This window comes from Rattus norvegicus, chromosome 5 (genome assembly GCF_036323735.1).
Source record: "Rattus norvegicus strain BN/NHsdMcwi chromosome 5, GRCr8, whole genome shotgun sequence".
NCBI classification, from domain to species: Eukaryota; Metazoa; Chordata; class Mammalia; order Rodentia; family Muridae; genus Rattus; species Rattus norvegicus.
This window is the reverse complement of record NC_086023.1, coordinates 170,789,221-170,916,345: the sequence shown is the minus strand read 5'-3', so window position 1 is coordinate 170,916,345 and position 127,125 is coordinate 170,789,221. Positions and strand designations below refer to the sequence as shown.

Here is a 127,125-nt window from a genome sequence, read left to right as displayed (position 1 = left end):
CCCGTCATTTTCTAATGTTCTAAGTGAGTTTGTTTTAACCATGTGAGCACTTGGCGCTCACACGCTGGATGTTTTGTTTACATTCCCCACACTGTTTTCCTCATCGCTGACTAGACTCCCGGTGTGCTGGAAAATTAAGTTGGCTCTACCTGGTCAGAGCAGAGTGAGTCCCAATTGGGGTACTGCCGGATATCTGTAGCTGTGTTCCAGGTTCCCAAAGACTTTGTCTTCCCGTAGGCTCCCTGAAGCTACCTTTTGTCAGTTCTGGTCCCCTGTCCCACCTAGAGGAATGGGTCCTGCTCTCGGTAAGGGGACCTTCACAAGGAACCTGGTGGCATCAGATAGCACTGGTGGCTGGGCTTCAGTCCTCCTCACTGCTTGTAGACCAAAGGTTCTGTCAAGTTGTCTTCACACTGTCTTACGAAGTCTAGATCTAGATCTCCTGGGGTTTTTTGTGTTTGTTGTTTTTAATTTTTAAGACAGGGTTTCTCTGTGTGACCCTGGCTGTGCTGAAACTCACTCTGTAGACCAGACTGGCCTCTGGCCTCAACTCCCTGAGATCTGCATTTTTTGCCTCCTATGTGTTGAGACCGAAGGTGTGGGCCACCACCCAGGTAAAGCATCTGTGCTTAATGTGCCTTTTTTATGGAATTAGTCTCTACTTAGGCTGTCTCTGACCTGAATTGATTTTAAAGGCTTGGAAATGTCAAATGGAGGCAAGAAACAAGCTAGGGACAAGCCAAGAGGGAGCTGGATTCGGCAGTGACATTGAGTAGGCTGGTCACTTGTTTATCTGGCCTTCAAGCAGACATGGCTCACTTAACTTCCCCTGAGAGTAGCAGCTATCTGAGGATGTATGGACGTTGGTTTACAGGAGAAAACACCCAAGTCAACTCTGCCTGGTTGGCAAGATATTCAACAAGTAAAGTTGCTTTCTTGCTGCCCAGCCTGACCGGAATTTGATGCCTGAAATACATGGTACAAAGAACTGACTCCTGCAAGTTCTCTGATCTCCATACATGTGCAGTGGCCTGTGTGCAGCCTAATACAGTTGTAAAAATGTGCAGCTCGGGGAGATGAAGACCTTCAAGTTGTACTTTTTGTAAAGGTTTATTTGTTATGTATTTTAGTGTTCTGTCAGAAAGGGCATCAGATTCCAGAATAGATGGTTGCTGGGAATTGAACTCAGGGCCTCTGGAAGAACATCCAGTGCTCAGCCTCTGAGCCATCTGTCCAGCACAGCCCTTCATTTCCTTAAGGAGTTGGCAACATGGATTAAGCATGTGGTGTTTTAGGAGGGGTACTGACGGCAGTGAGCCCAGAGTTCTACACTTCGCTTCCAGCCTAACCTGAGCCATGCCTCTCCCAGCCCAATGGTGGCTGCCTCTTTACAGACCTGAGTAAAACACCCTGACCTTCTGAAGCAGTTCTCAGCTGTGTGGCTTGGGAAGGGAGGGGGGAGTCCACTATCTCCAGAGACTGAAGAAGCCATAGATTACGTGCAACAAACTCTCCTACCCCCAAATTGAGTTTTCCCCACTTGCGCCTGACTCCCTTTCTTTCCAGGTAACTGTAGTAGCTTATGCAACAAAAGAGCAGTGTGGAGGTTTTATGTTTCTGTGCAGCCACAGTTCTGAGAAACTTGTCCATGGGCTTCCATTCACTTCTTAGAGCTGTCAGCGGTAGTGCCTCAGGTAGACCAGCTTCTGGGGTGGGAACTTCTCCCGGCATAGGGGACACTCTGTCTGTGAGGATAGGGTATGCATGTCACACAGGCTGTGTATTGTAGCTGGCCCCAGTGCATCACCTCCTGTTCTACATACATGCACAGCTCTAAGTCAGCCCCAAAACATGAGGCTAGAGGGGATAGGCATGGGATACTGCAGACTCAGCGTAGCTGTGCCCACCCTCAGTACTGTGAACCTTGGCTCTTTTGACACCCTCTGCCATATCTTCCCAGCAACCCGCAACCAGTAAAAGATAGCAGGCTATGTATGCTACTCTAGACCTTCCCTTGTAGAACTTCCACTAGGTCTAACTCTAGATGAATCCTAGTGCTTCTTTTAAGAGAAAAAGACTTCCTCTACCATCAAAGAGAAAGCAGGGTACACATTCCACACTTAAACATGCTGTTACAGAGTGCCCACTACACAGACTGCTGACTCAGCAGTGCAAATACTTGTCTTTTCTGTCCTGCCACCCAGGACACCCAGCCTCTTAACAGCAGGGCACAGCCACACGGAAGTTCCCTCTCACTTGTAGCCTAGGCTTCTGGCCAGGGCAGTGAAAGTAGTTCACTGGCTAGACACGCCAGCCAGGGCCCAGCTGCTTACACGAAGCAATGCGCGCTGGGCACCTGTCCTTCTGAACAGTGGTGCACAGGAATAACTTGGTGTGTGCACATGTACTAGCATACTACACGTGTGAAGCAAGATGGTAAGTGTAGCAAGATATGTGCACCCAACATGTGCCATTCACTTGCCCTTAGTCAGGCCTCAAGTGCGGAAGGCTGGGACCTCTAACCCCAGGCATGGCTCATATCCCACAGAACTGTTAACAAGATGCCCACCTCCCCACCCCCAACTCAGAGAGCTTTGGGAGGTCGGGGCAGCGGAACTGCCACAGGTCCCAGGCCGGGAGCATGCGTACCTTGGTGTTGCACCACTCGGTAATGCACTCCCAGCAGAAGAGATGGCCACAAGGTGTGGCTGTGGAGTGTCTTCGCTCCTCCAAGCACAGGGTGCAGAGTGGGGCTCTACAAACTGCTCTGTCCTCAAGGGAACTCCTATGGGGGTAAGTACACAGGTGAGTACCTTCCACAAAATCAGGGCATGCCACAGCACCTCAGCTCTCCCCCACCTACCCTCACCCCCACCCGCACACCTGCGGTGGGACAGATTTCGGTGCAGCCTCCACTCCTTCCTGGCTCGCTGCTTCTGCCTGAAGCTGTACAACTGCAGCCCCAGTGACAATGCCAGATGCAGCAGGGAGATGAGTCCCAGCAGTCGGTAGCTAGTGCAAGCCCTCAGGTCCTCTCCCGGCAGGCGGCGAGTGCGGAGCTGTTAAGACAGGTGAGCTTGGCCATCAGGATCCCGTAGGACCTGGCCTGTGTCTGCTGGAGGGTGTATGTTCAGCCAGCCCTCCTCTTGGCTACTGGCAGTGTCCCAAGAACAAGGACCAACAGGGTGATAGGTTTAAGTAGTGATGGAGAACCCTAGCTAGCTGTAGGGTAATCTTTAGGTACTAGCTGCATAGATAAAAACTGAGCCAGGGGGCTGGAGAGATGGCTCAGTGGTTAAGAGCACTGGCTGCTCTTCCAAAGGTCCTGAGTTCAATTCCCAGCAACCACATGGTGGTTCACAACCATCTATAACAGGATCTGATGTTCTCTTCTGGCATGTAGATAGAGCATTCATGAACATTAAATAAATAAATTAAAAAAAAACAAAAACAAAAACTGAGCCAGGAGTCTAGACCAGGAAAATGGGTGAAGATTCTAGAGCTGTTTGGAGACTACTTCAGAGGAAGGGAAGGAGCCCAAGGAAGAGCAGGGTGGAGAAGAGCAAGGAAACCTGGGCAGGCAGATACTGTTCCTCTGACACTGGCCCTCAAGGATGCTGTCCAAGCCTTTGCTGTAGCAAGGCGTAACTCCCATGCACATCACAACAGAACGTGCGGTCTTCACTTCCCGCCTTCCCACTGGTAGGACAGGAGCCTCTGCCAGCAGGCCAGACTCTGGGCAAGAACCTGAACTTGACACCCTCTGGAATAGGTGCCTGTCCCCAGACAGTGAAATGGACATAGCCACAAGTCCACAGTGAAGAAACTGCTGAGGCCAGACCTAAGTGCACTCAGTCACGTGCCCAAATCTGCTGTCCCATCTTTAGTTTGTGGAAACTGGGCCTTTTAGGAAAATATAACTGAACAAACCCCACTCTTTCCCAAGCACAGAGTTTCAGTTGCAACTTGGAAGCAGAGCGCTTGGCTGTGATCGTGTCAGCATGGGTCCCAAATGAGCTGCTCAGAGGACCCCAGCCTGCACACCAGTCCCCTTGGCACTGCTACTTACATAAGTGATCCCTGCCAGTCTCTTGGCCAGGTGGTAGAAGGTACCATGGATATAAAACCAAGCCACATGGAGCCGGTGGAGGCAGGCGAAGCCCTGTCTCAGGATAAAGACTGCCCGCTGGAGGGCCCTCCTCTGTTGTTCAGTCAGGGTAGCTGCGTGGTGACGCACCCAGCGCCGTGCCCCTGACCGGCTGCGTCCTCCGGGTAGCAGACTCCCCTGGGAGGCCCGGGTGCCGTCGCCCTCAGCTTGCAGCTCCTGCTCCAGGGGCAGCAGTGCCTTGTCTAGCAGGTAGGGCAAGACAGCATGCAGGGCAACCAGCACTCCACGTCGGAGCCTGGAGGGCACACGCTGCCGGGATGGGTCCACTTGGATGATCCCGACGTACTCCTCTCCAAGTGTCTGGTAGCCTGAGGATTAATGCACGGTGGTGAAGGTCCAGGGACAAGCTTCTAGGCCGGCTTGTGTCCCCCCAGCCTCACCAGTCACCCCGAGACCTAGCCAAGGCTACCACAACTTGTTAAACCCCACTGTGGCCTTGCTGTGAACTCACGATGTCACACAGACTGCCACTCTGGAACAGGTCTTGTTTCCCCTGTCAGTTCCCTTCCTTCTTTACTGTTTCCCAGTCCTTCCTCTGTCAAACCCTTATCCCCTTGTCCAAGTGATGGGATCTAATCTTGTGGCTTTTCTACCTTCCAGATTGGCTCAGTCTGCATCTGGCTCAGTCCTAAGTATCAGGCATACATACAGCTGCTTACCTGATACTGTCACACGGAGTGAGATAAAAAGCCCTTACGCCTGCCCCGATTGAAGCTTCTTGTAGTTCACCCTGTAGAAGATGAAGCCTGACCTCCTGTCTCTGAAGCCAGACCTGTGGTGTACCTTGTGCTCTTTATCTATGTGTCTCACTGTGACCCTGCTCATAGGCCATAGCAACCTCTGTCCCCCATGTTAGTGTCTTGCTTTGTATCTTGCAATGCCTCACATCCCATACAAAGGAAAGTCCCATTCTGCTGAGAGGCCTTTAAGAATCTGGGGCAGTACCCCGTCTGGCCACTGTCTTCCTTCCCTGAGACTAATGCAGGTGATTTCCAGGAGCTGCTCAGTTTGCCTGGCAGCCTTCCCCATCCCCTGCAGACCTGGATAGGTTGTGGGCCCCTCCGTGCCAAGGACCCGCCAAGCACAGCTACCTGCAATTGTGGTGAGGCCAAAGTAGGCTATGTCTGAGAGCAACTCGATCTCTTTCCTCCATTCCAGCCATTTCTTTGCACCTGAGAGGAGAAAAATATTAGCTCTGGAGAGGTGAAGTGGTTCACTTAAGATCACTCCCCCAGTTCCCAGGGGTCAGGTAAAGTCCATGTCAAGTCCCTTCTGGGTCGACCCTTAACAACTCTTTCCCTTCACCACCTCTGCTGCCCCGGTTGACCTGAATGACTCCGAGACGAAGACCACCTCTTTTTTTTTTTTTTTTTTGGTTCTTTTTTTTTTTTCAGAGCTGGGGACCGAACCCAGGGCCTTGCGCTTCCTAGGTAAGCGCTCTACCACTGAGCTAAATCCCCAGCCCCCGAAGACCACCTCTTAAGAACCCCTCAACTGTAACTGTCGAGTTAGGAACTGTTAGGCTCTAGCCATGGGGCCCCAGGAAAGTCTAGGTAGCGCTAAGAACATAAGTCAGAGGCGACCTGTTTAGCATCAAATCTCGTCTCTCTGAAATCCCAAATCCCTGCCTATGAGATCCACGTATCTACCAATGAGAGTAATAATGTTAGGTCCAACCTGTAGGAGCGTTTGGGGAGTAAATGGGCAAATGCTTGAGAAACACTTTTAGTTGGCACTGCCAGGCAGAGACCTGCAATGTGTTCAGCAGTGTGTATGTCTGTTTTGATCCCCGCTTTCCTAACGAGCTTTGGAGCTGCCGCCGGTCTGGGTGCCCGGAACGCTCACCCGCTAGGCTGTGCAGCGCTCCACCCGCCGCGCTCCGCAGGCCTCCCAGGTAGTACTCGTCCTTCTGCGCCGCCCGGATCACTTCTGGAGGACCCGCCTGCGCCATGGCTCTACTCGGTCGGTGAGCTCGCACCGCGCCGGCGCACCTCGTGGGCGGGGCCTGTGACGCTCGACGTACCTCTGTCGTGGGGCGCAGGCCGCAAAGACCACGAGGGCGAAGGCGGGGCCTAGGCGTGATATCCGTGGAGGCGGGGATAAGGGCGGGACCATGCAGGAGGGGCGGGGATACTCAGGGAGGGGTGTGGCCTGTGCTTGGAGGGTGGAGCCTCACAGTGAAGTGGCGTATACTGACAGGGACATGTGGGTAGAACCCCTAGAGAGCTCAGCCTCTCAGGTGAGTTTTTGGCCTGATTCAGGTCCCGTTTTCTGGCAGGAGGTACGTGTCTCTGGGACTGCAGGGGTGAACCTTTTAGGATAGCCCCGTGATCCCAACGGACTATGAAAGTCCCCAGTTCCCGTTTGGAGTTCCTCTCGCTGCCTATGCCCTGGTTTCCTCTGCTTGGGTTGGGCAATTTCAGATAGTACCTTTGACCACTGCCAGGAGGCAGTCACGGCTCATGCAGAGGCACAAGCTTCTGGCCAAATCAAATATGACAGTTCGAAATGCAGATTCTTTGAAGGCCCGAGGCTGCTTTGTGTCCCTGGAAGACTTTTCTCTTCAAACTCAGAAGCTCACTTCTAGCATAACCATGGTATATGGCCTGTATTAAGTGTCCCCTCCTGGACTGATCCTTACACCCGACTGCATTTTTGGATTCTCTCAGTTATCGGGAACAAGACCAGAAAAACCATTCAAGTATCTGTTGTTTCCAGAGATTCGGCTTAAATGTGCTTCTCCAGGGGCTCAAATCCTAGGCACAGACCTCGTCTCAACTGTTTACCAGTGCCTTGACCCTCAGGTTCCTCCTTTGTGGGCTGTATAATAAAACACTCCTCTCAAGGATTCTTCCTAAGCGACAAAACCCAGGATGACCAGCAGGTGGAGCCATCAGCCCATTTTTCTACCAGTTTGGGCAGCTAAAGATTATTAACCCAAAGAGATTCCACGTAGATTGGGGAAACAAGAAGCCTTTCAGTGAGGAGAGAAAGTGGCAGGGCAAGTGCCCTGAGAATAGTGACATCATTGTAGATCAGCTCTCTGGGTTCCCAGATGACCATATGGCCTCGAGTCCCCCTTTGCTTCAGTGTTTCAGGGTTCCAGAATATCTAAGGTGGTGGTAGAACAAGAGCTCTTGCTTGCTGAAGAGTAATGTGCCCCTTGCCACCTCCCTTTGACTACCCCTTTCCTGAAGCCCAAAGGGCCTGAGCCTGCACCTGTGACTTTGCTCCTTGTAAACTCTTCCCTCTGCTTCAAGGATGGAGGACAGAAAGGTCAGGCTCCTGAGGGTTTTAGGGAAGGCACCAGAGGTGTGTCAGAGTGCTTGACAGTTCTAGTTCTGGCCCTGACTCTCCCATATGCACCTCCCGGTCTGCTTGAGGGCCACCCCAATCTGTGAGACAACCATAATTCCCTCTTGTCAATTGCAGTGACATTCCCTGGGGACACTTCACTGGAGCATCTCTGGGCTGGGCTTTGACTGCCCGCCTTGGGGCCCTCCCGAGCTCTGTGAGGGACAAGGTATGGCTTGTACATTCCTTCACTTGGTGAGCCTCAGGTTTCTGGTTATAGACCAGAAATAATGGCAGTAACCAGTTGGTGTCTACTGAGAGCCCATTATGCCAGCTCTGACTACAGGGATTGTCTGGGCACACATAGAGATGCAGGTTGGTAGTGGATTTGGGACAGGAAGGAATTCTGCGTCTCTGACACAGAAGCTTCTGGAGCAAAGGTCAGCCACCCTTGAGGCAGCGTTTACAGTTTTGTCTCTCAACAACTGCTTCTAAAGTCATACACACTGGGAGTTTTGTTGTCCTGCCTGATGTCCTTGACCACGGATGGCCACTCTGTTTTCTGATTTTATTAAATTAAATTATATTTACTGTGTGTGTCGTATGCATGTGTGTATATGCATGTTTGTATATGTATGGGCATATGTAGATGTGTGGTGTATGAGTGTGTGTGTGCACATGTGAGTGAGTGCATGTGTGTGAGTGTGTGCATGTGTGCATGTGCATATGACTGCTTGTGTGTGCATATGTGAGTGTGCATGTGTGCACATGTGTGTGCATGCATGTGAGTGTGTGTGTGGGGGGGCCCAGGGATGATATCTGGCATCCTCCTGGATTGCTCTTCCACCTTCTTCATTGGAGTAGGGTCTTTGAAACAAACCCAGAACTTACCCACATGGCTAGTCCTCTTAGCTAACTTACTTTGGGATCCTCCACCTGCAAAGGTTGAAATTTCAGGTGGGCCACCTCATCCATCAGATACTTATTTATGTGGGCTCTAGGGATCTGGACTCTGCTCTTCATACTGGTGCAACAAGCATTTTTTTTTTCCACTGAGCTCTATTGCCAGCCCTATCTGAGAATTTTTAATATAGTTCTGTTGTTATGGAGGCCAGGGACAGAGTAAGCCAGAACTTGGGAGAGCCCTGGGAACATGGAGGGGATGCCGAGCAGGTGGCTCCTCTGTATCTGCTCTGTGCCCACCCCCACCCCACCTCTGCACCCCAGGTTAAACCTTCTAGCACCAACTAGCTGACTTATCAATGAAGGCACACTTAGACTTCCCTTTGCCCGAGTGTCTTTGATTCCTTGCAAATCTTCCCTCTGCCCCTAGCAGGGATTTACCATTCTGGTGGTTGCTGTATACATCACACCCATAATGGGGCTTGCTACACAGCTGCCAAACAAGAAAACTCCATTTCTCTTCTTTGGATCTGGCCCTGGGGTTGTACAGTGGGGCCACACCTGCCTCGAGGCAAGGGTGTTACCAGGTGATCCTGTAGAGCCCCCACCCTCACCTGTCATCTGGTCTCCTGGGAACCAGAGGAGGGACAAGTCAATGCTTTCCGTGCAGGAACAGGGAGAGGACTAGGACTGCAACCTAAGTCTGATGGGTTCTGGGAGGCCTGCACCACCACCCGGGGCATGGAGCAGGGTTGAAAGCTAGGCTTCCTTATGTTTCCTGTTGCACCCTTTAACAGCAGAGGGATAGAGGGACTGGGCAACAACCCGCCCAGGAGTAACTCACTTACAGGGACGTGACTGTTAGGGTGGGGCCTGCCCTAGGCAAGAGGCCCCTCTACAGGAGCCACAAACCCGGAAAACAGGTTCCTCCACCCAGGGCAGGCAGACTGGAAGCTCAGAGCACCCCACAGCCAGCTGCTCTGGTTGCTGCAGATTGGAGCCCTGGAGGTACTGTGGGCACCAAGAAAGGGTGGGGGTACTGGGAGGGAGTGTGAGGTCCCAGAACTGAGCCTGGGAGGCTCTATCTGGTAAGCAGAGATCTCTGGGAGCCTCCTCCTCTTCCCTGTAGGTTTGCTAGTGAGGGTAGGACTGGGACAGGGAAGCTAAACCTTTCTTGGAGGTGAGAAGGGACTCTGAGCTGTTCTGGGGGCACAGGTAGGTGGGCCCTTAGCCAGGACCCAGAGTAGGAGGTGTTGTGTTTCTGTGTTGACCCTGGAGACAAAAGAAAAAAAAGAAAAAAGAAAAGAAAAAAGAATTGGATTCCCAGTGCTGAGCCACTGTGAGGTCTGGGCCTTTCTCCATTCTCAGAATTTGGAGCTGGGACTGAAACAGAGCCCTGGGGCTGGGAAAGAAGGAGTTCAGTCCTGGTGGCATTAGCTCAGGTTAGAGGTTGTTCAGTGTAGTGTTTGAATTCAGATTTGTTTGGTCCCACTCACTCACAGCTCTTCCCCTGCTGATGGAATGGGTGGTCTCGCCCCAAGACCTTATTGGCAGAACGAGGGGGTCTTCACACCGTAGCCATCGTCCTGAATGGTGGCCAGATAATAACGGGCTGGCACAATGGTCCCCGGGAGTGGAGATCTGGAAATGTTTTCCAGAGGAGGAGGGGGCCCCCCGTCCTGGAGGACACGGGCACATGCAGCATAAGGTTGGTGGACAAGTTGTAACTGAGCGGGGATGTAATGGGCTGGCTTTCTAGTTGCGCCTGTAGGATGAAGACCAGGAGGGCTGGTCACTCTAAGACACTATAGGATATACATTAAAGAGTGATCTCTGGCTAGTGAGGCCTGAGGGAATCTAGGCTGGGAGTGGAATGAGCCGGGAAGGTCAGGGCCTTTTAGGCTTTTCCTGGACAGGGCTAGGGACAGTGTAACTAGTTGTCGGGGGCCGGAGGGCTAGAGACCATCATGAAGTTCCATTGCCTTACCCATCAGCCCCCTGACATAGAGAGTGGAATCTGGAGCAGGAGGCATTGTGGGGAATGGGTAGGGCAGACACCTGCACTTCAGGTGTGGCTTCTGTCTCCACGTCTCCTAATCCTCACCTCTATCATCTGTCAAACAGGAGGATGAAGGTTCTACCACCTGCATTGTAGTATGCCATTCAGGAGAATGAGCACAGGTCCCCTCCTGACTCAGGGTTCGCTGGGAGATGGTGGTTGAGCAGTAGCAGCCTTAACAGCAGGCGGGGATCTACCAGCCTTTATCAGCATGGATCCTACGAGGTAGGACTGAGACCCAGAACACCTCTGTGTCCACCTCAGCTCCAAGTCAGGGCCTATCTGAGAGCTTGGCACATGTGGGATGCAAGATGGCAGTGTGAAGGCTTGTGGTTGGATGAGGGGGAGAGAACTTAGCTCTCCGATGATCCCCGAACCTCCAGAGACATGCTGTGGAAGGCTTTCCTGGTCTTAGATATAAGGGTCAAAAATGGCCAGGGCTGGTGGGCAGTCACTGTCTGTGGGATGTGATGGCCTTGACGGAGCTCTTTCTGGACAGATAAGAGACTCTGGTTTAGGTCCACAGAGTGCAGTTGAGGTTAGCCACGGGGATTCCTCTGAGAGCAGAGTGGCTTGGACCCAACGCAGGCAGAAGCTGTCTCCTTGGGTCTGTCAGAGGTCAGAATCACCGGCAAAGCTTATTAATGTGAGCCTGTGCCTCGAAGTGGCTCCAGGACCTTTATGTCCATGGTGTGCTGGAGTAAGAGGGCTTTTGAGGTCACAGTCTCAACACCGTGTCTCTGTCCATATCCCTTGCTGGCGTTCCCCGTTCTTGGAGTCGTTCTGTACGACACTTGGGCTTGTCAACCCCTGCTGTTCTGTGATGGCGCTTTCAGGGGATCCTCAGCTCTGCTGATGCTCCTATGGGCAGTCAAGGGACCTGAGAAGTTGTTCGGGGGCTAGGCTCTCAGTAAAATAAACATTGCTCCAGTTCTCAGGAGCTGTATGATGGGTTTTCCTTTTTTTTTTTTTTTGGTTCTTTTTTTCGGAGCTGGGGACCGAACCCAGGGCCTTGCGCTTCCTAGGCAAGCGCTCTACCACTGATCTAAATCCCCAACCCCTGTGATGGGTTTTCCTAAAGCTGGACTTTCTGTGGCCTTAGGATTGTCCTTAGACACTGTTAAAACATCAGCTCCCCTGCCACGTTTTTGCGAGGCATATCCTTGTATATGTCTCAAGGGCCTCGGTCTGTTTTCTGGGGGTGGGAGAGTGCTTTTCAGACATTGTGTTGACCAACAGGCGAAAGATCAACAATCAGCCATTAGCATCCAAGGGCAGGCTCTGGAGCACTCCCTCCCTGGAACAGCTGTTCCTCAGGGCCTGAGACGCTCAGCTGCCCATGGTCCATATTTGCAGCAGAGCCCCCTCGGGACATGGGACTTCCCATCTGTTAATGGCTAAGAAGCCCACCCAGCCATGGAGTCTGAGGTGGCACAGCTAGTTTTTGTGCTGGTGACAAGAAGAAAGGGAAGGAGGAAAGAAGGGAGGAAGGAAAGAGAGAAAGAGGTAGATAAAGGGCCTCCATAGGCCGCGGTTCCCCCAAACGACTCTTGGGTACGCGGCTGCTGGCTCCAGGTTATTGTGGACTCCGTCTTCCTTGCTTGAGCTCTGATCCCCCGTACTTGGAACACGCCTTCTCCCAAGAACTCCTTGGATGAAGGCCAAGCCCTGGAAGTCCCAAGTCCCCTCAGGATCCCTTCACGCTCTCCCCTGAGCTGCTGCTATCTCCCTACAAGCCTAGGTCCTGCTCCATGGTGGGAGCAGGCAGTCTCTGGATACTGAGAAAGAAGAGCTTAGCCGGTCCTAAGGACACTGGACGGGTTTGGACTCCATCTTTGCTACCCTTCTGACTCTACACTTGGGATTCCATGTAGGCTTCCAAGAAGCAAGGAGCCAAAGTCCAGCAGGGACTTCAAGGGCTGAACGTAGCCCTTTCAGCTCTTCCTCTGAGAAATCTTTGATCTGGTTTATTTAGGCCTGTCTTGCAACTCAGAGACGGGGTTCACCAAGTTTATGACTCTATGTCTCCATCCCATGCCGAGGCCCAGGGACTGGATTTGCCGCCGCCCCCACCCCCACCCCAGAGGTGTGGGCTTCTGTTTCAGGAATGTACAAGACCTCGACACCTCATCCTTGTATGTGTTTCCGACACATTCTAAAAGAAGTGCCCTGGGGGCCGGGGAAAGACCTGAATAAGATTTCAGAGTGTGACTACATGGAAAGGCTCTGTGTCAGTCATCAGGCCTGGCTTCATTGTGTCCCAGGGAGGGAGGGCACTACCTGTGACCTCCTGTGGAAGGCATGTTCTGCACCCTACTTTAAAGGTGGGAAGATCTAGGCCCTGGGATTTTCTTAACCATACAGGGCAGGCTTCAGGCTGAGCTCTGACTCAGGGACTGCACCTCTCCGTGTCTGTTCTTCAGGCTGCAGCTAGGAGGGCTGCGGGAGCCAGCAAAGCACTACTGGGGTTCCTCTCCTGCCTGACTCAGGCCAATAGATTGAGTTCTGTAGCCGCTTAGCACATTGGTGCCCTGCCCTCTTCCCCCAGGACCTGTCTGGAGAGCCAGCCTTCAGTAGGCATCTTTTGCTTTTTTTTTTTTCCCTCAAAATCCAAGTTGTTGTTCTGTTGTGACTGTTTTACATAAATATTATCAGGGTACAAAGGTTTTCATCTTCGGACCCCTTTGCGTTAATTGCTGACGATCCCAGAGAGCATTTGCGTAGAAGGGTTTACGTCTAGGAGTGTGTTGAGCCTGCAAGGACCAGCTTGTACGAGTCAGCTGTTGAATCTCTAGTACTTCTGCGAGCCAGATGTTGAACACAACCACTATTAAAATCAAATTAAACTAATTACACATGTAAGACGTATAAATTACATAAAAACAAAGGTAATAAACACTTAAAGCATATCGCTTCCTAATTACACCCCGCCGTTATCTCCGCTCTTGTCTAGACGGGGTTTGATGGTGTCTAACGTAGTGGGGACGCTACGACGCTACAACGTGTTCATATCTCCCGACCTCATGTCCGGTGACGGCACTCATCAGTAACCAGAAGCAACTCCAGTAGAAATAATTCCATTATGGAAATGGTCAGATGTCACACTTCCTGGGATTTGTTGCTAAATATTGGCCAGCATGTTTTAGTTTTGCCTTTGATACAAACTATATTATATATATATACACACATATATATGATTTTACATTATATATATGATATATATATATATGCTTCAGGCCTGGTGCCACATGCCTATAATCCCAGCAGTAGGGAAGGTAAGGCAGGAAAAAAATCTCCATTTCACGGCTAGCTGGTCTATATGTCTAACCCTGTCTCAAAGGGGTTAGCCACGTGGCTCTGAGGGTAAAAACAGTTGATGCAGAAACCTCACGATGTAGTTTTAGCTCTAGATCCCACAGAAGAGGGAAAGAACCTACCGAAGATTGTTCTCTGACATCTACATGCATACATTGGCCCATATGTACCCACATTGCGACACACACACAAACACGCACACACACACCCCAAAGTGGACAAGCATGGTGCCACACTCCTTTAATCCCAGCACTTAGGAGGAGGCATAGACAGACGGAAATTTACGGGTTGGAGGCCAATCTGGTCTGCATAAAAAGTTCCAAGCCAGCCAGGGCTACCCAGTGAAACCCTGTGTCTCAAAACAACTGGCAAAACGATCGTTTAAGAATATCTGTTTATGGGGCTGGGGATTTAGCTCAGTGGTAGAGCGCTTACCTAGGAAGCGCAAGGCCCTGGGTTCGGTCCCCAGCTCCAAAAAAAAAAAAAAAAAAAAAAAAAAAAGAATATCTGTTTATAAAGTCTTGTCGAAAAAAACAATGACAAGCTCACTATATGCTAGTACAAAGAACATTTTATGACAAATTCTACTTGTTCAAGGCAAAAAAAGAAAGAAAGAAAGAAAGAGAGAGAGAAAGAGAGAAAGAGAGAAAGAAAGCAAGCAAGAGCAAAACCCACCCAGAGAGTGACATGTTTTGCGGCTCCGTAAATCTGTCCCTCCTGCGAAGGACGGTTGGATCTGCCTATCCGATTCTGCATCCCATCTGCCACAATGTGTTGTTTTGGTCGACGGAGCAGAAGAAGCCTGGCCTCACAGAGACATGCTTCCTCCCTCATATCTGCCTAGATGCTGTGCTCAGAACACCCCATGGCTTCTTAGAGGTGGCCGTAGTGTGGAGCTGAAGCCCATGGGGGCTGAGGGTGTGTGTGTCACTACACCGGCCCGCCCCCGTGTTGTGTACGTTGACTGGGCCTTTTTCCATGCACGTATCGGTATGTATGTCTGGTCCCCTGGAAGACTCCAGCTCACTGAATTATGGCCACCTCCCCCACTGTTGACACATTTCGTGATGTTACAAAGCTCTTGATAGTGTCATCGCTGCTGCCCCGGCAGTGTTTAGGGTGCTGACTAGCTCACAGCGGTAGATACAGGTTGTACAAAGCACTAATTTTCACTTAATTTTGAATTCTATTATTGGTGAGAGAGCCTGCAGATTCCTTTTTTTTTTTTTTAAGTGGCAAGCTTACTTTGTTCTTTATTTTGAGATGTGCTTCTGTTATGTTACCCAGGCTGGCCTTAATTGCCCGGCTCAGGTCTGTTTCCAACCCTTCCTTCTCTTTTGAGAAAACATCTGTCGGATGCCCCCACTTGGCTCACCCTGCCAGCTGCCTTTCAGATACAGCCATGTTCCAAGAAGCAAGAGTATTTTATCTCAGAGCCCTGTCCTTTTCTGGGACGCCCCACCCGCTTTGGCCCAGTGGAGGTCCTGAGTGTGTGGTGGTTGAGATCGGTACAAGCCCTCGATCCTGCTTCATCAGATACCTAAGGGAAACGGCTACTTGTTTACATTCTGAGTTCAAGATGGTGAAGCGCGCAGTGCTAAGGCCCACAGTGCCACTAACTTCCGTACCAATCTCATTACAGGGCAAAGGATACTTGTAAGAGGCTTATCAGGGTCTTGGGTTCCTAAAGATTCTGGGGACCCCAGGCTTTTGTGAAGCAGCACTCTGAAGCTGGCACCCTACGGCACGCTTGGTCCCAATCTGTGTTTGCTCAGAACTGTGCCCTCAAGATTGGACTCCTCTTCTCCTTTTCAAAATGTCCCCTCGTTCTTGCTTCCAATACCCTATGTATGCCCTTGCCAGGGCTGCAGTGAATATATTCCTATGGAGACTGGAGCTTCTCTCCTGCAGAGGGTCTGTTCCCAGAGCTGTATAAAAACGTTCAGCCCAGTGACCTAACCTCTCAGGACTTGCTTCCGTTGACAAGTGTACTCCCTCTGTCTCTGGAGCCTTACTGAGAAGGAAGGCTCTGTTTTCTATGTGAAGCCAACCCCTGAACCTGCCCCCTTCCCAATCCTTCGAGAGCGGGGGCAGGGTGCTTAGCTCTTTGCTGGCCATCGCTGTGCTGGCTAGACCGGCTCTGTTGTGAACTGAGCTTGCCTGGGCCTGCGGCCTTACTGTGGCAAGCCCTGGGTTTCGTTCTCTCTACTCAGTGAGTCCAACGGTAGGCAGCAGGCAGCAGAAACTCATTGAAAGGCCTCAGACCGGAAAGGGCAGGAACGGCCCCCCAAAGGACCTAGCTTTAGATTCACCCGCTGTGCTGTGAGGCCCTGACCTGCCTCCTGTCAACAACATTTTTCGGCCACTGTCTCCTCGCTTTCAGACCAACTCCTAGTCTCAACAGGGTACAGGCAGGACACAGCAGCACAGGAATGAGCAGGGTCTGGGTAGGAGTGGGTGTCAAGGGGTCTACCTGAGCAGACTCTAGACCTTTGAGTTGCTGTAGCAGAGGTATTGGCTACCAGGGCTGAGGCTAGGAGAGACATCGAGGCAGGTGGACAGCCCTTTTACTGTCTAGGAACTGGAGATGGTCAGTTTTGGAGGGGTTGGGGCAGCAGGGTAAACTGGGTGTTGGGCAGGAGCAGATATGAGGTCTTTCTTTCTCAGGGTCTTTTCTCACACAGGGAGGGAACAGGCCTCACTATCGCCTTTAGAAAACTGGAAAGATGTCTAGCGTTCTGGAAAGATGGGTTCCGACATCCCAGAGGGCTTCTCATCTCAGATACGGTTCAGGGGAAGAGCGTCTGTTCTCCCCTACAGGGGCTTCCGGAGCCAGCGAGTACAAGGCAGGGGTGTGGTCGCTCCATTCCTTGGGCTCTGACACAGGTGGGAGGCACAAGGTGGAGGATGCAGAGGACAGGCTGGGGCTTGCGGGGGGCCTTCCTCAAGTCTGCAGGCAGGCCAGCACTGTTCAGGATTCTCAAAGGTTACCATAGATATCAGAAATAGAAGCAGCCGGCAATCCCAGAAGAGGAGAAACAGCCCTGAGCGGGTTCTCTGGATGCTCCCAGAGAACCATGGGAGCAGCCTGGTACTGTGAAAGCCTGCTAAGTAGGAGCAACTTGGTCCTTGGAGGCTCTGGAAACAGAGGTTGATCACCTCACACAGAAAGATCTGCTAGCCCTAGTGGATATCACACCCCAGGTACTGGACAGCCTCTAGGGGCTTGGACCTGCCCTCTTTGACTAATCAGGGACAAGGTATAGACTTTCTTTGTGTGCAGCCTGGCTCTACATGAGGCCACCAATGAGCAGTCACCATAGCAGCAGGCATTTCCCAAGGGACTGAGGTTGGTATATAGGCCAGGGTCTCAGCAGAAGCCAGGGGCCTGAAGTGAGAAGTATTCCACCCTTAGCCTAGAGACCTTGGCCTGAGGTCTAGCCAGGTCCTGTGAGGTGGAGCAGCCTGGTCAGGATAGCCTTGCAACAAAATTACCCGACCTGCCAGCCCTGGTTCCCTGCCTATCCTGTTGCCTCCAGAACTGAATTGCTATGAAGGGCCTGCATAGCTGGAGGGGGAAAGGGGAGTGGGGAAGGGGTGACATAGAGGGTAGACACAATGGGCAGGGCAGGGGTGGGTGTGGGGAGGGGTCCTGGCTCAAGATATAGCTGGGGGGGAGTGGCTGCCAGTAGCCAACCTCATGGTCCTCTGTGGCTACGCCTTGGCCTCAGGCAGTCGGCATGGTACTGTTGCCTAATTAGGCTCCACAATGCCAGTCTAGTGGAGCCCCACGCCTGGCCCGCGCTCCAGCAGGCATGTTGAGGCACAGCTCAGCTCCCACTGCAACAGGAAGCTGACTCCCAGAGGGCGCCGGCTGCGATAGGAACTAGAGCTGGTGCTAGCTTCATGGGCTGGTGACTGAGGGGCTACAGCCATCCGGCGGCTTTAGGAGGACCCGGGAGACCCTATATCGGAGGGCGAACCTGGAGCAGGGGCCAGAGGTGAGGAGTGCCCAGAAGAGGGGGTCTGAGGGTGATTCCAGGGCTAGTGAACCGTCTGCTGCCCAGTGCCTACACTGCTCTGAGCCTGGGACCCTAGGAACCCTGGCCGACCAATCTTTGCTGATCTGGAGGCGGATCAGGCTGGAGGGCCTGGAGTCTGGGCATGTGGGAGAGAGAAGACGCAGAGGCCTGGAGGGAACCAAGAGCTCTGGCTCAAGGAAGGGCTAAGGTGGAGGCAGGAGCCTTCCCGGCAAGGACTCCAGGGGCCTTTCTTTCCCTGCCTATCTTCCTACCCTAGCATAGCTCTTGGTGTCAGGAGGGTCGAAGCTGATGCCTGTCCTAAGTCAGGTCTAGAAGCCCCATCCAGGTGGCCTACTTCTTCCTCGTCCTGCCAACCTCTCTGTAGCTCCTAAAGGCGATGCCACGGGACACAGAAGCCCTGAGAAGAGGTGTCCAGAAAACCTCCAGAAGACATTGGCCAGATAGGAGATGTTGGATTAGTGGTGATTGAGGAGGAGAGGTCCAGGCAGGGACTGAGCAGAGGCTAGGGGATGGTTGCCAGGGCAGGACAAGGTTTGTCAGATCCTGGGGTGCCTGGAAAATCAGGGGCTTGGAGCTCAGGGGAGACCACAGGGGCCCTCATTCAGTGCATCACACAGTGGGTGATGAAAGAGCTCGAGACTCTGGACCTAGAGTGGTACTTCAGCACGGGGCCAGAGCGGGGTGGAGGAGTGGGGTGGAGGAGCAGGGGTGGAGGAGCAGGATGGAGGAGTGGGGGTGGAGGAGAAGGATGGAGGAGCAGGGATGGAGGAGCAGGATGGAGGAGCAGGAAGGAGGAGCAGGAAGGAGGAGCAGGATGGAGGAGCAGGATGGAGGAGCAGGGGTGGAGGAGCAGGATGGAGGAGCAGGGATGGAGGAGCAGGATGGAGGAGTGGGGATGGAGGAGCAGGATGGAGGAGCAGGATGGAGGAGCAGGGTGGAGGAGCAGGGTGGAGGAGCAGGATGGAGGAGCAGGGGTGGAGGAGCAGGATGGAGGAGCAGGATGGAGGAGCAGGATGGAGGAGCAGGATGGAGGAGCAGGGATGGAGGAGCAGGATGGAGGAGCGGGGGTGGAGGAGCAGGATGGAGGAGCAGGGTGGAGGAGCAGGATGGAGGAGCAGGATGGAGGAGCAGGATGGAGGAGCGGGGATGGAGGAGTGGGGGTGGAGGAGCAGGATGGAGGAGCAGGGATGGAGGAGCAGGATGGAGGAGCAGGATGGAGGAGCAGGGATGGAGGAGCAGGATGGAGGAGCGGGGGTGGAGGAGCAGGATGGAGGAGCAGGGGTGGAGGAGCAGGATGGAGGAGCAGGATGGAGGAGCAGGATGGAGGAGCAGGATGGAGGAGCAGGGATGGAGGAGCAGGATGGAGGAGCGGGGGTGGAGGAGCAGGATGGAGGAGCAGGGTGGAGGAGCAGGATGGAGGAGCAGGATGGAGGAGCAGGATGGAGGAGCGGGGATGGAGGAGTGGGGGTGGAGGAGCAGGATGGAGGAGCAGGGATGGAGGAGCAGGGTGGAGGAGCAGGATGGAGGAGCAGGATGGAGGAGCAGGGTGGAGGACTGTGGAAGGAGGAGCAGGAAGGAGGAGCAGGGGTGGAGGAGCAGGATGGAGGAGCAGGATGGAGGAGCAGGATGGAGGAGCAGGATGGAGGAGCAGGGATGGAGGAGCAGGATGGAGGAGCAGGATGGAGGAGCAGGGGTGGAGGAGCAGGATGGAGGAGCAGGATGGAGGAGCAGGATGGAGGAGCAGGGATGGAGGAGCAGGGATGGAGGAGCGGGATGGAGGAGCGGGATGGAGGAGCAGGATGGAGGAGCGGGATGGAGGAGCAGGGTGGAGGAGCAGGATGGAGGAGCAGGATGGAGGAGCAGGATGGAGGAGCAGGATGGAGGAGCAGGATGGAGGAGCAGGATGGAGGAGCAGGGTGGAGGAGCGGGGATGGAGGATGCTCACACAGGCTCACTAAGTCTTTCCAGACCCCAGTATGCCTAAGGGCTGGTGAGAATCTTGGCACAGCCACAGGGCTACATGTTTTGAGATGTCACAGGTACTTTGTCTTGGCGAAGTTTGTTCCCACGGGGCTGGCTGGCTTTTGTTAAGTGGCTCTCTTGACTGACGGAGCCTTGCAGAAAGTCTTCACAACAGGCAAGCACTCTGTACACTCCCGAGGAAGCTGGCAGCTTGGTCATGATACTCTGCCTCCACCTGCGCCTCACCAAAGGTGTGAGGCTCTGCAGACACCCTTGGGCCCTTCTTGCTCCACCTCCTCATCTACCCGGTCTATTTATCTAGAGTCACTGTGGTGCTGGCTACAATCCAGCATCTTCCAGCAGGGGGAGCTGTGATGCATATTGCCTTCCCACAGTGCAGGTAGCTGGAAAGAACCCCCCTTCACCCCCACCCCAAAATACACACATTCATATTTTCTACTCCTTTTGCTTTCTCTAGGTGTGTGATGAACCACAGGCTTAGACTTCATCTCAGCAAGGGACACTGGGGCCTCTGGGAGCGGTGGGACCTCACATCAGTCTCTTGCTGGTGACTAGACCCCTCCACTACTCCAGGCGTTCTGCGCCCAAATCCCAGAGTGCCCATCCCCCAAGGATGAATCCCCCTATGGATAGCTCCACTGGTCCCGCTTCATTGCCTGAGGACCCAGGGCCGGATCTGGACAGCAGATGGCTTTTCCTGAGTGCCAACGTTTTGCCTGTGGGTGAGTAAAGCCTCACTCATGCCTGGTACTTTTCCTGCTGAGTGACTGTTCTCGAGACCCAAGGGATGATGTGAATCCTATGATGTCACTTGTGGAGAAGAGATTGCCAACTTCCCCAAAACAGGGTCCTCCTTTTATCTGGAGGAGCTCAGCACACAGCTGAAAGGCAGCTAACATATGCTGACCTTACATAAAAGTAAACTGGCTGGCTGGACACTGTGAGTTGTATGACTTAGAACAGAGACTGCATTAACTCCTGGGTGGCAGCTGTCAGAACAGCATAGGCATCTGACATGGGGAGGCTTCCAGGTCAAGTGTCCAGTTCTGAAGGAGTGTAGGGACCTCTCTGCTCCTGAATTTCTGGTTTGCTAGACGCTCTGTCAAAGACCGGGTCTGCCTCCACCTGTGGGTGTGCATGTGCCCGTGTGTGCCATATGTGTCCACACCACACACACCCTTTTGCCCATGGAGCCAGCTGTAGCTTGTTAATCCCACATTCTCCAGATACGCCTGGACAGGTCTTCCCCACCTGAGGGTGGGGATTTGTCTGCTCAGCTGTGCAAAGTCCCTGATGGGTTTGGCCCCGAGTTCTGCTCTGTCTGGAATGGACACCAGGAAAGGGGGTGGCTCATTGAAGGAAGAGAGATGAGTGCAATCGTTCCAGGCCCAAGAGCTGCTCCCAGGGCCCTGACACCAGCCAGGGTTCCTAGATGATGCGGGTGGATCCATGGGCGACAATTCCAGGAAGCATGACCCTGCTTTCTGTATCTCTTTCTTGTCCCCGCCCTATGCTTGTGCCCCTTGTCACTGACTGCTCCACAGTCCTCCCCATGCCTGGTTTGCAGCTGGGTCTAGACTGAATCTGCAGGCAGGGGAACCTAGTCTGGTCTGAAGGTCTTTTCCTGAAGCAGCAATGGGAAGCAATGGGGAAGTTGCCAAGCTGAATGGGTAGGGCATGAATGGTAGGTACTTAGAATATTAGCATGTGTGTTCTTTTCTTAGTTTAACTAAAGTGGGTCTCTGATATTTGGACTAGCACCTGCTCTGGCTGATGCCAGCTCAGCTTCGTGTGTGTGTGTGTGCGTGCATGCGTGTGTGCGTGTGTGCGAGAGAGAGAGAGAGAGAGAGAGAGAGAGAGAGAGAGAGAGAGAGAGAGAGTTAGAGTTAACCATTTGCAGCTTTGCAGCAGCTAAGTGTGCTTAGGGTCTGCTTTGTAGCTGGTCCTGGCCCCTTGTGTTTTGGGCTTAGGTAGCTTGCACAAGACCTAGCCATAGTCACTATTATCACACTTTGCTGCATCTTGGCCTCTTGGCTTTTGCAGCCCACAGGGATTAGACCTCATTTTCTGACAAGGCAGTAAGACCTCCAAGATGCTGGAGGTGGGGCCAGGGACAATGTTAAGACCCAAGCTCAGGGCTGTGAACAGTGGGACAATACTGGGTGCCCTTCATGGTCAGTATTTCTCCCATTCAGTCTGTCCTATCCCACTTCAGATGTATCCGTGGTAGCAGGTTTCATTCAGGGCAATTCAATCTAATCCACAGGCTGAGGGGTAGGGGTAGGGGTGCCCAAGAACTACTTACTGGCTTGTAAGCCAGGGCAGAGGCTGCAATGTTGGGGTGTGGCACCAGCTTCCCATGTCTGGAGCCCCAATGCATGGGTCCAGCCAGGAGCTCTGGGGCATCTGCTTCCTGTACCCTTTCTTCCTCCTATGTCACTGGGGTCAGGGTGAAATCAGAACTTGTTAAGAAAGATATGGAGGCACTCCTAGAAGGGAAAAAGAGTTCCTGGATCACCTGCCTATGAAACTGTCTTGGCAGCCAGCTGGATGCAGTCCTATAGACTGAACCATCAGGTTGTAGTGGCAGCCACCTTTATTTCTGGGCTTCAGGCAAAATCTCCTTTGCCTTGCAGTGCAGATGGGGTTGAGATGGGAGACACCAAGTGTCTGTTATTCACCTGCCCATCCGTGGCCAGCCTTGTAGCTCTCCAGTAGACAGGACCACTGAGGTCTGAGGTATGGGAGGGAGTACTCGGAGTGACCCTCAATACCGAGTCAGTGATGTTGAAGGAGCTCCTGTTCTCACCTAGAGTCCAACCGCAGGTGTTCATGGGCTCAGGTGCTGATGGAGCAGAGGAGCCCACAGAGACAGCCTGTCCGCTGCTAACTCAGGTGCACACAGCTAGGTTTCTACTTCCTTTGAGGAGAGAGAAAGCTCATCTGATTCAGAAAGGGAACTGGCTTACAAAATGGTTGAAATTGGGATGCTCTCCGGGATAGATGGTGTGTATGTGTGTGTGTGTGTGTGTGTGTGTGTGTGTGTGTGTGTGTGTGTCCCAGGAATGTTTGCCAGTTCAATCCTGTCACAGGAAGGTGCCAGGGGAATGAGACCCCAGCCATCAGGGATGCAGGCCAGCTGGAGCATGTGTCCCTGTGTCCTTCTGTCTCCCTGTTGTTGGTTGAGCCTGGGCTGTGAGGCTAGGGTCAGGGAAAAGCACAAGTGTTTGCACACAGGATGTGTACCCCAGGGGTTGGGAGTGAGAGACAAGAGCAGGACACACATGTCCCCAGGGGGATTTCCTACTTCAAAGGGTGCTCAGACCCTGGCTCCTTCACACCCGCATGGCTTTTCCACTGCTACACCAGCCTCTCGTGTGTGTGTGTGTGTGTGTGTGTGCATGTGTGTGGGAGTGTGTGCATGTGCATGTGTGTGTAAGAGAGACATGCACTGTGCATATGTGTGTGCATACATGTATGTTCGTGTGTGCAGGTATGTGCATGTGCATGTGTGTAAGAGAGACATGCACTGTGCATATGTGTGTGCATACATGTATGTTTGTGTGTGCATGTGTGTGCATGAGTTTGTATGTATGTGTGTTATGTACATTTGTACGTGTGTGCAAGAATATGTGTGACATGCACATGTGCACATGTGTGAGTGTGCATGTATGTGTATCTGTGTATGCACGGTCACATGTGCATGTGTGTACATGGTCACATGTATGCATGTGTGAGTGTGCGTGCATGTCCGTGGGGAGTGTGAGTGTGCGTGTGCATGTGTGCGGAGGTTTTTTTTTCTTGGCTATGAAAGCAAGTCTGGCTCAGAGAGCTGCTCTGGAAAGTGCAATGTAAACTATAGAGAAGCCAGCGAGAGCCGCAGCTCCCTTCAGTTTTCGCATGCAGGTTTCTGAGTGTGGCCTGGTGGAGCTGCCCATTTCTCCCACATCAGTCCAACTGTGTTTTCAGTGTGGACTCATTCTGGCTTAGGATACACCCTTCATTTATTTTGAATCTTAGAGCTTACTTCTGGAGCCTGATTCTGTGTTTTTCTGTGTTGTGTGTATGTGTTCATGTGTGCACATATGTGCATGTGTGTGTGTGTGTGTGTATGTGTGTGTGTGTGTGTGTGTGTGTGTGTGTGTGTGTGTAGGCCAGGGATTGGCTTTGGTGTCAGATTGAAGAATCAGTCACTAGAAAAGCTTTTTATTTTTATTTTTTAATTTAATTTAATTTTTAATTATTTTTGTTGTGAGACCAAATCTCACTGAGTTTCCAAGGCTGTCCTTAAATGCTGCCTGCAGTCTAAGCAGGTCTCGAGTGCTGGATCCTTCTGCCTCAGTCTTCTGAATTCCGGGACCCTGAGTTTTAATGGCTGCCTCCTGCACCCACGGGTGGGACACTGCGGTTGTCACCTAGTGTCTGGCACATTTGGAAGTGAAGCTTCTGCCAGTGTTGCTGCAGGGGTTGGGTGTGTGTGTGTGTGTGTGTGTGTGTGTGTGTGTGTGTGTGTGTGTAGCTTGTACAGCCCGGAAACTCTGATTTCCAGGAGACTGCGGTTGTGAGGTAGCATTTGATGTCCTCCAGGCTCTTTGAAGTTTCTATCTTCAGCTTCTGTGCAACCAAGGGAGGGGCCTGCCTGTGTAAGTTCCAATGAATTGAGGTGGCAGCCTGGCCCAGCCTACAGCCTGTGGGCCACCCATTGGCTTCCCTGCATTAGCTCTGCCTGGTGCAGAAACAGTCTTTGAAAAAAAAATTACTTTTGTCTGTCTGTCTAATTTATGTGTGTGAGAGCATGTAGCATGGATGTGTGTGTGTGTGTGTGTGTGTGTGTGTGTGTGTGTGTGTGTGGTGTCAGGGGACAACATTCAGGAGTCAGTTCTCTCCTTCCACCATGTAGATCCTAGGAGTTGAACTCAGTCTGTCAGGATTGGCAGCAAACACCTTTAGCTTTAGAACCATCTCTCCAGCTCCAGAACCTTTTCTAGAAGCAAGTAGGATGCATGAACTCTCCTCTGGGAAGCCCATGACTAGGAAAGTGGCCCAATAGCAGCTCCGTGTAGGGCTCTCTGAGGTTGGAGGTGTGTGTGAGACGGGGTGGTGGAAGTGGAAACTCTCGGCAGGAGAACCTGGAGCTGCTGTGGAATCCTTCTAAGGAGGGGAGCCTGGGGTTCAGGGGAAGCTGCTGAATGAGGATTGGCTGGCAGAGGAGACTCTAAGCCGTTGAAGAAGCTGAGGCTCAGAGGCCAGTACGCCAGAGAGCCTATGGCATCCTGACAAGGCTCCAACCCTGAGTGGACTTGATGGGATACCTGGCTGGCTGTGTTGAGTATTTATTAGCTTGCTGCCTGAGATTTGCATTCTCAGAGTCTCTCCCTAAGGCTGGACACAGGGTGCTCCTTTCTCTCAGGGCTTATCCTGGGGCTGAACTTGTGCTTGGGAAGAAAAAGGAGGATATGCAGCATGCTGCGTTGGCAGCTGTGCCCAAGTGCTGGTTCTGTCTTGTCTCCCGGTCTTTAGGCACTGGGCTGAGTAGACGCAAGAGACACCCTCTCAGCACTGTTTCTCCTGATGTCTACTCAGGATACCGGCTTGGCTTTCAGAGGGAGGTGGGCACCTGCCGAGAGAGGGAGGTGTAGGCAGAGCGGTCAAGCTAGAATGTCTGGATCCAAGAGATCTCTGAGGAGGGCTTTCCTAGGCAGCCACCAGAAGGTATTGGGGGAGTCCCTGGTGGGGAAAATGTAACTCTTTGGGCAGGGAGGGAGCAAGGGGCATGAAGTCCTGCTTAGCCTACTTCAGCTCTGTCCTCAAGAGTGGGGACATCGCTCGGCTGGGCTCTTGCTCTTTCTGCCGAGATGGCTCTGTGGGTCTGGTACTCAGCCGATACTGAATGGGTGTCCGGATAGGCCTCTTAAGCACAAAAACAGCTGACCCCAGCAGGCAGGGAATGTGGGCAGTGAGAAAAGCTTAACCTCTGGGTCAGGAACCTGTGGGCCCTGCTTTCTTCTTTCCAGCCTCCCGAGGAGCAGTCAGGCAGTGTCTGGGACCACCACGTCTGGTTCAGAGCCCTGCTGGGCTGCCGCCTCCTTTTTTCCCCAAACACGAAGTTCTGTTTCGGAGACTGGGGCTCGTCCCTTCCCCGAATATTTCCCCACTTGCCTAGCTTCAATTTCAGCCCACTGCCAACCGAGTGTGGCCATGGATGGATCCGCCCGAACGCCAAGCTCGACTTCAGCCTTTTCTGTCAGCAGAAGGCACTTACTCCATCAGAGGTTTTGAGCTCTAAATCCTAAGCAACCATTCAACCGTGATACCCACCCCACTCCAGGAATGCTTCTCTGTACCCCGGGTTCTGTCAGTATTTCCTGCCTCTTTGGTTCCTGCCCCATCTGAACAACCCTCAGGTCATGCCCCCTAGCCAAGCCGTGGGGTGGGGGTGGGGTTGTGATCATATAGCCTGCTTGCCCCCCCAACCCACAAACAAACAAAGAATTACACATGAACACACATGAAGCATGTTACACACACATGTGCATGGCTATCCATCCATCTGTCTTGGAGCTCACCTGCCAACATCTCCTTCCTCACCTGGGTAACTAAAGATCTCGCTGCTCTAGCTTCTCTCTGTCTCTCCAGGCTCCTTCTAGCCCCTGCTCTGCTCCAGCACCCGCACTAAGTAACCATACCCTGCCTATCTCGACCCCCCTCCCGCCTCCCGCTGGGCCTTCAGGTCCCCTAGAAACTACCACCCCAACTCGGTTGCATATTTACTTAACCACTGGGCAGAGGCCTCTTTTAGGCAGGATCCCAGTGAGCATCAACCAGGTGCCCTGGGCACACCCAGAGTATACTTGTGGCCAGTTGAAGAGCAGAAGAGTGATCCTGTGAACGAGTGACTGGCCTAGCTGAGGGGGCTACAGGGATGGAGGTGCACACAGTAGACCTGGACCTGGTCCAGGGTGAGATGAAAGGAACAGAGACCGTGTTCTGGTTACCAACACTGTGGTCACTGGTGGCTCCTGGGAACAGCTCTGTGAGGTTGGGGGACCGAGGGGTCTTGTGAGAAGGGCCTTTCCAGAGAGCTTCTCTTGTGCCCCCTCTTGCCCCCAGCTCCACCTAGGCAAGCAGGGATATGTGCAGGTCTGGCAGTCTGGGTGAGGGGTACAGAGGGAAGGCAAGAAGGGGAGGAGGCCGATTCTTCCATGTACACCCCTAGGTTCCAACTAGGGCCCAGGATATTCTTACCCAGTGTTCAGGAAAGGGACCCTTTCTTAGGCAACTAAAGACCCACCCTCACCCTGGGCCTAGGGTAGCCCCAGTATGATCCATACTTCTCCTCCGCTGGCACGGTAGTTCCTATTGTTTTGAACACCATAGTGAACCATCAGCCATAGCATACCAGCCCACCATCTTTTTTTCACTAATTGTCCTAGGGTCGTGCAGATTGGGAGAAGTCCATCTCTCTCTGCCATCTACCCACGACCCTCCCATCTCCCACTTGAGCTGAAGAAGCTAGTCACATGAGCAGCTCTCCGTAGATCCCAGGGGTTAGAGGAGCTCAGGGGGGTTGCCTTGGAGACACCCGACATAGTATTCCGTCTGCCTGTCTAGCCTGGGGCTGTTCCTTGCTTAGTCCTGGTTATGAGGAATGTCGCAGTCAGGGGTCTAGGATGTCACAGAAGGGGGTAAGACTCTGGCACACAGAGAGCCCTGCCCAAGCTCACAAGTGCCCTGTCCCAGAAGACCTAGACATAAGTATTGCAGCCTACCAAAGGAAGGGGCTGTTTGGGACAGGTCCCCAGGTTCTAGGTGCCTCAGTTTCCCTCTTACAGGAAATGGTGGTGTCAGGAGCCAGCGAGACGTAGAAGGGCCAGTCACATCCATGGAGATACCTCTGACCCTCTCAGAGTGTCCTCATCCTTCCTCCTCGGCACCAGGTCAACCCAGAAAAGTGTCTGGAGGCCTTGCCCTTAACTAGAAGCCAGGTCTCCTCCCCATCTCCACGGTGCTGGCCAAGCCTGGACTCCCTTTCCTGGGTGCCAGACCTCAGGACTTGTGTGTGGGAAGAAAGCAGAAGCCAGTGGGGCAGAGAGCCGACTCCGCACGTTATCTTGATTTCTGATTGAGAACGGGACGTCTTAAGACCAGATGCTGGTAGAGAACGAAACACACACTTTCTAAATTTAGCCAGTTGAGAATTGCACATTTACCCAATTAGACGTATTGATTTGGCGAGCTCGTGCTTGCTCTCTCCGCGGTGCCCTGGCTGCGCCTCTCGCTGCCTCTCTGTGAGCATCCCTGCGGGCCCCGTGTGTCCACGGTGGTAACCCTGGCTGCAATCAAGGTCTCTAAGCTGTGCTCCTGCCCTGAGCCATCTGTCTTCATCTAGAGCTGGGCCCTGCTGTCAGCAGGGGAGTGACTCAGGGTGAGGGGTAGTGAGGCCAGGTCTAGGTGGATTCTTTTCCTCCAAAGCTAGGCCTGCTCTGTGTGCATGGAGAAAACGGGCCTATGGCTCGCCACTTACAAGGAACTCACACTTGTGTAAGGAAAGGTGACTCAAAATAACGGCAAGGCCATGTTCTGGGTCATCGCAAAAGGACAAGTAACCAGAGAGACTTCCTAAGGTTTGGGGAAGAGACAGAAAGGAGGGGCACAAGAAGAAGGAGGAGTAAGTCCCTGGCACAGCTTGAAGAGAAAGGGTGTGTGATGGATTCAGTGTCCCAGCAGCCCAGTGGGTATCTCAGAGAGGCCAGCAGGCCTGGTGGGGATGAGAGTGAAGGCCATGTTAGAGACCTCAGGCAAGAAGGCTTACTGGGACATTAGGTCTTCAGACAGTGATGGTCTAGGTGGCAGGCTGTTCATCTACTCTGGCTGCTAGAATTGTATGCAGAGCACCTTGCCATCACTGGAGGTGCATGCACCTGCCACACCCTCTGTGTGTGTGTGAGTGTGTGAGTGAGTGTGTGTATGTGTGAGTGTGTGTGAGTGAGTGTGTGAGAGTGTGAGTGTGTGTGAGTGTGTGTGAGTGAGTGTGTGAGTGTGTGTGAGTGTGTGTGTGAGAGTGTGTGAGTATGTGAGTGTGTGTGAGTGTGTGTGTGAGAGTGTGTGAGTGTGTGTGAGTGTGTGAGAGTGTGTGAGTGTGTGTGAGTGTGTGAGTGTGTGTGTGTATGTGTGTACACATGTGTGTGCCAGGGATCCTGCTTCTAGCAACCACCTCAGGCCAGGAGAGACCTTGCCCCACCTCAGACAAAGTCATCACTATCCAGTAAAGGCATGATCTGAAATGTGCTGCCACTCCACGTCCAAAAATAAAGGGAGTTGGTCTGCACCCAGCTCTGGGACAATGGCACCAAAAAGAGTCCTTGGAGTGCCTGGGGGACCACTCTACAAAACACAAAGAGAAGCGGTAAACCTCAGTGCCAGTGGTTGCTTGGCCAGTGCCCTGTTGCAAAGTTGCAGAAGCCAAGAAGCATTGGCACCACAGGTGTGCCCACAGAATGCTCCATGGTTTCCCTGCAGGAATCTCATCCTGGCCTCTGTCTGGCTCCTGTCAGCACCTGGCATATACCAGAAGGATCTACTTGGGCAAGAGGCTGGGACTTAGGCAGCCGCACAGCTCCAAAAGCCCCTGGTTTCTTCTCACTCACACAAACTTTATTTTACTTTAAGGATTTTATTTTTAGTCGTGTGTGTGCTCACATGAGTGCAAGTGCCTAAAGGGGACAGAAGAAGATGTACGATTCCCTGGAGGCACTGGTACAGGCCTTTCTGAGCTGTCTGACATGGGTCTGGGAATCGAACTCAATCCTTTAAAGGAGCAACACATATGCTTGCCCAGCGAGCCCTCTGTCCAGCTCTTCATGCAGGCTTTGTTTCTCCTTTATGCTCTTCTGGTGTCCTGGGAAAGCTCATGCAGTCAGGGTGGGAGCAGAAGGTGTGCTTCCGGGCCGGGAAGTGGGAACACAGAGAAGTTCCTAGAGCTAGCATTCCACAAAAGAAAGCCAGGCGAAGTCTGGGGGAATTATGTGTGCCTGTGTGGCCGTGGCAGGCCCCTGGGAAGGAGTTCTGATCATGGCTCAGAAAGCCATGGCTCTTGGACCATAGCTCTGATCTGCTGTTTCATGATGACAGCGATGATAACGACGATGATGATGATGGTGGTGGTGGTGATGATGGTGACGATGATAATGATGATGTCGTCGGGGGTTGTGGCTGTGGTAGGACTGCCTGGTGCTACTTACCCTGGGCAGTCTGAGCACAGGCAGCCTTAGCCAGATGAGGCATCCCAGAAAGTATGTTTGATAGAGCTTCAACAGTTCCGTGTGTGTGTGTGTGTGTGTGTGTGTGTGTGTGTTTGTGTGTGTGTGTGGGTGGGTGGGTGGGTGTGTGTGGGTGCCTGTCTAGAGAGCAGAGTGCCTTGGAGTTCAGCTGCCCCAAAGGTGTGATGTGTCATCTCTCGTGAGTCAGCTTTGGTCACAGGATCTACAGCAGAGCTAAGAGATCAATGAGTGGCTTGAGGAAAGTCAAGGATCTGTAGAGACCAGTGAATCTACATCGGGGGATACTAAGGCTGGAGAGGAGGTACTGAGGTCTCATGGGTCTGTGGGACATGAACTTGTAAGTCATTAGACCAAGGCTTGTGAGTGGAGAGGATATGTATGCCCTGGGACAAAAAAAAAAAAAAAAAAAAAAAAAAAGGAGGCAGCGTTTGTCTCAAAGGACACACCCTTCCGTATCTGAGGCATTTGCCTCATCTTGGCTTAGACATCTGCTCCCAGTATGCTGAGAGGGGCCTCATCTCAGATTCAGTCTTTCCTTCTGCTGGGTGGCATTCAGGGTTCCAGTCTCATTGGTCATAACCCCTTCTTTGGTCTGGCTAAGATTTCCCATCCCATTCTGAACTCCCCAGGTCAGACCACAAAGCATACAGTTAGAAACCCGCTTGGTGTGGAACCACACAGTACAGATAAGTGTTTGGCTGCTCAGCGGTCTGAGGTTGGAGTGGCTGGCTGGCACGATGGGACCCTATCTGGGCCATAGGTGTTAAGGTGGACTGAAGAGAAAATTGCTTCTCAACCCCGCGAGGCAAAGCATACTCAGGAAGGGGCGGAGGACTCTATGGTGTGAGACATTCTCTCCTGTCTTTCCCCCTCTGCCTCTCCAACCCTTCCTGCTGCAGACAGGGGATGGGGTCAGAGCTAGGGGCTGCTAAGAAGCCTAATTTGGCAAGGAGTTGCCAAGATAGTCCCCAGGATCCAGGGTCTGTCTATGCCTACAGTTGGGGACACCCGCCAGGACCTGGAAGAGCAGGAAGGGGCTCTGTGGGAAGCCAGGGGCTGCTGGTCAGGGAGGGGCCAGGAGTCTACTTGCAACTCCTACCCTGGTCCTCTCTTCAAGCCCGAATGGCGGTTTCCAAGACAGCAGCACCAAGCCCCATCCCACTCTGACCCAGAAACACTTCTCCCGGAGGGAGCTAAGGGATGTTCCTATCCAGCTCTTAGGGCTGGGCTATTACCCTTTTCCACTGGTCTTGGGACTTTTAGCGCTCTGCATGTGCTGCCTGACCTCTGGGTTCTGGGGAGATGTGACCCAGACCCTCCTCTTCAAGCACCTGCGGGCGGAGAGCAATGACCTCCCTCTCAGCTCTGCTTTGGCTGCGTGGAGCAGCCTCGAGATGTGGGAAGCGCTCTCAGCCCCGCCCCCTCCTGGTCCAAGGCTCCGGCCACGCAGAGGCGAGGGGGGAGGCTGCGGGTGCTTCTTTGCAGAAAGAGTACTTTGGTTGCGGCGGGGCGCGGGGCGGGTGCTGGCCCCGCTGTCCTCCTGGCTCCCAGTCTCTGCGCGTTGCGCTTGCCCGCGGTTCCACGTCGCGTCCCGCTCTACGCGCAGCGCTGCCGGGCCCCCCGGCCCCCTCCCAGCGCGGGGCGGGCAGGGGGTGTGGTGCGGGCGGCACGAGTGACAGCGCGCTCCTCGCGCGGCGCCTCCACGGGGCTCAGTGTCACAGCGCCGAACGCGCTGCGCGCACAGTCCGCCGCGGGTCGCCAGCCCTGGCAAAGCGATGTCCTCGGAGCCTTAGCCTCAGTCAGAGCCAGGCCACTGACCACCCGAGTCCTCGCCCTCGTGGCCACCTCGCTGCTGTCAACGCGGAGACAATGGACGCGGGAGCCGCCCCGCAGAAGCACAGTAGGTGCCGCTCCTGTTGCTGCAGACGCAGGGCTGGGGCGGGTAGACGCGCGGGGGCGCCGCTGCTCCTGGCCCGGGTCGGGGCTGTGTCCAGGGAGGGGGCACTTGCGGTTCCAGAGCCGCATGCGGGGCCCAGCTGCTTATCTTCCCCCTTTGGGCACGGGTGCGCATGTGGAATCGCAGCAGGACAGGCAGAGAGGTCCTAGGCTCTCTAGGTGGCCCCAGGTACTTGATGAGGGATCAAAGAGCCACCCCCTGCAAACTTTCCTCCCCAGGTTTCAGGATGACTTCCTGGGGCTGTAATTCTGTGTGGAGACTAACCCCTGCTGGGGTGGGGGTGGGGACACCCTTACTTAGGTGGTGCAGCAGGACCACTGCCACGTGAGTCGGCCAGAAGTGCTGGGTGGACAGCTGCAGCACAGTGAACACATCTGCCTGGGCTCGGATGGGATACACCTGCCCAGTACCCAGCCTCGGACACTGTGGGGCCAGGTGGGAACCACTGGGCACTGTACGGTGTTTTGGGGGAGAGTTCAACTATCCACCCTGTAAGGTGATTCCTGGGGTCCTGGGCCTCTAAGCCCTTATGGGGCATCCTGTAGGGGATGGGGTACTTATGGAACTATCAAATGGGAGAGGCCAAAGAAATAGGAGGTCTTCCCCTGCCCTCCTTTCTCCTCCTCTTCCTTCATTTCCAGTCCCTCTCTATGCTGGCTGGTGACAGTTGAGGCATATGAAGTGATCTTAGACTCCATACCAAATCAGGCCTTTCTCCTGTGATCTTCTCCTGTGCCTCACCATGAAAAGGTATCAGTGTGCCTCCTTGCTCCCTAAAGCCCTGGATTCCTGGGGCAATGCCTAGCTAATCACACGCCTGGTCCGCAATACCCAAAGCACCAATCTAGGAGTGCCCACTGATGTCCTACCAGGATTCCTGAACAAAGTCCCAACTTAAGAGCTGTAGAGTGGAGTCTGGGCTCCATGGGTAGGAGAGGGTCAGAGGTCAAGCCTGCCTTCTGACCTGTTAGTGGGTCAGGAGCCAGTATATCTTTCCCTTCCCAGGGGCCCCCAGTTACTCCAACACATTACCTCTGCACTCATTCCACAGCCACACTCTCCACAAGTCCCCATTGGAAGGGCTGGATTCTAGGTAGAACGAGAGAGACTTGCGTGGCAGTTTCTGTGTGCCATCAACTTACCTGGGGACTCCTGAAGTCCCGATTCCCTAAGGCCCGGCCTTTCGGGGTTCTTGTCCAATGGATGACAGCTGACCCCTCACACGCTTGGAACAGGAGAGGTTGGAGTCGGCTGATAGAAGCTGGACAGTATGCCCCGTCTGGAGCTCTGGGGGTTGATTTGGTAGCCTTGGAGCCCTGCAACCTTGCCCATCTAGGAGTCTGAGTCAGCCTGAGACCGAGGCAGGCCTGCCCCCTGTCGCGCTCCGCAGGACCAATACACTGCCATTAGGTAACAGCCAAGTGTGGTGTCCAGAGTGGGTGGGTTCTCCAGTGGGTAACTAGGTAGGAGTCCCCCCCCACACACACACACTTGATGCTTAGGCCAGGTCTGTGTGTCCTGGGACCCCTGCAGGTCTTGCTACTCACGAGTGAGAGAGCCTTCCTGCAGGCCCTCCGAGGGATAGGAAGCCCTGGTGCCTGAGGTTCTCAGCGCTACCACCGATAGTTCAGGTTACATAATCCCCCACCCCACACAAGGCTTGCTGTAATCGGCAGCAGCCAGGTTCGACAATATGAGTTGTAATTGGATTTTAATTTTTAATGCCTGCAATAGATGAAGAGCGATGGGCCAATTTGTATAGACTCAGTTACTCCGCACCTAACAGGACTACTTCATTATCTGCCAAGCATGGCACCCACCCTGCCTCCTGCTCCTGGGAGGGGGGTGATGAGCCTGGCCCATAGCATGTGCCAGTAACCTGAAGGCTGTCTGCCACCTGCTGCAGCGGAGGGACGGCCGAGGGAATGGGCCGCCTCCCGTACCTCAGAGTGGGCTGGAGACCAGTGCTGCCTACCCCTCTTCCCGTACCACTGTAGCTCCCAGCTTCGTGGGCTCTGTCTGCCCCTGTCTGTCCTCTAGGGCCCAGGCATCAATATGTCCAACCAAAACTGCAGCTGCCTTCTCTCGGTCAGGACTCTCTGACCCCAAGATCAGTAGGCGCAGGAGGCTGTGCATCCTTTGGACTCCCCGCAGTCACCCTGCGCTACAGATGGGAATGGGAACCAGGACTGCAGCAGGTCTCCCAGGTGCTGGAGATGAGGGAGCCACTAGGCAGGGGGCTCATGGCCTCCACACAGACTGAGTTTTCAATAGAAGAACGGCCCTCTCCCAGCGGTTCCTCCCACCTCCCCAGCTGGAGGGGTCCCAGGGCGAAGCGCTCATCTGCGACCGCCCTTTAGATTATTCTTAGGTCTGTTGTGTAACAGGCAGCATCGCAGGCAGACGGAGGAAGGGCTCCTGGAGACGTCTCCAGTGGCAGCAGCTAGCCAGCCGCGAGTGAGCTTTTGTCCTTTCTGCCTGCCCAACACAAAAGGACAAAGGAGGCGGGTTCTGCCACCCAGTCCTGCCAAGGGCTGGCCATGCTGGACAGTGGAGAGGGGCTCAGAGTCACAGGGTTTCAGTGCCCCTTGGCCTCCCAGGGTTCTCTGGGTTAAGGATGAACCTGACTAGGTGCTTTTCCAGACTCCTGCTTCTGTAGCCTTATGTGCAAATGTGTGTGTGTGTGTGTGTGTGCATATGTCTGTGTGTGTCTGTGTATATGCATGTGTGTGTCTATGTGTGTATGTCTGTGTGTGTCTGGGTATATGCATGTGTGTGTATCTGTGTATATGCATGTGTGTATGTCTGTGTGCATTCGTATGTGTCTGTGTCTGTCTATGTGTCTCTGTGTGTGCATGTGTCTGTGTGTGGGTGTCTGTGCATATGTGTGTATGTGTTTGTGTCTGTCTACGTGTACATCTCTGTGTGTGCATGTGCCTGTGTCTGTATGTGTGTGTCTGTGTGTGTGCATGTATCTGTGTACATGTGTCTCTCTCTGTGTGCCTGTCTGTGTGTCTGTGAATGTGCATATGTCTGTATGTGTGTGTGTCTGTGTGTGTGCATGTGTCTGTGTGTGCATGTATCTGTGTGCATGTGCCTCTCTATGTATGTCTGTGTGTGAATGTTTGTGTTTATGTGTGTGTGTGTGTTTATGTGTGTGTCTGTGTTCATGAGTGTCTGTATGTGTGTGTATATGCATGTGTGTGTGTATGTGTGTGTATATGCATGTGTGTGTGTCTGTGTGTGTTTATGTGTGTGCGTCTGTGTGTGAATGTGTGTGTTTATGCGTGTGTGTCTGTGTGTATCTGTGTGCTTTTATGTATGTGTTATCCCCTCTTCCCAGGCCAGTGCTGGAGTGGGGGTCTGAGGAAGGAGTAGCAGTGCCCACCGAGTCCCAGAGCTTCCTGCCCCTTGCTCTTGTTCCTATTTTCCTTACCCATCTGTTCTGTTCTCCCTGCAGCTTTCCAACTAAATTCTGGGGTCCCTATCCCAACACATTGGAGCAGGCTCCCCACACCCGTTTTCCAAGCTCCTGCTGGGTATCAGATCCCAGCGGGCAGGGCATGCTAGGAGGAGTCATGTCTAATGACAAATAAGAGAGACTTTGGAGAGACCGACAGGCAGATTAGACTGTCGAGTGGTTGCATCACGCCATCAAAGACTGCTGGGGAGGGTCTCATAGATCCCAGTTCATGTGGGCTTATGGCCTGCATTACCTCATCTTTCCTCTTTGCTAGATCCTCCAGGATGCATGCACATGCATGAACACACACACAGACATGAGTATGTATGTATATATAACCTACACACACATGCATAATCTACACAGTTATACAGACCCACTTCCAAGGCAGAGGCACCCTGTCTCCCTGCGGAGGAAGTGAACTGGCTGGTGTTTTCTTTTGTCTTTTAAATCAAGACCGGTATCGCTCTGTAGCTTGGGCTAGCCTTGAACTCCAGACAGTGTTCCTGCCTCAGTCTCCCAAACACAGGGTTTGCAGGCATGTGCCACCACACATGCTGGCTCTAGCTGGCTGACATCCTTGAGACCCATTTTCTTTCCTGAGACTCTGCTGTGTGTAAAGGGTGTGAGAGTACAGAGCTGGGCAGGGGCTGTAGCCCTCAGGCCGCTGAGTTGTTTATAACCCGTGGTCGTGACTTTGGAGAACCTGGAACGCAGGGAACCTGGGGGATAGTGAAGGACAAACTTCTGAGATGTTTCCCTGCTTGGATAGGGAAGGCACAGCTAGCTCCACATGAGCTCCATACCAGTCCCTCTAGCCTAGCCTCTTCTCTTGTCACGGAGAAGCCTATATCTTGAGCATGGGGGAGGGCAGTGGCTGAGGAACTTGAGCCTCCTACCCTGTCCTGCCCCACCCCTGTGATCCTTGATTCTCCCCCAAACTCAAATCTTTCCTGTGTGGTCTTAGATGGCTGATGAGACAATGCAGTTGACTGAGACCCATGAACATGTGGATAGAAGAGTGGCATTAAACCAGAATGGATCCTGGCTCACTGGACCTTGGTCTCCTTGAGCCCAGCCTTGATGTCCTGGCACTTACTGGGAGGAGTAGGGCTGTTGCTTTGTACACAGTGTCTCAGCAGCTCCCCTGGGCTTTTCTGAAATGCCCTAGAAAGCCAGTGGCACCTGCCCAGCTGAACTGTGTCCCCAAGGTTTGTCCAGGTAGACTGACTGAAGCGGAGATGGTTCTTCTGGTGTTTTCCCATGGTCGTGACAGACACTGGAGGAGTGGGTGGATTTAGTCTGAAGTGGTGGCCTGAGATTCCAGTTCTTCCTTCCTGAGATTTTTTTTCAAGTGCTTTTCTCTCTTGCTGGTGGCCCTCCCCTATGGGGTATCAGTCCTCTGGGTTCCTCATTAACAGATCATGAGATGCTCCACTTTTCTAAGAGCTCTGATCCACTGGTGCACAACCGGGAAGATGCAGAACATACTTGAAAGGGGGTTCGTAAGCAAAGCCTCCAGTAGCCTTCCCCTTTGTAGGAACATATTGCCTCTCTAGGCTGTTCCAAGTAGCTTTGACAGGCCCCTGGGGCTCCACAATGTTTCTAAGGAGGCACAGGCTGGACCTGCGTTCCTCTGGGAGGCCGGACTCCAGCGCTGCTTCAGGCTGTAGCTGCCAGGAAGAAAGGAAAGTGCAGGGCAGTCTATCCCAGCTCCTTTCGGCCATTTCAGCGGAAGTATGTGTTCCAGTGGGCCTCTGGGAGCTCCATAGGGCTGACCCCACGGAGGTCAGATGAGGTAGGTGAGGTGGTCCAAGGGCCAGGTCTACAACATAACCTCTGTTCTTCCCACAGTGGCCAGTTCCTAAGACCCAGTTCTCTCATCTGTAAAAAAAAAAAAAAAAAAAAAAAAGGAATGGTGCTGTCTGTGAGGGAGGATTAGTAGTTGCCTATAGAGAAGGTGAGGGACCTGCTAGATGGTCTGGGTTTCCTGGTTCCAGGGGAGGAGAAATTAGCTCCAAAAAGACAGCCTTCACTTGAGCCTTTCCTCTGAGGCCCACTGCTTGGATATTTAGCATATGCTATCAACCCCCTGTCCCCTGTCCTGGGATAGACTCTGGTCAACTTAATGATGCCAAGACACCATCCAATGCCTCCATCCTGACCAGCTGGCAAGATTCTGGGGGTTTTGCTCTAGGTCCTAGCTGAGGGAATCCTGTCTGTCTGTGTCTTCTCCACCCGATACGGGGATATGCATCCTCCTCCTCCTCCTCCTCCTCAAGGAGTAAGACTTTCAGAGACAGGTGAAAGATTGCAGCCAAGAGCATGGCTAATGAAGATGAATCCCAGGGCTGTGCCAATCCAGGCTGGACCTTAGGAAGCCTGGTTAGTTCTCAGAAGCTGGAGGTGACTTCCATAGACCCCTGATTTCAGAGAGAGGCTCTTCTTCCTGCCCCTTCTCTTTCTCAGCCCCGAGAAGTCCCTGCTCATCCTTACCCATCACCGTAGATCACAGCCCTGGGCAAGGAATGTAGCCTGAATGTGGTGTGGACCATCCCAGAAACTGGTACCTGTGGCCGGCCATACTAATGCCAGCCCTTCCAAGGGGCAAAGGGGATGGGCTGTATCGCCCAGAGCCCCACGGTGGCTGGACCACAACAATGTGCTCTTGGCCTCATCTTGGCTGATGATTCAGCCTCGAACTGCAGGGGAGGCACCGTCGTCCGCATGCTGGTGCGGAAGTGTCTGTTCATATAAAAAAAACATACACACACACATTCTGAGCCTGGGATCTTTGTCATCTTTAGAAATGCCATGCCTGTTAAGTGAGGGCTGTGTTCTACCACAGGCTGATGGGGTGGGAGATGAACAGAGCCTGCTGTCTGGGCGCCCAGCCTGGTGGCTCACCTGCTCCATGGTAATCCCCTCACAGGGTGGCAAATGAAGGGGGTGCTTCCCCTAGCCTCCTGATCCTCTTGTTGTGCGGAGGTGGGGGTGTGGTGGGCAGCTCTGGCTGTGTTGCCAAACTAGTTGGAATATTGCTCCACTGTCCTTCAAAGTCACAAGGAGCCTCACAGACATTTAACTGAGGTGCGCTGCTGGACTGAGGGCTGTGGACCCTCAGGGAGCACCTGGAGTCTCCCTAGGAGCTGAGGAGGCCCGGTCCCTCCACTGTGCCTCGCCCAGTGGGTGAGCAGCTCTGCAGAAGTATCTCATCTCATTTCAAAGGCAGCAGCTGTTATCTCGGAGTGAGCCTGTGGGAAAGGGCTGGGTGGTGGAGACTTGGAGTCCTTGATCCTGCCTCTTCCTGCCTGGCCCGCCCTGCATGCCCCCAGTTCTCAGAAGATCTTTAGGAGTGGTACTGTGAGCAGATAGGGGGCTGGGGCTGTACCCTGAGGTTGGAGGTAGGACTAAAGCCAGAGAGAGCTGGCTAAGGGACTGGGGTCTGGGCTACTGCAGAAGGCTAGGCTACGTCAGGCAGCTAGGTCAGGTCTCCACTTGCTTCTCTGCGAGGTATAAAGAGAGCCACAGGCGAACTGGGGGAGATGCTTTAGTAATTCACAGGGACAAAAGATCCACTGGTTGGAGCTCCCCAAAAGGGGGTTAGACATAAGTTTCTTGGCTGGTGCTTGACCCATCCAACGCCTGCTAGTCCATATTTGTTCTGGGAGGGAGGATGCTTGGCAGCTCCCTTACTCAGCAGAACTCCAGGGTTCCTCAGGTGGTCTTTCTTGGACTCCAGTCTCATTCATAGCAATGCACAGCAAAAAAAAATGGTTCCTTGGCTAGCCCTGAGAGGGGCTTCCCTCGGGGAGCCTGTCTGAGCTGTGCTGCCCAAGGGCAGAGGCAGAAACATAATCAGGAGGGACCTCCCGTTATTTCTCATCCCCTCCCCATCCCTCCCTTAGATCACAGCTGAGCAAGTGCCTCATAGCTGGCCACTCCGTCCTGCCTTGGAGTCCACTCCCATCTCACAGCCTCCTGCTGACCTCCATTCAGAAAGACAGCTGAGACAATCTGTCAAAACAAAGTATGAAGGAGCACCCCTCAGCCTCACAGCACCAGAGCTCCCTCTCCTCAGGGGCATGATCTGGGGTCACCACACTCCCCTGATGGCACACACCCCTTCCTCAAGAGGCACAGGAGACAGAGACCCTCTGACATGTGTGTTTACAGCTGGTCCCCATCTTGATGACGAGAAACTTGAAACCAAAGGAAGTAGGACTCTCTGGGGTTCCAAGAAACGTGTGGAGGGTTGAGCAAGGTTATCTGTGTGGAAAAGGCGCTTTCTATGTGCTTCCCTTTGTGCCGAGGGGAGCTGAGGGGATTGGGCATGCTGAAAAGCACATGATTCTGTCATGGGTGTCCTCCCGCAGTGTCAAAGCCAGCTCCTGTGGAGGAACGTGGATTTCCTTCTTCTACCACCGCTCCTGTCTGCTCTATTCCCAGAGCTCTATTCTTCAAGGAGAGAAGAGCCACGCACGGCTTCTGGGTCTTGCGGTCCTTTTCCCGGGGTCCTTGAAGTGCTTGGTAGCCCTTGGTCACCGTGTCTCCCTGCAGCAGACTATCAGTGGGCCCAACTGGTACAGTTCAGTTAAGGCCAAGGGGTCCTGACCTAGGACTATGTCCCCTGCATACCCTGTGTTGGAGTGGATGTCTGTGAGTTCTGATGCTTCAAGATGGTGGCCAACAGCAGGGCAGCGGCCGCTGTGAAGACCTTGTTTTATTCTCCAGGTTTGAAGAGAGAGTCTGGGGGTACCCGGAGCCCTCAGCAGGAGGGCTGTCAGCTTCGAGACCAGAGGCTCAAAGGCCCAAGCCTCACACTCTGCAGCTGCAGGTCAGACAAGACACCCGCTATGAAACGTATCTTGTGATCCGCCAGTTTCCGAGTAACAGTTTTCAGGTCAGGCCCGTGGCTCACTTCTCGAGCTGTGGGGCTGTCGTTGGCCACAGCAGAATTTCAGAGCAGCAGAGATAACTATGGCCTGGGAAGGTGAGGGGCAAGTGTTAATTGCCCTGTTGGCATAAGCGCCCTTTGGCCTCACCTGGGGCGGGAACAATTCTGGAAGGTCAGCCTTTCCAAAGGTAAAGAGCCTGTGCTCCCCAGGCCCGAGTGGTACACTCATGTCCTTTAATTTTTTTTCTCGACAGTCCTCATGGGCTAGCAGTCCTTCTGGCTGATACCTGCTGATGAAGGCTGCCGTCTGCAGGTCCTCAGTGGGTTTCGGAGACTTGGTGAGGAGCGGTAGACCTGATCGCCAGTCTGGGTGTCCTGTTCATAGACTGCCATTGCCACAGACCACAGATGAGGCTGTGGAAGGAGCTGTCTTGGCTATAGAGCCCCTCTACAGACCCAGCCAAGCATGAGCTTCTCTAGCTGCTGTCAGAGGCCAGAAGCAGAGCTGGGCTGTTCCTTCTTACCTTTCAGAGCTGTTAACAGAACCCAGCAGGAGACTCAGGCTCTGGTGCCCAGACCTCTCTCCCTTCAGTTGTTAGATTGGCATTCAGGATCCCCCAGTGGATGCGACGGAGAGCCCTATGGTCTATATAAAGCCTCTGGGGGACAACTGTGTTGTCCCCCCACCCCCCGTCCCTCGCCCCGGACCCCTCAGGCACTTACTCAGAAGGTAGCTGGGTGGCCTCATGTGCTGTGGTGGCTGCCTGCCCTCTGGAGTTGGTTGTAAAGGAGTGAGGCCACAGACTCTCCACTTTCCCAGGGCTGAGGCAGCATACCCTAAGTGGACACCCCTCTTTACTCGGGAAGGATGGTCTGAGGATTAACCCTGAACTTTCCTGATAGAGCCCTGCTGGGCCTTGCTTCCTTGCAGACAGGTACCTGAGTCTGGGGAATGGCTCTAATGAGCTTCCCCAACAGCTCCCAGGTCTCAGGAGAAGTGGACTTGTCTCTTGCAGGCTACTGCGTTGGCCCAGCCTCTTCAGCATCCTGACTCTTGCTCAGTAATTCTAGGCAGGGGCCCATCTTTGAAGATCGCTGGCTTGTCCCTGTGCCTAATTTGGATCTGGGCTTATTGGCAATGTTGGCACGACAGAGTGGCTTTAGGCTCCTGGGAGCTATCTGTCCTTGTGATCAATAGGAGCTGTGCTCCAGGAGCCTGCTTTTCAGGCTGGAGTGCACCATTGTGTGGGATTTCAAGTAGGGAAATCAAGGGTAAGAGAGGGAGGTCACATATCGCTTGGTCCCTTCCCACAGCCTCTGTGGGTCCAGGCCCCAAGGAGTGAGGTATATGGTCCTCCCTCCCTCCCTCCCTCCTTCCCTCCTCACCTCCCTCCTTCCTTCTCCCTCCCTCCCTCATGTCCCTAACCTCACCTTGCATACCTGTTGAACAGGGCCTGTGGGTGGAGGCAAACATCCTCGCAGGCAGCTCTCACGCACACGCCCGTGTTTGTGTGTATTTCGGTGTATTTTTAAAGCGACTTGCAGCTGTGTTTGAGTCAGTCCCATTCTCCCCTCGAGCTCTGCAGGCTGCACACTGGGGTGTTATTTTGGGCTTGGTATTATTGGGAATTATTATATTCCGTTAGGAAGGAGACAATGAAACTCGGGGATCATCAGGCTGGGGATTGGGGACTCGATGGGAGTCAGGAAGTGGAATTCAGAATGAATTCACCCATGTCCCTCCTGGTTATCAGAACTAGGTTTTACGCCTGCACTTGACCCCCACCTCAGATGTCTCTTGCAGGGCTTCCTCTGGTTTGAGCCACCCCTCACCGTCACCAGATGATAGAGGAGCAGAGGGGGAGTTACCAGATTTCCCTCTTTGGAAATATCTGGAGGCTGGCCCTTTCTCAAGGACACTCCCAGCCACCCAGCAAGGCCTGAGCTACCTCACCTGCTGCCAGGATGCAAGCACAACCCCCCCCCCCCGGGGGCCAGCTTCCGTGTGACCCCTGTAGGATCAAAGGGCAGGCTTCTGGACAGGGGGCAGGGCACAAAAGCACTGCACTGTGGTTGGCGTCTCCATACCATGTTCTCTGCCGTGAGTTCCTGCGTCTCCTCAAAAAAACCTAAATTACCCCTGCAGTCAGCTGAGCCTTAAAAAGCTGCAGTCATGATTCAGACGTCACTGCTGCCTCTGCCCTGGGAACACATGAGGTCACAGAGGTGGTTCCTCCTGTCAGCACAAGTCAAGCTGAGCTGTGGACCTTAGATGACCCTTGACCCCTTCAGGTCAAAGGTAATATGGACAAGGCGATGGACCAGGGTGGACACCTAGATACTATACATTTTTACTGTGGCTAGTGACCTCAAGCAGACCTCTATCTCTGAACCTCCATTTCCCCTAGGCCTTTCCATGAATGGGGCTCCCGTAGGAGTCTTGGTGCAGGGCTAGCCCCCACTGTGAGTACGACAATCCTCCTGCCCTTCCCAGGGAAAGAAAAAAGGCTATAAGGGACCCTCACTTGGAAGAGACTTCGGTGTCTTGATTCCAGAGCGATGAGGAATGGCTGTACCTCTCCCATAACCCTTGGTCAGGCTTTCTGTCCAGCCAGAGTCCCAGCCTGTTGCTTCCTTTCTTAGAGGACAGGGCTGGGCCTAAAATCTGCCTGGTATAGCCAAGCCTCAGGCAATGAGGTGTGGCTGCAGGGCCCTGCTATGGTCTAAGGTAATCTGGGATCAGAAGTACCCAGGGCTACCAGGGAGCCAGGCTGGACTGGCTGATACCTTGTGCCCCATCACAACCAGCAGCAGAAATAGGAAGAAGGACTTACTTTTGTGGGCACCCCCTGTGAGGTACTCTCCTTGTGGACGCTGTGGGGTGCCTCCTCATGGACACCCCCCATCATGTGGTGCCTCCTGCTCTTATGCTTGAGGTGGGATCAGAGGGAGTGACCCAAACGCTTCAAAAGCCATGATAACAGGGTATGAGCCCCTCTGCCTTAGCCACCCAGCATGTCTTCTCTCAGTGCCCTGTTGGATCCATGTAGGCTCTCCTGCCATCCCCTAATACTCTTGGAGCCTGTGGCAGTCAGACAAGTGTCCCCAAAGGTGGCAGCTTTCTTAGAATGTCTAGCCATGGGGGAATGACAAGTTTACATTGAGTGGCTGCCACAGCCAGACATCTGCAGCCTCAGGGTGGAGTTGGGGTGAGAACCGTTCTGCTTCTGCCCGTGGCTGCCGGGGCTGCCGGCTTCAGCCTTCTACTTGAACACTCTCGGTGACTCACAGGATTTCTTTTTTTCTTTCTTTTTTTCACTAAAGGAAAAAAAAATAAACATTTTCCTGTGTGTCACTGGGTGGCTGCTGGGCCCACACCGTGTGCAGGCGGCTCATAGCTGGGGACACAGAGGGCAAGGAGAGGGGCTGGCCCTGGGGCAGGCAGACCAAGGTCAGAGTGCCCCAGTGGGGAGTCCTCATCAGCTGTGGGTGAGTGTCTGTGGATATGTGGTGACAGTCATATCTCACCCAGACCCACTACCCACACAGCAAACGGCAGACGATGCTGTGGTTGAGGGTTTAGACCAGGGCACCGGGCTTCCAAGGAGGCAGGATAGAGCCCTGCTGCTTCCTGCTAAATACCTGGCCCTAGTGGGGCTGAGAACAGATGTGTTTGTGGGGAACAGCAGCTTTACCCAGGCCTTTGGCTGCTGGGGAATGAGGGAAGGATCAGGTCCTGTTGGCTAGGAATGGTGAGCACCTCAGCAATGGTGCATGGACTTCTAGGAAGGTGCTGGGAATGTGAGCCACCATCTCCCTGAGCTGTGTGTTCACACTCCCTCCCTGAGCTGTGTGTTCACACTCCCTCCCTGAGCTGTGTGCTCACACTCCCTCCCTGAGCTGTGTGCTCACACTCCCTTCCTCAGCTGTGTGTTCACACTCCCTCCCTGAGCTGTGTGCTCACACTCCCTCCCTGAGCTGTGTGCTCACACTCCCTTCCTCAGCTGTGTGTTCACACTCCCTCCCTGAGCTGTGTGCTCACACTCCCTTCCTCATCTGAGTTCACACTCCCTCCCTGAGCTGTGCATTCACAGATCCTTCCTCAGCTCTGTTTTCCCATTTCTCCTAACCTGTTTGCTTAAACTCCTTCTGTGAGTTGTGTGTTCACACTCTTTTCCTCAGCTGTGTGTTCACACTCCTGTCCTCAGCTGTGTGTTCACACTCCTGCCCTCAGCTGTGTGCTCATATTCCCTCCCTGAGCTGTGCTCACACTCCTTCCCTGAGCTGTGTGCTCACACTCCTTCTTGAATTGTGTTCACACTCCCTCCCTGAGCTGTGTGTTCATACTCCCTTCCTCATCTGTGTTCACACTCCCTCCCTGAACTGTGTGCTCACACTCCCTTTTTCATCTGTGTTCACACTCCCTCCCTGAACTGTGCATTCACAGATCTTCGTCAGCTCCGTTTTCCCATTTCTCCTACCCTATTTGCTTAAACTCCTTCTGTGAGCTGTGTGTTCACACTCTTTTCCTCAGCTGTGTGTTCACACTCCTGCCCTCAGCTGTGTGTTCACACTCCTGCCCTCAGCTGTGCGTTCACACTCCTTGCCCGAGCCGTGTGTTCATACCTCCCAAGGACATTCACACTGTGTTGGTGCTGTGCACAGGTCTATTGGCAAACTCTGCTCACCTAGTAAGATAGTTTCCTTCTAGCTTCTCTTGAAAGATCTGTAGGTTTGCCTCCTGCCAACATGCCGTGCGGGTCTGAATTTGGGGAGGTCACCCCACAAATAATGTGAAAGAGCTGGTTGCATGTAAGGTCGCATGTAGTGCGGAAACTGGCTCTGCCTTCCAGGGAAGATCCAAACAGACCCCCATATCACATGGACACAGACAGCCTCTTCAAAGACGCCTCTCTAGAAACAGGTCTATGGCTAAGTTTAATTCCCTTCTCGTACCCTCAGGGCCTTTAGTCTCTGCTTCCTCACAAAGCCATTGTTATATAAATAGGTGGGGGTGTGGGGATGGCACAGTGTATGCCAGCATATGTGGCTGTCCTTGGGCTGGGGATGCCTCTTGGGCAGCACCGAGCATAATCTGGCAGCCTTACATGTCCTCGGTATCATTGGACTGCTGGCTCATAGGACCCAGTCACCCTTTGAAGGCGAATCCTCTGCTCTGCAGTCACCCTGGGGTTGGGACTCAGGTAGGCAGCAGAGACAGTACTCGTAGAAGTCAGCCAGTTCACAAAGCCCTCACAGCCCATCTGGTACAGATACCTGGAGCTCTAGCATCTGTGGCCTTGCAGGATGTGGCAGCCAGTTTCACACTGACCATGGGCTTGCTGTGGCTTCTGTATTACCATAGTTTTCATTTCGAGCCTGTGAGCTGCCACCCAGCATCTTAAACTCTACCGCTGGATACTGGTGAGTTGTTTCCGCAGGAAGTGTTGGGGTTTTAGCTGAGAATAGCACGGGAGGCTTGGGCAGCAAGCACAAGAGAATACTTTCAGGTGAACCCCATGAGGGGTAGGTGCTGATGGCCAAGAGCAGCATCCATCCATGGCCTCTTGCTATGCACTTTCCTCTGGTCTGTTTGTGCTCTGAGTGTGGGTAAGTCCTCCACCAAGAGTTCTTCTGCACCGGTGGTGACTGCGCCACACCCTCTGTTTCCTCACCTCTGGCTTTCCATCTGGTCTGAGGTACACAACCCATACCTCGGTCTGTATTCCATCCCCTGTGTGCCAGTCCTCCAGCACCCCCTGACCTCCAAGGAAGGGGTCCCTGTTCGAAACTTCCTCAAGGAGTTGGGACTGCTGCCACAGCCCTGCCCTCCCAGACCAGGGGTTTCCTAGGGCCTGTGCTACTTCTGATGAACTTGTTACTGACTTCCTAGCCTCAAGCGATGGCTGGAAAACAGCAGGTTCTTAAATAAATGCTAACTGCTGGGGATTAGGCAGAGGGGAGAGGAGTAAGAAAAGGCACTGAGCTGGCCAATTCTGGAGATTGGGTACTGTGTGGCCTGAAGGGCTCCTCTGGCCTAAGAAGGAGAGGAAGGATATATTTGCATACATTTGCATTCTCGGTACACACCCCTCGGTTTTCAAGGATTTTTCATTCATGTAAGAATCCAGGGGGGTATTGGGCAGCAAAGACCAGATTGGATTGGCCATATGGTCCTGCAGTGTAGGCTGGGAGATTGGAGGCTGCCAGTCCTGTGGAGCTCAGCTGACCTGACTGTGGACAGAGGCGTAGGTCTTTGGACAGCATCTGGTGCTATTGGAGTGAGCTGAGGAGCGATTGTAGCAGGCCTTGTGGTTTCACAGAATCCTGAACACCTCGGTCTAACCACAGGGCTTCTAGAACGGGAGGGAGGTGTCACAGTGGGTTCAACCTCCTCCTGTCTTCTCTTCCTCCAGCAGGCCCTGGGGTAGGATCCAGACCAGAGAGTGGAGGCTTAGGGCTCCTCAGAGCTTCTCAGGCCCCACACGGAGAGGGGTTAAGAAGGGTGGGTAGCTCACACAGAACAGCACTGCACAGAAAGTGTATCTTGGGGCCTCATGCTCGTGGCCACGTGGTTGCACTGGCTCTGGCTTCTGCTCACCTGTCTCAGTGCCAGGCTGGCCACAGCTCTGCATAGCTGCTGCACACGGGGACGGAATCTAGGTCAGGCTGGTGCAGGGAGGCAGGGTGAGCTGCCAGGGCAGTGTCTGCTCACTTTGCCTCTATGTAGGCTATTGCAGCTCCCAGCAGGACTCTGACCCATTGACCTAGGCCAGACCCCTCCCTCTGGTGCCTGAACAGGCTGAGGGGCCCTCCTGGGGAGTGAGCAAGAAGCCAGACAATAGGTGTGTGCTGCTGCCATTTGTCTACATGGCCAGGCCTCTGGGCACCGGGAGGTCAGCACCTGTGGCTGTGACAATTTAGGCCAAAGCCTTTGTAAAACTCTGTGAACCTCCAGCTACCCAGGCTTCTGCCCTCTGCCATTTTGACCCAGACCGTGTGCTCTGGGATTGAGACTGGGTACCAGCCTGAGGGCCTCAGCTGCTGTCCTGGCAATGCAGGGTTGCTGTGGGGAGGGTGACAACATGGCTGGAGCATTCCATCCCCTTCTGCTGTCTCCCTCCTCCAAGCGTCCCTCCTCCGGCTGCTTCTGCTCTGTTGGAACCAAGTGATGTTTCTTTTGAACCTGACTCTGCTAGGTTTGGGGGTAGGGCAGGTAGGTGGGCATGCCAGACCTAGAATGGTAGTCTCCTTCTTGGTTAGTCTGAAGCAGCTGTGGTCATTGCCTGAGGCATTGGTGGTCACCATGGCAGGTATGGTCAGCCTAGATAGCCAGGGTCACTGGGATAGCCGTGGTGATACCTGGAGTTGTGGTCATGAGACAGCTGTGGTCACTTTGAGGTATCTGTGGTCATTGGTGAGGTTGTGGTCCTTCTAAAGCAAGTGTGGTCACTTTAGAGCAGCTATGGTCATTGGAATAATAAGGACAGTTCCTTTTTTTTTTTTTTTTCTTTTTTCTTTGGAGCTGGGGACTGAACCCAGGGCCTTGCGCTTGCTAGGCTAGCGCTCTACCACTGAGCTAAATCCCCAACCTAATAAGGACAGTTCCTTATTGGCTGGTCTTCTTGAGGCCACATGTCTCAGGCCACATTCTGAGAACGGTGACCTGGACTCAACTCAGTGTTGGACCCAAAGACCGAAAGAACAGTGTCCCTGCTTTTCCACACTAGATTCTACATTCTGTCACCTGCCATGCAGGTCAGGAGGTTGTGTATCTAGGTACTGGTGTCTGGGATGTGTCAGGGTTGTGAGATGGTTGGGGCCTCCTACAGAATCCTCTGGAGTAGCTTTGGGTCCCTCACTAGAAGTGGTAACATTGACCTAACTCTCAGCAACAAGCGTAGGCACCGGACTAAATTGGATTTGGTGTTGAATAGTTAATAAAATGTCTTAGGCATGGGTTGCTGCTGGGCCTTTGTCTCTCTCTTCCAGCAGCAAGACAGTCAGAACGGACTTAGCACCCGAGGGGCCTACCATGTCATCATCCAGCAGTGGACCCTTGCGTTCCCACCTCGGGGTTCATCAGGGTGAGAGTGACTGTGTGGACCAGTCCATCCCAGAAGGCTTCCCGTTCTAGAAAACAGATTGAAGTCAGTGGCTTCTGGAGCCCTCCTGTTTTGGGCATTCTGAGATGGCTCCACGGGAACGGAATTGGGTCACATTAGGACCCCTATACTGTGCCTGTCCCCCAACCCCTGTGCGGTGGCCAGGCTGCTGTGCCATGACCACCAAGATACACTGAGCTGGGCACAGCGCAGCTGCTCACTGGAAGAAGCGTTTCCTTGGAGATTTATGTAGGACAGAAGTTGGAAGTCCAGATCTGAGGTGCCCCACAAAGGCTTCTGAGGTGTGAATCACTCTGCCGAGTTTGGGGATGCGGCTTTCTCCTGGCCGCTGGTTCCTGGGGATTGTTGGAAAGTGGATGCTGCTGCCCATCTACAGGCAGAGCTTATGACCCCAGAACCATGGAGCGAATGCTCTCAGGTCCCCTTCTTGTAGTGGTGATCATTAAGAGGGACTTGGCCCTTCTGCCTTTGGCCTGGTGCCCACCCACAACCTCAGCTCAAGGGTCCAGGCTGTCATACTCCTAACACCCTACACACACACACACACACACACACACACACACACACACACACACACACACACACCCTGCTCTCCCAGATCCTCTGTAACTGCTCCACGGGGAAGCAGACCAGAGGGGCAGTGTATTCCAATTGATTGTTCAGAGGTTACAGCTAGGACTTGAACTGTGATGTTTCCTGGCCAAGGAACTGCTTCCAGGCTGAGTTCAACTCTGTCTATGGTAGCATTGGCAGCTCTCTGATACTTCCTAGGATATGCCCAGCCTCCATTCTCCCTATGGCCCTCAGCCCAAGGACCCAGTGCTGGGTTCATGGTACTGGCCTCTGCTCCTAGGTGCTGCCCCTGGTATTCTGGGGATGCCCAAGTAAAAGTCCTCAGGGGCCCTGTCTCTGGTCCTTCAAGCTCTCCTCTCTGCTCTCTAATGCTACCTCCTCGATTGCCACATCTCTACCTTTGGCCCACTTTCAGAGTGGTTCCCTGCTCAGTGTTGTACTGCACACAACCAAGTTGGCCAGCCTAAGTCATGCCTTGAACTGCCCACAGGCTTCCTATGGCACTGGTGTAGAAGTACCCCTGTGCAGGACTTAGAGGGGCTACTTCATACCCTCCAGGTAAACTATGAACCTAAGAGAAAAGCAGCATGGGCCGGGGCGGGGGCCTGGCTTTTCCCAGACTGCTGCCATCCACTGTGGCCTCTCTGACCTCTGTCAAACCTGTAAGGCAAAAATACATACCAGCTGAGAAGCTAGAAGCAGGCCCTTTGGCTCCTGCAGTGGCCTGGGAAAGGTGTGTAATACACCTGGGCTGGGATGAGCTCCTGGCACACACACGCTCCTAAGCAAGGGACAGACCCAGGGCATGTGTGCACATACATGCGGCCTTTTCTTTAACCGCTGAAGGAGACTGAGGCACAGAAAGGAACAGGTTCTGTCCTTCCAAAGGCCTGTCTCAGGGTGTGGCACCGTCCAGCCTCTCTCTAACAATGCTTCTAAGGTAAAAGTCAAGGGAAGGAGAGAAGCAGGCGCTTAGATCCAGAGGGTGAGAACTGGTCCCCAGGGAGCAGAGTCCCCTTACAGTAGGAGCTCAGATTCTGCAGAACCCTGTGGCCTGTGAGCCTGCGGAAGCCCTGCCTTATCTGAGCACCTGGGGCTCCTCTGGAGTAACAGCCATAGCAGGGGGCCCCAGGTTTGTACCCCTTACCGGTCTATTTGTTGATCCTCTTCAAAGGAGAAGACTAAACTTGAGTGTCCTGACTCCTTTAGGGACCCGCAGGCTCTTTCTTTGCAAGGAAGTCCCCCTGCTTGCGACCAGCCAGGCCACATGCTTTCAGAGTGGAATTCTGCTTAAATGCCCAGAAAAGAGATCAGAATCTGAGCAAATTAACATGTGCCTAGTGGATTTTAATCACCGCTTTTAATCGAGGTCTCAGAACTGGAAATCATCTCCAGGCTGCGTCAGGGGAGGGGGCCGGGGGTGTGTGTGAGCTGGCTGTGTGATGGATTATTCATTACGACGTGAACTTGGGTTTCATGGCCTCTCTAGACTCAGGGGCCTCGTGTCCACCAGGGAGGATGTAGCTGCTCTCCAGGGACCTTGTCACCTGCCTGGCTCATAATGTATCACACCACTCCCACCCCCCTGTGGTTTTTGGCTTCTACCTCTTTGTCCTTTTTTCTCCCTCTCCCTGCCTCAGTTTCTGTTTTTCTGAGAGGTTGACCACCAGTTCCTGGAGGAAACACATGAAGCCTAGCTGTGAGCACTTCTCTGAGGTTTTTCCTTTAAGGTGCCCCAGCCTCTGGTGCCCCTGATTGGCTGTGCCCCTTCTTCTTGTCCGGGCAGCCCACCTCTGCTTTAATATGACATCATCCATCAGGCAGTGCGTACCCAGAGGAAAGGCACCTTTCTTGCCTTGGATCTCCCAGTGGGATAGACATAAGCCCGGAGTTGTGCTTAGGCTGTGTGGCAATGGGAGACATAGTATCTACCCAGAGGGCATCCACTATAGTCTAGGAGAGGGCTACTTTTGGTCAAAATGCCAGAGCATATGAGTTAGCAGAGAAGGCTGCCCCTTTAAGGGCACCAGGCAGCAGGGCCAAGGGCCTTTCCAGGCAGGACCCAGCTGGTATCACTGACTGAGGCTCTCCTCCCCCCTTCACACCTGGGGCCCTGCACCTCTGGAGGCTGTCACACCTTGGAGGTGGTAGTTCAGAGAGCCCAGAAGTGGCCCCACATCCTCCCACTTCGACCTGTGATTGCCAATGGCTTCTTCCCCTGGATTCCCACTGACTGTCCCAGGCCCGTCTCGGGATGCCGGATGCCGGCTTAAAGCCCTACCACACGTTCTGGGGGCAGAGGTCACTCCTTTTGCCACTTCTCCAGAGCTGGAGTGAGCAGGCTGGAGAATGGAGCTTTACCCAGATGCTGTACACAGATCAAACAGGTCCAGGAGAGATGAACCCAGGCTGGACCAGACTATGTCAGTTCTTCTGCACTCTGTATCCCAGGTCAGGTGACACAGGGGCTTCTCCCTGCCATACCGACAGCCACCATTGTCCCCCAGACCTGGCAAACCTGCACAGCCAAGTAGCAGTGGAGGCAGAAAGAGGAAACCTGGGTGGGCAAAGCTTTTAGAGAACTAACCCTGGGCTCAGCCTCCCCTAGGCTAGACACCTCAAGCCAAGGAAAGCTGATGGAAGGGCACCTTATCCCATTTTGGAGGAGTTGGGGGCATGGTGATCAAAGGGCCCTGTGGTCATTTTGAACTGACAGCCAGGCACATCTGGCTTCTGTTCCTTGAAGGTGTATAGCTACCCTTCTGGTAGGAGGGACCAGCTTGGAAAGAAAGGTGGGTATACTGAGTGTTCCTTGAAGCCGCTGTGGGAATTTAAAGTGGTCAGGACCGCCTCCCCTTCTGGCCTCTGAACAGTGCTGGCTCAGTGCCCATCTGAAACTCCCTCCCCGATTCAAACTGATGCTTCTGAATAGCAGCCAAGGTGGGCCAGGAACCGGATAGCCAAGAGTTAAGGGCAGGCGGGGCTCCCTTGGGAGGGGCGGTCCCAGTGGCAGCGAGGCCTCATCCTGCCCCTCCCCTCTCCTGTCTTTCTTTGCCAGCAAGCAGCAGTAACAGCTAGCTAGCTACAGCAGGCTTTGAACCGGTATGGGCGCTGTGCGCGGGGCGCCTTGGATCAGGCTACAACTTTGGGGACACTGGGGACCAGCACAGGGTCCCGGCCCCCTGGGGCCTTGCCGGTAACAGTGGGTCTGGTGCCTGTGGGCCATGGAAGAGCCTGGGCCCCCTGGTGGGCTTAGCCAGGACCAAGGTAAGGGCATGTAGGAGGGTATCTGGAAGAGGGTTGTGACTCTCCTTGCTCAACTCAGACCTCAGGGCAAGCGCTGTGCTATTCTTCATTTTAGGGTTTCTGGGAGAGTAGTTGGTGACCCCGTTCCCTGCCAGCAAGTGCAGCACCCCCGCTGGCATCTTGCAAGTAGATGTTACCTTGCAAGAAGGTTCTGAGGTCCTGTTCTGCAGGGTGAGGTGCTCCTATCCTGCAGCCACTGCTCCCTGGAACCCGGAGTATGTCTGCAGGAGAGGTCCGGAGCTATGAGGGGCTGTGGGCTAGTGGGGAAGAAGGGGTAACGTTCTGAAGTCTGGTCAGCACCACGGACAGAACCATGACCGCCTTCCTTTCCCCTCCCAGTTGCCCTGAGGTTCCCTGGAATTAAACTCCCTTGCTTAGATCTGCCCCACTTTCTTGTGTGGGGAACTGGCATTGCCCTGGGCAGACAGCACGGACCAGCAGGGGTGCATGAGTCCTCCAGGCTGCCCGCAAGAGCAGAGCATGGAGGTCGGGTGTGAGGAGAAGCCATTCTCTGAGTTTTCTGAGCAGGTATCTTCAGCAGCAGGTGTGGGAGAGTGTTTCTCCAGAGCCGAGTCTCTGTCTGCCCCTGGTCTGGGCTGGGGTGGGAGAGACTGAGAGGGAAAGGGACCCAATGCTATGGTGGCAACAGGAGTGATCTGAGCTGGGCAGCAGGAACAAAGTTCCTGATGAAGGCCCCAAGCTCCAAGGAGAGTAGGGTGTACCTTCTTGATTTGTTTAGCTGGCTTATCCGGGCGGGACTGGTCTTATCTACCCTTGATTGACATGGATGTTAAACTTGAAGGGCTGTGTGACCCCACATTGAGAACCTCCACCCCAAGTTGGGAAGGGAAGAAACAGTGTGGGGGGCCACCTGATGGGCAGCTTGCAAGCACTGAGAAACTCTGCAGAGTGCCGTGCCGTGCCACACCTGGCCTGTGTGGCTGCCTTGCACATGAATGCCTGTTCTTTCACTCCCGTCCCTTCTTTCCTCCCAGCCTAAGGTGCCCTTTATGAGCTGGGGACATCATGGTCAGTGTGATAGGGATAAGGGGCTACCCTCTGCTGGGCCCCTGTGGGACCCAATGGCATAGCGTTCAGATATACACATATACACCTTCCTGACCTCAATCCCTACCCTAGTGTGGTGGTGGGGTTGGTTGTCCTGAAGGAAACCAGGCTGGCCTGCAGGGTGCCCATGGAGTCTTTACCCTGGATGGCTTCTGGGTTTAGGATACCTGCTTTGTTAAAGGGCCAGGGGAGAGATGCTGCCTCATAGCCCTGAGGCCCCAGGGTCTAGGGGACTGGACACACACGTGGTTTTCAGCTGCCTGAAGGAAGAGCCGAGGTCTTAGGGGGGGGGGGACAAGCCCATCTCCGTCTTCTGGTGGCCCCAGGGGAGGTGTGCAACAGCAGAGTCCTCGAAGTTTCAGGATGCAGCTGAAGAAGGAGCAGATGGGTCGCTGTCCTGGGTCTGGGCCTCCATCTGCACCGCTAATGAGCTGATGAGGAAGGTTGCCCAGCTCCTGGCACCTTCCCTAGAGAGACAGAAAGCCCCTGCCCAGCAAAACACACACTCTCTCTCAGGGCAGGTGTGGGTACAGGGGCTTGTCCTAGGCCAGGGTCTGTGTTGGCTGGGGGAGGGCTGGGAGAAGAGCAGGTAATGACAGGAATGAACGTGCGTATTCCTGGGGGTGTGCTTTCAGCGGAGCATGTGGGCTCATGGCTGGCTGGACAGACTTCCCGTGTGGGGATGGGAAGGGGAAGGTGAGGGAGATGATGTTTTCTTAGATTTTTGGGAAGTCACCCCCTGGGTACAGGAGCACTTTACTAACTAGGTGGCATCCCTGAACTGTGAGGGATGGCCTCAGGTGAATGAGGCAAGTTGATGGGACAGCTTAAGGGGGTTAGCTTTGAGAACTCTTCCAGCTCTCCCCAGGAGGGCAGTCAGGTAATCCTTTGGGCATGAGGTGGAATCCTGACTGGGAAGCAGCTGGACAGTCTGTTCTGGGAGGAGGCCCTCGGCTTGCTCAGACTCACCAGCCCCAGGTCCCCAGAGGGCTGGGGGTATCTGTACTCCAGGCTGGTCAGGCCACAGCCCTGTATCATCATGGCTCCTTTTCCTGATGAAGCTCTTCAGGACTCTAGCTTCTGGCCCTTGATTGAGCTGACTTAGGTCTTAGCAGCCCAGTTCGAAGAAGCAGCCCATGCTGTTTTGGGTTACCAGGGGTGTCCACAGGAAACATCAAAGGAGGGTCAGAACCAGGGAAGAGCCTCACCCATCCTCAACAAATACAAGGTGGGGAAGAAGCAGTTGGTATAGAACTGTCCAGTCCGGCAAGGGTCGGGACAGGTGTCTTCACCCTCAGGAGACACATACACTATAGAAAGTCACACTAGGAGAATCAGCTCCGTATGCAGAAAGTGCTTTCCTCTGGGGCTCACTGGTGGTTCTCTGGCGCCATGGGGCCCTTGTCGCTCAGTGCTGGGTACTTACTCAGGAGCTCAGACCTCTTGTTTCTTGTCTCTGGCCCCTGCTTGAATCCATACCCAGAGGCCACCCACCCTGACAACTGCTATCTCTCCTTGTCTGGTCTGGGTTCCAGGGGAAGCAGCAGGGGAGGCGTGGCTCTAATTATTACTTGTGCTCTCAAGGGACCTCTCTGCCCGGGTCTGGCTTTTCAGAAGGGGCCTCACACTGGTGGCTACAGTCTGATTCCCCTGACAGCTCCTATAAAGGTGTCATGGGCAGTGACTTGGGGTCAGCATCTGTCCCGGACGATGGTTGGTCACTTGCCTTCAGGACCCATGGATGCATGGTTGTTGAACGGGCCCTGCTGGAGGAAGAGAGGGCAGCTGTGGCCTCAGGGAAGTGAGTGGCTGGTAGCAAAGACAGGAACCCCCAGGGACACAGGAATGAGGACCACATGAGAGAGCGGAAGACTGAGAGATGGGTTATTAATAGAGTCCTCTTCCTAGCGGGGCTGTCGAATGTGATTGAAGCCACTGCTGTGAGCTGAGCTGTTACCAGCTAGCAATGCCCAGGGATACTAAAAGAGTTGAAAGGTGCCTGCTCTGTTCTGGAGGGACCCTGATTGTGGCCTTGGAGCCCAGAGGAGGTCCCAGCTCTCCCGAATACTGGGGAAAGTCAATGTTGAGACCTCTGTGGGATAAAGGAGCCAGGCCCCCATGGCTACTTCAGGCACCTTTGGAGGCAGGATTGGAGTCTAGACCTGAACGTGTGTGAATACCTCTAAGTGGGGGCACTGGGCGGTGGATACTGCTGACCTTTGAGGATGCCGTTCATTTGCTACTACTGTGGCCATAAAGGTGAGATCTTGATCCCCGGCCCCTTAATGGCTTTGAAGCTGAGTTCATCACTCCCGTTGACTAATGGATCAGCAATAAGGCCCTGTGAGTTCACCCTCTGGACTGGGTCGGGGTTAGATCTTGAAGCTGGTACCACCAGCAGAGGATGGGCCAGGCTGCTACCCAGCCTCTGCTGTCCAGGGCCAGGACCCCGAGCTGTGGTGACTTCTGAGAGAAGGTGGCAGCTCAGGTCAGCTCATGGAGAGGCCAGTAAATCAGTGTCATGAGTGGACAGTGGATGGCCAGGCAGAGCCCGTATCTACCCTCTAGGTTGCCCATACCACTGGCTGCCCCAGGCATCTGAACATGGGGCAGAACAAGGTCTGAGTGGTCAGTCTCAGTCCCTCTCCATACAGCCCCACTGCTCAACCAGGGTCAGGGCGATGTGATAGGTCAGACCCCCCTCCTCCCCCAACAGAACTTGCCTCCTCCTGCTAGAAGCCAGAGCTCATATCATGGGGCAGGCACTGCTGGAGGAAAAGGGCACATTCACCCAGCAGAGAAAACCTGCTGTTCCACTCGCAGGACAGCCTCAGACCTGGTCAGACAGCCTCAGACTAGGCAGGGTTCCATCCCCAGGACATCCCCAGACCTGGTCAGATGGCCTCAGCCCGGGCAAGGGTTATTGTTTCTACTGTTGTAGAGGGATTCCCTGGTCCCTGCCTTGGCTCAAGTGTCCCCAGGAGCAAGTGCAGCCCCTTGGGTCTGACTTGGGGAGGGGGAGGGGCAGGAACGAGCCGGCTCACACTCCCTGACACAGTAAAAATAGTTGGGGAGGAGGTGCCCAGACGTGCGGGGGGGACGCGTTGCTGTTCTCAGACGTTTAAATAAACTTGGCCATATGTGTGTGGGCCTGTCCCTCCCTCCCGAGTGGCACGGGACCAGGGGCCAGGCTGACTCTGGTGGGCACTGCGGAGCTGGGGGCAGGACGGCTTCTTCCTTCTTCCACTCCTCCCGGGGCACCATCCAAGTGTTGGCTGGGATGGGCTGCAGGTTGGGAAGCAGCCTGGGAAGAGGATCAAGGCTGCAGAGGACTGTGGGGGAGCTTCGTTCTCTAATGTCCCATGCTGCTGATCTTTATAGAGCCCTGCTCACAGCCACAAGTCCCATCCCGCCTGGGGGATAAGGGCCCTTGTACCCAAAGGTGTCCCTCACCACCCCCCGCCGCGCTGTGTACATGCTTGGCAAGGCCTGTGGGTATTATCTGTAGGTTTACTGCGAGAGTAAATTGATTTTCCAACTCTCCCCAGGGAGAGGCGAGTCCATTGAATGGCTGCTGGTGCCTTGCTCACAGCAGCCATCAAGTTGTGTTACCCGCGGTGTGAGGACAAGATTGATCTCCCTCACAGAAGTGGATGGTACCAGTGCTGCCTGCCTCTGGACAGCACTGGACCGTTCTCCTTCGGCAGCTGCCAGTGTCAGCGGGCTCCAGGCAGGAGGAGTTGGGGCTACAGGGACATGCCTTTCATCATCAGGGGAACTGGAGCACAGAGCTGACAAGGACACCCAAGACTAGAGGAGCACCTGTGTGCCAGCAGCTGTCTGGCCAGGCCGGACAGCATCTGTGAGGCCAAGCTGAGGAGAGTCGTGATGTCTTCTAGCTGTGTGGGGCCAAAGAGCCAAGGATCCTTGGTCATCTTCAGGGCTCCCCTCTCCACCTGTATTTATATTCTGAGTATCTGAGACCCAGAACTTCTGGGTCTGGGCTGCAGCTGGCTGGACTCTAGAGAGGCTAACCCACTGGCGGTGGTACGGCCTGGGTGCATAGTTGCCCACAGCTCCCAGAGCAAAATAGGTGGCCATGGCTCTTCTTGGTCAGACCCATCCATCCTTGTCTCTTACTTGCCTGGTTCTGGGTGATGTTGGACAGAGCGGAGAGGAGACCCTCGGGAGCAGACAGCACTCTGTGGGGGAGCTGTGTGGGTCGACGTGAGGCAGGGGAAGTTAGGACAGAGGAGTTTGGGAGTCTCCTATCCTGGGGGTGGGCAGTTGGGGGAGGTGTGCCTTTTTTTGGTAGATAATCAAAAGCACCCAATCCTTCCCCACATAAGACTTTGTGGTGCTGGTACATGGTGTCAAGTTGGGGAGGTGACAGGCAACTCCTGCCTAAGCCACCTGGTGAGGACCATGGTAGATGTCTTCAACTTTCTGGAATCTGCACATCTTTGGCTCCCTAGGGCCCCCCACCCCCCAGAACTTCTGGAGGGGGGTCAGTCAGGGTGCTCTAGAACCTGGTTGTGAAGGACAGCAGGTGTGGCTAAGCATAGCCTAACTATGAAAGGTACCCTGGGGGTTCCTTTGTGAAGCCTCTGTGACTTTAATATGGGGGCTGACTACCTCTGGCCTCTAAGGGTGGTCCTAGTCAACCCCCAGACAGCAGGTAGGAGTTTTACCCAGCCCTGGACCTGGGTCCTAAGCGTGGCTAGGGGCTATTGGGTGGCCCGGTATAGATGTGGGGTCTTGGGGGCATCGGAAAGGGCAGGGTACTCTTTATCCATTGCAGTTAGCTCTTTTGGAATGGCTGCCCTTCCTTCTGTGCCAGAGGCTGGGGGGGTGTGTGTCTGAGCTTCCCACCCGGCTTGGGTGGCCAGGTGGTCAAGTTCAGTCCAGCCGTTAGTGGACTTGAGTCCTGTGTGGCCAGCTACTTGGGATCTTGCTCTGCTTGACCACACTGTGGTAGCTTGTCCTCTGCAGGGTCCCGCAGCTAGGGTCCTGGTTTGCTCAGTGGCTAAAGTGTCACGCCCACCTGTCTTTTGCAGTATCAGATGTGGGCAGGGCTACCTTGGTCCTCAGGACAGTGGAAGAGGCCTTACTGCCAGAGCCGGGTGTGAGGGGGGATTAGCTGGACCTCTGCCAGCCTTGTCTGCAGAGGATTATAGCTTGGGGCCACCAGGAGGGTCAGGGAGTCTGGAGTGCAGTGGCCTGGGTCCTCCACTGGGAGTGCTGGTGCCACTGGGTCTGCCCCTCCTGGAGCCATCTGGGTACCTAACTGCTGGCTGATGGTGGGAGACTGGTGGGTGGCTAAAAGCAGAGGGTGGGGGAGGGCAGAGGTAGCCAGTTCTGGAGAGATTTGGGGAGCACGAGTGTCCCTAGACTGGGCTAGGCCCAGGCAAGGGAAGAGCAGGTGCGTCAAAGGTAAGAAACCTAGAGAGAACCTGGCATACAATGGTGTGTGTGTGTCCAGGTCCCTGGAGACATAGAGGGGGCTGTTGAAATGTGGACAGCACAAATATCATCCAGGGTGGTCCAGAAGCACTCAGAACGCCTGTCCCATCTTGCCTTAGCAGCCCACATGGTCTTCCTGATACTTGTTTTTTTTTTTTTTTTTAAATCCCAGCTTTTGTCCCACTACTCACTGGGGATCCTGGGCTTCACCTACACAGGTGACCATCAGGACCTCCTGTGGCCTGTCTCCCTGGGGAGTGCCAGGGCTGTGCTCCTTCCTGTCTGGGCGGTAAATTGTTCCTTAAGCTAATTTGTGGCAGAAAGGGCAGGCTGCCTGCCGACCTCCAGCCAGCAAACAAGGCAAGGCCTCTGGCCAAGGCTCCTAATTGGATCCTGGGTTTGGCTGTGAGTTGATTACATTGGATCTGGCCCAGTGGGTCCTAATTCCTTGTGGCTGAGCTTCCTGTTGTCCAGGACACATGAGCAGGCAGGCCAGGGTCAAGAGGGTGGGCTGGGCAGGAGCACCCAGGCTACTTTGTGAAGTGGGGTGATATGGCTGTAGGATGTGGAACCCCCTGGCAAGGACTCCCAAGATGCTCTGTCCCTTGCCAGAAACAGAAGCCTGGTTAGGGATGAAGTCGGTGTGATCCTGGGGCAGCGAAGTTGATATGAAACCACACCTCCCATTCCTATGATCTCTCCCACCTCCGGCTGCCCCAAGTAAGCCAAGCAAAGTTGAATACAGTGCTGGGAGAATCTTAGATGCTTGGTGGCCCCATAAGGTTGCTTATGGCTGGTGTGGGGTGGTGGCCAGTGTCCTGGCGGATGATCATGTCCTCCATGGGTCCTGGGCCGCCTTCCCTGTCGGGAGACTGTCATGAGACATCTGGGCACCCTGATGTTCCCATTCCCGGATGCAGAATACAGTGATAATGTACCCTGAGCAATGGGATATCTTCACAGCTTTCCTTCTCTGGTGGGCATGGGGAGAGGACGGCTGGGGGTAGGGAAGGGCTCGAATTTGCAACGGAATCTGCACAAGGCTCAGGGAACCTCCTTCCCATGCTGGAGGTCAAAAGGTCTAGGCAAGTGGCCCTAGCCAAAGGAGACTGGGTTCTTGGCCCTAGGCTTTGGGACAGCATGCTGTTTTGTCCTTCCTGTGGCTGAGCCCGCTACCACTCTGTGGGGATCAAGATGGAGGCCCTTACAGGTACAAGGATTTCAAGCAGGAAGAAGTGAGAGCTTGAAACAGGGACCCACAGATACCAGCTCTGGTTGGGCAGGGTTAGAAAGACAGCCCCGTGTAGGACCTATGGACAGACAGACCCTCCTGGGGTGGGGGGAGGGTGTCTCACAGAGGCCACCACTCCTCATCTTGTAGCCACTGTTTTATGTCCTAGGAGGGTCCCATGTCTGACCTGTTACCTTGCCTCAGCCTCAAACATGAGTCTGGTGGCTCAGACATGGAGCAGCCTGCTCTGAGCCGGCAGCTGGGCACTCCCCTGGCCTAAATCCTTTGTCCAGCTGGGCTGAATCCAGCAGGATTACTGTGCGGATTGGCCAAGGATGGCAGGGCGAGGTTGGCAGCCCCCCCCCCACCTTTGGGATCCATCTTCAAACAGATCCCGGGTGTTCTAGAGGATGGGTGGACTGGCCTGGGGTCCATCCAGGGCTGCAGGTAGCAGTTGGGTCAATGCCAGTGGAACCTGGGAACAGTCCTTGGGGTGGGGCTTCCGTGGGCTCCAAGGAGGGAGACAAAGAGATAGAGGAGAGAAGGAGATCCCTGAGGAGCCCCCGTGCCAGCTGCCGCCTCAGCTTGGCCTGTCATTGAGGGCCCTTTCTGGCTCTGGGGAGCAAGCCTCCAGCTACCATTTGGATATGCCTGGTTCCCAGCTGCCTGCTGCCATCCGGACCACAGGAGCTGTGGCCTGCCTGGCAGAGGTGCTCCTCTGGGTTGGAGGGAGCGTGGTAGTGTCACCACGGTGGCAGCTCAGCCTTCTAGGTAAGAAAGGGCAAAAACCAGGTCTCTGCTGGGGACTGGCCAAGCCCTGTGGGGGCCACAGGACGCATGGCTTCCTAGGGAAGTTAGGGTTGCCTCTGAGGCGGGGGTGGGGGTTGGGGGAGGGGTTGCAAAAGGCCTGGGATCCCTCCTCTGCACCAACATCCCTATCCCTTTGCATCTTCCTCTGGGATGTCCAGGCCCAGAAACATCGCTGCCTTGACCCCAGCCAGGGACCCTCTCCCCCTCCTTACCAGAGCTTAGAGGCTGAACTCCAAGGGGGCAGGAGGCAAGGCAGAGCTGGAGCCAGAAGCCCTGGATGTATGTGCTGGGGGTGCGGGGAGCCCAAGTGGCTTCAGAGCTCTTTCTGAAGGGTGTCCTTGGGATTTTGTGGGGGCAATGATACTTTCAGCATAGTTACAGAGGCATGCAAACATAGACGCCACGGTCTCTAGACGGTGTGAGAGAGGCCCTGTACTTTGAAGCACTGGGCAGAAGGAAGGGGCTGGTAGGTGACCAGTAGAAAGATCCAGTGTGTGTCAGGAGCCGTTGGAGGCCCTGGTCGGGAATGCTTGGTTCCTTGCTACTCTGCTCCAGCAGCAAAAGGTGCACATTCAGTTGCCTTACTCTAGAACTACACCAGGGTTCGAGAGCTGTCTCCATCCCTAGACCCTACCTCAAATGCACTGAAAAGCCACACCCGTACCCCGTAAAGGCTGTGTCCCCTAGAGAGCCCTACCTACCTTGACTTCACCCCATGCCTACAGTTCCCCCTAAGACTGTCCTCTAGAAAGTCATCTGACCCATGGTTTTCTGCACCTCCCATCTGCCGACGTTTCACTGTTGGCACTCAAGAGATTTAGTGCCCTCTGTCTCCTGGGTTCCCTATGTATATAGATAGGCTTGGGTCTGGCCTGGACTCTTCGGAACCTGTGGATCTTTCCCTGGGACGGGAGGCTTAGTTGACAGGAGAGGCGGGTGGCTCAAGGGGAGAGTAGGTTACAGACTTGAACTCAGCTCTGTGCCTTCCTACAGGGCTTCCTGCTGACTTGGCTGCCCATGACACATGTGGTGGTCCAGTGGTGCCACAAGAAGGGGCAGTCGGCTGTCAGGAGTGGCCCACGGCAGGAGCTAACTGCCAGGCTTGGTGCACGGTGCCTTCGTTCACCTTGTGCCCAGTCTGGGAGCACCGTGTGCAGTGGCTTTGGTGACTGGTCTGGCCTTTGGTCTCCATCTCTGACTGCTTGACAGTCTGAGCGAAGGCCACTTAGGATCTCAGTGGTTTCTTCAGCTGGCCCCGGGTGGGTGTCAGGGGCTGGCCAGTGCCGAATGTCTTCCCTGGTGCCTTAATCCACCTCCAGTGGGCTCTGGTCCTACAGAGAAGAGGAGGTAACCAGTCTGTCTCATGCTTGGATAGGACCACACAGGCCCTTTGGAGAGAGGGGAAATCACCAGGGCTCTCATAGCTTCTGTCTCTGTCCTCTGTCCACCCGTGTCTAGTGGAACGATGCATGAGTGCCATGCAGGAGGGGACCCAGATGGTGAAGCTCCGTGGCAGCTCCAAGGGCTTGGTCCGCTTCTACTACCTGGATGAGCACCGTTCCTGCCTCCGCTGGCGGCCCTCACGCAAGAACGAGAAAGCCAAGAGTAAGTCAGTAGCCCAGGGAAGGGGATGGCTAGGCCCAAGCCTGGGAAACACAGGACAGGTAGGCCTCTCCAGTAGACAATGAAATGGGGTTAAGACCCTGCTGAGATGCTGTGCTGCTCATCCCTAGACTTTGTTGGTCTGGGGTTTCTGCAGTGGGCTCTGGAACGAGGTCAGACGGCCCTTGCCCAGCTGTCTCCAGACAAGGCTCTGGGACTACATGGAGACAGAATGGTTTAGTACATTGCCCCATATTAAATGCAGAGAGCAGAGAGGGACGAAGGGCTATCAGACCAGCCAAGGAAATGAGTCTGTCCCTAAATCACAGGGGCCTACATAGTCAGGAGTACAGAAGGCAGGCTGGGAGCCCAAGGCAGTGTGAGTCTGAGTACTTGATGTGGTTTGCAGGGGTCACTTGGGTTTGCACAGGCTCTTGCGGAGCGGGAAGTCAGAATTGGAGATGAGTTGGGGGCCCCTCTCAGGGAGAGACACCAGAGTCTTGTACACAGTGAGAAGCTAAGTTCTAAGGTCCCTCTGGCTCTGCCAAAGGCAGCGCCAGGTATGCCAGGATAGGCTTCAGCCCAGCAGTTACCAAGGGTACCGCTATGGAGTCCCAGGAGACAGTTGCTCTGATAGGACCCTGGAGGACCCATGTGAAAAAGAGCCCCAAGGTGAAGTCATCCTGAACCAGGTGGCTTCTGCTGGCTCCAGAAGCCAGTGTAGACTGGCTCTGCCTTGGGCCTGAGGGCAGTGGACTTGCCTCTATGTTACCCAGGCAGAGCCTGGTGCCTAGCCAGGAGCTCCGGTCCCGAAGTGTTCCTGGAATTTGAGCATCCAGGGAAAACCCTGACAAGGAGCTGGCAGTCTGTTTCCTGGTAGCTGAGCACTGATGAGCCAGGGAGTGACACCCCATCCCCGTACGGTCCCCAAAGTAACTGGAAGAATGAAGTGACGAACAGGAACTTTGAGTACTTGGAACTCAGTGCAGAGAGGAGTAGGTGGATGCTGGTCCCTGGACTAAGCTGGAGCCCATCTCTTTGACTGCCACACTCCTGTCAGGGAGCTTGAGAAAGGAGAAAGACAGAGCAGGAGGGGACACTGGCCACCTGTGGGCTGCATATCTTCGAGGAGACACAGGGACAGAGTCTAAAGGCAGCAACCGACTCATCTCAGAGACTGATCTGAGCAGAGGGTCCCCCGATCGGGGATGAGGAGGAGACTTCAGCAAGGGCATGCTGGTACACCTGCCAGCCAGCACACCTGAGAGTTCAGGTGCGGCTGCCGGCTACGTACACCCGGCTTCTGGCCTGCAGCGCTGGACTTGTCAGTGAAGCAGCTGCAGGATCTAGCCATACCTGGTGCAGGTGCTTTTCGGAATGGAGAGATGAGCTGGCTAGAGTTTGACAGGTGGAGTGGGTTGCTCTTGACGCCTCAGTGGGTACCTCTAAAAGAATCTCAGTCCTGGGGTAGCCAGGTGCCTGGACTGCTAGTTGGGGACAAGTACCCCTCTCTTATTTTCTTTGGTATATATGAGTGCGTGCGTGTGTGCACACATGTGTGTTTTCTTACTAAGGGGTGGGGGAGGAAGAAAAGGCCTATAGTCAGCAGAGCCTGGTGAGGGGTTTAGCCAAGTACATTGAAGGACAGAGAGGCATCGGGGGCCCCTCTGAGCATGGGCTCAGTGAGAAGGTGTTAAATTAGGGTGCCATCCATTGAGAGCAAGGCTTCAATCTGCTCAACTTAGGGTGCCACTCTGGGCCTAAGGAGTCAGGGGACACTTGGGTCACTGGTGACCCGAATCCTCCAACTTGCCTGCAGTTTCCATCGACTCCATCCAGGAGGTGAGTGAGGGCCGGCAGTCTGAAATCTTCCAGCGCTACCCGGACAGCAGCTTTGACCCCAACTGTTGCTTCAGCATCTACTACGGCAGCCACCGAGAGTCGCTGGACTTGGTCTCACCAAGCAGTGAAGAGGCACGTACCTGGGTCACCGGCCTTCGCTACCTCATGGCTGGCATCAGCGACGAAGACAGCCTAGCCCGTCGCCAGCGTACCAGGGACCAATATCCTTGGGCTCCAGGGGTGGGGACAGACCCCCTCCACTATCCGCCTGGGTAGGGTTTCCCGATGAAGGGATGATAAGAAGGGGTGCTTGGGCTGGGGACTCTTGCTCCTTACCTCCTAGGCTGGAGGGAGGAGCAGGCCAGGTCAGGCCCATGGACTGTGTTGGCCCCTAACTCAGCCCCAAAGTGGCTGAAGCAGACGTTTGATGAGGCTGACAAGAACGGTGACGGTAGCCTGAGCATCAGCGAGGTCCTGCAGCTGCTACATAAACTCAACGTGAACCTGCCCCGGCAGAGGGTGAAACAGATGTTCAGGGTGAGTGCTGAGCGTGGCAGCTTGTGTGCCCCACGGGAACACCTTCGGGGGGCTACTACGGGCTGCAGATGGGTAGCAGGGAGGGGCTATCCAGACCTGAGCTGTGGGAGGTCACCACAGGGGCATGGCCGCCTCACAGGGTAGGTAGCCAGGGACTTCGGGATGTCACCTCTTGGTGACTGTGCTGGGTTCTGCTCTGTTGATTGTGGGGCAGGGCACTGGGCACTGTGCATAGGCCATACCTACGTAGAATGGGGACATAGAGAAGGCACTCAAATGCAGCCAGTCACTTGCTGGTCTCCTATAATCCCCAGCCTTAAAGGCACACACGGTCCACCGAGGAGCTGGGCTGGCATGCAGCAATTTCCTTAGCCACCCCATTTTGCAATGACCCCCCCCCCCACAAACACCCTGCTGTTAGGAGTTATGAAAATGCATCCTTCAGCCAAACATGGCCTTTATTGTCTGTAATTAGTTCTGTCTTTGGGGAACCTCTGTGCAAGGGAAATTCTTACGTTAGCAGGTCCTGGTCTGAGGCAGGGATGGGCTGAGCCAGCAAACCCAGATCTTTGACCTCATTTCCTTGCCGTAGCTTGGATAGGGGTTTCTGTGAGCATGGGTGCCAGGCTTGCCCCTAACACGTGCATGTGTGTCCACACATGCACACATATGCTCAAGGCCTGACAGCTCTGCTCTGTTTGCTCTTACATGCATGCACATACACACATGCACATCCACAGGTGCATACATACTCATGGCTGACAGCTCTGCTGTTTCTGTCCTCCCGCACACACGCACACACGCATGCACACATACACATACATACACATATGCATACATACTCATGGCCTGACAGCTCTGTTGTGTCACCCTCCCCCCATATGCACACACATGCTCATGGCCTGGCAACTCTCCTGTGTCTGACTCACACACACACATACACACAGGCACACACACACACACACACACACACACACACGTACAAATGCACATGCACTCATAGCCTGACAGCTCTGCTGTGTCTGTCCCCCCACATGCATACACACAGCTGCACACACCTGCACACATAAACACACACGCTCATGGCCTGACAGCTCAGCTGTATCTGCTTCCCCCACTCATACACATGTATACACATCCACAAATGCTCAAGGCCTGACAGCTCTGCTGTGTCTGCTCCCCTCCCCCTGCACACACACATCCACACATCCACACACACTCATGACCTGACAGCTCTGCTGTGTCTGGCCCTCAGAGGTCCTTGCATGTGCACTCGTGCTAGACAGGCAGTCACGCTCAGGTGGAACAGTGACAGGTACGAGCTGGGTCTCTGTGTGAGTGACAGCAGTGAACAGTTCACCCCCAGACTGCCCACTGAAGGCTGTGGGAGTGTTCACTGCCCTCCTGAAGGCTCCTGTTGGGTCAGCAGCTGAGCAGCGGGGTTTGGCAGATGGCTTGCATCTGATCCATCCCCTATTACCTACACTGGGGCTTTAACCCTTAACCCTTCCAGGACAGCTCTGGGATGAGCATGCTTTGCTCAGGGTGAGGATGCACTAAGGGCCAGGCAGCGGGCAGAACAGGACTCAGGGCTCTCAGAGCAGCCTGAGAGGAAAGAGAAGGGAAACACTCACCGTATGTAGAGCGTGATTGGAGGGTTTAACCTCCAGACCTTGGCTCGGAGCTACTCTGTATGGCAATTCTCAGAATTTGTGGTTTCTGAACAGTTCCTGGGGTCCCTCTGGGTGGTCCCATGCCTAGCTCCTTCAGATTGCCTATAGGAAGCCCTAGAGAGATGTGAAAGACCGTGAGCTGAGAGGCTAGCAGGTGATGAGTGTAGGTGGGGAGGACTTACAGGTTGGTATGGAAAGGAAGTTATGGGGTTATGTCCTGGAGACATGGGCCTTGCCCCTGAGCTCACATGTTTCAGACCCAGTGGTCTTTACAGAGTATTCAAACCCTAAAAGCCTGATCTCCCGGCCCGGCCCGTGCAGAGTCAATTTAGGCCAAGGCCTCACAGTAACCTCCAGGATGGAGCCCCAGGATGAAAATGTGGCCTTCTGAGCAGCTCAGGTCACTCTGACCATCTGACCATCAGTATCAGGGTAGTCTGGAACTGTGTAATCAGGCAGAGACCCACATAACAGATGCAGTGTCTTTAACATAATTTCATTAACTCTAAGATAAGATTGGAATGTGGGGGGCTGGTTGGCATCCTGGTCCTCAGGTTTAATGACCCAAGAGCTAATCAGGGGCTCAACTCAGCAGGGGCCTTGGTGGCAGCGTTTCCCTTGCTGCCTGGGCTCCACTTGGGTTAAACAGTCAGATATTCATTCTGGCTCCCTCCTGTCTTCCTTAGGGACCCTGTTCAGCCCACGGAGTGGCCAGGGAGAGAGATGTCAGTGGGCTAATATGAGTCCCCAAATGCAGAGCCTCTATGAGGCCCTACAAGTTTGGTGTGACAGATTTAGTGTCACCCATTTGCCACACTACAAAAGGGCATATCTAGAACTTCTATAGAGACCCAAGGAGGAGTCAGCCAGTGTCTGCGGCAGCTGCCAGCTAGCACCTGCATGCCCAGGTCTGGGATGACAAGACACGGGATAGAACCTGACTTTGCCCTTGGTCAGTGGAGAATGAGCTCTGAGTCCCGTGTGAGAAAGCTGGAGTTCTGGTTTCTTAAAAAACAAACAAACAAACAAACCAGAAATCATGTAAGAATATGTTTTTGTTTTAATCCCAGGTGTGGGGTTATGGGGCTGGTTCACAGCAGCTGACTATAATTTGCCTGGTGCTCTAGCAGGGGCATGATTTTGCCTGCTGTGGATAGTTTCTGCGATTGTGTGATGTTTAGAATTCTGGGGACTTTTCAGAGGGCAGGAAAATGCTAGGACTGAGAGAGGCGTGATGGGAGGTTGTTAGTGGGCTGTCGGTTGGTTATTGGCTGCTGTTGGTCAGGGTTTATTAAGTAGTCATATGCTAAGAGGAAGAAATTACACATCACAACAGCCTGGATCTAACTTGCTCTAAGGAACTCTAAACTCAAACGCCCCTAACCATCAGAAAGGAGTCTAATGGGAACATCACCCCCTTTTCCTGACTTTATTCAGGAATCTCTCTCCTTTCTTCTCTATCCTTCTCTCTCTCCTATCCAGTGCTAGGGGGTGGAAAGGGTGGAAGAAAGAAGAACCCACAAGGTAGTCAAAGGCCAGCTACATTGTGTAAGCTGTGGCCTGGGTCCCTTGGGTCCCTATGGTGATCTGGGTCACCCCAGCCCTGCATCGGAATTCTGAGTACTAGCACTCAACAGTGAGCAACCGTCCCTTTGGGATAAACCCTTTACAGTGAATACCAATTCAGGGCTGTTACCTCCAAGCAAATGTGGGCTCACCCACCTCACGTAGCAGGTCTTTACAGAACGAAAGCCCAGACTTTAGAGCTCATAGAACTGAAGCAACCCCTCCTACAGAGTCCTTCCTGGGCCACTCCTGGACTCTTGGGGCCACTATGAAGCCCTGATACCCTTATTTTTGGGGTCTTCCCCTGGCCTGGGCCTGGGGTGTGCACCACATCCTAGGTAACGACAACCTTGGTAGATGTTCCTTGTGTCTGTGAAGGTTGGGAAATCGTCATGGCATCCTTGGGCATCCTGTGGAAAGGGGATCTTATGAGTCCTTTTCTCTGCAAAAGGCAGGCTTTGAGCAAGAACACTTCTCTTGATACCTGAGCCAGGACACTGCTGGGCCCTTTGGGGCCCCAAGTGTCTCTTGTCAGAGGGCAGGTGGCCAACTGTAGCTGCAGGTGTAGGCACAGAGCCCACGGTGGAAGGAGCTCTGGTGGAAGGCGTCAGCTCACAAGGCAGGGTGTTGGTGACTACAGCGTAGGTAGCCGTGGGGTTTGGTTACAAGTTGGCCCTGCAAGGCATGGCGTAAGGGAGGGGTGGCTCCCATCTGTGCTTTCAAGGGCCACAGTGCTTTTCTGGGTGGGAGAAGAGAGAGGGGGGCCTTGGAAGGGTGTTGAGGGTTCGCGGCAGAGGAAGGGAATCTGGGCTTGAGACTGGGAGTAGTAAGGTTGGGGGATGGATGGTGATCTGAGGTCGGGTGTTGCAGGAGGCAGACACAGATGACCATCAGGGGACACTAGGCTTTGAGGAATTCTGCGCCTTCTACAAGATGATGTCCACTCGCCGAGACCTCTACCTGCTCATGCTGACCTACAGCAACCATAAGGACCACTTGGATGCCTCCGACCTGCAGCGCTTTCTGGAGGTGGAGCAGAAGGTGAGGCCCTGCCAGAAGCTGTGTGGCTGGTGGGTGTGGCCTCAGCTTCAGCCTCAGCTTCTGCCACCTTGTGTTCAGAGCTTCCTAGCAGAGTAGAATTGGGTCCTTGTCGCTGCCAGGTAAGTGAGGAAGCTTACGGGTTCTTCACAGACAGAGGGGGGCCTCTGGTCAGCTCCATTCTGGCATTGGGTCCCCCCACCCAGAGCCTCCGGAGGGTCACCCCTCCCCTTGGCAAAATTTCATACTGAGCATTTCAGGGGCTGGGGTTGCATTGTCCCATCTTTGAGAACCATTCTTCTGCATTCTTCTGGAATAGCAACTCGTCCTGCCTGACCCCACACGTGGCCTTTCTGCAATTACCAGTCATTCAGCAATCACATAAATACCCCTAGGACTTTTTATCTTGGCCCCAGAAACCCAGTCCACCCTTAGGGAATCAACACCAAAACCGTGTCCCTAGGCACTGGCCTGCTGCCTTCTCCGCTCATGTCTAGAGCCACAGAGGCCACTCCTTCTCCACCTTAAAACAGGTCTGGGCATGGACAAGGTACTGCCTACTCTGATGACAGGGACATGGGAGGCCCAGCCCTAAGGAGAGAGCAGTCCCATGGACAATAGGGTAGCATGTGGCTCCGCCAGGGGCACTTTGAGGAACATACTCTTGGACTTATCTGCCAGGTCCTTCCTGGATCTTTTCTCAAGAGGAGGGCATGCTTTGGGGATTAGTTCCTGGCTGGGACCTGCTCAAGGCCCACAGTTTTTCCCAGCTACATGCTCAGAGTTCCCCTTGTAATGGTGGACCATGTCCTACCACAGCAGGTAGCTGAAGCAGTTGTGGGTTTGGGATTTGAGGTCTGGGTCCTGGCTCTGCCCAGGATTACCTCCACAACACCATGGCCTACAGGGTTATCACCAGACCCCTCCTCACTCCACAAGGCTGGCCCAAATCCAAGTGTCTTGGTTTCTTTTCTGTTGCTGCGATAATAGCAATAATAGACCGGCAAAAGCAACCCAGGGGAGAAAGGGTTTATTTGGCTCACAGTTCCAAGTTATAGTGCACCGTTGCCAGAGAGTCAGTCAGGAGCCCAAGGGAACTGAGTCTCTACATCCACATGGCGAGCAGAGAGCAAGGAATACACTCGTGTCACGGCTCAGCTGGTATTGTCCATCGTATGGTCCAGGATCCCCTTCCCGAGGGAACAGACCTGCCTTAGTTAGGGTTTTACTGCCATGAACAGACACCGTGACCAAGGCAAGTCTTATAAAAGGACAACATTGAATTGGGATTAGCTTGCAGGTTCAGAGGTTCAGTCCATTATCAAAGGTGGGAGCATAGCAGCATCTAGGCAGCCTTGGTGCAGGGAGAGCTGAGCGTTCTACATCTTCATCTGAAGGCTGCTAGTGGAAGACTGGCTTCCAGGCAGCTAGAGTGAGGGTCTTAAAGCACACGCCCACAATGGCACACCTCCTCCAACAAGGCCACGCCCACTACAACAAGGCCACACCTCCTCCAACAAGGCCGCACCTCCAATAGCACCAAACCGTGACAAGATCCATCCACAAGATGGAGCTTCCTCCCCAATTAACATAATCAAGACGGTACTCAACTCTTTTTTTTTAACTCCCCCGCCCCCCGGAGCTGAGGACCGAACCCAGGACCTTGAGCTTGCTAGGCAAGCGCTCTACCACTAAGCTAAATCCCCAGCCCCAGTACTCAGCTCTTGTCCCCAAAGGACAGTCCGATCTAGACAAGAAGTCTCCTGGAGACGTCTCTTCCAAATGATCCCACATTTTGTGAAGCTGACCGTTAATGCTCACTATTTTACCAAACAGTCCTTGGGGTGGCCCCCACTTGCAGGTTTTCCCACCCTTATGTCATGGCTGGGCAAGAGATGGTGACGCTGGTGGGAGGAAAGGGGGCGGGGTCTGCCCGACGGCAGTCCTTGCTGTGAATAAACTACCCTGGGCTCGTGCCTCTGCTTTGGCCTAGATGAGCGGCGTGACGCTCGAGAGCTGTCAGAGCATCATCGAGCAATTTGAGCCTTGTCTGGAGAATAAGAGCAAAGGGGTGTTGGGGATTGATGGTGAGTGGGTGTTTCCCTCAGTTCGGCCGTCCCAGGGGGTGATGGGAAACTGCCCGGCAGCTGCATGCTTGGACAGGGGACGCTACCTGTGGGGCAGATAGCCATGAGCGACGGTGACAGATACACGCCGCACTCCTGCGTACACCGCAGGCTTTACCAACTACACGCGGAGCCCCGCCGGTGACATCTTCAACCCTGAGCACCACAGAGTGCACCAAGACATGACGCAGCCTCTGAGTCACTACTTCATCACCTCCTCCCACAACACCTACCTCGTGGGTGACCAGCTCATGTCCCAGTCTCGGGTGGACATGTATGCCTGGGTCCTGCAGGCCGGCTGCCGCTGTGTGGAGGGTAAGCACGTCTGGATTCTGCCCTCCGGCTCCTCGCCGCTGTAGACGGCCCCTCCTTCAGGAAACGGGCTGAAGTAATGCCACAGGGGCATCTGGCAGGGTCCCTTTTGTTCACCACTGAGGACAGACCCCTATGCTTGGAGCCCAGGGACTAGGCCTCCCCAGGCTCACGCTAACCAGCATCTACTTGCCTACAGTGGACTGCTGGGATGGGCCTGATGGGGAACCCATTGTCCACCATGGCTACACTCTGACCTCCAAGATCCTTTTCAAAGATGTCATCGAAACCATCAACAAATATGCCTTCATCAAGAATGAGTGAGTGGGGGTTGGGGATTTAGCTCAGCGGTAGAGCGCTTGCCTAGCAAGCACAAGGCCCTGGGTTCGGTCCCCAGCTCCGAAAAAAAAAAAAAAAAAAGAAAAGAAAAAAAAAGAATGAGTGAGTGAATGGGTCTCCTGGCAGGCGGGGTCCAGAGGCAGGATGGGGAAAGGCATCCGGGAGGGTCTGGGTCTCTCTTCTTTTCCTCTTGTGTTTCCCAGTGGGCAGTGACCATATTATACAACCAGCAGGTTTTGTTTAGAGGTTGTTCTTTGAGGAGAGTGGCAGGGAGGGAATTCAGCCACGAGGGGTGGGAGGAGAGGTTTACGGTTACAGGTGAGAACGGACGGCAGGATGGTTGTGTACTGTGGCAATCTCTGGTCTCAGCCACCCATGGAAGTGACAGCTCTGTCGCTAATTACCCCCAGGAAGCTACTCTGTGTCCAGACTCAATTTGCTGTCACTCAGCTGTGTCTGTGGATGCTGTTGAAAAAAAAATCCAATTTGGTTTCTGGAAATAGAAGGCATTACCTTGGCTAAACAAGACTCTGAAGGAGGAAAGGAAATAGTGGAATGGAGAGACAGATGGACTTAGGAAACAGACATGGTTTTCAGGGGGTGTAGCAATAAGGCTCTTGGAGCTGCATCTGAGGAGACGTTGGAGCTCGGAGGCAGCTGGGATATACAGATGTCCTGTAGCTGACAGGGAGCTGCTTCTGTGAGCCAGCATCATTTTTTCCAGGTATAGTGTTCCCCGTAAGGACCTGTCTTTTGTCTGGGAAATGGGGAGAAAAATACTTTTGCCCTGGTGTCTGTCTGTGCTTCCCACATCACACGACTGCCCATTTCCTGTTCCGGACACTTAGGTTTTCTAAGCAGATCACGATTTCCTTCTGGTAAGAATCAAAGTCAAATGGGTATTACACGCAGTTAAAAGTAAGCAAGGCACACGTGTTTTACAAGCACCACCCACGCTCTTCGTTCTGCACGGAGCAGGTAGCGACTTCTGCTTGGTGGTACATTCGAGGCTTGGGTCAGGACCCTGGGTTCATCCATTGTGCAGATCAAAGAGATCATGCTTCTTACAGCTTATCCAATATTCAGTAGTATTTCATAATGCCATATTCAAACCATGACTTTTTACTTTCCTGGAGTTTGTAATCTCCTTTGATTTCTTTTCTCTCTCATTACTTGTCCCTAAAATTTCTCAGTTTCTTTCCTACCCATTTATTTAATTTTCGGAGTTACTGGTGGGTTACCTCTCAGAGCAGATGACAGATCTTTTACCTAATTACTTAATTGCCTATACCACATTCAATGGTACAGGTGGCCTGTATACCTACAGGTGTGGGGCCTAGTCAGTCTCGAGGGTCCTGGCCTTCTCCCACTCCTCTTGTCTTGGGACCACAGGTACCCAGTGATCCTGTCCATTGAGAACCACTGTAGTGTTGTTCAGCAGAAAAAGATGGCCCAGTATCTCACTGACATCCTTGGAGACAAGCTGGACCTCTCCTCAGTGAGCGGCGAAGATGCCACCATGCTTCCTTCTCCACAGATGCTCAAGGGCAAGATCCTGGTGAAGGTGAGGTTTCTGGGACCAGCATCGAGACAGCTCTGGCCTGGGGCCAAGCTGGAGAATTACAGCGTCTACAGACAGATTGTGTGTGTGTGTGTGTGTGTGTGTGTGTGTGTGCGCGCACGCGCGCCCTCAGATGGACGTGTCACCTTGAGCCACTTCCCTTGTGTGCTGCTGCCACGGCACCAACTGGTTGCACAGTTACAACCCACCTGTGGCCTGGAGTTCCAAGGAGGAACTTTACCAAAGGCCCCCTCCCTATGGCGGCTGCTCCTGGTGGGTACCGGTCGCTGGATACCTGCTCTCCCTTTGGGGCTTCTCCCGTTATCTACCTCTTCCCCCAGGGGAAGAAGCTCCCTGCCAATATCAGTGAGGATGCAGAAGAAGGTGAAGTGTCTGATGAGGACAGTGCCGATGAGATTGAGGATGATTGCAAGCTCCTCAACGGAGACGTGAGTGGGAGCCAGAGGCTCTGCCTGGGGGTTGTAGGGAATCCCCAGAGTTGGCCCCAAACCCCCAAGACCAAGTTCTCAGCACAAAGGAGATTTATTTGCCCCAGAGGGTTAAGGGCAGGGAATAAGAGACAAAGACAGGAGATGGAGGATGAGAGAGAAGAGGAAGGGAACAAGGGAGGAGGGAAGGGTAGTTGTCCTGGGGGCAAGGGATGACAAAGGACTGCCTCTTGATAGAGAGAAGACAGATGTGGCCCACAGGCAAATGGTGGTTTATAAATATAAAAAAAAAAACAAGACAAAAACAAACAAACAAACACCCTGGGAAACCCTGTGTTAGGATGAGAGGATTGGTTTTAATTGGCTGTGTTAATTATGTGAGTCAGTGGGGGCTTTTGATTGCTGGACTTTAACACCATGATAGCTGAACCTTGGTGAGGCAGAAATGGCCAAATAAGGGGATAGACCTTGGGTGCTAGCCTTAGGAAAGTAATCTAACAGTTTTTGTTGAGGCAGAGGGAACTGGGGAGAAGGGCAAGGCCTGCCAGAGTCCCTTCACGGGTGGGATGCCCATGGATCCCGGGAACAGCCTCTTGTCCTGGTTGCCAGGATGAGTTAGAAAGGCTGGCGGCAGGAAGAGATGGAAACATGGTAAACTCTGTGGTGTACAAAGCTTAAGGCACTAGGGAAACAGAGGCAGGAGGATCTCTATGAGTTTGAGGCCAGCCTGGTCTACAAGTGAGTTCTAGGACAGCCACACAGCTCCTGTTATCCCATTCTGGTTTCCGTGGCTAAGCTGGTTCTTGGATTTTGTCTATGACACTGACACAGACTCTTTGGCCCATCAGTGAGTGGAGGCAGCACCGAGGGGGTGCACCTTGGGCTCCACACCATTCCTACCCGCACCCACACTGGTTCCTGCCATGCTTGCCCCCAACTCAGAGCACCCCAGCTGCTTGGCCAGCTTCTTCCAAAGTTTTCCCTGTCCCTGTTGTCTGCTCAACATATATGACAGCCAGTGTGTGGATCTCGGATCCTGTTGTCTTCCCAGTGTCCCAATGGGTTTTAGTGCTGTCCATAGCTGCCCTGGGCAAATCACAGCCTCTGCGCTGAGAATCACAGGGCATGATAGGGGCTGTGTGACTGCTCTCAGTGGCCGGTGGTCAGGCTTATTTACCCCATGCCCAGCACCAGTACCAACTCCAAGGGCCAGCTGCGGGGCCGAGACTCACATCCCACAGGGCAACTGGCCTGGCCCAGGGCTGAAGGCTGTGGAGGGGGCCTGAGCAGTCTGCAAGAGCCTCTGCTGGTCAGGGTTGGTGCTGAGGGAGCTGCTCATCCACTGCTCTCAACCGCTATGAGGCAGTGAAGACTTTATTTTCCCCCGAGGAGTCATCAGATGGGAAAATAATTGTTGTGCAGAAGGCCTCTGGGCCAGAGCTACCTAATTGTTTTAGAAAGCCCTGAGACAGCAGATTCTTCCTGCTTCCGGTATGCCTGCGCATGTTTCTCTGGCTGGCCCAGGCTGGTGGCAGAACCAGGGACTGACGTCCTTAGTGGGGGCCACTCCATCCTGTGCACCAGGGGTTGGGGGGGTTCCTGATGTCCCGATTGAGGTGCTCCCTCAAGTGCTCCAACCACATCAGTGCCTCAGTGCACCCAGCCAGGGTTAGAGGTTTCTGTCCCCAACATTTATGGTGACCAGTGTGTGGGTCTCAGGTCCTATGTTATCCTGACCTCCTCCTCTGGGGTCCCTCACGCAGAACCATACTATTTTAGGGACTACATGTATCTGGTTTTCAGCACTCCCTGTAGCTGCCTGGGGCAAATCACAGGGTATGTATAGGGACTGTGATGGCTGCTCACTGGGATGGGGACAGACACTAACAGGCTAACCTGTGGCAGGCCTCCACCAATCGGAAGCGTGTGGAAAACATCGCTAAGAAGAAGTTGGATTCTCTGATCAAGGAGTCAAAGATCCGTGACTGTGAAGACCCCAATGACTTCACTGTCTCCACACTGTCCCCATCTGGGAAGCTTGGGCACAAAGCAGAGGCCAAGAAGGTGAGATATCTGTTGTTGACATCTATTCTTCCAACAGCTAGTCTGTGAGGTGGGCGAGGGCCCCAGGACACGTAGGATTAGATAATGTCTATGCATACACAGGCACTGGTATGCAGAGGTCCGTCTATAAAGCCATCCATATACACGCCTGTGAGTACACACACACCTTTGCACATGCCAGCACACACACACACAGCCCCACACCTAAACACACATGTGCATGGTGCCTATACATGCAGATACACACCCGCATGCACAACCATACGAAAGTACCCCTCTGCACACACCTGCAGGCATACACGTACATATGCATGCTTGTGTGCTCGCACCACGCAACCCACACGTGTGCACACAGCTGCACATGTATCTGTACACACACGCACCCCTCTGCACATACCCACACCACATTCACACATTCATGCACCTGCACACATGCCTGTACATGCCCATGTACACTAGTACAGGATTTGTATGTGGGCAAGTAGTCTCTTAGGGAGCTAAGGCTTCTCTCGGTCCTACCTTGGTGAGGGTTTCGTGGTTGATGGAGGAATAGACAGCAGGATCTGAGGGCCTAGGCAGACCTGAGAGCTGCCCGCTATCTGAAGCATCTCAGGTATGTGGGGAAATGGCCTCCAGAGACTGTCCAGGCAGGTGTGGTGGGGTGAAGCCAGGTGCCAGACAGGCTGGGCCAGACTCTGCGGTTGGTGTGTTCTGTTGGGGAGCAGCAAGCCAGGCTTGAAGGACAGGCACATCAGACAAGCAGCACCCAGAGAAGGGACATACAGCAGCTGGCTGTGGCAGGTTGGGCAGCTGACCTCACAGCTGAGCAAGGCATCTGCAGGGTGAGATGTCTGGAGAGCCTTCTCTCCACTCCCCTGCCCTTCCTCACCACTGGCTGGCTTCTAGCTGTTTCCAAGGCTCTTGGGAGGGCTCTTGGCGGGGCAGGAAGAGGACTTCTTCCGGACTGACTGACAGACAGGGTCTGCCCCTGCTGTGTTTTTAGGGGTGTGTTTATTCCCACCCACAACTCTAGAAGGCTCAGCACAGCTGATGTGTTAGCTACGCAGGTGGCTCACTCGGGTCCCGTGCACACGGCCTCCTCTTTATTTTTAGCTCCCAGACATTTGGGCAGGAGCATAAAACCTGCCTGACGCTTTGCCCAGCCTCCATTAGTAGGGGGCTGAGTGGAGGTGGGGCCCTGTCACTGGTCCAACCCTGGTGAAGGTTAATAGGATCTCTGCTTTTCTTGGCCAAAAAGAGGGACACCTGGGGCTAGGAGCACAGCTTGGCCCCTGCTGTTGTCGAGTGTGTGAACAACTGTGCTCAGAGAAAGCTTCTTGAAGGAAGAGAGGAAGAGGAGGAGGAAGAGAGGAAAAGGAGGAAAAGGAGGAGGAAGAGCTCCGGTATTGAGATGCCTAGGTTGGAGAAGAAGCTTGTACCCCCAGCCTGACGGTATCACAAGGCTGTCTGCACAACCTGTAAGAGACACGTAGAAAGGGAATGTGTAATAAAGTTTGCTGAGGCAGAACTATGGAGTAGGGCACCCGGGGAGCTTCCTGGGGCATCGTCCAGTGGAGAGGAGAATATCTGTGCTGGATTGTCAATGAGATAACAAGTCCTACCATAACTCTCACTCTCACTCTCGCCCTCGCCAACACACACACACACACACACACACACACACACACACACACACACACACACGGCTAGCTTTCATTCCTTCTGAGTATGAACCTTGAGGACACGAGGCCCAGTTCAGGGGTTCTTGGGAGGCAGCAGGAGAACTAGGGAGCAGCATGTGAATACAAGGGGGTGGGGACAGAAAAACCCCCCTATTAATAGTTAAACATAGCTCCAGAGGGTTCAGACTAGTGGCCTTGGGGCCCTATACCTCAGGTTGGCCCCAGAACAGAATCTTTACTGCCGAGGACAGAGACTTAACTGCTGGCCTTGTCTCTGGAGAGGAACCCTTCCCCGACCCCAAAGCTATCTATGCAACTTTGCCCAAACTTACCTCACGATCCGCTGTTCACCACCCCTGAGGGAACCAGGTCAAGCTACGCTCGCACGGTACTTCTGGATTAAGGGTAGCTTCTAACCTTGCCATAAGAACTCGGGCCTGGTGAGCGCAGCCCCGCATGGCTCCTGTGCACTTCTCTTAATTTACACTTGGACATTACTTAAATAATTTAGAAACATGTCAGCCTTGTGGGATTCCCACTACATGTCCCCAGATTAAGAGGAACACGGACTACCATTGCCGGGGGCTTATACGTGCAGGGCACAGAGAAGCCTGGTACCTCCAATGCTGGGAATCTGCCTCTGGACTGTTCGGTCTGTGGACTGAAAGAGCCTAGTTAACATGGCTGGCTACACTGGGAATTAGGAATGTCCAGGCACATCTGGTCCTGACCCTCAAAGAGGGTAGAGGAGGAAGTCAGGGTGAAGGCAGCCGGCAGGAACATCTGACCACCATCATCACATCAGTAAGATCTGCAATGGGGTGCTTGGTGACGTCAAGGCAGAGTGACTTAGACAGAAGGGATCATGGGAAAACATCAGCTGTTTTCCGAGACCATGGTAGAGAACTGAGAGTTCTCTGTGGTCGGGTGCCAAAGTAGGCTCTTTATAGCACAAAGTAGGCCCTTTACAGCACAAAGTAGGCTCTTTACAGCATCTCTAGATTGCCCACACACATGTGCAAGGGTGTGTATGTGTGCATCGTGTATGTACATACGTGTGCAGTATACACAGGAGTCTATAATGTGTGCGGGAGCTCACAGTGTGTGCAGGTGTTTGTGGTATGTGCAGGTGTCTCAGGTGTGTGAAGAAGTGCCCATATGCATGTATAGGAGTGCCCTTGGGCTAGTGTGTAGGGCTGTCCATGGTGTGCACAGTCACACCAGTGCTGTGTGCAGATCCTGCCTGTGCATACACAGGGATGCACACCATGGTGTGTGGACAGTTCTCGCCAGTGTAGCACAGGGGCTGCACCTTTGTTTTCGCTGACCCCCCAACCCCCGTCTCTAGCAGGGGGAACCCTAGCTACAGGTACATGGATCTAGTGTGTATAATAAAAACCATCATTTACCCAGGCTAGGTAACAAAATGAAGTGGGGAAACCCTGACTAGAGCTGTCCTGGAGTCCTGTGGAGTGGGTGGTGATGTCATAACAGTCTGGGAGAAGCCAGTGTGCAGTACAGTTGGTCAGTGACTTTCATGTGGACAAGAGACCCGGATGGGATCCTGGCCAGGGCCTGGGAGGACCTGGGGTGTGTCTACCCTGTGCCCAGGGCGTAGGTAGTTCTGTCCTGCGCTCCTCAGACTCAGCTGGCTGTATCTGGAATTACTCACTCTATTTGTGCTACAGTAAGAGACTGGGGCATCAGGGCTTTAAAAAAGGATTACGTAAGTAGGCTCGGCTGAAGAATATTCCAGATGCAAGCTGCGTTTATTATGCAGCCTCCATCCATGATAAAGAAATTTGGAACTGATTACTTGAGTTTAAAACCACCCACCACGGGAGGCTGGTGCGGGCATGTGAATATATGCCACTCTGTCTCTAGTCCAGCTCTTCAGACCTCTTCCCGGCAACTGTGCTTGCCCCATACCCCTACCCCAAATCAGTGCCTTGTGTCCAGGCTTAGTCAAATCTACCTCCTGCAGAAAGGCCTTCTGGGGCCACCAGGGAGCTGTCCTGCCTTCCTTGCCTGGTTGGAGGTTGGATTCAACTTCTGTCTGTCTCTCAGGCTCAGAGCAAGGCCGAGGAAGATGTGGAGTCTGGGGAGGACACCGGGGTGAGCAGGCGGAACAGCCGTCTCCTCATGAGCAGCTTCTCCAAGCGTAAGGTGAGGAGAGGTCCTGGGCTCAGGGGTCCCATGCAGTTCTGCCGTCATCCCTGTACCATTCTCTATCTGTGGTTGGGGTCAGGTTCCCAAGGCAGGAGCTCTGGCTACTGCCTTCCCTTGACCCACACTGGCCAGTGTCTGAGATTCAGACACAGGGAGTCCCGAGAGTCACCCAGGGCCAGGGCACCGCCAATACCTCTGTGGGCCAATTGGGTAGGAACTCAGGAACCTGGGCAGATAGCCCCTACCCTGCACCTCCTGGCCTTTTACATGTCCTAGTTTGATCTCAGGTCACAATTCCACTTCCCCACACAGAAAAAAGGCAGCAAGATAAAGAAGGTGGCCAGCGTGGAGGAGGGGGATGAGAGCCTGGACTCCCCAGGAAGCCAGAGCCGTGGGTCAGTGCCCTGCCCTGTGTGTGTGTGTGTGTGTGTGTGTGTGTGTGTGTGTGCGCACGTGCGTGTGTGTGTGACCCCTGCCCAGTCCCAGGGAGCTGTCTCTGAGTGCTGAGCAGAGATGGGTGACTGGTATGGGAATCCAGGTCCCACCCCTACCCTGAACACTTAAGCTGGTAATGGGAAAGTGGAGCTGTCCAGGCAGCAGCAGAAAGCACAGCGTGAGCCCAGCAGTGCTCAGGTTCTGAGCAGCTACAGGCAGCAGGGCTCCTGAGGGTCCCTCAGTTTCCTGGATGTAGGCACTAGCCGACTAACCAGACCTCAGCTCCCACCTCCTCTTCCAAAGCCTTCCCTCTGCCCCCCCCCCCGTTTTACATTTCCTCCAGGGGTAGCGTCTGTCTGTCTATCTCTGCCTCCTATACCCTATGAGAGTGGTTGCTATTCTGGGATGGCACCAGTCTGACTGTGTCTGCTTGCTTTCCACAGCACCTCTGTGGGTTCACTGGGGTCTCATACCTGCTAGTGCAGCTTGGAGCTCATCTTCCCCACTGACCCCGTTCCCGACTCCTGTCCTCCCCCTCCCGTCTTCCTCCCCATGCCTTGCTCATGTCTGTTCACCTATGTCATACGCAGTCTCTCCCCACCTACGTCTGCAACCTTGCCACACTGCTAAGACGTTCTTTGTCACTGGCCTGCCTCTTCTCCACGACTTAGTTTTTCTATTGTTGCCCCTGCCCAGAATCCTTCAGAAGCTCCTGTTCCTCAGAACAACCCTTGGCTAAGCAGGAATCCCCAGCCCCCATCTTGTTCATGTTCAGGGTGCACCCAGGGTCTTTGTTCCAAAGATCCCACGGTGACCTCAGAGTAGCCCTTAACCAGCAGTCACATCTCTATAACCTCATCACTGATAGGGTTGACCTGTCCCAGCCTCCCGTGAGACTACCTTGGATATGGGGGTGTTAGGTACACTGAACGGAGCGGAGGGTCAGGCTGGGCCTGAGCTCCCAGGACACTGGAAGGTTAGAGTAGGGTACCCGTCTGCTGGGGGTGCAATGAACCTTAACTATTGTTTACAAGTCCCAGGTGGCCTGGGACATATGATTTGGGGCGCAGATGGACCTGTACAGGCTCTGGAGCCTGAATCGAAGAACAGGAAGGCTGGATGGGACTGGATGGGAGGGGCGTAGCCACAGGGTCCTGAGGAGCCCTGCTGCACCCTCGTAGGACTGCCCGGCAAAAGAAGACCATGAAGCTGTCACGAGCCCTCTCGGACCTAGTGAAATATACCAAGTCTGTGGGAACCCATGACGTGGAAATGGAGGGTGAGGGCCGCGTGGAGGGCGGGGCCAGGCAGGTCAGCTATGGGGTACAGGCTGCGTGTGCTCATGCCTGGCTGGTCTGTGCCCCAGTGGTATCTAGCTGGCAAGTGTCGTCCTTCAGCGAGACCAAGGCCCACCAGATCCTGCAGCAGAAGCCTGCCCAGTACCTGCGCTTTAACCAGCACCAGCTCTCCCGCATATACCCCTCCTCCTACCGGGTGGACTCCAGCAACTACAATCCACAACCCTTCTGGAATGCTGGTTGCCAGATGGGTGCGTGCAGTCATGCGGTTCAGGGTGGGATGGTGAGGAGTGCCATCTCCGAAGGCCTTTAGCAATCGGGGAGGGGCCTTTCAGACCCTAGGCTGTGGTGAGAAACACCCCGACTGCCCCTGCACTGCTAGCACGTGTTCTAGGCTTTCAGCCCCAGAACTCACACAGGAGAGTGTGCGTGTGCCCGTCACTGACCTGCACGGGCTTCTGTCTTCCCTTCAGTTGCCCTGAACTACCAGTCGGAGGGGCGGATGCTGCAGCTGAACAGGGCAAAGTTCAGTGCCAACGGTGGCTGTGGCTACGTGCTCAAACCCCAATGCATGTGCCAGGGTAAGGGACCCGAGCTGGGGTGGGCTCCCGTGAGATTACCCTGGATATTGGGGTGGTGGGAACAGAGCAGAGGGGAGGGCCAGTCTGAGACTGAGCTACCAGGACACTGGAGGGTTAGAGCGGGGTACCTGCCTACTGAGGGTGGGTGCAGTGAGCTTTATGCTAAGGACCCCAGGGTGGGAGTTAGGGAGCTCCTCTGTTGGGCCCTGGGTTCCAGGCTGCATGAGATTGGGAAGCAGCACTTGCCTGAGGTTCTGGTGTGCTCCAGGAGATGCTGGCCCAGATGCTGGACCTCAGTCCCTGAAGGGCACACCCAGGAGCCATCTACTGTCCCACGGGGTTCTCCCAATGTGCCCTACAGGCTTCTGGGTCCTCGGGGCCTTTTCATTACACCTCTCTGCTGCACTGAGCTGTGTTTCCCTGCATGGTGCACCCTTGACATTGGCAGCCTGAGCAAGTGCCCAGCCACCCTGTGATCAGGGTCTTCTGCCCATGCCCTCCAGTGTAGCTATCCCATCCCAGGTCAAAGCTTTCTGAGCCTTCCCTAGGGCTCTCTTTCCCCAGAGCCCCGCAGACCAACAGGCAGGTGTGGGGTGTGAGCTGCGGCACTTAGCTCACACCCGCATCCTCCCAGGTGTTTTCAACCCCAACTCTGAGGACCCCTTGCCAGGGCAGCTCAAGAAGCAGCTGGCCCTGAGGATCATTAGTGGCCAGCAGCTGCCCAAGCCTCGGGACTCGGTGCTGGGTGACCGTGGGGAGGTAAGGACATGCCCACATGGGCAAGGTGGGTGGCGGGAGGGCTCGGGGCCCCGGCGCCACACCTCACCCTGTCTCTAGATCATCGACCCCTTCGTGGAGGTGGAGGTCATCGGGCTCCCCGTGGACTGCAGCAAGGAGCAGACCAGAGTGGTGGATGACAATGGTGAGCCCCCCCTTCCCACCACCGCCAAAGTGGGTGAAGTCATCAGACAGCTGCCTGTCCCCAAGGCAGCCATAGGTCCCGTGTGAGATATGGGCACTGCAGGTGCCAGTCGTTGGCTCCAGCTCCAGCTCCAGACCTACTGATCTTCTCTCTCTTCACTATCTCCAGGGTTCAACCCCATGTGGGAGGAGACACTGGTGTTCACTGTACACATGCCCGAGATTGCGCTTGTGCGCTTCCTGGTCTGGGACCACGACCCGATTGGACGGGACTTCATCGGCCAGAGGACGCTGGCCTTTAGCAGCATGATGCCAGGTAAGGAGGCTGGACGAGGTTCAGCATCTGCCAGTGCTCCCTGCCTGTGTTCCCCCTGGGAGCTCCTAACTAACTTAGAACACAGGAAGGGGGCCCAACCTCTTCCTCCTATGAGTAGGAGGCTCCCTGGTCCTACTTGAGGCCTAGAGACCTTTGAGGAAAGTGTGGGTTGGCAGGGTGAGGAGATGTTGGAACCTTGATGACTGGTGACCCTATTGCCCCAGGCTACCGGCACGTGTACCTAGAAGGCATGGAGGAGGCCTCCATCTTTGTACATGTGGCCGTCAGTGACATCAGTGGTAAGGTGAGTATTGCCTCCCGGGCCTCATGTAGCCACGGGAAGGATAGGACCAGCCCCTCGCCCCACCCTGTCCCCTTCTGGGGCTAGTGCCTGGCATTCACTTTTCTGGGTCTCTTTCTTAATCTGAGTATGGGCTACTGGGGGATGCTGACCCTGAGTTTCCAGTGGTCCCTCCAAGTTCCAGAGGGGTTTTGGGCATCCAGTATGCCAAGCGTCCTGGGATGGGATGCCCCAGTACATGCCTTCCTACTGCCCTGGGATGGGATGCCCTGTTACCTGCCTCCCTGCTGCCCTGGGATGGGATGCCCCAGTACCTGCCTCCCTGCCCTCTGTCTGTTGCCAATCCCAGTCTTAGTTTTCCTCAGTAGCCCCTGATGTCCTGTACATCTGGGAGCACTGACTGCTTGGATTCTTGGCAAGGGTAGAGCGCCATGACCCCTCCCGTGGCTTTCCTTGTCCTGAGTGTCACATCCCTCTGAATTTCTATTTCCTAATTTAAATTTCCTAATTTCTCTACATGCATCTGCCCACTACCTGGAACCTCAGGTCCCCATCCCACGTACCCCTGCCCCAGGCCAGAACAGGAAGTGTTCTCAGTCTGTGGAGTCCAACTGCTGGGGCTCTAAGGGAGGCCCTGGGATACAACCAGTCCTTCGGGGCCTGTAACCACACAGTGCATGGGTCCTGCTGAGCCCAGCACTAACTCTCTGGTAGCACCATGGGTCCAGAGGTGCTGCAGGTGTCCTGTTACTTGCCACTACCCACACATCTATCCTGTGTCTGCCTGTCTCTGAGGGCCATGGCTGGGTAGGCCCTGCCCTGGCCACCACGGCCACCTCACCTGCCTTCACTCTGTCTCTTTGGTCTTGCAGTGGGCTTCTCTATGTCCCAAGTCTACTTTTAGAAGCTCAGCCTTGTTAGGAGTCTCAAAGGTACCCGGCGCCGCGGGACGGTGTAGCCCGCCGCCCCACCTGCATGCCAGGCCGCGCCCATTAGCATCCGTGACTCTTGGTAGCATTTTGGAGACTGTCAGCTCATGTGACATGGATCATGACACATTTCTGGGGTCCCTTGGGCCATCCTCAGCTAGAGAGTGGCATTTATGAGGCAGATCCAGGATTTAGCCAAGGCCAAGGACCTATCCTCCTGACCTGTCCGCATCCTGCCCACCTTATGCCCTTCCCCATGGCTGTAGGTCTCTCTGCACAGGCTTGCGAGCCCCTCTGTTGTCCTGTTCCCTCCGCCTGCCTACACAGTCAGTTACTGACCCCTTTAGCTCTCTCCTCAGTCTACGCTAGGGTCTGAGTTGGTGGGGGTGGGGGTACCCAGTGGGTGCTCCAGCTGGAATCCTGGATCTCCTTCTAAATGGCTTTCCGACTACGTTGACCAAATTGCACTGGATTTGGGATCTTGAATCAGGAAGCTGATTCAAGTGCTGGCCACTCTTATCGCCTCCGCAGAAGGGCCCCTGGCCGCCAGGCCCTGGGTTGCTCCAACGCACGAGCACGGCCCATCACGGGGGAGTGGTGGGTGTTGTTGGTGGGATGCAGGGGTGTATGGCATGTGAGGACCCCTATGGCCTCTGCCCTCCTAAGAGGTGGCCATAGACCCTCTCCAGCGGTGATCTATGCAGAGGGGAATGCAGGAGGGGACTTGGCTGTGGCCTGACACTGGTCACATGTTGAGCCAGTTGAGGGCCTCAGGAACTTATGGGACCAGAGTACAAGCTAGCCTGGGGGAGTCTGCCTGGGGGAGTTGAACGAGGCTTCCTAGAAAGGCAGCCCTCTAGGAGGGAGGAGAGGTTCCTGGGAAGTAGGGAGGCAGAGACCAAGAGAGAGCACTGCCTTGCAGGCTGCTACAGAGCAGGGTGAGTGTAACCATGGTGATGGCCAACCCCAACTTTTCCTCTCCCCAGATCTAAGGCTACAGTCCTCAGTTCCTCAAGGCTGGGACAAGTGGGTGGCCAGGGTGTAGGGATTGAGTTCTGCCCTTGAGATAACACCGGGAAGGTTCTCTAGCTTCCATCTCAAGTTTAGTCTGAAGCGTGAAGTCCTGTTGCCCTTGGTAGAGTTGCCAGGAAACCCTGTTCCCTGTATGTGGCATTGCAATATGCTCTATGGCAGTCCATGGTAAACTACAGGTTCAGAGCACCCTCTGGAGAGCCAGTTTCCCTTCTGAAGCCACACCCGGACCAGGGGGGCCAGGCACCGGCTATGTGGGCTCCTTTTCTTGCAGGTCAAGCAGACTCTGGGTCTAAAAGGTCTCTTCCTCCGAGGCCCAAAGCCAGGCTCACTGGACAGTCATGCTGCTGGGCAGCCCCTGCCCCGGCCCTCCGTTAGCCAGAGGCTCCTGCGGCGCACAGCCAGTGCCCCAACCAAGAGCCAGAAGCCAAGTCGCAAGGGCTTCCCAGAGCTGGCCCTGGGCACACAGGACGCAGGCTCCGAGGGGGCGGCTGACGACGTGGCACCCCCTAGCCCCAACCCAGCTCTGGAGGCCCCTACTCAAGAGAGGTCAGGCAGCAGCAGTCCCCGAGGTAAGGCACCAGCTGGAGAAGCAACAGAAGAGAGAACACCGGCACAGGTGCGGTCCCCGCGTGCCCCCGAAGGCCCCGGACCTGCAGGGATGGCCGCCACATGCATGAAGTGTGTGGTGGGCTCCTGCACCGGTATGGACGTTGAGGGCCTTCGAAGGGAGCAGCAACCCAGTCCTGGGCCTGCAGGCAGCCGCACGGCCATCAGCCAGCAGCCCAGGGCCCGGGTAGATTCACTGGGGGGCCCTTGCTGCAGCCTGAGTCCTCGAGCCACCCCAGGGAGAAGCAGAGAGGCCCCTAAGGGTCCTAGGGCTCGGCGGCAGGGTCCAGGTGGCAGCTCTGTGTCCTCCGACTCCAGCAGCCCAGACAGCCCAGGCAGCCCCAAGGTGGCCCCCTGCCAGCCAGAGGGTGCTCACAGGCAGCAGGGGGCGCTGCAGGGAGAGATGAACGCCTTGTTCGTTCAAAAGCTGGAGGAGATCAGGAGTCATTCCCCCATGTTCTCCACGGGTAAGGCCTGCCATTCTGCTGCATCCCATGCTCTCTCTACACCTGGCATGCCTAGGCGGTCCGTCCGTGCCTGCTGCGCCCTGCTTCATTTGTTCGTCAGCCTGTCTGCCTCAGACCCCTCCCCCGCCCTAATGGCCCTGTGCTTTAGGGGAGGTTGAGGAAGAGGGGAGCTTGAGTCATCATGGCATTTCTGAGAGCTGCTTGCTGAGGAACCCAGGGGTATCCAGCCAGCCCTCAGCAAGGACTTCCCTGGTGCCTTGCTAGCTTACTGGCTGACTGCTCTGATGACCTTCCTAGGTCTGGAAAGGTCTCAGCTCTTAGCCCCACCTACCCCCCCCCCCCCAGGGCCAGATGCAAGAATGACTCTGCTCTGCAGTCCTTCAGGAGCCTGCTGTCAATTGGTGGTGGCACCACAGGGTACACCCCTTGGAGGTTCCTCAGAGACCAGGGGAGAAGGTGCTTAGAACTGAGGTCTGGGCCTCAGAGCACCCAGTGCTTAGAGGAGCAGCTCCCAGGGACCTGCATTGTCCAAAGGGCACTTAGCCACCATCCTAGCTGACAGTTCCTGGCCTACACCTGGTCTGCAGGAGTGTGAGGGAACTGGTCTGAGCTGGTCTCAGCTCTAGTCTGGGTGGGAGGGAGGCACCTGGAGTCTGCCTGCTTCCATTGTACTCCTCCCGCTCCTGCCCAGCCTTGTTGTCCATCTGTCCATCTGCCAGCGGCCCCCCACACACTGACCGTGTTCTCCTTTCTGTCCCTGCTCCGTGCTGCTTCCATAGTTAGGGATTGAGACCTGCGAGTGCCAGGTAACAGGCCCAAGCCCTATGTGTCCCTATAATGCCCCAGTTCAATGAGGATTAGACTTGACCTTCTTGTTGCCCCTGTGTGAGGCCCAGGCGTGACTCCAGCTTTAGTGGGGTGGGGTACTCTTGAGTGTCACGGTACAGGTGTATAAACGGAGAAGTCTGATTGTTGGGATATCCTAGGGTGGGGTAGTCCCTACCCTTGGCTCAGGGGGTTGGGAACCAGTGCTGATTGGTAAGATTCATCTCTCTCTCTTATTCTCTCTCTCCCCCTACCCCCTCTCTCCCTCTCTTTCCCCATCCCTTCTCTGTTTCTTGATTCTCCTCACTTCTGCCTTTAACCTGCCTGACCCTCCTATGTCTACCTCTCTACCTCTTATCTCCGGTCCCTCTTTCCCCACAGACACTCGCCTCTTCCCCCTGCAGCGGCCCATCTCCCCCCTGTGCAGCCTGGAACCCATTGCTGAGGAACCAGCCCTGGGCCCTGGCCTCCCGTTACAGGCAGCTGTCCCCACAGGTCCATCTCAGGAAGGGCCCCAGTGCCCTGTAGGACAGGGAGCCAAAGTGACCGGCCCCCAGCAGACGTCTCTGGGAGCTTCTGGAACCCTCCAGCTCAGGACTGGGGGCGATAGGGAAAAGGAAGAGCCACCTCTCAGGCCACACAACGGTGGGATTCCCCACGGGCCACGTGAGGGGACATCTGGAAGACAGACAGACAGCAAGAGCCGCTCCTGGGCCCCGGGCCACTTGCCAGTGGTTAGGAGGGCCAAGAGTGAGGGCCAGGTGCTCTCGGAGCTCTCTCCCACACCTGCAGTATACTCGGATGCTACAGGCTCTGACAGGTTATGGCAGCGGCTGGAGCCTGGGAGTCACAGGGACAGTGTCTCCTCATCCTCCAGCATGTCCTCCAATGACACTGTCATAGACCTCTCATTGCCCAGCCTCGGCCTCTGCCGCAGTCGAGAGAGCATTCCAGGGGTCTCTCTTGGACGCCTAACCCCACGGCCCTGCTTAGCCTCAGCTGCCCGTCCTGACCTGCCTCCTGTGACCAAGAGCAAATCCAACCCCAACCTGCGGGTTGCGGGTGGGTTGCCTCTTGCACCCGATGAGCTGCAGCCCCGGCCTCTTGCCCCACGGCTGACTGGGCTCCACTCACGGCCACCCTGGCATCACCTCACCCTGGTGGGCCTGAGGGACTGCCCAGTGTCTGCTAAGTCCAAGAGTCTGGGAGACCTGACGGCTGACGACTTTGGTCCCAGCTTTCAGGGCAGCACGGGCAGCCTGAGCTGCGGCCTGAGCCCCCTGGGTGTGGTGCATCAGGTGCTGGAGCCGGGGAGGAGGCGAGATGCTCTCACAGAGCAGCTACGCTGGCTCACCGGCTTCCAGCATGCGGGGGACATCACATCACCCACCAGCTTGGGCCCAGCTGCGGATGGCTCTGTAGGGGGTCCCAGCTTCCTGAGACGTTCCTCCTCGCGCAGCCAGAGCCGAGTGCGTGCTATTGCCAGCCGAGCCCGCCAAGCTCAGGAGCGCCAGCAGAGGCTGAGAGGCCTGGACTCACGGGGTCCCCCAGAGGAGGAGCGGGGCACCCCTGAGGGTGCCTGTTCTGTAGGCCACGAGGGCTGTGTGGATGTGCCAATGCCTGCCAAGGGAGCCCCTGAGCAGGTGTGTGGTGCTGCTGATGACCAACTGCTGCTCAGGCTCTGACTCTGCCTGATGACTCCAACTCCCTACCTTCCCTGTGACTGCTGGCCGGGGTGGGTGGGGGTGGGGCTGGCCTCAACCCGACCTTTGCTCAGGAAATGAAGCCACTGGGTCCCCGAAGCTGTTATGCCCCACTCGCCGCCTCTGGAGCACCCAGTAGCCCCCTCTTCAACCTTTGGCTGTCCTCTTGTCTCTGATCCTGGGAAGTGAGGAACAGCACTGTCCACCTGTCCTACTGGGCAGTTTCCACATTTTAAGATATTTAACTTTTTAGAACCAAAAACTTACAAATGACTCTGCGTCCTTTCCCACTGGTCTGCCTGGTGTGTGCTGAGTGTTATCTTCCACCAGCTGTGTGCTTGTATCCCAGGATGCCTGTGACACACCCACAACTGCTAGGATGTTTGTCCCTGCACCCTACTCCACTGTGCACAAACTGCCCAGCAATTGTGTAAACTTGGGAACACAACTCCAATAAATGCATCAGGCCTGTTCTGTGCGGCTGATCTGCTCTGTGGCAGTGGTTGTAGTCATCCTGTCCTCATAGGGCGGAGAGGACAGTCTTCAAGAGTAGGCCTAGGTAACTCCTCCTCAAAGGAACATACTCGAGTCCCCAGCTGATGGCCCCCACTGTGGGTGCCGTGCTCCGGGAGCTAGAGGACAGTTCCAGGCCTGCTCATCTCCCAGAAAGCTATGGTTCCGTTATGGGTGACGTCAGGTTCTCCCGGGACCTTAAAACCCTCTGTGGACTGAGGCAGCTCCATGGAGACCAGCAGAAAGGCATTGCCTCTGGGCAATGGAACCACCCAGCCCTCACTGTTCTCTTGGCATGGGCAGGGCTTGTATCAAACCATTTGAGCTCAGCAAGGCCAGGGAGGGGCACTGCTTGTCTGGAGTCCAGCAAGACCTCTTGCTTCTTTAACCTGTTGTACATCACTTTAGCAGAAACATATGGAGGGTGGACTTCCTGCCTGGGGCCAGTGAGAGGGCTCAGCCTCAAGAATTGCTGTGCCAGGGGTTGGGGATTTAGCTCAGTGGTAGAGCGCTTGCCTAGGAAGCGCAAGGCCCTGGGTTCGGTCCCCAGCTCCGAAAAAAAGAAAAAAGAACAAAAAAAAAAAAAAAAAAAAAAAAAAGAATTGCTGTGCCAGCTTGGTGACCAGTGTCTCACAGTGGGGTAGATCCCATGTGTATGACAGGGCTACAGGCAAAGGCAGGGTCATGGGCCTGGTCTCATTCAGAGAATGGAGTAATCTTTCTGCTCTGGCTAAGAAAGGGATGGAAGTTGCAGGTTAGGACTGTTGGTGGATGTGAAAGGTGTTTGGCTGTAGGTTGGTCCCCTCCCTGTGACAAAGGTAGCTGAGGTGGGGACAAAGGCAGGCCCCCAGAGGAAGGATATGCTAGGTACACATTAACTTATGATCAGAGCCCTAGCACTTACCACCTTCTGCTCATCTCTTCCCTTCTGAGGGCCCCGCTCTTGTGACCCTGCCCAGGGTGGGCCTGTAGTCACCCTAAACCAAGGTTGAGGGTGGGAACTAGCTCTTCTTCCCAGTTTGGACAGTTCCAAAACCCAGCTATGCCTGCCTGCCTGGAATTCCAGAAAGGCAGAATGCCTACTCAACCAGGGAGGGCTTCCTCATCTGAGCTGAGGACCAGGGAGTATGCCCCAGTCTGCAGATGGGGACTTCTGGTATTAGATCCCTGGCATGGGGCCTACAGCTACCCAAGGTGATGACCTGAGGCCCCTAGGCTAGGCAGGAAGATGGGTAAGTGGGTCCTGGACTCTAAGACTGCTGCTTAGTGTGGTGCCTGCCGCGCCCCCTGGTGCCTATCTGTGTGAGGGCCAGGTTTCAATTCTACCTGTCTGTAGGCATTTCTTACTGGTGGTCCACTATGAAAGGTACACTACTGGGCGATAGGCATCTGGCTATGCCTCCAGGCTGACCATTAGGAGGGACCCAATTGAGCTGGTGTGGGACTCAGGCACCAAGAACAAAGCCCTATTGTGGGAACCCGGTCCCTGTGCAGTCCTATGAACCATGCCTACCTATGTGGTTCCACCACATTCTCAATGCATGGCTGTACGTGTATACACATCCATCCACACACAGCAGCTGAGGAAGGAACCTAGAAGCCTGGGTATACCTGAGGCATCTCACAGCACATAGCACAGATGCCAAGCCCTGGGGACTGGAATCAAAGCCACAGCAACAAAACCCAAGTAGGTTGCTGGGCTCTGCCCAGCAGCCTCCAAGAGCTCTTGAAGATCCTCCATGACAAAGCTCCCTGTCTTCCAGCTCTTGAAACAGGAGTGTTGTTTAGTAGCTCGTGCTGTCCCTAGGAACATCAGGGGTGGGGAGCTGGCTCAGCAGACAGACGTGCTGATGTTTGCTCCTTCTGAGTCAAGAAGGAGGGGTGAGAGAAAACACTGGAACCCAAGGACGGGATTGGAAGTTTAGCACTGACTAGCTCCGGAGGTGACTCGGAAAGTTAGCTGGAGCAGCCATGGTCCACCTGGGGCTGTGGGCATCTTCTCAACAGCAGAGAAAGCAGATCTGGCCTCTAGGAGACCTCCTGATGAATACATGTGTATTTATATATTTATATATATATGTATATATATATATATAAAAGCTTATTTAACAGTTAAATACATTCCAACACTAGTGTCCCACAGGACAAATGCTGGGTTGGCTGGTCCTGGTACACAGTCAGTCACAGAGGCATAGTATCAGTACTCCGGTGTGAACACAGGTTCCTTGAAGTAAATCACATTCCTGCCGAGGGACAGGCAGACACGTCTGGCAGAGCGGGTGTCTCACAGGGTGGGAACCTCATATTTAAAGATGACACTGAAGAGCTGGCCACCCAGACGCTCAGCCAGCCAGGCGTTCTTCACCACGGCCAGCTTGAGACTCTCACATCGCAGCAAAGCATGGTAGTTGGTGTGGACAGCACGGCCCATTCCCTCGATGACCACCAGGTCGGCACCACGCTCCCGCACCAGCACAGCCAGTCCCTTATCTAGGCGGCTTCAGGGAAGAAAGTGGCAAGGAGGTTGGGCAGGGGACCGCACTAAGCACACCTTGGTAGACACCAACATGTTTGTTCCCTTGGAGGTGGCGACAAGCGAGAACATGGGGCTGAGGCATATCCAGACCCAGACTCCCAGCAGTGGCCTCCCCCTACTGGTCAGGGCCTCCACTTCCAGCACCTCCTGTTTTCCTGATGCTCCATTTCTGACATTTCCTTTGTCTAGCACAGAGCATCTCTTTGCAGAAAGCACTGAAGCAAGATGGCTCCATGGCCTTAGGCCTCTTCTACCAAGTCTGATGACTTGAGTTTGGTCCATAGAACCCACATGGTAAAAGGCAAAACTGACGCCTGCAAGTTGTTGTCTGAGCTCTACACAAGCTGTGGCGCACGTGCGTGCGTGCGCGCGCGCACACGCACACACACACACACACACACACACACACACACACACACACGCACACACACGCACGCACACAGAATAAATGATAAGTGAGTCAATGACTGCCTGTGGGATGGTGGGACAGCTCCCTGCTACAGGATAGTCCTGAGACCTGGAGCCTGGGTCAGTTGCCATCGGCCCTACAGGCCACAAGAAGAAGTGGCTACATATGTCATATTTAGGGCAAGCAGCAGATTTTGGTGCCTTGCAGAGCAGGAGGAAGGAAAGCTGGGTTACCTGAGATCTAGGCATGGGGAACTGGAACCGGTCTGCACCAGCAGTAGCCTGTCTTCTCTGAGTGCAGTGCTATAGAGAAGCATGTGGTCAGGGCCCAGTCAAGGCCCTGAGACACTGACCCTCCTCAGGAACCCTTTGCGTATCTCCCAGTACCTGTGAGGCCTACCCCCTTCCTGGCTCAACAGGGGTAGCCAGAACCTACCAGATGATGGGGTCCATGGCTGCAATGCGTTCTGCCACAATGAGAGACTCACTGTAGGTCACATCGTTCAGGGCAGGGCCTGAGTTGCATGCCAAGATGACCTATGTTGGGGGGAGGGAGTAGCAGCTCTTTAGAACCTGGGCTGTTACTATGTGGCCCAAACTCACCACAGTTGTCCCTGACAGGCTCCAAGCAGTGGCCAACTGCTGGGCAGCAGGGCCCCAGAGACTCTCATGGCTCTGTGGCTTCTGGGAGAAGCAGGGCTATGCTCAGAGGATGCTTTATCACCTCCCATCCATTCCATCCTCAGCCTGCCTCCTGGATTAGGGTAACCTCTCATGTAGTCCCAAGCTTCTGGTAAATGCCTTTCCAGGAAACAGGAACGGAGAACCCAGGCCTTAAGCTACAGCCCATACCCATCAGGCCCAGGTGCTCCCTGGCCTCACCTGCACTCACCTGCCACACCTGCCTCACCTGGCCTCACCTGCACTCACCTGCCACAAATGTAGGAGCTCTGACCACCGCCAGAAGCCCACAGCAACGCCAACCCCACCAAGAGCGGAGAAGCCCAGGGGAAGGGTCCCGCCCACCCAGCCTCTTCACTCACCTCTGTCCCTCTACAGAGTAGCTCCCTGACAAAGGGGAAGACTCCCAAAATGATGTCTATTCCACTGTTATCTGCGAAAATTAAGGCACATTTATGAGGGGGCCCCTGTAAGACAAAACCAGGACGTTCAGTTGGGAACAGGTGCATTCAAGCGTTTCACACTCCACCGTACTCTACTCCCCCAACTCCCTGTGGGGCTGAGTCCCGCCACAGGGTCCCAGAGCATGGGAGGTAACAGTTGGTCCCATGGCCAGATGATCCAGCCAGTGGTCATTGCAGGTCATGCAGGGGCTGGGGACATCATTTTGCCTGTGGTGCTGGGGATGGAACCCAGAACCTCATACACCAAGCAACTGTTCTTTTTATGAGTCACACCTGACCCTGGGGATGGGGATTTCTGACATTAGATTCTCAGCTGGTGGCTTCTAAGTTCCAAGTGGTGGGCTACAGGCTATACCTGTGTCCCAGGCCACTGTGAGTGTGTTGTGTGTGTTAGTTACGTCCATGTCACCCAATGCCTTTGGTGGCCACCCTCTTTGGCTAGGTCCAGACTCTGTGCTCCAACCCCCAAGGGCAGAAGCAGAGGTATCTTACATACCTTTAACCTCTGGAGCCACTTGGTGTAGGAATCCACCAGCCAGGGCCGTTCTGTGAGGAGACAGGAACTCTAGTCAGGGAAGCTGAGGTATAGTGTCAAGAGCTTGTTACAACAAGGCTCTCATCCTGAGTCCACACGGTTATGCAGCAACCAGGAACTGCCCCGTCCTGCTGCTTAACTTCTGCAGAGCCAGACAGAGCACCAAAGAGCCCATGGTGTCCATACCTTGCAATTTTCTCTTTGCTTCTTCAAACCCAAACTGGGGGTCCGATTCCAGGACGCTGTAGAAACGAGAAAATTGAAACAAAGCAAAAACCACAAGCGAAGCCCAACCTCACCATTCCTCCCCACCATGGCGAGTTATCTCCCCGCTGCACTGCGCTGGACTGGCCATACCTCCACTCAGTAGCCAGCGCTGCTCAAAGCAGAGCGCGCTGCTCAAGGAGCAAATCCTTTCAGTATAGTGTGACAGTTCACACCTGCCCAGAGCAGGGAGCTGGCTCCTGTACGACTTGCCACCACATCCTGGGGGCTGCACCTCAAGTGGGCAGCTGGATGAGGGTGAGCGGGAGAGTGAACAATCCTCTGCTATGGGCTCTGACATCAGTCAAACAGCATGGCCACCCGTGAGGCTCGGCTTCGGGTGAATCACCATGGAGACAGCGACTCTACAGTTGCTCCAGGAGAGGACCCTCAATGCTCCTAAGAAACACACTCGCTCGTCCAGGGTTCAGCGTGTGCCAGCACCTTGGTTACACCAGACACCAAATACCACCAATCCCTGCTGTATCTAGTGACTATGAACTTGGACTTTTACCCTGACAATGTCAGCCCTGTCCGGCAGCACAAAGCAACCTATGATATGTGGCTGCCCAGATCTCCGGCAGCACAGACCATGACTCTGTGCTTTCCCCATCACCGGTAAAGGAGGGCCAAACGATCCAGAACAAGTTGGCTCTGGGTCTAGACAGTCTGGTGGCAGAATGGCATACTTCTGTCACAAATAACCCGCTCTAAGCCACCTCAGAGGGAGAGGGACAGATACCTACTCAGACACAGCCTTGGCTCCCCAGTCAAAGACATTCCCAGCTAACAGCCCCTTCACCAGGGCCAGCTGCCGCTCCTCCCAGCCTAGTGAGTCCAGCGAGCGAGTCACGCTCTGAAAGCACTTTAGCGCGAGGCCGTTTTCTTTCTGCTTCACCTGTGGGAAAATCACACAAGCACTGGTTTATTGGTGCTCACTCTGAAGGTACCCTTTAGGGATGTCTGCAGGGCAGCAGATGACGGGGACTCACTGAAGACTGCAAACACTAACCAGGGAGAAGGGGACACTTGCTGTCATGTTCCCGAGAGGTGCTGCTCAGGGCTGCTGTATCAGGTTACTTACTGATGCAGGGCAGTCCTCAGATCTGCATGGTATTGGATGAAGCAGGGAGGCACATTAGTCCACAAGACTAAGTGGAGTCGGCGGGGCACAAGGAACGGAGCCCCAGAGGCCACTGTGCACGGGCAGGTGAGGAAGGGACAAGGTGGCTGACAGCAGGAAAAGAAGGGGCCCATGGCTCCTAGCCAGAGGGATGGAGGGGTGCTAATACATGGGGCTACAGTGACTGCACCCCAGCTCCTGGAGTAGGGCTGTGCACCGAAAACTAGCCAGTGTGAGCGCAGACCTCCTGAGGTTGGCACAAAATGTGACCGAGCCCTCTGTATCCTACTTGTAGCCTACACTGCTCACCTTGGAGTAGGGGTCTGGGAAGTTGAACTCATTCAAACAGTGCTCTCTTGTGTCCAACAGGCTGCGCACAGTCAGCGTCCCATAAGCACTGGGGACAAAACCAGGATGGAGTACGGCTGAAGCAGGCAGGTCTCACAGAGCCCAGGAAAGCCCAGTGAACCCTGCACACAGCCAGAAAAGACCATGCTGCATTGGGCTTCACCCTCCCGCCAGGCCAGTCAAGGTCCCTGTGCCAAGAAGGGAACCCTTTCTCAGTGGCCATAGGCAGGAGCTGCCCTGGGGTCACAGGACTCACAAGGGCTGGTGCCTCAGAGTCTGAAGTTTGCCCCAGTACTTCTGACGGAACTTCTCTGCCCTCTCAGCTGCATCCACGGATTCTGGCTGGCTGGCCACAGCTCGCTTCACCACCTGCCAACAGCAGGAGGTCAAATAAGCTGGGCCTGAGTCAGGAGCAGCAGGAGGTCGGGTGGGGCCCAAGGGCAGGCACAGGCTGGCAGGGCCTTGCCCAGCTGTACTGGGCACACCTGCACAGCTACAGCCACAGTAATGGAGAGCTGCCTGTCTGGTGCTTCAGCTTTCAGACACTGCCCTTGCCTAGCATCCTGCCGCTGCTTTGGACACAGAAAGAGACTGTGGGGGCTTTCTTGGAAGCTAAAAAGACCAGGGCTCTGATGTAACTCAAGGGGAGCTGCTTGGGATCCAGGGCTGTCCCTCCCTCCTTCATACCCAGATGTCTGACAGTTGGGAATTCCTGCTGTGGCCACAGCCTCTGAGCCTGCCCAACCTCAAGTTTGACTGCTGCAGCCTTAGCTGTCCCAACACCTCCCAGGAGCTGACACTACCACTGTACACAGTGCCAGCACAGGAAAGGTAGAAAACGCACAAGGAGGCGTATGGTTTGAATTTGAAGTGCTCCCACAAAAGCCCATGTTTTTGAATGCTTGGTCCCTGGTACAAGCAGGACTCAGAGGTGGGTCTTTGGAAAGTGATCTCTCTGCTGATGGACTCAAAATGTTAAGACTACTGTGAAGTAGAATATAGAAGGTGAGGCCTGGCTGAGGAAAAAGTCACGGGAGGGGGGGGGCGTTGTCCTGAGATAGGATCCTATATGTAGCCCTGGTTGGCGTTGAACTCCCTATGTAGACAAGACTGGCCTCAGACTCACTGAGATTTGCCTGCCTCTGCCTCCTGAGTACCGGAAGCAAAGGCGTGGGCTGCTGCCACCATCCTTGAAAGGTGACCTTGTTTTGGGCCCTTCCAATCTCTCCCTCTCTGCTCCTGGTTGGCACAAAGTGGGCAGCTTCGCTGTAGTGAGTCCTGCCTCTTCCTACTGTTTCTGTCAGACTCTGACAGACATAGAAAAAAATGAACAAAGAAACAGCTCCACAAAGCAACATGCAATCCTATTCATGTCAGACCCACAACAGGCGCCTGGCCTGGTGGTACAGGCTGCTGTAATTCCAGCACTCAGCAGGCTGAAGCAGGAGGATCTTGAGTTTGAGGCAAGCCTGGGTTACATCCAGCCTGGGCTACAGAGTAAAACCCTTTCTCCAAAAAAGGCCAAAAGCAAGGAGGCCCCTGTGATGGCATGGCTGGGAAGATGTAAACAGAGAAGGTTCTGGCTGCTCTGAAGAGGCCGTGTCACTACGCCACGCCCTCACCCTACACAGGCTGAGACAGATATACGCTCTCCTTACTAAGACCACGTGACGGGGTTGGGGATTTAGCTCAGTGGTAGAGCACTTGCCTAGCAAGCACAAGGCCCTGGGTTCGGTCCCCAGCTCCGAAAAAAAAAAGAAAGAAAAAAAAAAGACCACATGACTTCTGGAAACTGTCCTTGCCCTCTTTGCCTTCTTTTCCCTGTTGACCCTCATAGGGATGGAGCCGGCTGAGCCCAGGAGCAGCCCGGGTGCTGGGAGACCACATGGTCTCCACTTGCTGTGTCTCGGAGCCTCACCCCATCCAGAGCCTCCTCAAAGCATGTGAGCCAGTACTGTCGGGCCAGAGCATCGTCAGTGAGGTCTACCGTGTCGGGCACATAGGAGGATGGGTCCAGGAGGAGGGGCAGGTTGACCAGGGGCCTCTCCAGTCGGTCCATTTCCAGCAGGTCAAACTAGGAGGACAAGAAGAAGTCAGCGGAAAGGCCACTGTCAGAAAGGTCACAATGCTGATGATGTAAGCTCGGCTTTCAACATGAATGGAAGAGCTCCACCTGTCTTACAGCCTCCAGTCAGGTTTCCTGAATTCAGCCTCTGGCTTTGCTGAGGAGTGGGTCTACTCTTAAAAGCTTCAGATTGGTGCCCCCTGAACCACCACTGCCCCTTCACTGTCCCCTTAATCCCATAGCAGCCTGCAGTTCCTAAGCTGGCCCTGGCTGTTCGGCCAGACATCAGCTAATGCTGCACTCCCACCCCACCCCAACTCCGGCACTGAACTTGAGCTCTATCTCCGGTTCTAACAGTGCTGGGCTCCAGTGCTAAGTGCCCAGCAGCCCTCTGGCTCTCAGCCTCATCTGCGTGAGTTCTGGCAGACTCATGGCTGGGACATGCCCTGGCCTCTGTCCTGTCCAGCACCACAGGGCTCTTCCTCATACACTGGCCCTGAGACACAATCAGGGAGGCCGGATAGTAAGGCGACCATGTGTGCCGCAGAAGCCACTGGTGCCAAGCCCACGAGGGTTCTGGAGCCATCCTTGCCCTGCTGGCACTTTCTATTTTAAGTTGAGAGGGGCTGAAACAGCATGTGCACAGCAGTGAGGTGAGCCATGCTGTCTGTGCCCAGCAGCAGCTCTCGGCCCAGAGAAGCATGACCTCTGCTCCAAGGCCACCTCTTTTTGACTTCAAGAGTCTACCAGCCACACCACACTCCTGAACTCAAGCCCCTTCAGCCAGGGGATTTCAACTGCAATAACTGAACATGAACTCTGGGTCTAGACTCACGGACTGGACAGAGCTACAGGGGCAAATTCTTGCAAACCCTGGGAACGCATACATGTGGGCAAGGCTAGCAAGAAAAGTTCTGAGAAACTCCCAAGCTGACCAGAAATGGGCAGGGGTTACCTACACTAACTACTGAGCACCCCAGCCTCAGTGCCCTCTGTGCATGAGACAACGTAGCTTCACGTCACCAGTTACTGCGCTACCAAGTTTCCCACTCGGCAGGTCTTGCCACTGTCAGGGTCTCGGCTGGCTTTCCTGCAGAGATTTTCAGCCTCTCAGCTGTCTCTCTTGGCAATATTCTCCTCAAATGACGGCTCAGCACCTGCATGCCAGCTATGTCTCCTGACACATTATTCCAGCACAAGCTCTGCAGGCCCCAAGGTGTGGGGCAGGGCTGAGCAGGCGCCACTCACCCTCATGCGTTCTGAGGGAGGCATGAGCCACCTTTTATTATGGGCTTGCTCTTGTCTCCCTTCATTTAGGGATCCATGTGGTGGGCCTCAGCAGAGCCTCTTGATGAATTAAAAAACAAGGTGGGAAGATGCCCATTTCAGAGCAGCCATTCCAGCCTGGGCTGGCCACAGACAAATGCCCAGGGGGGCGGGGGTGGGGGCGGGGTATGTGGAGGGCTCTCACTGCAGAGGCCCCGGGCTCACTACCAAGGGATGCTGGGTCCACCACAGTGCCAGAAACCTTGTCTGAGGGCGGTGACCTACTTCCTGCTCCTAGTAGCTGCCTCTACCCTAGACGTATATGGTGTCTGAGTTACGAAAGCTCCGTGACCTACTGTCAGGCGGCCAAACAGCTGGCATTATGGTTGCCTCACCACAGTGGCATCTGATCTCACAGCCTGGCAGGGGCCCTCATCAAGAGGGCTCTAACAAGGCCTGTGCTAAGGAGTCTCCCAACCCACCAGCTCTGCAGTACTCAGCCTGCCTCTGGCCAGGTGAGCACAATGTCTGCAGTCAGGGTGGGTTTCACTCTATGTGGAGACGTGGAGAATGGTCTACAGCATCTGGGGAGAGCAGACATCCCAGGAGCTCAGACAAGGGCAGGCCTGCTCTTCGCCTCGCTGCAAACATCATGCTTGCACGCGCACGCAGCAGCTGCCAGCTCGGTGCTCTGCACAGAACACCAGGCCTCTCAGGCTCCCGAGGGCTCTAGAAGCCCCTGTGCCTCCTGCCCTCAAGTCTAACTTGACATCAACATAAAAGCAGCCTGTGTGGTGAGAGGCCACAGTGGAGACGGCTGGGCAGGCTGCTCCGTCTGGAAAGGCCTGCTACTCACTGTGCCGCTCCTTGCCCGCTGTGTCGGGCACAGCTCCGGCGCCGTGCTCATCAGCCCGGAGCTGGCCGCGTAGTTCTCACCCCAGCTGTACTGGTTAGGATCTGGAAAAACGAGAAGCCGGTCACCGTGTCAGCCTCGCCCTTGATCCAAAGGGGAAAGTAGAGGAGGAAAAGGGATAAAATCACTGGTCTATTTACACGCTGTGGATTACCCCTTTCTGTGGCTTCCTCGAGCCTCATGTCCCACCCCCTGGTCCCCGCTCTCCCACCCAGATGCCCAGCCAGGGGCACAGGCCACGCCCTGCGCAGGCCACATCCTACGCAGCCAGCCGCAGCCAGCCACGGCTCACTGCGGTGACTCTACTCACTATCTTGCTCGGCTCCTTTCAAAAATGCCCCGATGGCTCCCAGGTAGCCTTCATGTCTCAGGAAGAGTGCCTGGACTTCACCCTGCCCCAGCCCAAGCCCACAGATAACGGTTGGTCAGTGTCCAGTCAGATCCACTGTGGACCCCCACACAGTGCACCAGCTTCAAGGCTGCCTGAGAGATTTCCTGCAGACAGATGGTACCTTGCCACAGGCTAGCCACGGGGAAGAGACCCCCACAGGCCGCCCTGAGCTTGCTCCTGCCTGTTCCTGAGCACCAGTCTGTGGCCCAGATACCCCAGTCCCACGTGAGGCCCCTCACTAAAGGGTAGTCCAACAGGCTTACACTCAATGCACAGACTGCCCAACTGGCCAGGAAGAAGGTGCAGCTGACCGGGTCTGGGTGGGTGGGAGGTCTGTGGGGACTTATCTTCCCAAGGAACTGTAACTGTGCCACAGCCCAGAGCACTGCACGTGGCCCTTATGTATGAAATGAGTTCTGATCACCATGTTGCCATTTTGGGAGACTTTCCGGGGTACGGACGGTGGGTGGGACAACCAGGATGAGCTGAGCCCACACCAGTACAGGGACAGGATGTTGGCTGCAGTCACCTTAGAGAAGAAGTTAATGCTGTAGGTGATGGTGCGCATGGTCACAGGGTGACCCCGGATGAAGAAACCCCCAAAGTAGACCCTGTCTAGGCCATGAAGCTTGGCGTAGAGACAGGCGAGCTGTCCAATGTCATTGCTGATCATGTGCAGCAGGCTCTTGGCCATGTCTTCTTTGGAGAACTCTGAGAGGGGATGAAAACAGAACCCAGGGCGTGAGGTCAGTGTCACCAGGTAACAGACAGCCCTGGGAGGGAGGTGAGGCCAGACCCTGGATGAATGAGGCTTCATTTTCAAGAGAAAACAAATATTCTAACTGCTTTTCCTAGCTTGTATTTTTCTGGAGACAGAGGATGAGGTAGCCATCTGGCAATATTCTAATTAGCTAGAGCAGGATTCTGGGAAGGTGAGCCCTGGAGGCCCAACAAGAACTGTCTCAGGGGGACCTGTGAGATTTGTCTCCACACCAGCGGGCATTGAAGCAGGCTACAGCTGGGTCGCTGTGAAGGGCAGCTCCTGGCAGGTACCTCTGTCAGCAGTGGCTGACTTCCCAAAACTGCTTGCGATGAGATTGCCGCTCAGCCCCAGGGTCTGGTGGGCCCCTCCATAGATGTCTTGTACCAGCATGTCAACATTGGCGTGCCGGCCTCTGGAAGCCAGCTGCAGCAGCTCATCAAACTTCTGTGGAGGCAGAGCAGAGCAGGGTGGAGCAGGGGAGTGAGGGCCTAGCAGCTGGGGGACGCCCACCACCCTGGACAGCAAAGAGCTGGCACAGTCAGATGTGAATGCCCTCCCTCAGCGCATGGGGCAAGCTGGAGGCTCGGCCACTGAGCTGGCACAGTCAGATGTGAATGCCCTCCCTCAGCGCATGGGGCAAGCTGGAGGCTCGGCCACTGAGCTGGCAGAGCTCGGGCAGCTCAAAGCCCTTGTCCCTCAGAGTGGAAACAGCTTAGTCACAGGGATCCGAGACCTTACTAGAGCCAGGACAGAGGCTTGGGAGTGGCTCCTGCAGACATGTGCCAAGGACCTCCTAAGGGCCACAGGGTGGACCTTCTGCAGGAATACCTTTGTTTTGGTGAGCAGAGCCCCAAGCCCCCAGAAGGTGCCTCCTCCAATGGAGCTCCCACCAATCCACTCGAACCGGTCCTCTGTCTCCACCTGAGGAAAAGGAGGGCACGCACTGGGCTGCAGTCCACACAGGCTGCTAGGATGCTGGGGTCAGGGTTATGAACCCTGGGTGGCACCAACGCAAATGGCAGGTGCTCCCACCACCCAATGACAGCTCTACGAAGGATCAAACCTGTGTCCAGCACTCACACACAGCCGGCAGGCGTTCAGTGGACTCTCACCTTCACGATGGAGACTCCAGAGCCAATGTTGACTAGGAGGTAGGGGAAGATGTTCGGGTGATTTGTCTGAAACCGAAACTCTGGGTCTGAGTCTTTCTGGTACATGAAGGCCTCATGTGGGATGTTCTTCAGCACGAAGTTGCACCCCTTAATCAAGCAGGTCATCACATCCTCTTTGTCCACCCTGGAAATGAAGGAGCCAAGTCACAAGAGTGGACCATGGTGCCCTTGCCAGGAGGCAGCACACAGCAGCCAGGCTGTGCTCACGAAGTCCCTGGCATGGTTTGCAGCCGGCAAGGCCACCAAGGCAGCACCCGCACATAGCACCAGAGTCGGGATGGATGTTCGTTCGGGGGCCCCTCACCACACTGCACGCACCACGGGTAAGGTCCCTACTCACTTCAGACGCAGCTTCTCCTCGATGAGGTCCTTGAACTTGTAGGCTCCACCCCCTGTGGCCTGGATGACCTTGGTCTCAGTGTTGACAAGGTGGTCTCTGATAAAGTCCAGGCAGGCTTCCATGTAGGTGTTCTCAAACTTGATGAAATGCAGACGAGCTGTGATCTCCTCCTGAACTGAGATCTCATAGGGCGGCTCATGGTCCTGTTCTGCGTCCTGGAAAGAGTTGAGAAGTCTTCAGGAGGCAAGGATAGCCCTCAGCACCCTGCCCCAGCACATTAGGCATTCACTCAACTGTGATACACAAAATACCTGACGTTAGCTTGGGCCAAGGCACAGACAGCAGAGAGAGGAAAGAGGCCTGCTTACCCTCGGACAAGGAGCAGGGGAAGGGGAGGCATTCTCACAAAGGGTAGGACAGGACACCTCACAAGGAGTCAGAGAAGAGCAATCAACTCCTGGACCACAGTGTTAACAAATGTAAACAGCAGGGGACAACAAACAAAAATGACAATATGAAGTCAAAGGCTGACAGGAAGCAGCCACCCTGTCCAGCTCCACTGATGCACTTGTCTACCTACCCACCATGAGGGGCTTACCTTTCCTGGGTGGTCAAAAGACCTCACTTTGGCCACTTTGTGCTGTACTGTGGAATAGTATGCCAACTTGGTCAGTGATCCACCTACAAGGAGAAGACAAAAACCACGCAAATTAGGGTTGGGGATTTGGCTCAGTGATAGAGCGCTTGCCTAGCAAGCGCAAGGCCCTGGGTTCGGTCCCCAGCTCTGAAAAAAAGAAAAGAAAAAAAAAAAACACGCAAATTTCAGTGCAAAGAAGACCCTGAGATCCACCTCCTTCCTCTAAGCTCTGGGACACACACACACACACACACACACACACACACACACACACACACACGACTCTGATGTTTCAATGGCCTCTTCCTTCAACACTCGAGTCTTGTGGATAAGGTGCTTAGTGCTTCGTGAACTTCAGGTCAGAGATGAGAGGAGAGGGCACCAATCACCTCGGGAACGTTTTCTCTTTAAAGGTCCTGTGCCCCCTCAGGTTCTCTAATCTGAGTTTAAGGCTCTCCTCCCCACGCTCACAAAGCCCCAAAGCAGAGACAGAGCCATTCTGCCTCAGAGTGCACTTGGTTGTCGACGGCTTTAAAAAAAATTTAGTTTTCAAGAGCTGGGGAGAGGCTCTGTTGATTAGCCTTGCCACCATGAGGGGCTGAGTTCAGATGCCCAGAACCCACAGGATGGTGGTTATGCGCTTATAATCCCAGCAGTCACAAAATGGGAGGAAACAACAGATACCAAGGGCTCGTTGGCCAGCTAGAGATAAAAAGGGAAAAGGTCTGAGGAAGAGCCTGAGGTGGGCCTCTGACCACCCCTCTCTACACACTCAGCTCCAAAGTCAGATCTGTAATCCCAGCTAACTGGGAGTCAGGAGGCAGAGGCATCATAAGTTCAAGGCCAGCCCAGGCAGCTTAGTGAGATCCCGTCTCACAATAAACCATAAAGAGTAGGCTGAGGGCAGGGGACACGATGAAGTGTGGTCTACTGGACATGGAATGTTTCCTTCCAGTCATAGAAAGAATGGCCTCATGCCATTCGCAGGAAGAGGGAAACAAGTGGAGGTAATTCGGTGAACTGGGCCAGACTCAGAGAGGCAAATGCATATCCCTCTTATTTGTGCTTCCTGGATTTTATACTGGCCTGTAAAACTATGTGTGTGTGTGTGTGTGTGTGTGTGCGACAGGAGAGAAGGAACACGTCTATGGGGACAAAATGAGAGGAGGGAGGGGCACAAGCAGGAACACGAGGAGAAATATCCCCGGCATACGAGATACACATATGAGGAGTTAAAAAACACTGCAAAGAGAGGGCTGGAGTGCAGCTCGGTGGCAGACGAGTGTCTGCACATGCGGGTCTCAGCTAAGCAAACCCGTCCACACCTGACCTCTCATTAACAGATCAGGGTGGGTAACACACAGCATCTTTGAGACGCACAGGGTCATCGGGGAGGGCTTACCTAAGGGGATTAGGGTCAGGAGCGGCCCCAGCCTTCAGAACTCTGAGCTGAAGGAGCAGCCCAAACCCCACAAGGGAGTGTAAGTCAACAGCTTTCACGGGCCCCAGTCTCTGCTGTTTGTTGTTTTTAAAGATTTCATTTCTAGATCTTTTTAAATTTTTTTTTGAGGTTTTATTTTTATCTCAGTGCATGGATATCTTGCCTAGATAAATGCCTGACCTCCATGTCCACACAGTGCCTGAGGAGGCCAGAAGAGGGCGTTGGTTCCCCTTGTAAAAGGAGCTACAGGTGTTTGTTGGCCACCACACAGATGCTGGAAATCGAATGAGAGTCCTCTTAAAGAATGGTCGGTGTTTTTTACTGCTTATCCATTTCCTTCAGTTTGTGAGGCAGGGTCTGCTAATGTACACCGAGCTGCCCCGAACCTATGGAGCTCCATTTGCTTCTGCATCCCAAGTGGTGGGACTCAAGGTATGCGCCAATTGCCACACCTGGAGTCAGGTAGGCTCTGGACATCTTCACAGAACCCTGTCACCCATGGAATACTGCAGGGTGCCAGCTTCTGGGCTCCAGAAAAAAAGCACAAGTCCTCTGTCCACTTGAGCCACACACTCCAGGGAGAGTTGCTCAGAGTTGCCCAGAGTTGCAGAGGAGGGAAGTGCCAAGGACAAGCCCCTGCAGAAAAGACACCTTCCAGTTTGTAGTAACAACTGCAGATTCACGGGACCCCGGGTGACACGTGGGGAAAATGGGGATGTCCACACCCCACTGCGGCCACATCTCTCAGGGGCATGACCAGGCGAGGGCTTCTCAGTGGCAAAGTAAACTGTTAGGTTATCGGCAAGTGTTGGCTTTGAAGAGATACTAAGGAACTACAGGAGAGACAGATACTCAAATTTACAGACATTTGGGAACCAGGGCGCCTAGAGGCTGGAGATCTCCCCTCAGTGAAACTGTCACAAGGCAGTGTGTCCTGTTGGAGCAGCACACAGAGAGGCCCATTTTTGGTTTAGTGAGTGTATCATGAGCTTAATCTCATGCCTGGCCATAGTCCTAAGCCTCCTGATCTCTCTTTCCTGCCCCCAATCCCAGCCTGTCCTCTGGCTTGTCTCATTCTAAATGCTTGTATAACCCCCTCTGAGGATGCATTGTTTCCTAAAAGACAAGACTGTGCAAACGGACGGAGATGTATTTTAAGCAATTCATCGGAAACCACAGGAAAGCCATTGAGATGGGTCAGGGTGTAATGGTGCTTGCTGTCTGGAGTTTGATTCCCCAGGACCCACATGGTGGAAGGAGAAAAATCCCACCAAGTTGTTCCCTGACTTTCCCATGTACCCCCCCCCCTCCCCGCACCAGGAAGGGCAGGCTAGCCTCCTCACGTTTATGACCCCTGAGTCTCTTCCTGCCTGTGTGCCCTTCCTACTGCCTGGGTTTCCAGAAGTGTCAACCCAGCTGACATCAGTGTCCCCATCCAAGAAAGGAAAAGGGCTCGCCAAGAACACAGAACAGCTGAGGCTTCCTGGATCCAGGGACACAGTGAGGAGAGAGGAAACAGGAGAAGTCTGTTTTTAAACAACACTTGGACGAGCATGTTTCGTAGGTGCCTGAGTTGTCAACCCCATCCCGAGCTGGGATCTCCCATCGGTTGCAGGAAAAGGGGGTGGGTGTGGGGGGAGAAAGAATGAACAAAAGAAAAGAGGTCTGTTCTCAGGAACGCATGTCCTTCCAGGCTCAGATCCAGGACCCAGCAAAACCCAACACTGAACATTCCCTGCAGTGAACATCTCCTGCAATGTCCTTCAGTCAAGGTAGCCCGTGTCTGACCTCAGGGCTTTCAGCTTGAGGGCACGCCTCCACTACAGCTCATACTTTACGGCTGTTGGTTAGATGGTCTCTGGGTGCCACCCAGATTATCCGAGGTGGGCCCTATTTTCTCAACTGCCTGGTGATGTTTTAAATTCATTTCCAACTGCTTTCCAGACATATTTAATTTTGCCTCCTTCCCAACGAAGTGTAAGACCACAGGGCAAAGCACAAAACCTAGCCCTGGAGTGAAGGTCTCAGAATCCTGGGACAGCTGCCTTGGGGCCTTTGGAGAGGTCTGGTTTGTGGACAGTCCCCTCTGCTGGGGCTGCAAGCTCATCACTTCTAGCCCAATATACAGCCAGTCACCAATTTATCTCAGGTGTTATTAGAATCTTGGCTGGTGCCTACTCCCCCATCACCCTCCTAAGCCCTTGATAAAGTTGGAGCACAGGCCAGGCCAGCAGGCCAGCTTTGCTTTCTCATCCACATCTCATTCCTCCCAAGAAAGAGCACGTTAGAGAAACAACCCAAAAGCAAGAGGGCAGGGAACATATTCAATATTCCAGAAGTAAAGAGAATCTTCACAGTCTCTTAACAACTCAGGCTTTTCAAGGAGGCTAAGCGCCAGCAGCACACCCATTCATTCATAGAGTTAAGTCCAAGACAGCGGATGTTGCCTGGCTGTGTGGGGCCTCGCTGACCACGCTGGCATCAAGCGGCACACGGGTAAATGCCTGCAAGCAGTTGGGTGCAAAGCTCTCCAACAACAGGAAGCAGAGCAGAGTGCTTGGGGGTGGGACTAGTGGGGACGCTTAGCCGGCTCCCATCCTGGATTTGCTATCTACGAATCGAAAGACCCCGGAGAAAGCTAGCCTTCTTCAGTGCCTTGGTCTCCACATCTGCACACCAGCACGTTGACAGAACCTCCCCGAGGACTTGTTAGTGGGCAGCCCAATGTGGGAAGGAGACCTTAGGTGGGCCTGTAGAGGAACGGCAGGGAAGTGAACCACCAGACAGACACCCAGGAGGCAGCGGCCTTTGGAAAGGTAGTGCAGGAGCCCAAAGCCACGGACCATGCTGGGAGCTTTATACCCAGCGTTCGCGGCAAGTGTCCAGGCCCCACCTCTCCATAGCAGTCTGTGAAGCTGGAGCTCCGGCGGACTGCGCCGCCCGGCCAAGGCCAACCCCATCCCAGGGGATTCTGAGCAGACCAAGACCCTCGAGGCCACCCGCCCCGCCCGTCCCTCCACCGAGCCCTCACGATCCACCCGCACTGCGCGGACTACGAGGCCCGACGTGCCCCGCTCCAACCGCGCAGCGCCTACCGGGAGCTGGAGTCCGACCGCCGGCTCGATCCTGCACCTAGACGCTGCACACACACTATCAGTCCCAAGAGGCTGTGCGGCGACCCGTGAGGCTGTGCGCATGGCCCGCACCCCCGCCCTTCGTCCTTCCCGCCGCCCCCGCTGGCCTCCCGTGCCCACTGCTCTGGCCACCCTCTCGAGTACCGGGTCCGTGTCTACCTATATCAATGGCGAAGCGCTTGGCGTTCTCCAGGTTTCGGAAGATCTCGTCGGGGGGCAGCGTGATGCTCTTGTCCAGACTGTCCCCGCCGCTCCCGCCGCCACTCGCTCCACGCTCCGCCATTTTGAAAGTGCCCGGCCAGCCTCATCAGCCATGGAAATATATGCGCATATAATTGACTGCTAAACGACCGCGTGCATAAATTATGCTAATGATCTCCGCCCCCTCCGCCTGTGCGAGAGGCCGGGCCACCGGACCATCCTATACAAATGTCCTAGGGACCAGAACTGCGGAAGAGAGGGCCGTTATTCTCCAAACTACCAATATCAAGCTTCTGGAATATTATTTCACTGAGCTGGCTAGATGCTAAGTTGGGTTGAGCTTGGCGATCCTGCTTTCAGATCTCCTGCTGTGAGGTTGACCCTGCAAGCTGCTGTGGTTTCTGCTAGGGTCACCCCATCATCCTGGTTTCCCAAGGACGCGTGACCTTCAGTGCTAAAACTCCCATGTAAACTGGAGTAGTTTTAAGGACTCTACTCTCGAGGAGTGCCCAGCTATAGGGAAGGGATATGGGATAGAGACATGTGTCTGAAACTGGGAAGATCGGCACTTCAATGACAATCTGCAGAAAGTGTGTGTGTGTGGGGGGTGCCTGGAAGAGGGGGCAGGGTTTCAAAGTGGAGGTGATCTGCAGTGCCTGTTGACTTAGGTCCCTTGAGAGAGAGCACTGTGTCCTCCAAGAGGCCCTTCTCGTAACTTAATATCTTGCTCTCAGGTTCTGTCTGCAGGCTGACACTGACTGACTTGCCCGGTTCCTGGAGCACAGGTTTGAGGCGATGTACAGGCTCAGTCACCATATATCTAGATTGATTCAGGGAGGAGGAAGCTTTGTATGTGCATACCAACAGAGTGGACATATTCTGGATGGGAGAGCCTGCTCCAGGGTGGCAGGGCTCCTGAGAGTGAGGCGACCCAGCAGCTTCAGGCCTGTGTTTAGAAGGACACTCCACAAGGACAGTGGCCTCCTTCCCTGTTCATAGATGCTCTGCTGCTCCTGTGGTAAGCTAAATGAATGCGGATGAGGCTGTCTGTCCTTGCTTGCTATGTGTGGGCCTCAGCAGGGTCCTCAGGTGGTCACTGGCAGAGTAGATAGAAAGGAATAAGGGGGTGGGGTGGGAAAGGTTAGAGTCAGGGCAGGGGCCACATCTGTGGCTTTGTCACTCAGAAGACATGTAGACACACCCAGATCCTCCCCACTCTTTGCTCCGTGGGTTTTGCCTTTGGGACACCTGGAAGCTGTGAACTTGACCGACCTGCTATAGCCTACCTTAAAGCAGACAGACAGCCTGTCTCAGACAATGGACCATACCTACCAGGTTCATGGCTGAATGGAATGGGTCGGCCCTGGCCCTAGTCACCTTGTGGGAGGGAGGGTGTTTATGAAATAGCTAAGCAGGTATACTAAGGGAAGCGGGAGCTGGACCAGATACTCTCTCAGGTTTGGCACAGCCGAGCCTCTTGCTGCAGCAAGAGATCCACCTAGGCCTTCAGCTTCCTCTCAGTGCACAGAGCAGAGGGTCTGCAGTTGTTAGGATCCCGTCCCCGACCCCCTCCTGGGAGCTAGTGGGAACCGCAGCAGCTACCCAGGTCTTGTTCACAGTGAGAGCATCAACAGCTCTATATGCTCCTCCTGCCCTCTCTTTTTCTCTGTCAGAGGACCACCAGCAAGCACCCGTCCTGATCCCGGTTTGGAAACATGGTAGATCCCACTGTTCCACCTCCATTTACGAGGGAGGCAGGCCACCCCTGTGGCTGCCAAGGACAGACATGCACAGAGAGGCACAGACATGGCATAGGGCTTGATATTTTATTAGAAGCCTTCAGAACAGCTTGTGTTCTCCCACATAACCAAGAGTTCAAATTCTAAGTACAAAATTGTGCCCACACGCACCCTCCCATACAAAGGAATCCTTTGAGGATCGTCGTGGAGACCCCACCCTCCCAGACAGCCCACTGTGAGCGCGCACCAGACAGCCAAGGCCATGTGGACCTTAAGGTGAGGTCCCAGGGGTCCTACACCCACGCAGGCTGAGTGCTTTCCTCTGAGGAAACACCTGCAGTTCCGCCTTCACAAAAGGCAAATGTGCCCAGGGCACAGCCCGCCCGCAGGGCGCTTGCCCAGCAGTCACGGGCCCTGAAGAAAGTCCTCTACTCTATGGGCTGGGGTGAGCCAACCAACCCCCAACTCTACAAATATCATAGAACACCCGGTGGAAACCGACCGGGAACTTCGCAGAAGTCACTTGCTGAAATGCAAACACAAAACAACCCCATGGGGTCGGACAGGCGGCAGAGGGTGGACCCTGATTATCCCCAAATGACAACTCTGCACGCACATTCTCTAAGAATGACCCCCCTTGCTGGCCAGCCAGCCTGGGGAGGGAGCCTTCGGAAGAAGGTTGCGGCCAACCTGGGGCTGAAACGCGGCTGGGGAATGTCTTCCCACATCGAGAGGAACAGAGGAACGAGCTGGTCCTCTGGTCAGCTCCAGGCACCCGTCGGCCGCTGGGTCACCAGGGCCGCCAGAGGCCGCAGGCAGATTGGCGCGAGGTGGAGACGGAGGCGGCGGCCTTAGTGGAGGAGCGCGCCGGCTGGGGCGCAGCGCCGGGCGTCGGGGTCTCCTTGACAGGCGCGGCGGGAGCTGGGGGCCGCTGGAAGTGGTAAAGCAGCTTCATCTGCGTGTCGCTGGCTGCATGCAGGGTCAGGAACTGCACCGCCTCCTGCAGGCACCACGAGTAACCCTCGCTGTAGTCCTGGTGCAGGCTCTTGGGGCCGGCGGCCGCGGCGAAGGCTGTGGGGAGACCGAGCGGCATGAGTGGGGCGCGCGCGGTGGGAGCCACACCGGTGGGGAGCAGGACACGGGCGCAGGCGCCTAGCTCACCTTTGCTGTGCTTCAGGTAGCTGACGGCCATCTCCAGGATGTCGGCCTTCTCCAGTTTGGAGTTGGGCTGGTGCCGCGCGAACTCCTGCTCCAGCAGCAGTTTCAGCTGCTCAATGCTGCTGTTGATGCGGTCCCGACGCATCTTCTCCACCACCGGCTTCCGCAGCTGCGGGAGGAGATGCGTCAGGTGGGCGGCGGACGCCGGAGGCCCCGGGGGAACGGGACGGCGTGCGCCGGGCGAGTGGCACTTACTCGGTTTTTCTCCTTGGGACTGAGCATCTCCACCGCCACGGTACTTGGGGCCATGCCTGGAGCTCTGGAGGCGATTGGCGAGCGGAGCGGAGCGAGCAGAGCCAGGCGTCCCGGGCTGGCGCGGCCCGAACCCCCTCACGCCAGCCTTATATAGGCGCGGGCAGCGGCCCGGCGCCTGGGGTCCGGGCGCCGCGGCCGTTCCCACACTCAGCGGCCAATGGCGGCGCCGGCCGCACAAAGGCGCCGGCCCATTAGCGCACGCTAAATTGCCTGTGAATTGGCGCGGGCACAATGGTCGCTCCCCGAGGAGCAGGTGGGCCGCGCGGCACAATGTCCGGGCTGTGGGAACGCGCTCGCCCTCATTAGCATCCCGGGGCCTGATGCTGAGAGCCCCGCGCCTCAATATGCTGCCTTTTCCCAGGCCGCGGGGAGGTGGGGAGGGCAGGAAGGAGTGCTCCCCCCTTCTCTCCCTTCTTCCCTTCCACTCCCCAGAGGCTCCCCACCGCTGGCTGGCAGAGGCCACAGGCGCAGAGAAATGGGAGTTTTACAATGAACAGACAGCGGCTTCCAGAGGAGTGGGCACCCTCCCCAGCTGGGACCTGTTGCCCACAGGCACAGTGGGTTAAAGCGGGCCACACTCTCTCAAACAGATGCTGCCTTCGTGCCATTCACAGGTACAGGATGAGAGAGGGACAACGGTGTTTAGGATTTAGGACTCAGGCGCTTTATTGCCAGTTCCCCAAACTGTCACTTGGGAGGAGTGACTTCTCCACAGCTAGAAATGTCTAGGTGTTAACTTAAGTGTGGAGCCTGCCAGGCATACTTCCAGGCTAGCTGAATCTGCTGGATAGCGCCTGCTAGCATGAAGCCCGCAGGAACCCCCGGCACCCACAGGATATCTAGACTGCTCTCCAGTCACCAGGTGTCACAACGCATCTCTGAAACAGGAGGACCATGCTGTCTGTGGCTTCTAGGAAACCTTGGCTGCCCTTAACTCCTCTCATGGCAAAACTCCCGCCCTCCCCGCCCCCACCCCCGTGTGTGTGTGTGTGTGTGTGTGTGTGTGTGTGTGTGTGTGTGTTTTCCGGTTTCACTCAGCATTTTGTGTGTGGGGAGGTATAAGGTGGCAGACCTGAGAAGAAGACCCCATGTGAATGCTGTGCTGGCCTGGATGGGCCCCTTTGGAAGAACGGGTAACTGTGGTGCCTAGCCAGCTGACCCTACCTAGAGGATGGCCGTGTGAGAGTGTCCCTCCACCTGGAACCCATACTATTTCCCCAATATTCTGCAGGGGCTGAGGGAGGAGATGAGGCCTGTGCTTCCTCCTAGGAGCAGCCTAAGACCTAGCCAGGTCCAAAACAGGAGGCTGGTGTCAGAGAACAGTACCCAGTGCAGAATGAAACAAAGGTTCTCTGGATGGATATCAGCCATGTCTGAGCTCAGGAACCAAAGGGCCTTCATAGTGCCCTCCCCTCCTGCTATGGTAGTGACCCACTGCTGTAAGCGGTCTATTCACCAGGCCTCGCTCCAGAAGCTCTTAGCACAAGGGGTTGTTGGGTTATCATGGAAGGAAGCATCTGAGACAAGAGGGGAAGGCTTGGCTTTGAGGCACCCTGTGATGGTCTGTCCAATGCAGGATATAGATACAGAATTCACCTCCCCTAGACCCTGAGCTCCCCGCACCCACCCCAACCCACTCCCTGAGCTCCTCTCTGAGGGGTTGTTTGGTGTTGAAGGGCAGAGGTACTCTGTAAGTTCAGGAGGGAGGCTTGGGGCTGTATGCCTCTGCTTCTACAATCCTGAGGACTAGCAGTGTCTGGCACTTTGTGGTGGGCAAGCAGCCCCCTCAGACTCCAAGGCAGAGGAGTCCTGGTGGTGCTCATTGGAATCTTGTTTGCAGCCAACTAGAAGTTTACACCACCGCATGGTAGTCAAATTTAGCCATGCTGTGGATCTCAGATCCCTGGGAGTGGGGAGGGCAGGAAAACCTGTGTGGTTGTCCTGTATGCCCTGCAGGAAGGGCTCAGGAGCCTGATTAGGTGTTCAGAGGGCCAAGGGAATGCAAACAGACCAGGGAGGGCATGAAACCCACCAACTGGAACCAGGGTCTGAGCCTATGTGAGCCCTGACCATTGCTCCTGGCTGCTGGCAGCAAGGACCCAAGACTGTACCCAGATATGAGGGTCATCCAGGCACAGACTTGCTCCCCAAGACTTTGGTGAGGACAGTTGGCTAAGGCTTGTGTTCTGTTCTTCCAGTACCCTCCCCCGAGCCAGCTCCTCACCCAAATGAGACGCGTGCCAGGAGATATGGTCCAACCTCCATCCCACCCCAACCGCCCGCCCACCCGCGGTGGGTTAGGAGAGCTGGCCTTCCAGAGGTGAGGGTGGTGGGTGGGCCACGGGGAGGGCCACCCCCTCCCCCGCTCCTCCTCACCGCCACCCCCCCTCAACCCTAGCAGCTTTGATCCAATTTTCAGTTGTGGGAAATATGAAATGAATGGTGTTAAATCCCAGCCGGATGAAAGGCTGGTTGCCTCCCCGAGTGCGGGCCAGATGGCAGCCCAGGCGGCCTCTGAGGCACACGCCTGGCCTTTGTGGGCCGTTTAACACTGTGAATGGGGCCAAAGTGTGGGAAACTCTCTGGGCTCCTGGCTCACACCATCCGACTTGAGTAGCTGCAAAGGGGGATGGGTAAAGGCTGCCTCTGGCTGGCGGGCTTTGCCCGGCAGAAGCACTGCGAGGTGGGGGAGGGGCATCGGGATCCTTAGCCACCGCAGCCGCATGGAATCGGGTCCTTCCCTAGTTTGCCCTTCCTGTACCTTTCAGAGGATCCCACCTGAGCGCTCAGTAGGTCTGGGTGAAGGGACAGTAGGTGAGGCTGGTCAGGATCTGGAGTTGGCAAGGCCCCTCAGTGGAGTGCTTCACGCTATTTTGTACATTGGGGCAGCGGTGGGGATCCTGTATACTGAGTCTGCCCAGGTTATGCTGAAAGTCAGGACCCGTTCCCTTAGTAAGCTGGCTGAGGAGTTCCTTGGATGAGAAAGGGGAAGCTGCAGGATACTCTGCTCCCAGTCTCTGAAGGAAGGTTCATTTTGGATGGGAGTACAGCACTGTGATAAACAGTTTGGAAGGCAGACAAAAATTAAATGGAATTAATTTATAACTCAGAAATTCTGCCTCCATGTCTATGCTCATAGAAGTTATAAGCAGACTCAAGCTTTTCTGTACTGGCGCCCACAGCTGCACAGTACACAGTAGCCAAGGAGCCAGGGCCACCCAAGTGTTCACAGATCAACTAACAGATAAAGAACAGAGGAAGCATCCATAGAGTGGAAGATCGCTCATTTGCACACAGCATGGGTGAAACTCATGGCTAAGGAGACAAACCAGCCCCAAGAGGACAGATCCTGCAGGAGTCCAGTTACCAGTTACGGGAGCGACCTAGAGTAGTCAAATCTGTGGGCAGAAAGTGGAACATCGACTGTCAAGAGCTGGGGCGGGAGGAAGATGGAGTGGCAGTGTTTAACGGGGACAGTTCTGGCTTGAGAAGATGAACATGGGTGGTGGTGACAGCTGTGTCACATCGTGAGTATATTTAACAAGTGTGAACAGAAGTGGGTGAATTTTTATGTATATTTGGCCACAATTTGGAGTTTGTCTAGAGAAGAGACATAGACATGATCCTGCTTGTGCGACTGTGGGGGCTGTTGGGTCCTATGAGCCCCAGCCATGTTCTAGTTCCAGAACATTTACAGTGGATGAGGAATGAGGGGTTGGAATGAGGATGGACCTGAGAAATGGAGGGGGCAGCCTGCTGTTGCCTTCGACCACCCCCTCCTGGGAACTTGGGGCAAGGAAGTGACCTTCTTTGGGATGGTGGGGACAGAGTCTCCCCGAGTCATGACCACAGCAGTGTTGTCCTATGCCGAGCACCATCCTGGCTCCAACCAGCCTTCAATCCCCAGCCTTCAATCCGCAAGTAAGGAGATGCCTACTTTTCCCTGGACAGACCACCAGGAAGGACAGCTGGCCATGGAAGGAGTCTCTCTGTCCTGCAGCAGAGAGGAACACTTAGTGGCTACTGAGTGCCCTTGGGCGATAGGAGGGGTAGGCTCTCTTAGGTCTCGCAGGCAGGATCTGCAGTGGGTGTGTGTGTGTGTGTGGGTCCGTGACTAAGGATACACTTGCAAAGCACAGGGCATGGAACACAGGACAGTGACTTCCTAGTCAGGCAGTGAGTAGAGAATCTCTGTCTTTAGGTCACTGGCCAGCAGCAAGTCAAGAGACTTGCCAAAGGCCGTGAACCGCGGGTCAACTAACCCCGTACGTCCAAAGCATCAAACACTCTCAGTTTGTCCTGACTTCCCAGTTAGCACTGGACTCCAAGGCACCCACTCACGAGCCACCCTCTTCTCCTTGGACGCTTACCAGCACACACAGAGAGCAAGACGGATGCCCAGACTGGGGTTGTTTTCTCTTGACTGAGACAGGGAACTAGCATGTAGACACGGCTGGCCTTAAATTCGAGATTCTCCTGCCTCACCCTCCATGGAGATCACAGACTTGTGCAACCACACCTAGCTGAGGCTGGGATTCAAAGACCCTCAAACTTTACTTGCTTGCTTGTTTGCTTGCTTTCCTGGGTCATCGAGCGGGGGGCCAGGGGGGATAGCTCCAGGAGAGAAGTGTACAGAGCAGAGAGGGCTGGATGCCAAAGTGAGTGTTGGCTGTGGTGGGACCGTCTCTAGGAAAGATGGGTGTGTGGGGGTGGGGTGAAGAGAGGCTGTAGTGCCACAGTCTGACCTTTGGGTGCTTACTCCGAGTCAGAGGAAAGTAAGAAACCTATTGATTGGAACCAGTGCTCCGGATGGTAGGTCACCAGCTAACTGGTGCAGGGTCAAAGGGTAGCTAGCTATACTGCAAAAGGCTGCTAGTAAGGCAGGTAATCAATGCCTTTTGTAAGTACTTTGGTTTATGGGTCCTCTATGGGGCTAGAAGGAAAGCCTTAGAGCGCTCCCTGGCCAGCCAGCGTCCTGAATCTTCCCTTGGCCCAAGAACTAGACTGAGTAGCTGTATCCAAGAGGGCAGGGTTCTTTCCCCCTGCCCACTGTTTCTCTTCCCTTGGTTGGCAGAGTCCAGTGCTCACGAGCTAAGCAGAGGGCAAACTTGGCTGTGCACTGTGAGTAGAGGAGTTCTGAAAGTGGGGTAAGAGATCCTAACATGTAGGAGGTGACCTAGGGGTTTGGGGTCAGGTCTAGCATGGAGTTACAGTGAAGACAGGTAACTATTGGCCGGGAGGCCCACAGGACATGGCAGGACAGCATGCAGAGAACCCCAAGTGTTGGCATGACTGGAGCATGGGTTTTCTTATCAAAGTTTTCATCTTATTTATTTATGTGTGTGTGTATGTGTGTGCGCGTGTGTGTGTGTGCAGAAGCTCTTTATACATTACACAGTGGTAAATATCCCCCTGAGAAAATGTTGACAGGGCTGGAGAGATGGCTCAGTAGGTGAAGGCCCGCACATGCACACCCTGTGACACAAGCCACACATATAGAGACGTGCACATAAGTACACACACACACACACACACACACACACACACCCTGTCACATAAGTCACACATATAGAGACATAGATGTAAGTACACACACACACATACACACACACACATACACACCCTGTCACATAAGTCACACATATAGAGACATAGACGTAAGTACATATACACACACATGTACACATACACATACACACACATGTACACACACACACACACACACACACACACACACACACACAGCCTCACATTCCTGCTCCTGCAGGCCCGGGGAGCACACTGTCATGTATACCTGCACATTCATGTTGTGCTGGTGCCTGTGTGTCCTTGCACAACTGTATGGTCATACGTGTGTGCCACATTTAGTTGCTCTCTGGGTCACTGTCCCCAGCCTGGTCTGTTGCTCTCACCTCTCAGAAGGCCCCGGTCAGCCAAGCACTTCTCTCTGCTACCCTTCCTTGGAATAGATACCTGGGTGCTGTGATAGTGGGGGGAACCGTGTGGCCACCACTGCCCTCCATCCTGTAACACAAGGCTGGGTCAGACCCTCAGGAACCCTCAGAAGCAGGAAAGCGTATGCCTGCCTCTGTTGCAGATGAGGAAGCTGGGGCTCTCAGGAGGAAGCTGTTTGCCGGTGGGCCAGTCCCTTAGACTCTGCCTGAGATGCTGCTGCCCCAGCCACAGAGGGTGACATGAGAGAGGATGGACAATCCTAGGCACAGTGGGACCGTCCTCTGTCCCTCTGACATGCACTGGTCTTCTCTCTGAGTGGGAACAGCCTCATCCCCAGTGGACGCTGGGCAGACCCTCTCCATGCCTAGGAGTCTCCTGAACGCAGGGCACAGGGGAGGGTTAGGTTCCTGCAGCTGCAGCACTGGCTCTGTGGGCTAAGGTTTGTTAACTTCAGACCTATTGCACAGAGGAAGGGATGGGGACTGGGTGACTTCTGGGGCTGCTACTGGGCCAGCTCCCCTGCTTCGGCCGGGCAGCCTCTCTACTAGCTGTTCTCCAGGAATGGGTCTCAGACAGCTCCTGAGATCAATTTCCTGAGCATCTTCTTCTCCTTTCCTCACCTGCCTTGACCTTCCAGGGCACAAGCAACTCCACCCTGTTCCAGCGGATGTGAGGATATGATACATGCACTGCCCGTCAGGTCAGAGCCCACAGTCTGATCCTGGTTCATAGTTCACCGGGTCTGCACCAACCTTGCCTTTACAGACACACTCTGTCAGCTTTCTCCACAGCAGGATTACTTCAGGGGAGCTCCAAAGAGCAGGCTGGATGGGCTGACAAGGGCCGACACATCAAGGCCAGACTCTGCCCTTGACTTTCTCACACATGTGAACACATCTTGACCCTTCCAGAGACTCAGTTTACCTGTCTGTAAGATGAGCTTATAGGCCAAGTCTTACCTGGGTCTTGAGGAATTGACTCCAGGTTGTAGGACACCCCCCGCCGCGCCCCACACACAAGGAAGGCCTTGCTGAGATGTACCTCTACTGGCCCCAGCCCAGAAGGAGCATCTGCAGCCAGGGCTGCCTGCCTCCTGTGCCAAACAACAGGTGCCATGCACAGTAAATAGTACTAAGCCGGAGCCACCAAATCAGGGGACAGCACCTCCCTCTTGCTCTCAGGCTCTACTAAAGGCTGTTCAAGGAAGTCCTCTGTACTTTGCGCTTACCCAGTGCCCCGCCCCTGCACCCACCTCCCCTCACCCCGGGCTCTGGGCTCTGGTAATGGTGCGGGCCTGAAGATGTCCCATCTCTCCAGGGACTAAGCCACTACCCAAAGACTATACATGAACTGACCCTGGGCTCCAACTGCAAAGGTAGCAATGAAAAGCCTAGTAAGAGCACCAGTGGAAGGGGAAGCCCTTGGTCCTGCCAAGACTGAACCCCCAGTGAACGTGATTGTTGGGGGGAGGGTGTAATGGGGGGAGGATGGGGAGGGGAACACCCATATAGAAGGGGAGGGGAGAGGTTAGGGGGATGTTGGCCTGGAAACCGGGAAAGGGAATAACAATTGAAATGTAAATAAGAAATACCCAAGTTAATAAAGATGGAGGGAAAAAAAAAAAAAGAGATGTCCCATCTCCCAAACCTCCTTTCTCATCTGATTGAGGTGGGGCCTGGGACTGGGAGACACAGGGAAGACCACACCCTAGCCCTCTGTTCCCTCTGGGCCTGGAGACTTCAGGTCTGGCGAGGTATATTTCACCGTCCCACGGTTCCACTGGGTGGGCGCGCTGCTTGAGAGGCATTTGGGTGGCTGTGAGGTGGGGACCATCTTCCTGAGCTCCTGGAACTCAGCAGGGTCAGGCAGGGCTCCTCAACCCGCCTTAGTTGGGGAAAGGGCGGGGGAGGGCGCAGGACAACAGAGAGGTGGGCGGTGGGAAAACTGGGGGCGGGGATGCTCTCAAGGCAGCGAAGGGATTAGGTCGATCCAGCCCACGTGGCCACGCTCTGTCCACCAGCCCCCAGTGGGCCAGGGTAGTGCTGGGGTCGCAGTCCCAAGCTGCTTAAAAACTCTGTGGTGTCAGAGAGCAGCCCCTTCCCAACCCCTGAAAAGCAGACGAGCCCTTTATTGCTCTATTATAACATGGAGCCAGATGGTCTTTTGGGAGCTACCCTCCTCATGCCCCCCACCGCCGCCCTCATTCATTCAGAAGCAGGCCCCGGCACTAATGCCGAGGGGCTGGGCACGCTTCCCGCGCTGCTGCCGCCGCCACCATAGTGTGGGAACCGTGGCCCAGAGTGAGGATCACGGTGACATGGACAGCAGAGGCTGTCCCAGCCCGAAGCAGACGCTGGCTGTCCTTATCCTTGGCTCTCAATCTTGAGAGGGGATACAGAGCCATCCCCAGACACCATCCTCATGTGTCCCCAGCTGTGTGGCCCATGGCATCATATTTAAACCGATTTCTGCCTCAGTTTTCTTATCTGCAAAGTGGGGACAATGGTAGGGGCCCTCAATTGGTTTAGGAGGTCAGAGGCAGGTAGCTGGCAAGTATGGAGGCACCAGGGCCTCCTTGCCCTCCAAGAATGATATTTAGAATGATATTCTAAAGCAACCAACATCCAAGCAAGAATGTTCCATGGTGTGACACAGGGCATGAGATTGAAATGTCAGTGTAGCTGGTGAAATCTTGTTAGTGTGCACCTATCCCTTACCTATGCCTATCTTGATACAGTATCAGAGGTGGTCAGGGAAGTGACATCCACCCAGACTAGAATAGTTACCATGTACTCAGCTGTCCCCACTCCCATCCCAAGGGAGTCTCGCTTTTTCCCTGTCACATCAGAAGCTGGTTTACAGGAAGCAGAATTACGTCCAGACGCGCAGCCTCATCATATCCATTGGACAGGTAAACAAACTAAGGCACAGAAAAGTTCAAGGCCAAGTTGCAAATGGTGGCTCAGGTCAGAGTGGAAGGGCCCGGGGTTGAGGCAGAGGGGGAAACTTTGGGCCCTGTCAGAAAGGACATAGGTGGTTCTTGAACCCTTGATGAGTCACGTGTATTTCTCCCAGGGTCTGCTTATGTCTCCAGAGTTTGAAGTGCCTGCTGACCTTCTCCACTGCAGTATGGGGGTAGTGGTTGGCTTGGCTTGTGTTTAAGAAGCTACTCAGATTTTCAGGGTCATAGGGACTCACTAAACAAGCATGGGGGGCTGGAGAGGTGGCTCAGTGGTTAAGAGCACTGACTGCTCTTCCCTAGGTCCTCAGTTCAATTCCCAGCAACCACATGGTGGCTCACAACCATCTGTAATGGGATCTGATGCCCTCTTCTGGTGTGTCTGAGGACAGCTACAGTGTACTCATACATGAAATAAATAAATAAATAAATAAATAAATAAATAAATAAATAAATAAATATTTTTAAAAAAAGCGTGGGACACCATGCTTCTTGAAAGGAACAGATCCAGGGTGAGCAGCGGCTGTGAAGAAGCAAGGGAGACTTTGGGGGATGGCAGCTGGTTGCACCTGAACATGGGGAGAAGGCCAAGGGCCCTGTCAGGGACTGAGGTCCCTGGGCAATGCCTGGGACAGACTCTGTAGTAGATCAGTTCCACGAGATGCCCAAAATTGGGGACCCCGGGGCTATGACAGGAGGTCCCTTCTCTTACCATATCAGCTAGCAGAATATTGATCACCCCACCCCACACTGCTGGTGTTTGAGACAGGCAGGAACCAAAGCCTGTCAGCACAGTCAGACCATGTCTCTAGGGGACCCTAACATTTAGAGAGATTATAGATAGGGTTCAGATCATAACCCAGAGAAAACTTTACCGTGACCCCTTAATACCTGCTCTCCCTTTCTTTCTTTCTTTTTTTTTTTTTTTTCAGAGCTGGGGACCGAACCCAGGGCCTTGCGCTTCCTAGGTAAGCGCTCTACCACTGAGCTAAATCCCCAGCCCCTCTTTCTTTCTTTCTTCCTTCCTTTCTTTCTTTCTTTCTTTCTTTCTTTCTTTCTTTCTTTCTTTCTTTCTTCCTTCCTTCCTTCCTTCCTTCCTTCCTTTCTGTCTTTCCTCCTTCCATCCCTTCTTCCTGTCTTTTTCTGTCTTTCTGTCTTTCTTTTTTCTTCTGAGACAGGGTTTCTTTGTGTAGCCCTGGCTGTTCTGGATCTTGCTCTGTAGACCAGGCTGGCTGCAAACTCAAAGATCCACCTGCCTCTGCCTCCTGAGTGCGGGGATTAAAGGTGTGTGATATCATTGGCTTCTGGTCCGTTTCTTGGTGTCCAACTCCAATGCCAGCATATCATGTTCACCTCATCGGCTTGCTACCGATTGGCCAGCCAGGATCAACGGATGCTTCTAGCCCAGTGTGGAGTCTCCCATTGAGGCTCACAATGACCATCAGAGAGGACCCATAACTATGGTCCTAACCATATCTGGTACCCCCTACAGCAGTGGGTGAATGGTTATCCCCTGGGACTCTTCACAGGTGGAGAGACTACAGAGAGACTACGGGGAGGTTCTGTCAGATCCTACGGCTTCCAGCTTAGCAGGAGGCAGGTCAAACTGCCCACCTCCCACCTCCCAATACCTGCATGCTTTGATGAGTGCCCACTGTGTGCCAGGCTCTGGAGTGGGCGGACAAAAGGATTGAGCAAAAGAGGGGCCTCTAGATGCTCCTCAGATCCGGCAGTGACTTGCATCGTCACGGATTTCAACTTTCTACCCCTCTCCCAGGACTGAGACTCTACTTTGAGATGCTCTAGTAGGTCCCAGAGTCCCCTACTCTTTCTATCGGTGTCCTGGACACCCTAAAGCCATCCCCCGCCCCCCGCCAGCCCCACTTCCACCTCCTGCTTCTCTTCATGAGACTGAGAGGAGGAAGCCAAACATTTCTGAATTGCATGGAGCCCCATATGTCTGTCTTGGTGGGGCTTAAGGGTGACAAGGCGGTTCTGCCTTCTTTCCAGGCAGTAGCAGCTAGAGAGGTTGAGGGGAGAGAGGGAGAGAGGAGAGGAGAGGAGAGGAGAGGAGAGGAGAGGAGAGGAGAGGAGAGGAGAGGAGAGGAGAGGAGAGAGAGAGAGAGAGAGAGAGAGAGAGAGAGAGAGAGAGAGAGAGAGGTTGAATGAATAATTTGGGCGGGAGGCCTGCTCCGGGTGGGTTCCCACACCCCACCCCCTGCCTTATACATTCATCCCCACAAAAGGCGCGTGCGCGGCAACAAACTCATTCGCCACGGGGCCGCCTGTGCTTTGTGAGCCAAGTTCCTGGCCCCAGAGGCCATCTGGGGAGCAGTCCTCAGAGCAGGCAGGGTGGGGGCTTCCCCCTAGGCGGCCTTTGAGGTCCTGGGCAGCGGCAGCAGCTCCCTGGCAACCTCATTGGATGTCAGCACATCTGGCCCCAGCGCTGGAGCGCGCGCGCACCCAGGAGTTGCCATCTCTGGTGTTACACTAGGTGCGAGAAGGGCGGGCACTCTAGGGGAGGTTTACCTCCTGCTTTACCCATGACTCTAAAGGGACTGTGAGCACAGGGTTCAAAGCCACGAGCTGCTACCACATAGAAGCTCAGCTGTCCGGGCCTCAGTTTTCCCATCTATGGAATGGGGCTGAGGGTGGTCCCGTCCAGGTGTTCGCTGAGGAGCACAGTAGACAGAGGAGACAACAGAGTGACCTTGGACTCAAAGCTGCCAATGAATACAACCCCAGGCACTGTCAGCCTCATCATTTGGTTTCCTGGAGGAACCTATACGGATGTTCTGGACTTATGAATGGGAGTCCAAAGTGATGGACAGGCAGCTAGGTGTGGCCCTCCCATGCCCCCAGCTCTGAGCTAGGAGAGGGACGGTCTACTCAGCTTCTGTGCTGTAGGTGTTAAATAGGTGTACATCTCCCTGCCAAGCCTCTAGCTGTGGGCCTGCCTAGAACACATGGGGTGGAGAGAAAAGAGAGAGGACTCAGATGGGTGCAAGGCCTTTTGCTGTCCCTGGCAGCCCTGCCTGCGTAACCGTAACCGGCATCTCTAAGTCTGGGCAGCTGGGCTGGTAGGGTGGGAGCAAGAGTGTTCAAGGGTCTTTCCACTTAAGAATATTTCCTGGCCAAAGGGCTCCTGGGGCCAGAGCCTGGTGGACAGACCCTCTCCGGGGGTGTCCCTGCCCCCAACTTTGCTGGGGAGGGGGTCCTTGAGAGGGTGTCCTGCAGGCTCAGAGAGATAATCCCGGCTTTTGAGAGACTGTGAGAGGCTGGCCCGGGGACTTTCCCACAGCCCCACATAAAGGGCCGGGCGCCAGCTGCTCTCCCACAAAAGACGCCAGGCCATTCAGGGCCTCCAGGCAGGCGGGGCCAGCAGAGCAGCTACCACAGCCTACCTGGCCACCCTCAAGCCAGACTAAGAATACATGGAGTTTCCTCCCTGTTGACCAATGAGAGGCCAAGTTACCCACAGAGCTGGAGATCAAGGTGCGGTTTTATGAAGTTCCCCCAGGGGTGGCTACCCCTCCCTTTTGCCCAAGGCTGGCACCATTCCTGGGCTCCATCATTTAGCCTCAGGGCCTGGGCAAAGGACTCCCAGGAAGACCCTGCACGCTCTTGCCATTATGCCTGGCACGGCGCCTCTGCTGCTGCCTCTGCCACCGTTGGGCCGCCCTGTCTCCTTTCCTCCCGCCACACGTCCTGCCCAGAGTCACACTGGCTGGCACACGTCCTTGCTCCCTGGCTAGCCCACGATGCTCTCACTCCCAGCATTCACTTCCACCCCACCCTCCCAGCAACCAAGCCTGCCACTCAACCTGAGGGACAAGGAGGGGCGTGTCTATCACGTATCTGGACGGGGGGGGGGGGTGAGGGGTGGGGGTGGTTCTCCTGAACACCTCAGTCACCTTATTTGATGTGAGGAGCTGCAGTGCCCCATCTCTGGGCAAGTGGAAGAGACTCTGAAGTTTAACCATTTAGAAATAACAGGCTGGACAGAGTGGTGCACCTGTAACCCCAGCATTTGGGAGGCAGGCAGAGGCAGGGACATCAGGAGTCTAGCATTATCCTTGGCAACACAGCGAGTTCAAAGCTAGCTTGGCTTATGTGGCCAAAACCAAAAGCAAAACCCAAACAAAAAAGAAAACAAGTTTACCAAGTCTTAGAGATGTTGGGGGAAGGATAAAGGGGGGGGGTGTCTTCCTCCCCTGGGAGTTAGCTACCAGAACCAGCACTGAGGTAAGGACTAGCCTGGGAGAGGTATGTGGGGCTTCTTGGGGAAGGTGACTATTGGAGCCTTGAGTCTTGGTTTGAAGGCATCTGGGGACCTCTGGGAATGGTGGTCTTGACATTTTTAGGGCTGCTCCTGAAGTTATTAAAAAAAAATACTGATTGGGCTGGAGAGATGGCTCAGTGGTTAAGAGCATTAACTGCTCTTCCAGAGGTCCGGAGTTCAAATCCCAGCAACCACATGGTGGCTCACAACTATCTGTATTGAGATCCGATGCCCTCTTCTGGTGTGTCTGAAGACAGCTACAGTGTACTCATAGATAATAAATAAATACATCTTTAAAAAACATAAAAAACGGATCAATCGTGTACACACACAGGCACATGCACACACGTGGAGGATAGAGGACAACCTGTAGGATCAGGTTCTCTCTTTCTATACTGTGAATTTCTGGGATTGAACTCTGGTCATCATCAGGCTCGGCAGCAAGAATCTTTATCCGGGGTCTTGCTGACCCTGACCAGCTTTCGTCACTCCCTAAAACCACTAGGCTCCAGTGTGTCCTTAAACTGGTCTGAACCCTGCAGGTGGAAGATTGATTAGTCAGGTGTGTGAGCGCTGAGCACGGGCCCTCAGACAAGTCGATTGGCTAGATGGAAGGCAACCGGTCCTGTGCCTTTCACGTAGGAAGCTGGGGCCAGGGCAGAAGCTGCTAATGGCTCTGATCTCTGGATCCAGGCTGCAGTGTGCAAGGCAGTGACAGCATTCTCAGGGATTGGAAGGTTAAGATCCAAGGGCAAGGAGCCTACCAGCCAGAGTCCGGTGTGGCTGCATCGGATCAATCTCCACCCCTCACTCCAGATGGATAGTAGCCCAGCCCCTCTGTGGGAGGGTTCATTCTCTGTTGTCCAATCCCATCTCTCCATCGGCTCCTGGGCGTGGGAAAGTGCTAGGGACCACTCCAACCCTTCCATTCCCACCCCCAACCCCCGGTGCCATAAAGGCACGGTAATCTCCGGTCTGTCTGCTATTCACAGAGTCCCTAGCTCTAGGAGTGAAGAGTGAGTCTGGCACTTGCAGTGTGGGTCCAGCAGGGACCTGGTGGCAGCCTGGACTCTCCTGTTGGAGGTTTGTGGGGTGGGGCGGGCAGTAGCCCAGCCAGAGCTGGGAACAAGGAGGCAGCATCCCTGGATAACCTTGGCCTGGTGGGAGATGGTGCCTGGCTTATTGCCCTGACTTGGTTCATACATACTCCTCCGGCCTCTTCTCCTTACTCTCTGCAGCAAAGAAACATAGCAGAGGGAATTGGGAAGAAGAGGTCAGAGCCCCTCCAGCCTTCTTTCTGCATCAAGTGGTAACCTAGGTGACAAAGAGATCCACACTGCTGCGCAAGCACGGCATGCTGGAGCAGCCCCTGCCTGTAGCGGGCAGGATGGAGACGTGGTGGCCATGGGTCCAGGCTCTTGGAAACAGGAGGAAAGGCCAGGGTTGCTGGCATGGCTCGTCCTGCAGATGGGACTCCCTTGCCCCCTTCTCCGTTTCTCCAGAGCAGGGCCTGAGCTATGGACAGGTGAGGGGTTACCTGCCCTGAGAGGTTACCTCCCACTGGTAACCTCCGGGGTTACCAATCCGGAGCCACTGTCTGTCTTCATTTTGGAGAGAGGGTACCGGGGCACAGGCTTTGTGTATTGCAAAGGCTGCACACTGTTTGGCTTATGCAGGGCAGGGAGTTCTGGACCAACACACCATGGGGGATAGATGTATAGGGATCTTTCTAGCCAGACCAGAGCTGGATCTTGTTCCTCCCGTGCTGGGAAGTGGCTCCATGTTCTATATTGGAATAAGGCTGGAATGAACAAATGCTGTGCACCATGCTGTGCGTAGAGCGATGTAGCAGTATAGGGCTGCTCGGGTATCCCTTGGAGCATGGCAGGCATGTGTGAGAGAGCACACAGTGTGTACTTCAGACAGGGAACAGCACAGGCTTTGAATGAAGGTCCTGATCAACAGTCTCCAGAGTCTGAATCTATCGCCCATCCTGAGGCTGACTGCAACCCTGAGGTACTAGGTACCACCCAGGCTGGCCCTATGTTGAGGGCTCCTGGACTGGGCCCTTGTCTGTCCTGCTGGCTTCGTCTCTGCCTCTATGGTTAAGCCACAGTCCACTTTGGGTCCAAATGACTGGAAAGACCCTCAGGGCTGCTTTCAGCCACGCTGGCTCTTTCCCCTGGCGTGGGTTGAGGAGGCTGAC

At 54.6% G+C, this 127,125-nt stretch overlaps 4 protein-coding genes across 16 annotated transcripts; 1 reads left to right on the top strand and 3 right to left on the bottom strand.

The window, feature by feature from the left end:
- Nucleotides 1-1,043: 1,043 nt before the first annotated feature.
- Nucleotides 1,044-6,210, bottom strand: Pex10 (peroxisomal biogenesis factor 10). The gene is made up of 6 exons (NM_001109405.1): nucleotides 6,014-6,210; nucleotides 5,260-5,340; nucleotides 4,070-4,476; nucleotides 2,884-3,059; nucleotides 2,650-2,785; nucleotides 1,044-1,745 (listed from the first exon to the last, which is right to left on the bottom strand). Exons 1-6 carry the CDS (start codon nucleotides 6,117-6,119, stop codon nucleotides 1,677-1,679), a joined length of 975 nt encoding a protein of 324 aa, NP_001102875.1. The 5' UTR covers nucleotides 6,120-6,210; the 3' UTR covers nucleotides 1,044-1,676.
- Nucleotides 6,211-31,333: 25,123 nt separating this feature from the next.
- On the top strand, nucleotides 31,334-89,803 carry Plch2 (phospholipase C, eta 2). 8 transcript variants are annotated; one of them, XM_017593891.3, is made up of 23 exons: nucleotides 31,378-31,945; nucleotides 62,398-62,544; nucleotides 64,361-64,604; nucleotides 64,791-64,920; nucleotides 69,030-69,200; nucleotides 71,191-71,284; nucleotides 71,435-71,638; nucleotides 71,835-71,955; nucleotides 73,367-73,538; nucleotides 73,877-73,984; nucleotides 75,890-76,048; nucleotides 79,798-79,896; nucleotides 80,212-80,294; nucleotides 81,516-81,613; nucleotides 81,701-81,883; nucleotides 82,106-82,213; nucleotides 82,848-82,972; nucleotides 83,051-83,135; nucleotides 83,304-83,450; nucleotides 83,675-83,754; nucleotides 85,987-86,284; nucleotides 87,568-87,594; nucleotides 87,995-88,132. In XM_017593891.3, the coding sequence occupies exons 1-22, from the start codon at nucleotides 31,393-31,395 to the stop codon at nucleotides 87,576-87,578; spliced, it is 3,420 nt and encodes a 1,139-aa protein (XP_017449380.1). In that variant the 5' UTR covers nucleotides 31,378-31,392; the 3' UTR covers nucleotides 87,579-87,594; nucleotides 87,995-88,132. The 8 variants fall into 8 exon arrangements, 7 of the variants coding, with proteins under 7 accessions (XP_038967300.1, XP_017449380.1, XP_017449377.1 ...); XM_017593888.3 differs by having other exon boundaries at nucleotides 85,987-86,788; NM_001427051.1 differs by lacking the exon at nucleotides 31,378-31,945 and adding an exon at nucleotides 52,160-52,328 and having other exon boundaries at nucleotides 85,987-86,788; nucleotides 87,995-89,803.
- Nucleotides 89,804-91,867: 2,064 nt separating this feature from the next.
- On the bottom strand, nucleotides 91,868-108,602 carry Pank4 (pantothenate kinase 4). Of its 5 annotated transcripts, NM_133531.2 has the most exon segments (19): nucleotides 92,113-92,327; nucleotides 93,008-93,076; nucleotides 93,210-93,310; nucleotides 93,817-93,921; nucleotides 94,415-94,464; nucleotides 94,640-94,695; nucleotides 95,464-95,615; nucleotides 96,150-96,237; nucleotides 96,445-96,557; nucleotides 98,107-98,262; nucleotides 100,376-100,476; nucleotides 100,743-100,824; nucleotides 101,353-101,534; nucleotides 101,877-102,030; nucleotides 102,415-102,507; nucleotides 102,699-102,882; nucleotides 103,099-103,313; nucleotides 103,697-103,779; nucleotides 108,470-108,597. In NM_133531.2, coding segments are annotated over 19 exon segments (2,322 nt in total). In that variant the 5' UTR covers nucleotides 108,594-108,597; the 3' UTR covers nucleotide 92,113.
- Nucleotides 108,358-111,835, bottom strand: Hes5 (hes family bHLH transcription factor 5). 2 transcript variants are annotated; one of them, NM_024383.1, is given in 3 exon segments: nucleotides 111,002-111,321; nucleotides 111,412-111,577; nucleotides 111,664-111,769. In NM_024383.1, coding segments are annotated over 3 exon segments (501 nt in total). In that variant the 5' UTR covers nucleotides 111,718-111,769; the 3' UTR covers nucleotides 111,002-111,040.
- Nucleotides 111,836-127,125: the final 15,290 nt, after the last annotated feature.

What these genes read in the sequence shown, in the direction of transcription:
- Pex10 (NM_001109405.1), bottom strand. Translation starts at nt 6,119, where the DNA reads ATGGCGCAGGCGGGTCCTCCAGAAGTGATCCGGGCGGCGCAGAAGGAC. An exon ending in TGGCCTCACCACAATTGCAG is followed by an intron (nt 4,477 to 5,259) that starts GTAGCTGTGCTT and finishes ATTAATCCTCAG; the next exon opens with GCTACCAGACACTTGGAGAG. An exon ending in GACTGGCAGGGATCACTTAT is followed by an intron (nt 3,060 to 4,069) that starts GTAAGTAGCAGT and finishes CTGTCTTAACAG; the next exon opens with CTCCGCACTCGCCGCCTGCC.
- Plch2 (XM_008764396.4), top strand. Translation starts at nt 31,393, where the DNA reads ATGACCTCCCTCTCAGCTCTGCTTTGGCTGCGTGGAGCAGCCTCGAGA. An exon ending in CGGCTGCCGCTGTGTGGAGG is followed by an intron (nt 71,639 to 71,834) that starts GTAAGCACGTCT and finishes ACTTGCCTACAG; the next exon opens with TGGACTGCTGGGATGGGCCT. An exon ending in CCATGACGTGGAAATGGAGG is followed by an intron (nt 81,614 to 81,700) that starts GTGAGGGCCGCG and finishes TCTGTGCCCCAG; the next exon opens with TGGTATCTAGCTGGCAAGTG.
- Pank4 (XM_063287113.1), bottom strand. Translation starts at nt 108,593, where the DNA reads ATGGCGGAGCGTGGAGCGAGTGGCGGCGGGAGCGGCGGGGACAGTCTG. An exon ending in CTTTTGACCACCCAGGAAAG is followed by an intron (nt 103,314 to 103,696) that starts GTAAGCCCCTCA and finishes AACTCTTTCCAG; the next exon opens with GACGCAGAACAGGACCATGA. An exon ending in CTCTGCTCACCAAAACAAAG is followed by an intron (nt 102,031 to 102,414) that starts GTATTCCTGCAG and finishes CTGCCTCCACAG; the next exon opens with AAGTTTGATGAGCTGCTGCA.
- Hes5 (XM_039110831.2), bottom strand. Translation starts at nt 111,717, where the DNA reads ATGGCCCCAAGTACCGTGGCGGTGGAGATGCTCAGTCCCAAGGAGAAA. An exon ending in GTCCCAAGGAGAAAAACCGA is followed by an intron (nt 111,578 to 111,663) that starts GTAAGTGCCACT and finishes CTCCTCCCGCAG; the next exon opens with CTGCGGAAGCCGGTGGTGGA.